The sequence below is a fragment of the Channa argus genome, chromosome 15 (assembly GCF_033026475.1).
Source record: "Channa argus isolate prfri chromosome 15, Channa argus male v1.0, whole genome shotgun sequence".
Taxonomy (NCBI): Eukaryota; Metazoa; Chordata; class Actinopteri; order Anabantiformes; family Channidae; genus Channa; species Channa argus.
In genome coordinates, this window is record NC_090211.1 from 9,474,317 (window position 1) to 9,598,308 (window position 123,992).

The 123,992-nt window shown below is 40.5% G+C and overlaps 3 protein-coding genes across 21 annotated transcripts; 1 reads left to right on the forward strand and 2 right to left on the reverse strand.

The window, feature by feature from the left end:
- Positions 1–948: 948 nt before the first annotated feature.
- Positions 949–92,163, reverse strand: srcin1a (SRC kinase signaling inhibitor 1a). 18 transcript variants are annotated; one of them, XM_067475976.1, is made up of 23 exons: positions 91,673–92,163; positions 59,893–59,970; positions 40,579–40,608; positions 39,369–39,730; positions 33,857–33,883; positions 24,673–24,868; positions 24,060–24,071; positions 23,322–23,617; positions 21,122–21,942; positions 20,520–20,621; positions 19,946–19,986; positions 17,929–17,949; positions 17,064–17,224; positions 14,179–14,354; positions 13,239–13,369; positions 12,758–12,905; positions 11,706–12,012; positions 11,311–11,572; positions 10,976–11,115; positions 10,586–10,738; positions 8,097–8,993; positions 6,361–6,498; positions 949–1,369 (listed from the first exon to the last, which is right to left on the reverse strand). In XM_067475976.1, the coding sequence occupies exons 1-23, from the start codon at positions 91,692–91,694 to the stop codon at positions 1,364–1,366; spliced, it is 4,527 nt and encodes a 1,508-aa protein (XP_067332077.1). In that variant the 5' UTR covers positions 91,695–92,163; the 3' UTR covers positions 949–1,363. The 18 variants fall into 18 exon arrangements, with proteins under 18 accessions (XP_067332077.1, XP_067332070.1, XP_067332069.1 ...); XM_067475969.1 differs by having other exon boundaries at positions 10,976–11,112; positions 19,946–20,073; XM_067475968.1 differs by having other exon boundaries at positions 19,946–20,073; positions 91,673–92,162.
- Positions 92,164–101,687: 9,524 nt separating this feature from the next.
- On the reverse strand, positions 101,688–108,504 carry arf2a (ADP-ribosylation factor 2a). Of its 2 annotated transcripts, XM_067477037.1 has the most exons (6): positions 108,371–108,477; positions 107,681–107,774; positions 105,113–105,265; positions 104,909–105,019; positions 104,655–104,779; positions 101,688–103,695 (listed from the first exon to the last, which is right to left on the reverse strand). In XM_067477037.1, the coding sequence occupies exons 3-6, from the start codon at positions 105,255–105,257 to the stop codon at positions 103,534–103,536; spliced, it is 543 nt and encodes a 180-aa protein (XP_067333138.1). In that variant the 5' UTR covers positions 105,258–105,265; positions 107,681–107,774; positions 108,371–108,477; the 3' UTR covers positions 101,688–103,533. The 2 variants fall into 2 exon arrangements, with proteins under 2 accessions (XP_067333138.1, XP_067333137.1); XM_067477036.1 differs by lacking the exon at positions 107,681–107,774 and having other exon boundaries at positions 108,371–108,504.
- A 1,074-nt stretch (positions 108,505–109,578) lies between these two features.
- Positions 109,579–115,729, forward strand: wnt9b (wingless-type MMTV integration site family, member 9B). The gene is made up of 4 exons (XM_067477035.1): positions 109,579–110,029; positions 110,540–110,793; positions 112,156–112,421; positions 113,773–115,729. Exons 1-4 carry the CDS (start codon positions 109,944–109,946, stop codon positions 114,232–114,234), a joined length of 1,068 nt encoding a protein of 355 aa, XP_067333136.1. The 5' UTR covers positions 109,579–109,943; the 3' UTR covers positions 114,235–115,729.
- The last annotated feature ends 8,263 nt before the right edge of the window (positions 115,730–123,992 follow it).

The following is a 123,992-nucleotide window of genomic DNA, read 5'->3' on the forward strand; positions in this document are numbered from 1 at the left end:
CGTGAAAAGCCACGAATGGCCTTTAAACACAGATCAGCTTAAATCTACAGTCATCACTGTGATCTACTTTTTTTGTCTGAGCAGGCTCATATTCTGCCAAGTGATGCAGGTAAGTGAAAGAATATTATCCTGAAGACACACAACTACTGGACTCACTTAGTGGTTATTGCGGCTCTATTTCCTATGATAAAAGTCACAGTCTAGAGATAATATCTACTCCCTTTGGGTGAGGGTATTAATGACACTGGTGTAAATTCAGTAAATCCATCCACACCACATCAGCTTTTAGCATGTAGCTGATGGGAGGGGAGGCCACTATGACTATGAGTGGGCTAACTGCAGAGACACTATGGAACCAGATCAGAGTAGAAGAATAGTCCGAAGAAAACACTGACTCCATTTACAGTACGCTACTTCTTGCCATGGAATAAAATATCATATTCTCCTCCTCATCGCTTCACAGAGAGTTGCTGGGATTGAGGCTCCTTATTCACCAGCTCGCTGCCACCATCCTTTCAGCTGTTGAGCTGGTCAAAGTTTTGAGTGCTGGACTTGAGAATGGCAGAGGAGGAGAGGGAAAGAGAACATGGATGGATGGGAGAAGAGGGAGACAGGGATGGAGTAGGGGTGGTGGGTGAAGAAGAAGAGGAAGAGGAGGCAGCTCTGGAAGTAGGAGAGGAGGACTGGCTGCTGGGCAGAGGCAGAGAGGAGGCTCGTTGCTCACGTAGAAGCCGGTGATAACGGAGGGTCGAGGAGAGGAGCAGGGCCTCAGCAGTCAGGCCGGAGGCGGTTAGACTTGCCAACAGGGCCTTCGCTTGGTTGGACGAGGCTGTCAAGGAGGGTACTGGCCTGTCCTGGGAGTACTTCCTCAACCCAGGGGCAAACACTCCCGCGGGAGAGGGCACTCGGCCTGAGAAAATGCCCGTTTTGATTCCAGAGAGGCACGGCTCCATGCTGCCACTGGTGCCGTTAGTTCTCAAAGCCTTCAGGTAGAGCAGAATACAGGAGACAGGAGGGAGAAGGAGGAATGTAAAGACAGGAGGTTTTCAGGGATCAGTGGGACATCTTGAAAAATTAAAGTCTTAAAATTAGTTGTGGCTGGGTACTGCCCCCTGCAGCACCTTCCCTTACCACTGCTTTCAAACATGCTTGTGCATGCATGCTCTCTTTCTCGTACACACAAACCCACACACACACATTCATAAATACACCCAAAGTGGGGTTCGGTGTAGCCTTTGGAGAAAACACTGGACATGTGAAAGTAACAGACAAAGTAAAAAGGGGGAGGAGAAGTGTGTGTAGCTCTCTAATCAGGTGAACATGAGGAGAAGGAAGCTGCAGAGGCTGGACACAGACGGGCTGCTCACTGCTGCAGGATCACGGGTAGGTGGGGCAGGCCAGGAGGTGCAGGGCAGCACAGGTTCACACAGGATGACGGGGTGGGTGAAGTTGCGCCGCAGGAACAGAAGACGTGTGATGGAGGGGTAAAGGGTCAAGGTGACGGAAAGGTGAGAACAGAACAAGAGACAAACAGAGGAAATGGTTATTCAGGTTGATATCAGCATGTGTGATGCAAGCCATGAGACAGTTTGCCATCTACACATGATGAACAAACCACTGATAAACACACCTTTTATCATACAGTGCAACAGTCAAAGTGTTCAACTGCAAACATCACTGTTGACTGTTGATTTATGACTAATGATTTATCCTCATTTAAAAGAATGACAGAGAAACAGTGCCACACATCCAGTCCCTCCATGAAATGCTGGAATGAGTCAGTAGGTGGCAGTGTTCCAACAGTATGAAAGTTGGGGGGTCACAGATTCACAACATTTATGTCTCTCTTGTGCAGGTGCAGCTAAGTTGAATACATTTGACCACAACTGTTTCTATATTTTATTTGCAAGAACCTGACCAAGCAAAACACACCAGAGTGCTGACAGAATGAGATACCAACAAGGCACCTAGTTTTTTATTTTAAACAATTTTACACTTGAGGGACACCGTTTTAGGTACTCTTTTCATAAGAAGCAACAGGGTAAAAGTTTTTGCTGTTATGAAAAAGTTATGAAAAAGTGTTTGTTCTGGGATTATGGGGATTAGTTCTGCAGGAAACGAGAGCAGGTGTGCTAGTCTAGACTTTGCTGCTGAGAGGCTTTCACCTGCCCTGTTGCAGTTCCAAAGCCTGTGCCGCCAACTGTCCCCAGAGAGCACAGCTATTCCTTCTGCCCGAGGAACTCCTCTCAAGTTATGGCGACACATTTATTCTTGCCTGTGAGTGCAGCAGGGCCGCTGCCCTTTATCTTGCACACTCAGAGGTTCCTGCCAAATGACAGGCTGCCTGGATAGGCCTTCACAACCTCAACCTCATGCCCAGGACCTTTAACTAGCCAGCTTTCCACCGGAAGTAATAAGAGGTCAAATGGGAAATGGAAATAGAGTTTTGCAGCGTGAAAGTGATTCACATTGTCAAGTCCTGCTTGATCTATGCCAATGCAAACGGGAAGAAATTGTGTCTTTGAACTGTCTGTTCTTACCCAGCACATTGATTTAAAGGCTCCTCATGCCTGGGATGTTATACCTCTGAGTGAAGCTCTAGTGAACCGACAACCCTACCACAGTGGCACAGAGAACCATCAGAAAGGCTCTGTTAATTTTAACAGCTACAATTAACACGTGAAGATAACATCAGAGCCACATCTGATGATCTGCAAAAGTCTGAATGTTAATGCTACTTTTGTGCTCCATTGATCCATTTGGACTAAATTAATTGCAGAGGACTCTCAAGGAATGTGGCTGTGGGTAGCAAGGCATGACATCTAAAATCTGATTGACCAACCTGATGGCAATCGGCTATCAGGGCATAATTTATAAGCTGCAATAAATGTTAATTAAATGGAGAGACATTTGGACAACGTTAAACACAAAGTCCAAGTCAGTCCAAAAAGTGGTGCCAGTCTATCTTGTATTATTGTATTAGGTAATAATTGATGGTACATATCAATGTCTTAAAAATGTTTAACCTCTCCAGCTGGCCATTATGACATGACACACGTGTGTGTGTGTGTGTGTGTGTGTGTGTGTGTGTGTGGGTGGGTGGGTGGGTGTGGGTGAGGATGAGAGCCGGAACACCACTGGGAGACTCCAAATTGCTATGGTTGTAACTTGGGTTTGTGTCCTAATAAATACACCCTAGAAATGTCAACTATCATTTGGCCAGAAGAGATAAAGGAGAACAATTCAAACACAAATGGAATAGAAGGAGGGTGAAAGTTTGGTCTTACATTTAGGGACTATTGTCCAGTTCAGTTTTAAAAGAAGAGGCACCTTACCTCACCTTACCATAAGCTGTAGGACAAGGTTACCAAAACAATAGTGGTCAGAATAGTAGTCAGCAGGCGTGAGTTTGATTATGGAACATGGGTGCGGAAAACTCGGCAAAAATATATCCTTTAAAAGTGGCGTCATTTTCATTTTACAAAAAAAAAGTTAGTAGCTATGATTACAATTTCCTGATGTCAGTGACTGCTAAAAAACCCCCAAGTGACGAGAACAAAGATTCAGCAAAAAGTTCTTAATTAGCTCTTAAAGGCTGTATGCAAATTACCCAGCCGCCTCAATAATTTGATGCGATGAGCTGCAGATAATCAGTGTGTTTTTCCGTCATAGTTCATCTTCAGCTGTTTCATTATTTAAAATTCATAATGACAGTTTAGCTTACAAATTTTGCTCCAACCAACTGTGGGCTAAACTGTCAGGATCTGTGTCGTATCGCAGATTTGAGCAAAGACAGTGATTCAAAATGAATCAGCTTGTTTTAAACACGCACCACAATGCATGATTCTCCTCATTGTGACTTCATTAATATTTGTAAAGTGGTTTTAAACACTGGTGTTTCCACCAAGCTTTTCCTGCAGCGCACAGGTTTCTGGAAGCTCAAATAAATAAAGTTTAATAAATTAATAAATGATCCTATGAATAGTTTGAAATACATAAATAGCCTGACAAGAGACTATGAAATATCATGTCATCAGTCATTTTCATAACAAAGAAAATTATAATTTTTCACCCACTGTATAAAAAGCTTTTTTAATCAATTTATTTTACCAAAGGTTATTTTCATGCCAGTTTATATCTCATTTTGCTGGTTTAAAAAAATTACAGTACTAAAGGTATTTTATTCAACCAACCAGGGATGCCACATTAGATAAAGTATCAACGTTGAAGATTGAGTCAGCTAAGGGCAGCTAAAGGTACTCAGCATTGAAGTAAATGGCGAGCACTTTTCTTTTTACTCATTACACATTTATGTGCAATTCATTGACAAACACATTTAAATATTATAAATGTGCCACAATTTACACAATAAAGTTTTTTTGTTATGGAAAGGAAAAAGTTCTGCCTATCGAGTTAAGCACCTGGTGCAGCTTTGTTAAGCTGCATGAATAAAAGAAGTAACGGTGTCTATGTGTATTTGGAGCAGCAGCTCTGTAAGTCAAGCCAAATATTTCTGGGGCAACAATAAATAACTATTATAATACAACTGATTCAGATTCATTTTGACATTGTTGTTTCTCTTGTTAGCAGGAGATAACTGGCTAAATCTTGCTAGTTTAAGATGCTGGTGGAAGGCATTAGTGACCACATTATCCATCCATTATCTAAAGCCCATCCCAGCTGTAACTGGACAGGCTGGAGACCACAGGACTGTTTTTCTTTTCATCCATTTCAGGGTCCATACTAGTTTGCATTGTCACCGGTTGGTAGTTGCATACTGCCTTAACAAATGTCCTCTATTGTTTTATTGGCAATACCCCTTCAAAGCTCTGTCTAATGGATGCTCTTCGACTTCATACTTAGCACGAAGTTTGTTTTTTTGGCAAAGTGTGAAGACTGCTGCAGCTGAATGCTTATCCATTTGGTCTTGGTCAGCTGGTTTTTTTGTTTAATTTTTGTAATGCAATTTCGATTAGGCTTAAACTGTTTGGCACCCTGACAATAAGCTTTGAGTGTCCACTGTCCCTCTGAGAATAGCGCTTTCAAGCATACAGCTTCTTTTTACAATGACTGTTTTGAACAGTTTGGGGACAAAGACTGCGTGCAGTGTGCGAGTGTCATACTGAAATAATGGGATTAATTTTGCTTTCATTAGACAAGTGTAGGAATCCACTCTGCTTTCAAATCACAGGAAAGGAGTCTGACAGGGGAATAGTGAAAAGTAGAGAGGGACAGCATGCGTAAATTGCAGGGTACAGAATGCGGAAGAAGGAAAGAGCATCATAAGGAAGATGAAACATGAAAAACTTAATGGTGGGGAAAGAAAACCGTCCTCTTCATATTGAATTATCAGTGATTGCCACTGACTCAATGGGGCATTATTACATAGCACTGCAGAGATTCTTTCTCTTGGTCTACGACAAGCAAAGCTTCCTTTCTGTCTTAAATCTGTCTCTCTGTCCCCAACACATTTACTTCTTTGTAATTTTCCCCACCGACTTTGTGTCTGAATAGTTTTTTCTTTTCCATTCGCTGTGAGGTTTTAGATGCACTTCAGTGCACCTGTTATTTTTCAGATTATACTGATGTTAAGCTTTTTTCTCTGTACAGGCATGCTGCAAATATCTCTTTTTTGGCTTTGGTGTGTTCTTCAAGTTCAATTTTCCTTGGTTATAGGGAACATCTAGCATACCTATGTATATCCTGTCCTGACACTGATTACAAAATGATTAAACAAAATGATTAAACTGATGAAACACTGAGTGATACATGCAAGCTGAGGAGAGGAGCATGTTCGGAACATGCAGAGGTTCCACAGTATAAAATGAAGTAAGGACTGAGGTGAAGCAAGTAAAAATCTGCTTATGCTTGATTTGGTGTATAAAGCAGAAACGGAGAATTCATTTCAAGTATTTTTTTTAGCTTTCAAGGGTTGGAGGCAGATATTATCTTTGCTTTGCCTTTTAATCTTAAAAGTATTAACTTTATTGTATGACCTCTATGCCCCATTTGTTCTAATTGCACACTGAGGACATAATAAAATGTCATGTCTTTTAATATTGATAATCTTCCTAATTCTTTTATAATAATACCAATAATAATAATAATAATAATAATAATAATAATAATAATAATAATAATAATAATAATAATAATAATAATAATAATTATCATAATAATCAAAATAATCATAATAATCATAATAATAATAATTAAAATGGCCATGGCCTGGCCTGCCACTACCCCCAAGATCATCCAGTGCTTGGAGTAGTGTACTGGGAAAATACAATTTGCAAATTATCGGTAAATAAACTGCCAGATCAAGTGTGTACTGGCCCCAACCGAGCTACAAGACAATACCTGCTGCTGGCCCTGGATCTTTAGGAAGTCCTCCCTTTTGCCACTTTTGCTGTTGTCTGCGGTGTTCTGCTGCAGGTGTTTCAGCTTGGAGGCAGCTGAGGAGTGGAGGAGCTTACCCACGGTGGAACTATTCCCTCCCTGAGAGAAGAGGAAAGACTATGAGTCAGACCCACACACCGTACATTTTATTTCCTCCCTTCAGTGCATTTACTTTACGCCTCTGACACATATCAGTACAGAGTCTGATTCCAGCAAGCAGGTTTTCTGAGATTAATGAGGTTTTTTAAGATCAGTGCTTGCTGATATAAAACTGAACTATCCACTTCACAGAGGTTCTCCATCTATCAGCAGAAAATGACAAAGATGAGAATATAGAAACACAGCCTCAAAACTGACGTTGCGTAGCCTCTCCTCACTGCACACAGCCGTGTGCTTAATGATCTTTCCCGCTGAGTTATTCTGTCGACTCTCTCTAATATGCAGAAAAACAAATACACTTTGAGACAAATTTTCATCCAGCTGTGCCTGTTCTGCACACAGAGACATTAGCTGAAAGGAAAATTAATAAATTATTAACTGCCATAGTGTCAAATAGCCAATCTTTCTCTGCTATTGGTAATTCATGGCAGAAAACCTCCCTGTCTTCTTTGCTTGCACCTTCTTCGTTTAATGTAAAGCTGAATTTTTTTAATACAGACACAAAATATACAGAAAATTCATTCTAACATCCTAATTAAAAAGCAAACTGTAACAGGGCTTGGAAGCATATTGCTTGTCAGAGTGAATTTTAGCGAGAACTTAAGCAAAGATTGGACAAGAGTAGGATTAAGGATCGTGTTGAACTGATGAATGTGGGTGAAGCTGGACTGATGAAATAATGTGTGAAGATTCTGCAATCCTCAGCCATACCCACAGGAATGCTCCCTGGCTCGACATCAGAGGGCAGAAACTCACCATGACAGTGTGACTGTCAAAAACTGCAGCTCTGCCCTTAGTGGGAGGCTACATTAGGAGCAACAGGGAATACTCTGCAATCTATCAAGACACTTCACAAGTGGCAGCTGACACAGCAACACAAAATGTCTTCTAGTTAATCTTTTGTTGTTTTACAGTCAACTGGAGGTGATTTCAAAGGAGGCTACTCACAATGTCAGATAATAAAGTTCAATGTGTGGTCATGAGATGTTAACAAGTGTATTTAAAGTGATTTTGGCTTTGGTGCGTAACATAAATGCAATTATGACTGTAATGTAATTTACTTACCAATATATATAACTGTGTGCTGACAAGACAGAACAAAGATGGGCAGGCATAATAATTTGGTAACACTGATGATTAAAGAATAGTGAAAAGACAAAGGAAAGGTTTAAATTAACCATTATAAAATATATTAACATTTTTATTGAATGTTTGAATCATGAAAAGGTGACTTTGGCTAGATTTATAGAAAACAGATGTCAGGCCTATCGATCAAGAAACTATTAACAAGTTCTCAGCCGGCAGAAGAGCAGATCCAGTACAAATCACACACACCAGACAAGGAGGTAAGAACTCTGTTGTCTGTCCCTTGTGGATATTTTCAATTTCAAGTGCAATTAGATGCTGATTTCATCAGGGAGCAGACACCAGAAACTTGAAAGTGAAATTTAAACCATCACCCAAAGAGAATTGAAGAAAAGAAGAGAGAGCATGCTGCTTCAGAGCAGGAATCTGCACAGCAGGTGTAAGGAATGAACCTGGATCGAAGCTGGGCCCAAAGATGATGGCTTGGGTGGGACTGGAGGCTTCTTGGACTCTGAAGTTGGAGAGTCGCTCATCTGGGCAGGAGTGCTTTTGATGGTTGCCTCAGTGTAGAGCTCCTCTGCAGTGGGATGGCCACTGATTTCTATTAAGGTGTTCTCCAACTCTCGAATTGTCTCATCCAAGCTATCCAGTCTCCTGTAGGTGCTGTGACGGACATCTTCTCTCGCTCTTGCTCGACTGATTACGCAGCTGGCTGATCCACTAGGCACAAGTGTACTGTTATTCGAATTCTGTGCCTCTGTGTGGTGCTGAAGTCTAATTATCCTGTCCCCTGACTCTATCCCTCTCCTCAGAGCCTCTAGCAAAGAGCCCTGCTGGCCCATGTGGGGACAGGATTTTGTTCTGGGTTTAGGCACTGGCTTGGATGATTCCAGGAGGGAATGCAGCAGCCTGTAGGCCTCTCTGACAGTTTCAGTTTTCTCAAAGTGTACGAGAAGAGGCCTGTCACTCAGTTGAGCCTGAGAGAGTTCTGTAGTCTCTCGAAAGATGGTCATAGTCTGTAAAGCATCTCCTGCAGTTCTACTGAGCAGTTGGGCTTCATTGGACGACATCACCCTCACCTCCAGCTCTGTCAACAGCAGGGCAAGCTCTTTTTTTAAATCCATTTCCTGTTTAAAACAAGGATGCTCTTGTTCTCGCTGAGGAGAGCTTTCAGACAAATTCTCTGAAATTTCAATCTTGTAGACCATGCGACGACCAATCCTATCGTGTGATGGGCTCTCCTCTACAGAGTCCTGTGCTAAATCTCTGACAGGATCCTCTGAGCCAGTGAGTGTTGCTGACAAACACTCTGTCAACACGATGTGGGGAACAGGAGACAAGCACTTTGCCTATAAATGAGGAAAGCACTTGAGCGTTTACATTTAACAACACTCAAAACACACTCTTCGCTTTAGCACAATTCAACAACTTCAAGTGAGACTTGTAACTTTCTATCAACATAAAGTATCTCTCACACACAAAACAGCACAACATCCACATTTAACCCATTGCAGAAAACATTTACGCTTTGTGGCTGTGAAGGGCTTTAACAAATAAAAGGAGTTAAATGTGTGAGTATGTTTGTGTTCAGTGTCACACAAGTAAGTTTATTAGAGGGATGGTTTCAAACGATGAACTGTAAAATGCGGATTTATGCAAAGCTCAACCTGCATGAATCAATATTCAAAGCAAATCAACTGAAGTCAGGTGTTTGATCTTAAAAGGTTGTTAATGGTGCCAAAATCACCAGAAATCACCCAACTTGGCAAATCTTGTAGCCATAGCAACTAAAGAGTGTCTTTTATTCAATACGTTTGGCCATACAGCACAAACGGTTATCAAATGTGGTATCAAATGGCTAATTCAGCTAACAACAACATAGGCAGCTGTACGTTTTAGTAAAATCTTAATATTGTTCCTGTTTAGTAACAAATGACAGGCTTGAGACCCAAATACTGTCTGAACAGAGTTAATATTATCTTCCATTCATTATATACTGTAACTCCAAATGAATGCTAATGTCCTTGTCTTCGTTGGCTGCAGCTGCTAGCTGACATGTCAGACACAACAATTATACAGTATAAGCTGGTGGTGCCTGTGCATGTGAAGGTCTTGTGTGAAAGTTAAGACTGCGCTTTTCACTGCTCTGCATGTTTTTGCTTGTGATTTCTTGAACACAACAAGCATGCACATCAACAAAAAACAGATTGTGAGTAATTGTGAGTAATTATATCTGCTGAGGGCAAGCTGGGTTGATTTCAGAAGATATGTGATGAGTGCATGAGCGGGGAGAGGTGGTAAAGAGACCAAGCAGTGGTCAGAGTGGTTAACTGAGGGCAGCAATCCACAGCACTCAGCGTCAGCCAGTGTTACCTCATTGCCTGCGGCCTCAGAGGGCCACAGGTCCAGTCTGCAGGGGGGTGAGATTTTCCTGCTGCGACGGCTAGTGGGGGGGGAAAGGGGAGGGGATAGAGCGAGTCTGAGTGGGGCTCTCTCAAACAGCTGAGGAGGGAAAAGGGAGGTTCAAGAGCTGTCATAAATAATGAAATTAAAACAGAAAAGCTACTGAATGATCAAATTCAGTTACTGGTGACTCTTGGTTTCATCAATTTACAGGCGGGTCATTTCAAACACACTCCAAGCAGCCATCAGAGTCCATCTGTCTGGCTGTGATCTGTGAGCCCTGGGTGATGATGTGTGTGACTGAGCAGTATGTGATCTTTGGGCTCTCCCAGTGCCAGGGGCAGTAGGACATATGGCACCTGCTGCTTGAACATGTGGCAATGATTGTGAGCATATCTGCACACATATTGTGTGTCTGTGTGCATGTAAAAAGCCAGCTGCAAAATATTGACATGAAATAAAAACTAAAAGAGTGCAATTTTCCCAGTCATTTAACACCAACCCACTGAAGATAACGCACAATCCCTGATGTGTTTACCTCTAATTCTGCAGCAATTTTTTCCTCTTCTCTTTCCTCCTTGTCCCCAGGGGCCAGTGTGGGGGGTGTAGATGCAGGACGAGGGTTTTCAGAAACAGCCCGCCTCAGTTTTACATGAGGCTTCTGGCCTTCAATCTCTTCAGACTCAGACTTCTACAATCACAAATGTAAAGGGCCATTAAGTGTAAATGAAGCCATTGCCTAGAGTTGATGTTGTAATCTAACAAGAATAATCCTCAAGTCTACAAAACATGCTGGCTCACCCTAAATTCTAGTTTAAGTTGTTTCGATTTGTCAATTAAATATGTTTACAGTGGAATCATTTTTTTTAATACCACAAGATATATGCAAAAACTGTATCTTTGTAACTTTTGGACATTTTTGTTTTACCTTTACACTTTTTCCAGGAATGAGGGGCTCTCCGCTGCGGGTGGTCAGACCGGGAGAAGATGGAAAGCTACGTCTAGGTGGTGGAGGAGGAGGTGATTTGGAAGGTTTCTCTGTGCGATACCGTGGTACTGTCAGCTCTTCTAGAAATAGAGGTAACAGATATATTTTGAAAAGGAACCATGCATATATTATTGCCTTTAGAACAAGCTGTGAAGAATTTTTAGGCACGATGAAACTGACAGTACTTTGCTCAATACTCCAATCCTCCTTTTTTTTGGGATATACAATAAAGCATTATAATACTGCAGTCTGAAGAAATGAATTATCTGTCCTACCAGAGCCACGCCTGGATCCTCCCTCTTTCCCAGAAAGCTTGTGTTGGGGTTTGTTGGTGCGATGCTCTGGGGTTCCCATCCCACCCTGAGGGTTCTGAGAAGAAGGTGTGTTGAAGGAGGGCTTGATCTGTTTGGCAGCAAAGTCAAGGTCTGGGATAGCCTTCATTAACTCAGCCTGAGTCTCTTCTAGCAGCCGGTTAATGTCCTGGGCACTGTACTGTGTGAGACTGGCTCGCTTCTCCTCCCAGTCCCGCTCTGCTGCCTGTTATAAACACACAACCACTGTGGGCTTGTCTCACTTGTGTAACTAAATCATATGATTTGTAATGTACACTACATGGGCTGTGAAACAGAAAGGAAAAAAGGTGGAGAAGAAAAACAGAAATAATTCCTACCAATCGAACCTCCACAGACAAAGCTTTGTCAGCAGCAGCACGTCGTTCCAGCTCCTCCAGGGCTTTGCCCTTGTGAGGAACAGGGGGATGATTGTCCTTGTGAGGGCCGGATGGGTTCCCGTGGCCACGGCTGATGCTGGAGTGGGGGCTCCAGTTGGACAAGCTGTTGCCTCCACCAAGGTCATTGATTGTGAGTGGTGGGCTGGTGGGGATGTCAAAGTCTGAAAACTTTCGCAAGTCTTCATTGTGCTTTGATGAAGGGCTAGAGAAATCATCCTGCTTCTTCCACACCCCTTCATTCGCTTGTCTGGAAAGGGATGGAAGATAATTCTATTAATCTGCTGTTAATAGTAATACAAATATATAAAAATATCTGTAAAACTCAGACAATGTGAATGGAGCAAACCTCTGGCATTAGTGAATATTGAATTCTGCTGTTATTGTAACATGTTGTTACCCACAAAGAGAGGAGGAGTGAAAACAAAATCCTTTTGTCGGTGAGGTTAGTGAGAACAGAAACCAAGGTGCTTTTTGGACACAAGGCTGATTAGGAGATGGATAACAGAATGCTGAAGGGCATGAGCTGGGACTACACCATGAAATTACAAAGCCTATTCATGTGACTGAGTAGTGCCTTCACCGGGACACCACCCAGTAATGCCAGCTGAATGCACTGATGATTTTAAATAATTTCTCTGGGAGTTTTAGAGTTTTGACTTAAATACATTTAATGTTCAATAGTGGAAACCTCGGATCCAAATCAAGAATAATTTCTAATCAATTTTCCTTGTTGTAAGGCCTGTCAGTCTGTAAACCACATTTAATAAAAATCCATTATGTCCTGATCATACAAAATAAAAACACAATGTCTTTAGCAGAGTTACAGAAGTTTTCCTCAAATAGATTAGTGGTCAAGCTTTCCTGTCAGCTGATGTTGGAAATATCAATATAGATTGGAAACTGCAACTGTTGCTATGTAGAAGTATACTGGACAAATCTAAGCTGCATTATCAGGATTTAAACATGCTTTTCCATAAGAGCAGTGTTCATACTTGCGCATGGTGGTAAGGGTATCAGTTATAGTCTTGCAGCGTTTTAACAGGGCATCCAGTCTGTGCGGCTCTTCTTTCAGGAATTTGACGGCCTCCACTTCCACCCTCAGAACCACACGCATCTTACTCTGCAGGCCTGGGAACTGATCTGCAGGAGAAAGGAGCTGAGTAACACAGGAAGCCAACCCCATTCACCACACACAAATCAATTCTACATGTCAAAGATGTTGAAAGCCTTTTTATGTAATTAGACAAAACATTTCTGGACTACTGTAAATGGTCAGGAGTTCATTAAGACAATGCACAAGCTGAGCAATCTGAGAGTGATTAAATGTTTGACAGACTGGCTGTGGGTGACTAAAAGATAATCAGTGCTTTGGTGAGTAATTAGTGTCTAGTATAAACTGTCTGCCAGTTTAATAGACTGTGTTTTCTGTTTTGTGCTCTTGCAAAGAAAGTAAAATGTGCCAGAATGACTCACTTTTCAGTTCTGTGAGTGTTTCTCCCAGCTTTCTCAGAACAGTGGTCTTCTCCTCCAGCTCCTGCACTGTCACCAGCTTGTGGTTGACAGACGACTCCTTCTGGATCTCCTCCACTGACTTCTCCAGGTCGCTGAAATGGAACAGACAGAAGGCTGAACACCAGGGATTGCTCTCCTTCACCTAAATTTTCCTGGATATTCATCTCACAATTATGCTCTGACTGCTCTTCTGTCGACTGACAGAAAAGAGTGAAACAGAGATCTATGTGGTTTGTTTAGCATGAAAGTTAAGTATATGCCACGTCTGGTCAAATAAATGTCCCTCAAGATATGCAATGAATCAAAGTTCTGTGTATAATTAACCAAAATAAATTGGCCATTAGCCAGACGGAATAACAGATATTGATTAGCTGAGATCATCTAACAGTTCAACCAATTACTCTGCAATCTAAATGCCACTCAGAGCAAGATTCAGGAACTCTACTTCTGCTGAGAGAGATCCAAAAATGATTAGTGCAGTGAATCTTTCCACATATGAGACTGAACTAAGTTATCTGATTATTAAATCTCAAGGTAGCCCTCTGTTCTAGTTTTGCAGTCACTTCAATTAGTTGCTGGACGATCGCATACCTTAGATCTTAATAAGCATCTCGCTCTATGCCGAGCTTAATTACAGTTATAATTTCATCCTATCATTGCGTCACCCTCTGAGCCGTCTAATTATACAACAGATTACATATGATTGTGAAACACATGATAAAAAGTAAACATTGTCAGCTTGCATATAAAATACCCTTACACTTAAAACATTCAGTAGCATTGTAGAAGAATTACAGATGAACATATTTTTAGATTCAAACATTTAGATTAAAAATTATTTAAAACCATGCAGTCCTCTATGATCACTGGCAGGCATCACTCCTTTATCTTAAGTACTGACTGAAGCTGCTGGATGATGAGTTCCTCCTCATTGAGGTACTTGAGTCTCTCCTCCTCCACCAGGAGACGCTGTCTCTGCAGAGGATCCTCCTGCTTCCTCAGGGCATCAGCCACACGCACGCTTAGCTCTGTTTCTGTTCGCTTCAGGAGGGTTTTTACTGAATCCTGGTTGTCCAGCTGCAAACATACACACACATTGCAACACATTACAGAAAACATAAGGTATCTTCTTCTGACTGCAGCAGGACATGCTATGCACTGGACATTTGAAAGGAAAGTATATCAGTGTTAGGCCTAGTGGCCTCAGGAGAACTGCTTGTTGAAGTCATACAACAGGACAGTGAAGAGAATTGTAGCCGCCTTAGGGTTTATAAAACAGACCCCAGTGATTTACTGCAGTTGCACATTTTGTTTTCCCACCTCCCTGATAGGGCAGATAGTGGCCTCCTGTTTTATTGTACAACAGTTTTTATCTGAGAAGAACTTTTTATTACATCCTCGACTGCTCGTATGCCATTGCTTATTGGTATTAGCACTGATAAGAAAAGCTTTGTTCCTGAAAGCCCCCCGAGATGCAGCATGTAGTTCATAAATACAAACAGTGTAAGCTTATGTATCTGTGTATTGTGTGTGTGTGTGTGTGTGTGTGTTAGCACATGCTTATAGTAACACCCAAAGCTGAAATGCCATGAAGAGGGCCCTCTCAGTATTATGAGTAGAATATTCTACAGGACTAGCCCATGTAATACAACTCCCTTAGATGAAAGCAGCTGGTAAACAAGCAAATTTAATAATTGATAAGACTTATGTTCCAGGAAGTGAAGCAAGACAACAATCTCAATGGCATTTAAAATTTACATGGTGTTTCCCATTATACTGCCAGCAGTGATGCAGCTGCAGCAGGTAAAACCAGTAAAACTGATAACATATTTTAAAATATATTTAATATATCACACACACAGAAAATCTTTTGATCTTGCGGTGTTTGCTCCCTCTCCCTCCAGTTGCCTGTCTCTCCTGCAGCCTGCTTCTGTATAATTCATGGACTACATGTAAAATTTATGCTGCTGGCCATCACCAGGGGCAACAATAAGGTCCAGGTGCAGGGGTCACACTTGGGCACACAGACAGGTAAACAGAAAAATGCTCCTCTCTGAGTACAGCAATGTTTTGGCAGTTTGACTCTTTGTCTCGCTGCTTAGCCCGTTGCCCCCGTGACTGCTGTCATGAGAGAAATTCAACCAGAGCATGCCGATCATCTGTCACTCTTATTATTTTGACTCTCTCTTTTCTCCCTGCAAGAAGCTTGAAAAATATCCTCTGCCTTCGAAAGCATTTAATTCATCACCTCCTCCTGAAAACTTCCTACAGTAACTTGGCACTGCTTTCATTGGAGATAAATAGAATAAATAGTGACCTCATCTGCACAGTTTCTTTAACACTTTCCTTGTGACATGTCTTCCTATTGTGCATCTGTTGTGACATTCTGAATCTGAATCTGTATAGAATCTCAATCATTATAGATTGCCACTTAATGTGAAGCAAGCATATCTTTCGGTTTCATTATTCATCCTGAAGTCGTACAATACCCTCAGTGCATCATGCAGTATGGCTGTGTGTGCAGGTGTTACATGCTATATGTGCATCAATTAAGTGAAGATCAAATAAACATCAAATCCACTGCTCCTGCATACATGTGTGTTGAAATTTTGCATACTATACATTCTACAGCTTCAAAATGATAACAATTGCATGTAGCTGTAAAAGTATCAACTAATAAAGACATTTCATACATTTTTAGGAAAATCAATGGACCTCTTCTATTAAAGCAAGTAACATATGAAGTAGTCCAACATTCTGTATGTCACACACTTAAAACAGACACAACAGCAAGGGGCGCAGCAAAGCAGCCTTCTGATCAGGTGCAGCGTTCAGACTAATCAGGATAATATTCACGATAATAGCTCTTGATTAACTGAAAATGACTTTCTCTGTATAATCAACTGAACATGCTGTAAACCCATTTCCTAGGAACTATTTATTTGGTAGAAAGTAGTCACTGTAATCACAACTGTTTGGAGGGTCTGTGGATTATGCAAAGTAATCAGAACACCATTTCTGGAAAGACATGCAGATTTTTTTTCCAATGCACCGAAGACCAAGAATAATATTCTATTTGCTTCCTTTTGATTGGGATGGAGACATCTACAGAAAGCCGATTAGTTCTGATTTTGCCTCATTTTACCAGCTGTTCCATGTTTAAGGCTTCTTCAAATATGCTTTTTATATTGCCAGCTGCTAACAGCAACTGTTTGGAAACAGAATGACTTTACATGTGCATCGACTAGGAAAACCTCAGTAATTTCCTTTTTTTCCCATTAACCTTTGCTGTACACTTAAATAGATCTATTCTGCTTCTGCTTCTCAGACTGTGACATTTGACTTGGAATTGATCTTTTTTGATTATATAAAACCTAGGGCTCAATAATTAAAAAACAAATTTCTTTGAAATGTATTCCCTTTACATTTCTCCAATGTAAACACTCAAGTCGCACACTGGGGTTTAATTTAAAACAAAACAGTTATAAGGCACACACATAATGAAGCAAGAGGTGTCCTAGTAAAGCCTGTGGCAGCCTGAGTGTGACTGGACGAGGCTGTCTGCTGGTATTCACTCCATTCCATTTAAATTAGAATTTGCAAATTTCAGTTGGAAAAGAAGAAATCTTTTAAACCCGACAATATTGGATGGAATTCAAACTGAGTGTACACAATTAAAACTACCGGTAAAACTAGATACCTCTAATTGTAAATGTTTGTTCTAACTGGGAGAAGAGACTAAGAAATATGAGAAAAATTGATTTGTATCATGGCTACACTATTTACCTGTATCTTGCGTAGCTGAGTGAGTTGTTTGCGTAGGTCAGTGGCGTTTTGCTGTAGGCCGTGCAGGTGGCGCTGCATCTGCAAGTGGCTGACGCTGTTCACCTGGGTTGTGTTAGAAGGCGGTGGCGGCATCAGAGCTAGCGGTGCAGACGGTGTGTGAGCTGCCAATCACAGAGCAGGACATGAGGGGTCACCGGGAGGTCATTGGGAAAAAATGGTTTACTGGGCTGTGCTCCAGTGAGATTTCCAGCGAGCCAGCACGTTACACAAGTACAAGCAGTAAGGCAGACACAGAAATAAGGCCCAAAGAAAAGTACATATACAGTACGAAAAACCTTGATAAACAAACACACACTGGAACAATACAGTGTGTGAATGTAAAAAAAAAGTGCCATATTCACAAAGTTCTCATAGCCCACTGGGAGAAATGTGAGCTCATGCTATTAGAAACTCATATGGAACTGCAATTAGTCTGTTCAGTAGTGACACACAAGGGGATAACCATGCTGTTATCTTAACACAGGGCTTTGTGAATATGGCCATTGACTCCCTAGTTATTCAGACACACACACACACACACACACACACACACTCAAATGCCTCTTACACATTTGTACACACTCGCAGAATGATCTGTGACAAACAATCCTCAGAAATTCCCAAAGAAATAAGCAGGCATAAATCGAGAAAGTAGAAACAGAGAAAGTACAAAGGGGGTCCACTCTCTGGGAAACAAACCAGCAGGAAAATGGGAGGAGAGACACTGCCAGCTATCCAGCAACACCATACATCCAAACAGAGGGCAGATGAGAGAGATGTCTGATAGGAGAAATAAAAGGGTGACAGAGTAGGAGATAGAAACTACCTTTGTGTTTCAGCCGTCCAGCTGGAATGTAGAAAGAGTGACCCCGTTATCGAGAAATTAATGAGAATGTTAGAGAGATACAAAGAGGGAAAGTCTTAAAAGTTCATATTTGCAGAATGATGATTCTCAGGAGCTAAAAAGAGCACAGAAAATGATGATGGTTTAGTCTTTTGTCAGTGTGTTAATTTGTAAAGATTCAAACACAACTGTCTTTTTGCACTGGCCCTGTGAGGGTTTATACCAAAAACAATTCAAATTAAAATGATGAACACATCAGAAAAAAAGAGGACAGAATCTGAAATGAGAGGAATGTGAGAAAAGGAAAAATTAATTTAATTCAGTGTATACATACTGTATACAGTACATATGTTGAAATGATTGGTTTGTGTTTTTTTCAAAGAGCCTGTTTAAACACAAAAAATGTAATCTCCAGGCTTCCAGTCCTCACACGAAAAAAACAAACCTTTCAACTACTCCAAAGCTGTCTGTCTTATTACCTCGTCACAAAGGTTCTGTTTACAGTCTTGTATGTTTTTTGCCTGTTTAACACCTTTCAGCAGCTCCAAAGCTGTTAGGAGGCTTTTTTGTTTTTGACAGTGTTTGATCAGTATTCCCCCCTGATTTTTAGATAGGCACTCTAAGTACTACTACATAATGTACACATTAAGATGAGTCAATGCGGATCTCAGTAGGACTCAATTGCTTAATACTCAATTGCATTTTTTTATAGATTTGATGTATATATTTTATATATCTAAAGTCTTAGAAACAGACTGTGTTCCAGCAGACATTACTGGCATAAAATTAGTATTGTTCATGACTGCCTACTTTAATTAGTTTGCTTTGCTCAGTCAGTTTGGGCTCATAAGAAAGCGGTCAATCAAACTCTGTTGCAGACCAAATATTTGGACCAGGATCAACTAAATTGGGTTAATCTTAGTAGAAGTAGAAATATCATGAAATCCATATGTTATCTGAAATCCATCAATCTTCTAATAAACAATATGCATGAGTTATCATCTTATAACCATGGTAAAATGAAATCATCCAGACGTTTAAATTAGGGCATGTTGTACTAGTATGCTAGTACTTGTACTGGCAATGTCCTTAAGCCTATACAAAAGCAGAATTTTGCATTACAATGGTAAGGACATGTCTCTACAATTGTTTTTAGGGGACAGACATATATCTGCTGCTGATATCTGAGCTAAGCCCACAAACTTTGTTGTGAAGCAGCCCAGAGATATATACAGCAACTAATAAAAACATTCTTAAAAAAATCAACCATGATCAATTCTTTTCAACACCTCTTTGAAAGTACCAGAGTCATAAAAAATGTGTGTTTAATCATTTAGAAAGTGTGTTTGACAGTTATTTAGCTAGGTGAGTGTGTACCACAAAAATTGTGCCACAGTTACAGTATGGGGGTCTGAATGCTAATTAGCCTTGTGTTGTATTTCTATAATAATTAGCCATGTGCAGCTGGTGTGAGACAGGTGCAGGTTCCCTGTTTAAATTAGTGAAGGGTGTTTTTTTTTTTTCATTTTTGCACTTGTACATACAGTCATTGTTAAAACTGCTGAACCTCAGAGCAGTTTTGGTTAATCTGGAACTGTAGTAGTTCTTTATTCCAATCTTTTCTACATTTCAGGTGGACCTCCCTAGAGTTTTAAAAGTGGCAAAGGCTTTAAGGGAAAATACATTAAAAGAAAATGTTATGTTATGTCACACTGAAAAATACAGATCCAATATATAAAGTAATATATTAACAGTAGCCATGTTGGTTAAAAATTATGTGGTGTAGAAGAGTTGGGGTTTCTTGTGTCCCTCCAAATGTTGACACCAAACATATAGTTTGTGTCCTTTACCTTCTGTAAATTCCAGCTCATTGTTAGTAGGGAAAAGAAGCAGTTAAAAAGTAAAACAAAATGATTAGCAGACGGCAGCCGTGTTAGTAACAAGTCGACTAGTGTCTAAACTTTTGGGACACGGGTCACAATTATGCTGCTGTACTCACTTCCTGTGGCGGAGCCATCGCTGTTGGTTTCGGTCTTCTCGCTGGAAGAGAAAGGTAATGGCCGTGAGAACTCCGTCCCTTGGTCTGGAGGGCAGCCCGCCATCATGCAGAGACGCAGCAGGCCGCATCTGAGGATCAACGGCCACAGGGCAAGGCAATTACAGTGCTAACGCTAAAAGCGCTACTACTGGACACTATGAGACAGATTACATTAACAAGTTGTTTTCTTGTTAATGAGCCTCTATTGTGTTCATGAGGGTGAATTGCCATGTTATAAAATAGTGTTTAGTGTAAAAGAAAAACTCAAACTCTCCAGAAAAACCTTTCTTACACATCTGTGCATAAATACATAAATCAATAGCACTGTACCCTGCAGCTAATGTTTAGTGCTCTGTACTTACCTACTGTACTGCTGTGCTTACATAAAGTAATGTACCACTTAACGGCTATGGATCTCATAATGGATCTGATAATAGTCTGCCGTTGTTCCTGTCAATAGTGCTGCCTATGTGTCTGAGCTGAAGCAGTGTCTCCGAGACTTAAAAGGTTAATGTGGTATAATGGAGAGTCTTACGTGCTGTCACTGTCCGGTGCTCTGGTCAGCACGCTCTGGACCAGGCCAGTCAGGCTGGCTATCTGCTTCTCCATGGCCTCCATACGCTCCAAACGATGATCCCTAGAAAAGTGAATGTTACAATGTGCATGTGTCATCAGACTGTAAACAGTTAGGAAGTCAGCTTTAAACTTACAGTATAACTATGCAACACAGGATGCTGTAGATTAAGCAGTAAAGGAGTAATTTTGTTTTAAATATCAGTAGTTTTTGTAATTACATGTTTGTAATCAAATAAGCCATAGTGATGGTTTCATTGCAAAAAATCCATTACATTTCCAATTGTTTACAAGATTTAATATTGGGCTAATCCTTCTAATTAAGATTTTGTATTTGTGTTTTGATTTGATTTGAGTAAGTTGATACAACAACAACAAATTTAATTAGGAAACTGGATATGCAAATAACCTTTTTTTTAAAACACAGCCGTACCCACTTAAACACGAAAACCTAAAAATAACATAGTCAAGGAAAATAATAAAGCAATTTGTCATGCAAAAGAACTGGAAAATAATTATATTAGGACCTTCTTGAAACAGTACAAGTGAAACACACAGACTGACCTGCTACTATCAGAGTCTTGTCCAGACAACGAAGACCCAAAACCCGCTGTTGCTCTGCCGGCCTCCCCAGGCCCAGCTGTCAGACAGAGAGGCTCTGAACTGGAGCTAGGCCTCGACTTGGGGCTCTCTACAAATACAGAAGAGGAGGCAGAGTCCTTGCGGAAGGTCTGCCTAACAGGTGAAGCTCTGGGTGAGCTGGAATACGAGTCCCTGTCCCTCAACTGCATGTCAGGGATTTTCTGTGGGGAAGATGGAGGCATGCGAAAACCCATGCCTAGTGTGGCTGAGGAGTATGTGTCAGAGTATAGCGAACCTCCAGGCTTGTAAAGGGAGTCCTCAAGGTCCCCCTGAAGAGCAGCAGCTGAATAAGTGCTGAGAGAGCGCACAGAGCCACGCCGGTACAGGCCACTGGAAACGGGGAAGCTAAAGGGATCTCCAATAGCAGCTAACGACTGAGTTGAGGCAATGCTGAGGCGACCTTCTTGCATCAAGCTGTAGGGATCCGCGTAAAGCCCCTCATTCTTCATTAATGCCATATTTTTTGCATTAACTTCTTCATCGGGCTTGACGTCACGACGCTCCAGGATGGCACTGGGTGATGGAGACAGGCCTGCATTGGCACTGTGGCCAGCTGAGGGATGGTGGGGGTGTCGGGGCTGTTCATGCTGTTGATGGGAACCAGTGAAAGATGGAGGGCGGCCCCCGCTGTAAGAGAGGCGTGACCGCGATGGAGAGCCAGAAGATGCTGAGACAGTAGAGGAGGGGAGCGTGTTGAGGCGTCGTGTTGGGGAGGAGTCCCGGGAAGAATACACCATCTCCCTCTAAAATGAATGAACAGGGATGAGAGTTACCATGGAGACCTATGGATGAGAGTGCTGTATTTCCCATGTGACAGTTTGACAAGGAGACAACTGAGATCTGACTGACACTGGCCAGGCTGTCACAGATTGCAAATGCCAATAGAAGATGATGGATTTCTCAAAAGACGAACTGAATTTTGTGACTAAAAATGTTTATACAGTATAAATATATATAAGGAAACATTTGAGGAGGTTATGAAAGATACTGGGTGGAATTGATTTCTTAAACCCATTTCCGTGCACCTTTTGTTTTCTTCTACCTGCCTACCTTTGTATAAGATAATAACAAGTCCAATGCTTCATTTTTTTCAACACATCTTTGCCTCTGTTTTTCTGTTGTATATTTATCACTGTTGTCCATAGCATCCTTGGTATGGTAACCTTGTCATGCAGCACAAGGAACAGCAATACACAGAAAATATTGGGAGTGCGACGGAATTTCTAAACGGAATTTCTACTGCTGAGCCTTTATGCGGAGTTCTACATTTATATACATATATTCACAAAGCTATATAAGCTGGTCTGGTTTGCTCAAACTTTATGGACACAACTTAAACGAGCAAAATTCATCCATAGAATGCACAGGAGCAAATAAATGACTAAATACACTGCGCTTAGAGTCTGGCACCTCTAAAGACGAGGCATTGCATCTCACATTTCCTGTAAAATATCATAGGTAATTTTTTGCCACATGGGTTTAAAATTGTTCAAATATGTTCTGGTATGAAAACTCTGTTCAAAGGTTTCTTAAAATCTACATGCTATCACAGTTTAAATGTTCTGGATGCAAGTGTGCGCAATACACAAACACATGCAAACACAAACTCGCAAACTTTTCATTGGTTATTTGCACAGTTAATTTCAGATGTATTTTCATTATTAAGTGAATAATGCAGATGGTAAGCAGGGCTTTGTATGAAATAATAATAAAAAAAAGGTTTCCCTCAGGCTTCCTTGATCTTCACTGAAGCAGAAATAGCTGTTAAAATATGCTTATTTCACACAGGAACATTGTTCTCCGGTGTCTGCACAGCAACAGATGGCCTACTTGAAGATAAGAAAATACATTTCCAGGAGGGATACCTGTTAAATGACTAACCCACATACACCCAGCAGCCTGTCAAAGTTACCACTGAGATTTAAAAAAAAACAACTACTACAACTACTTTGCAAAAGAAGTACACTGCTTCTCTTTATGTAAAAGAATTGTCTTACGGCAGATCTTACTGACAACTCAGTTGTAAAACATTTGACTTGCAGGAGATCTGACATCATTACATTTGTAAAATGACCCAGTTGCCCTCTTCACCTTCCCACTCCCCTAGCATTTTTATCCTCACCCTCAGGTCTCCATTGGCCAGGTGTGCATTGGCAGGGTAGGAAGCATAGATAGGCTCTTTGCGGTAGATCTTAATGATGCTGCGGTCCTGAATATCCCGAACATCCTCCAGCTCATAGAAAACGTTGCGTGCCTCATCCTTGATCAATATGGCCGTGTTGGGTGACTTCAGCATGCCTGCTGTCAACTTCTGAGGGAACATGTGAACGATGAGAGCATGCAGCGTGTCCAGGCTGCTCAGCTCGTGGGTGATGTGCACCCGGCGTGTCTCATCTCCGTACTGCAGGAACAGCACGCCTAGTAGAAAGTGATAGTTGAATGAGAAACTGATGACTTTTGAGAATGGAGTAAACCACATAATTTTGTCAAATTAGGTAAAATGTTTTGCCATTTTTCAAGCTTCAGTGTTATCAGTAATAATCCAAATATTCTTTGTGGTATATGAGATCTACACAGTGACTTTTATCATTAGATTGCAGCATGAAAAATCACTGTTAAGTGTAAACACTAGTTCTCTCTTTCTGAATATGAGAGTTGGACTGTGGAAGCTGAATAAGAGTTCACAACTACTGGTAAAAAATGGTGTTTAAAATAAACACTTTTACTCCCTGATCAATAAATAAATGCAAATATTGAACATTAAATTACACGAACATGGTCACACTTCATAGAAACAAAAACTGTCAGATGCTGCAACAATTCATTTTATAGATAATGACGAGTCTGACGCCTGACTAACCTGAAAATTCATCTTCATACACCGTGGGACAAACAAAAACAACAAACAAAGCAAAGAAAAAATCAGTGATTAAAAGTCAGGCAAAATAAGTGAGACAATGCAGATGTGTTCGGGAGAGAAACACAGTAGTTAGTATAGAAAATACGTGAGGAGAGATTTGCAGCTGTGCTGTTCCACTTCTGCTCAAATCCTTTTTCAAAATAGCCCTTTTGACTACTGCCACTTTTTTTTTATCTCACTGTACCTGTTTCACCACACCTTGGTCTCTATGAGTCTGGACCAGCCCCCCCCACTAATCCTCTGTACACTCCCAGGGCCCTGTTGTGATAAGCCTGTCCTTAATTCTGCAGCTGCACACAAACATATCCTTAGACCTCTGAGATTAAGACCAGCACGCAGAATTACAGTCAAACACTGCCAAAATAACTTTCTGTTAAAAATAGTATGCCTTACTGAGACCATATTAAATACAGTAAACTCTACTTTGAACTTATATACCTGGACAGTTGAACCAAGCTTGCTTGTGTGTGTTCTGGTTTAAAAGTACATTTTTAAAAATAACAGGTAGGTTAATGTTGTGACAGGGCCTGACAACACTGCTTCAAATTTTAACCTGGAGATCGTAGCTTATTCTGGCTGGCAGAGCGGGACAGGGGCAGGCTCTGGCGAAATCGGTTCATCCGGTTGAACCCTAGGGGTATGTCGGCTTCTGACATGGTCTCCAAGGATTCAGCGGAGGCAAAGGAGAGCTTGGCGGCCTGGTCGGCAAGCCCAGACTGGGTAGACTGGGAATGCCTTGGACTGCGGCTCTGCATCAGGAAAATACACAGATAGACATGACAAGATTTACTGAGAAGGGAAATTGAGCAAGGAGAATAAATTGGATATAAGACCAACCGGAAAAGAGACAGAGAACACACAATGCAGTGCCACACAATGAACCACTTAACAAGATTAACAAAACCTTGACAACGGTTTAGCTACTACCTATTCACTAAGAATTACTAGCGTCACAGTATGTGACATCAGTTGATGGGTGCAGCAGAAACACATAATAGAGTTGTACTCCTGTGGCACAGCAACCAGGGCATCAGCCTTTGTCAATCACCTACAGTGGTTAGGGAGCAAAATTAAGCAGAAAACTGGGCTCCAGATTAGCATAAATTATGTCATGTTTGCTCGATTTTGTACACGTCCCACATGTCCTCATCCAAACTCTTGTCCCCGTGCAGCTACGAACTTTAAATGAGCACTTGTGGGATGGGAGGAGAAGCTCATGCAAATCCTGGCCTGTCACTGTGGGTTTATCCTGCTGGCCTATGCCCAGGCGTCTCTCACTGAAAGACTGTTAGTGCAGCTGGGGCTGAGCTCACTGAACTGGCTCCCTGATCCCCCACCGTGGTAGCATCTCCTCCAGCTCAGAGGCTGCTGTAATGAGCTCCCAGAATGCTGTCTGCTGTTTGTTTGGATGGCAGAGGCAGACACATCCTTAGCCACAGTACAGTAGCTGTGCCTGTCTCCTCCTCCTTGCACCATGAGCACAACAGTTTTTCCTCTTTCTAAGGATTTGCTTCTCGCACTTCTTTGCTCAAGTGAAGCTGCAACATGGATCTACTGCGGCGCTAATTAATGTAGTATTTAATTAATGTGAGCATCTGACAGAAACTACACAGAGGACCATCTCTGCGCACACTGACTCTCAGCAGCGAGCTGTTTGAATTCATTCATAAACACACAACACTACGCTGAACACACTCATACATCCATTAATGATTTTGTTAATTTTTCCATGAGCCAGGAGGCCATGGCGCGTAGTAAACTAGGGGTGCAACTAGAGATTACATTTATTATTAGAGCTTCAATTATTTTTTAATTTATTGAGATACAAGCTAGTATGTTCAAAAACCTCATTTTGTCTGGCTAACAGTTCAAAGTGAAATGTCTTTAGCTTAAAACTATAAAAATCTGAAAAACTACCATAAAATGTTCAGGCTGCTCCAATAGTAAAGTTCCATCTGTCTAAATTAAAATATCTTAATGGCTTTTGGATGTTAGGTACAGCCATGAAATGTTTCATTATTATGTTTTTTTTTTGTGTGTTCAGGGCTGTCATGTGCTAATAAATGTCTTCGGATAGTTCACAATGCTGCAGCAATTACTTGATCAAAATCCAAAAACATGCAACTGCACTAATGTTAACTTTCTATTTATGTCAGATCGGGTCATGCCACAGACAGGATTTTACACATTTACACAATTTATGATCTATTGAAGCTTTAGAAATGTTAGTGGTTATTTATTGTTTTTTGAGACAAACCCAGACACAGGATTTCGTTTCCTCTGTGGGAGTTTAAAGCTGAACTTCGCTCCCTCGTAATTCAAACGATGTGCTGGCTACAGAGCATTTTTTCTAGCTTTCCTCTGCAATAACCTCAATGCCGCCTTTAGAAGCTAAACTTGAAACTGATCTTTATTAGGTAATGTCATTTCATCTGAACTGGCTTCTGTCAGTGGGTCACTCTCAATGAATCTATCAAACCCAGCACGTAAGGTTCGGTCCATGTTGTCCTGCCAATGAGATTACTGTAACTGTGAGCATCCAAGCTGTGCCTCTGCCTCTGAATAAAAATGTGTTAGGATTGTTAGAATGCTTTAGCATTTGGCTCAAAATACCACTTTAGTACCGCCTCAGAGCTACTATAGGCTCTTAATGTTTGAATAATGTGTTAGTTTATTCACTTTGTAACTCTTATATCAATGAGATAAATAATTGTTTCTGATTCAAAGTTTATCAATTAATAGTTGCAGCAGCAGAGTGAACAGTAAGTAAACTAAATGGCCAGTAATAAAACAAGTACTGCAATCAGTGGTAATTTGATCTTTAAATCAACAACATTGCAAGTTCTTACAAAGGCCCATCAGGACTTAGAAACAGAACAATCATTTTGATTATGCAAGCTTCTTCTGTCACTGCACATAATTCAGTTAAACTCGCTCAGAATGAAAATGGTCCTCAGTGATTTTGGTGGCAGACAAGGTTTGTGCATATAGGGTCATTTGTCTAAGCTGTGACCACACTGACCAACAACAAAGCAAACTACACCAGAGAGCAGCAGTGCTACTACTATGGAGCAGGATATTGTAGTAGTATTTTACCTGATCTGAATGCATTACTGAATCATCTTCATGAATTTGAAGCGCTTGTATTTTGTTTATGAATTAAGTAATTTCATATATAAAAGAATAGTTTGACACCTTGGAAAATGTACTTTCCAGCTACCGCAAGCAGCTATTTTCTGAAGGTTGTAACATCTTCTCAGTGCTAATACAAAAGGCACCCACCTTTTGAAAAATTTGAAAACATGTTACACACCAAGCTGGATAATAAATTTATTATCCAGCTCGGTTATTTATCCAACTAGGAACTGGATCAGTAGTGAAACCAGCTGTCTGAACACAACCTTATTACTCATTAAAAGTAAACACCCAGAAATTGATTTGGCATTGAAATACAATAACAGCTTTCAGTATGAAAAAGAATAACTGGAACGACCACCAAGTCTAAAACATGCCAAAGGAGATTCTGCTGAGAGAAAAACACTGAGCAACTGCAAAATCTGTCTACTGCTGCATGGGAGAATTTCGTTTCAAGACTAAATAACTTCCAGTAATTGGAGCCTTCTAAGAAAAAGGAAGAAGGGAATTGAGAACACGGAGCCGCATGACTGAGCTTCGTTCTCACAAGCGACTGCAGAATTACATTAAGCTGAAAATGGGAAAAATACTGTATGTAGGAAAAGCAAATGCTCTACTCTCTTACCCTCGTGACTGTGAACATGAAATGCTGACGTACATATGAGTAACCTCGCTGCAGCTGTCATTATCTACTGCATGCTCATAGCCAGCTTGTCTTGTTACAACATGCTCCAGACAGTGACTTCCATATTGTTGTTTTATGTGATATGAAAACTGAAAATCTCTCCGCAGTAATTTTGCATTGTAAATATTATATGTGAACTCACCGTCTGGTCATGCATCTGGCATTGCAGACGTGACATGACGGTGTCCACAGCTTCCTTTGAGAGAAACTGGTTCTACCTCCTTATTTTCCTCCACGATCCTCCCTCCCTCACACCCACTATCCACCTCAACCGGTTCTTTTAGAGTGATTCAGGCTTTTTCAACAGCACTCAATTACCGTTGAGGACTCAATGCTGTTATGAGGGCCCAGAGGAAAAAGGAACAAGTAGGGAACAGGATGATCTTACACAAGACATAAGTGAATGGAAAGGAAAGCAGGACACAGCAACCTGAACACAGACTTTAGGCTACAAACTGCATTAAACTCAAAGCAACCTCCCACCATGTCTTTTCTTGTAACATGTGGTTGTGCACACGGAGTCCCTCTGTTTTAGGGTCAAGACAATGGTAGCTTTGGTGTACCTATGCTTTTTATTGGGACAGGACATTTCCAAATTACTCTGTAAACCTATTAAAATTTCACTATTACAACAGAGATTTGTTTTAATACTGTTCTACATGCTTTTGTTAAACTATAACCTTGACTTGTAAAGGTTTACCTATGGGATAGACCATAATGTGTGCATCTTCCAGACTTTTGAGTCTCATAAAGTTCTATTACCACAATCCAGATGTGTTGTTAATTATAATAAAAAATATCTAAATGTACAAGACTATATAAAGTTTTTTTAGAGCATGTTAAAAACTTTTTGATGGTTCTGTTAAGACACTCAAAGTACATGGTGAAAATAAAGGACTGTGAAACATTTTAGGAGACGGGGTTGTTGATACAGTTTCACAAAGTAAAACTGTAGTTCACTGATATTTTAAGCCTCATTTTGTGCAGGAAGACTGAATAAAATAATGTGAGTTAACACACAATGTACAATGTAAATAAATACGTCGGTCTGCTCAGCTAAGTTTAAAACATTTTATATGTAAGATTATATGACATCTTCAAGCAGAGGAGCAAATGCAGCTGCTTTGCATTACATAAATACATTATTAAGTCTATAACTATTTGCTGTAGGTTTGGGTTCGGTAATTGGTTGTAAATATGACCGTTAAATCCTCAATTTCACTGGCTGGCTCATCTTTTGATGGCTGCTTTTCCTCGAGTGCAATAATTCTCTGGTTAAGTGATATGACATTCTGCTGGACTTGAGCAAGATTATGTACTTCAGAGACATAAATGTCAAACACAGCTTGATGTGTGTGAAATGACAATGAAGTCTTCAACACCAGGGTATTACTTTAGAGAAAGGCACACGCACACACGCGCACACACCTTCTCAGTGTGTCTTTTAATCTTTTTTCTTCCGGCTCTTTTTTGTTTCTCCCCAATAATGATTTTTTTTCTCTCTCTAAAAAGCTTTTCACCTCCAGTTGTCCATCTCCCTCACCTTACTTTTTATCCCTTGTCACTCATTTATCCTCTCCTAACACTCCTACTCTCACTTATGATACACTTCTTGGGCTGATTTATGTCAACATGTCTGCTTTTCCTTCAGTCTCTAGTGGCAGAGGCCACATCCAGCTTCTTCCCTCGTGTTGTTGCTGTCTGCCTTTGAGCATTCTGAGTCTGCATTTTCTCCATCTTCCCATTACCTGGCTGTTTTATCACACACAAAAAAGTTCAAAGCTCTCTCTTTGAGATAATAGACAAAGAAAACAGCTCCCTAAATTGATCCATCTCTCCGTCCCTTTTTTCTCTTGTTGCTGTTCCGTCACTATCATTATTTGTCTACATCTTTTCCAACTCTCAGTCCAATCTCCTGCCTTTACACAAAATCCCCCATCCCCTAACCCCCCCCCCCCATCCCTGAGTTCTTTTTCTTTATAAAACTGGGAGTTATTGATGCATGGAACAAACTGGTTTGCCAAATTGCTCTGAATTGGCCATCAATGCAATTGGTTTGCTCAGAAGAAGAAACAGCAGATGCTGTTGTCTCCAAGAGGTGAAGTGATTGCTGAGTTTGCTGGTAGTGAGTCTAATCACTTATAGGCCTTAGAGAAGCAGCAGCCTCAAAACACTGCAACAATCTACATGCTCCAGACAGACATACAAACAACTGAGCACTGTTTTATGTCCAACATAGTTATAGATGAAAAAAATGTAAAAGATCTAAAAGCTTTAGACCACATGGACCATTTTATTTTTTGTTTTTTTTTACAATTGTTTTTACTGCTGCTGCACCTTGTGGAGCCAATAAATAACTTCTAACTCTCACTGTTTGGTAATAGAGATACCTGATGCCTTTTCTGGTTGTTGCAAAGCAACATAAAATGAACATCCTGGAACCAGACAGTTAAGAAACCAAAAATGAGAGACTATTATTCAATTACCACTAAACAAAATGGCAAATATTTCAATAATTGAATGTTTCATTTAAATTTGAAACATTTGAAACCTTTATTGAATATGTTCTGTCTTTCTGTGTTTTGTCACTGTTAACTGGGCACATTTGAGTTTTAGACTGTTTAGACAGTAAATAAGAAATCTGAGAGCTTCAGCTTAGCTGTAAAAATGTTATCATGAATTATATATATTATTTTCACCATCAACTTCAAGCTCAGCCTTTTGATATTTTATATATTAAACATCAGAATTAGATGATTCCATGTTTCATTCTTCATACTAACATGCCTGAAAGTCCTGCAGAGTTTAAAATCATTTAGTTGTATAATAGATTTCTGTGGCAGGCCTTTTTTATATCCCTTGTTTCTGAAGGTACAAAAGGCTATATATTATGTAGCCTTCCCCCTGGGTCTGGGTATAAGGCTACTGATAAGTACAAAAAGCAGCTGCATTCTGTGGCGGCTTCAAATGTTCCACAGGCTGGGGCAGCTGAGCAAAAAGCTCAATCTCCCATAATCCATAACTTAGTTCTAGGGATATGTAGGAGGTGGGTGCTTGAGATTGTGGGAAAAAGTTTGATGAGTGATATGTTCCTTGAGGTAGGCCGGGGGCGTTGCCATGGATGCAATGATATGTAAGTAACACAATTTTATATTGAATTCTGGAGGAGACCGGGAGCCTGTGAAGGGACTTCAGAATAGGAGTAATATGCTCCTGTTTGTGCACTCTCATCAGGATCCTGGCAGCGCTGTTTTGTATGTGCTGGAGCTATTGAAGACTCTTGCCAGGGATCCCGATGAGCACTGTGTTGGAATGGTCAAGCCTGGAGGATACAAACGCATGGACGAGCTTCTCTGTATCAGATAGGGTGAGACTGACAAGGAGTTTGGTAATGTTTTTGATGTAGAAAAAAGATTTACACAGGTGTTTAATGTGTTCATTAAATGTTAGGGGAGGGTCCAGGCTCACACCAAGGTTGGTAACTGTAGATGAGAAGGGAATAACCTGTCCAGAAAAAGTGAAGGTGTTTATGAAAGATGGGTGAAACTGATGTTGGTTGCTAACCTGTATGGCTTCAGCTTTTGAACTGTTTAATTGAAGGAAGGTTTTGCTCCATGCCTTTATCTCCTCCAGGCATGTGGTCAGGATGGACAGCGGTGATTACAGTGATGAAGATGGCAGGGCAGCAGAGGGGGTTGAGTTGGCCTTGATGTAAAGGTGTGTGTCATCAGCATAGCGATGGAAAGAGATTTCATGCCAGCTGATGACACGACCGAGGAGGAGCATATATAGAATAGAAAGGATTGGTCTGAGAACGGACCCTTGAGCGACACCACAGCACCCGGGACTTAGCATTACCCAGGCTGAACCAGGTGAACCAGTCCAAGGCAGTACCAGACAGTCTGACGTCAAAGTGGAGTTGACTGAGTAGGATGCGGGGATCCACGGTGTCAAAGGCTGCGTTTAGGTCAAGGAGAATGAGTAGAGAGAGCTAGGCAGCATCCATCACCATCAAAAGTCATTTGGGACCCTGACCAGAGCTGTTTCTGTGCTGTGGGTGGACCGGAAGCCTAACTGAAATTTGTGTAGATGGTTCTGAAGCTGAATTTTGACAGCTTTTCCAGCACTTTATAAAGACGCGGTAGGTAGCAGATGGGTCTAAAGTTGGCAAGGATGTCTGGGTCCAGGTTGGGATTTTAAGAAGGGCCTTAATGACAGCGGTTTTGAGTGTGAATGGAAAAGGCCAGACTGAAGGGACTGGTTTATTATTTTTGTGATAAGGGATTTTAAGGCAGCAAGGTTTGATTTAATGAATGTTGTGGGAAAAGGATCCAGTGGAGGATTTTTTTTCTCTGATGATGGCCTCAACTTCACACTTTGACACCTCAGAGAAGCAGTGAAGAGAATGCGAGAACCCAGGCCATAGCCTGGCAAACAAGGCAACTGCTTAGTGTTTCCCGAGCTGTTGTTGATGATTTTAGAATAGGGTTGTGATCCTGCATCCTTGAGTGATTTTGCATAGGCTTTGGTGCTCCTGGTAAGCAAGCCTGTGCAAGCCTGCCCAGATGTTTTAAAACGCCGCTCAATGGCACAGCCAGCTGCCTTCATTCACCACAGCTCACATGTGTACCAAGGGGCTGAGCAGGAGAATGTCACTGTTCTAGTTTTGATGGGGGCGTGACAATCTATAAGGCTGCAGAGAGATCTGTTATAATAGTCCACTGATTTGCTGACTGATGAGACATTTACAGAGTGTGTATATTTTTAAAAATTACAGTTCCATGGAAATTACCTTGTGATTGGAGGCACCAAGGTCATATACCAGCAGGTTGCTGATGGGGGCAGAGTCAGAGATGACAAGATCTAGAGTTTGCCCAAGTGTGTGTGGGGAGATCAACATGCCGTGTGAGGTTTAGACAGGCCAGTAGTTGCAAGAATTCAGCTGCTAGGTGGCAAGAAGGGGTGTCGACATGGATGTTCAGGTCTCTAAGTATTACAGTATTGGCAGATGTGGAACAAAGTGTTGAGAGGAGATGATGCATTTCAGAAATGAAGAGTTTTAGTTTAGGTATGGGATAGATGAGTAGTATTGTCATTGGAAATGAGGGTTTACATTTGAAAGGAGAAGAGTTCAGGAGAGTTCAGGTAGAGCCAAATGAGACAGAGCTTCATTTCATTATCATGTATTACCACCACCATGGTGAGTGCTACGTGCCTTCTGCGGATAACTATAACTTAATTTATGACAGAGTAAACGTCTGGCTGATGCCAGGATTCAGTGAGCCACATAAAGTCAGTTCCTTTATCCAGGATGAGAGAGATACTTCGGGAAGGTCGGGAAGAGCAGCGCACAAACCTTCTACTCTATGGTCGGTAGGCTGACACTCTACCATACCAACTGAGCCACTGGCGCCCCAGAGACAATATATACCAGCAATTAAATATGCTAAACTCTTTGAATTCATCAGAAATGATACACTGTACACTCTCACACTGTATATCTTGATGCTGGACTCCAGTGTGCAACTCATATTTCCTTTCCACTACCTATGTAGGTAAAACACATTGAGCAGCCCAGCCATGACTCAAGTCTCTGTGCTAATATCAAAGCATTATTCCAGTAATGCCTCAACTGCACGTCTAAAATTTCTTCTTAATATCTCAGTCAGTCTCAATAATACTTTAGCAAGGTCACTTGGCTTCTAGCCATTAATGCTAGCTGAGTGAAGTATCATAAATCCCAAGAGAATCGTTTTCTGCAGATTAAATGGAGCTTGAGAAGTTTCAGCTGTCGCCACCCCAACACCTCTACCGCAGTTATCCGACACACACCACAATCACACACACACACACACGAACATACACAGGACACGAAGAATAAAAAACACACAGGGACACTAAGACACGTAGCACTGACCTTAAAGCTCCAGTAGTTTGGCTGTTGCTGTAGAATTTCATGAAGGACAAAGAAGGAAAGGTAGAGAGACAGAAAGGAAGAAGTTAGATTTTTACTTTAACAAAATGGTTCGAGTTCACTGACAAAAATACTGGAAAGAAAGGCATAGAACACACTGGAGGCAGAGTCCGAACCAGAAAGCATTATCAGCTGCATTTCCTTTTTTGTTTTTGTGCAACATGTTCCTTTCCTGACAGACTAGTTATTAAATGCACTAATATTGTTGCCGGGGCATCTCAACCACTATCATTAGGCTTCATTGTTGTTAATACAGTGGGTGGCCATGTTTTGCAGGAGTCGGGTAACAATGCACCTAAAACAAGACTGTGCTGTTGGCTGTAACTGGTGAAGATGAGTATATGAAAAGAGTGAAATCGAATAAAACAGCAGCCCACTCTGTTGTTGTGACGCTGGCTTCTCTCCCAGACTTTTCCACCACAGGCAAGCATCCTGTCCATGTCCACCTCAGACTCTCCTGTTTCGCCACCTCACCTGATCGTTTTAACCAACACATGCTCTATCTCTCACCTGCCTATTTGCCCTTCGTGATGCTTTTTCTGCATCTGGAAAGGTGCTCACATATTGGCCATGGCCTCAGGACGTGAGCTTTCCATTAAAACATAATTACCCCACAGTCAAAACCAGGCCAAGCCACTGATGGCCCAGAAATAACTCAAAATGACATGGAAAATTAAAAAAAGATCGGGCTGACTTCATGAATTTTAATTCTAATCCAAACTCTTATTCTACTTCTTATTCTTATCTGCAGGCAATTTTCAGTCTATTCAGACTCACTTCTACAGGACCCACATTACTCTCCTGGTGCAGGGATTAAAAAAAACAGTGACAGGCACATTTTGATTTATGATAACTGGTGGATGTTCATTATCAACCTTTCATTTAAATACAGTCTCAAAGAAAGCCTACATCATTTCTGTAAATAAGAGCTTAGGAGAGAGCGTTTTCATTGATTATTACCTTACTGTAATCTGATCTTTCAATCAGTGTCCCCTCATTTGGCCCTGATGTCATTACTCACACTAAGCCACGCTCAAGTGACATATTTTAATATTTTACAGGGTATACTGAAAAATGGAGCTGTATTGCAGTTCCATAAAGCACAAAAATGTAAATACTAAATACACTGCATACTCATTTACTTGTGCAGTTATTCTGCAGTTATGCAAATGAACCCAATCAACCACTGACTTTTAATTTCAGGTATACCTTAAAACCATAGTAAATATTAGTATTTTTCCATTGTATAATTGTATACAGTTTATACAGTACCTTTATACTTCAAACTATACAAATTATACAAGTCATACACATCGCTAACTTTTCGCTACTTGCCAGAAATGAGACATCCCCTTGTGCTGTCAGGTGTCAGGTAAACTTGCCAAAAACGTTTTACCAGACACATCTAAAATGCTTTTCCATATTTTAAATGTTTGTTTTTTTTTGTTGTGTTTTTCTTTTTGGATTTACCACCATCACCAATTTGTTTTTGCATTTTATTTCAGTTGCATCACAAAATCAAGGATTTTTATAGGAATTGACTCATGGAAAAAGCATAAAAGTTTAGACAATAAAAAAGTGTGCCAAAATACAAACATACTATATGCACATATCTTATCTCCCTTATAACCAATTAACACACTAAAGCTTTTAAATGGTAGTGTTAAGGAGCAACCCAAACAGCATAAACAAAGTATAGGTCGGTTTGTTTCCCAGCTTTAGTGGCCAAGTATGCTACAACATACAATGACGTAGCTAGCTTTAAAAGACAGCACATGTTCAACAATTAAACGAATAGAGGCAATATAAGTATGATATAAAAAATGCAAAGTGTAAAGGTGTAAAGTTCCTTGTGTACATAAAATGCAATGTGTGCGTGTACAGTCTAACTTGTACAGTATGTTCAACATGTTGCGATGGCGCAATTGTAAATAAGTGACCTGGTCCAGGGTCTGGCAGCGTGAGCAAACAGAGCTCTGTAGCACTATATGGAGTGAGTGATCTGTTTCAATATTTTTTGCTGGTATTCTGACTCTTGAGGTTTCAAAGTCCTAGACAGTGGATGGAGGTGCATTAACGATGCTAAGTGAACTAAGCCTTATAGTAACTGTTTTGGCACTTTGCTTTGTCACTTTTGCAGGCTGAACACACTTCATGCCAAAAATCTTCTACTAATTGGCATGTGATATGGATTTAGGACACATCACTAAACTCTGTAATGATACGGCTAATAAAGTGGAGTGGAGTGAAATGAGTTATTCTGTGCTGTGTTGTGCTGCATTTTGGACGCAAGTGTCCACCAACACCACACCACACAGGAAGTAAGGGCATTTAGTATGCGTACACGCATCCTGAAGAATACTCATTTTTGTCACTTTAAGTATGAATTTACTGCATACTTAAATCCAGTACAAGCAATGTATGGATATGAAACATTATAATCTGGTTACAATTACACTAGATAGTTACAACTGAAAAAAGTAAAAGCTATAGTTTATTCCTAAAGCTACAGCAGATGTTGCAAAGATTTTTATTGTGCATCATTTTGTCCACTAAATGAGGTTTGCCTGCTGAAGAGTGGACTTGCTCTTTATAGATATAAATGGTAGAAAATAATGCATATATTTGGCAGTACATATCCTCAACGGTGCTGAGACAAGTGGGACTCAAAATGATATGGAGAATAATCTCAGCCCACGCTCCTTTTCCCCACAGCATATAAATTTCTACCAACGTATGTCAAAGCATTTATCAATAACGCCAACTCCTTGATGTTATGCTGAGCCAAACTTCTGTATTCTAGCTAGTTGGTCTTTTGTCACTGTCCAGCGAAAACCATCCAATCTCTATTAACCTCTAACCATCTCTATTATGGGCTGATAAAATTAATAAACATCTTTTAAAACCCCTCAGATGATCTCATAAATGAGTCTTACAAAAAGCTAAAAACAAGGGTCTGAGAGATCTGTAGCTATTAAACAATTTAATAGGTACAGATTGTAGATTGTTCTCCTGAACAGTCTACAATTTTGTGAATATGCATAGAGCACATCAACTCTTTTCAAGTTCAACTTTGTACTGGCCTTGATGACTTAATCGTGTGTCACTCATCCAGCTTATGCTCAGGGGCAACACTTGCTATGTCATAAATAATTGCTGTTCATTGTTCATACCTTCATGGTTAGATTTTCCCAAAAAGCAAAGCAAAATGACTCTGAGGGCTGGCTTTAATGGTGCAGAACTGGGATTTGTGGTCTACTGTGTGAGTGTTTCTCTGTTGCTTTAATGAGGCTAACTCACAGTTCTCAGGTAAAGTAAACACAATTCTCTGCTGTCAGTTACAGCTACATTGAACTTGGACTTTGAGTTGTAAATACAGCAGGGAGCGCGTGACAGCAAATTAGAAATGGGCCAATTTCAATGCTCACCATTTCCTGTAACTATCATTGCAATCAATGCATTTCTTCCATAAATAAATAATATTGAAGTCAGTGGTTTATACTGTTGTCGTCATATTAATCCCTACAGCCTTAATCCTAGATGACAGACAAAACTGACAAAGCTCACCTACCTACAGTAGCACAAATGTGCACCTTTTTATTCTTAAGCATCCTGTTAAATTAACTATACTGTGAGCCCTGGGGAGATGTTCGAGATGTCACATTACACTTTGGGCTGAGGGGGCTAAATGCATTTCTAAGTGCTATGTCAAACCACCTGTGTATACATTCACAGGCGTGTATGAGCACTCACTGGAGTTAGCTACGGAGAAGGACGTAGCCTCAGAGAGTATAGCACTGCATTACCTGACCTGCATGTAAAGCAGGCTGCACTCATGCCACCCCTCCTCCACCCTATCTCTACTCATGTCGTCATCCTCTCTGCACCCCCGCCTCCTTTCTCAATCATTCTTACTCTTTCCCCAATCCTCTTCCGGTCTACGGTGGTGTCCTGACATCCATGCTTCCCCTATCTCTCTAAAACAAAAAACACCAACACTAGTCTGCACAGCAGATGAATGCTCACCCAAACAGATACACAAAAGGCTTCGTGTACAGTTTACAGTATTGTCCACTCAGCCTTTGTCTAGCCTGAGCTTCTGTCTGCTGAACATATGCAAACCGTCACCACAACAACCACAACAAACACAACAGGCGTGGAATCTAATCCCAGCTGGCACATCCTTATCCCACACACACGCACCTCTCTCTACAACAGTCTCCGGCTTCCAGGTTCAACCTTCCAGTCCAGGCTCACCTGCAGTGCACCTGTGGCTGTCCACCACTCCAATCATCCCAGGCTGTCTGTCAGGTGCAGCGAATCCTCACCGCATTTTTGCCAGTCTCTCTCCCTTCACCCTTACTCACTCAATCTCCCTCTCTCTCCCCCCTCTCTCTGTCTCGCTCTCCAATAGCACATGCGGCGGAAACTCTTTATTTAATTCATTACAACACCAGCCGATTAACTCCTTCGCAGATGGGTGGCTGGCTCCTGCTGGTATTGGATAATTGAGCAGTGGGTTACTTGACTGCCTCCTCTGCACCTCCCCAGCTCCTCCCACTAGTCCTCCCTCCCTTCTTACTGTCCATGCTGTGCACATCCATGAGATGACAAGGAAACCTTGGCTCTGTTGCTTTCTCCCCCGTAAGGCAACAATGCCCTGTTACTTTGGGACTGTCCAATCTCCTGGCAGTTTCCTTTTTTTTCTTTTTTCCCCCTAATATTCGTGCCCCTTTCATTATTCCCTAGTACAATTCCTCTTTCTCTACAGAAACTGACCTTTGCAATGAGATATCCCTACTTGCCATATATGGGACAGGTTGCCACAGCAACTAGGGACTCCACCTGTCTTTTAGCCGCGCTCCGTCATTCCCTTGCTCGTCCTCTCTCTCTCTTCCCCTTTTATTCTCTCCCATGTTCCCTGATGTGCTTTTCTGCCTTGCACATGCACACAGCAGTGGTGCTCACACAAACGGAGAACATGTTTGTTTCCAGTGTGTGAATGAGATGGAACTGAGTGAAGGAAATGTAGAGAAATTTTGATCAAAAAATATGAAGAGCATCACCTTTGAATGTTTTCAAAATTTAATTTTGTATGAGTATTTGATGTGTGTATGAACACCTTCACACTCCAACAAAGTGGAGTATTGTTTTGTTTTTACTCTGGATGTTATAATCCAGAATACACAATAATCTACTTGCTGTGGGACCTTATAGGACCTTGTTTCTACATCTGTTGAAATTTCTAATGTTCAGTTTAAATGACAAAGGAAACACACTGTACCATGTATGTATTATTTTATGTATTATATGTATCTGAAAATGAAGTGATATGAAAATTAAATAATAAACAGCTATTGTGACAGTGACATAAGCTTGTTCAACTACAGCAGATAGTGAAAGCAAACACAATTCTGTTTGAGGGTGTGAAATCCTTAAGGTGGAGTAAACATACTTGTTCTCTTGCAGACCGCTCTGATGTGCCCCTCATGCTGGCATGGGAGGGTGAGGGCGATGGTGGGTTGTGGTGTGGGCTGTGGTGCGGATGCTGCAATTGCTGTTGCTGCTGCTGCTGCTGCTGCTGGTACTTGCTCTTCAGGTGATCCATGAAGGCATCCCTCTTGCGCTCCATGTCGGCCTTGTGCAGATTGGTCAGGGCTTCCAGACTCTGGGCAGCGCTGACCGTGTGGCGGTGCTCCGACGTGTGCACCAAGCCCACGTTGGAGAAGCGCCGAGCGCTGTTCCCCAGAGTCCGGTACTCCCGTGGATACTCCAAGTCATCTGTCGAGATCATGTGAGTGCCACCACGCTCGGGATCTGAATGACAAGGACAGAAGAGAAGAAGGAAGGATAAAGGAAAGAAGAGAAGAAAGAAAGAAGAGATAGATTAGCCCCCACGCCAGCATGCAGAAAGATTGTAGCGTGGAGACATACATAAACACCAGGCAAACACACATAGGTGGAAACAAATAAAGCAGAAAGAAGGAGAGTGGAAAAATAAGGCACAGAGGGGACAGGAGAGAGAGAAAGGGAGAGAAATGGGATGGGATGTTAGACTATTTGCCACCAGGAAGGAGCAGTTCCCTACAGAATTATTGATTTGAAGTTCTGAAGGGAAGAAAAATGAGAAAAATAAAATGCTTCTGCAATAGATCAAAGGAAGAGGTTGAAGCTGAATTTGTTTTGCTGGATATTCCTTTGTGATATGTCTGCTTGTCATATTAAGTGGTTTTTATTGTTTTCTTAGGAAACAGAGAGCAGCAAAATACTGAAAATTGAGGTGATTGAAAGTCAGGTGAAAACATGAAAGAAGGCTTTTTTCATTTGTGTCTTTGTTCTCACTCTTTCCCACCAGCTGTCCTTTCCCCTCCAACCCTCTGCCACTTCCTTTACATATTTCCCCTGTCACTCATCTGGAGGTTACTGATTCTCCTGTCCGTTTTTAAGGAGACACATCAATCTGACTGCACTTGGCTTTTTATCAGCGCTCTGTCAGACTACACAGCCCAAGGTGGAAGGAAAGGAAGGGAAAGGAGACAGCCAAGAGGAGACACTATGGTTACAGACACACACACACACACACAGAAAAAAAAATATTTGACTGTAAAAATAAATGTACATAAAGCATGATTAAAGAGCAGGGAGCCATTCGCCCTGTGATTTACCTTGTTTAGGAAAACAGGCCCCGGCGTTGGCTAGAAGAGAAACATGCCAAGGTTTAATTTGTGTTTGTGCATGCGTGGGCAAGCAAAACACACCAGAACACCATGACCATCAGAAAAGAGCTATCGTGAAATAATAGCACTTTCTCTGAATTACAATTACACAATGCATTATGTATGCATTGTAATGTATTCATAAGAATTACCATATGGGAAAACGGTTTGCTATGAATGCTAATCATACAGCAACTTGAAGAATGGTAAATGACTATCATGCATTTTTAAACAGACACAGTTTCTTAAAATTACAATGCATTTACTTATGGACTCTCAATAAACTAAAAACGTAAAAGCAAGTAGAAAAACAATTAGATCAGGGCACTAGCTAAAATAAAAGCATAAAAAGTGCCGAGGCCTAATAGATCTGAATGAAGTGGACCATCTGTACATTAAGGACTCATCAGCAGCATTAGCTTGAGCTAAGCAAGTGAGCAGCAGAGGAAGGTTCCTCGGGGCAGGAGCAACAAATGGACTGATAATGAAGGCAGATGAAGAGAGGAGGAAGCTAGCCAGATGGAAGCTGCAAAGCTCTCCTGTGGACAAACCTTAACACAGAGGAAGTCTGTTTAAGCCAATAGGTCTATGATCATTCCACTGCAGCTGCAATTAAACTACACATTTATTGTAAACCCATTTCTCCTTCCATTCATTCTCGGAGCAGTATCACACTCACGGGCAATCAGCTGTTTCAACATCCTACCCTTACATCCACCACATTATGAAGTGCTGATAAACTGAGCAACGGTGAGGCAAAATACACTGACCTCCTGGCTAACAGCATTAGCATTGAGCTCTACATTGCTCACCGCGGCCGCCGGCCACGTTCATCTGGGCCCCCTTGCAGCTCTTGTTTACACTTCATTAGGCTGGAGCTTATTGTGCATCAGCTAACAAGGACCTGACTCAAGGGCCCCATTACAACGGCTGACAAAGCTGGGCCCATGTACTATGGTTTATGATTGCGATTAAGCGTACACAGCGACAGTGAAAAGCTGTGTAGACTGGGCAAACATGAAGCGGTGAAGAAAATAAGACACCGCATCAACAAAAATATATTTGTCACATTTAACTGAATTTAAAAAGCAAAAATTATATGGCTTTAAACACCCACTGAAGTAATTAGCATCTTTGTTCAAATGTGCATCTATCTGTGCCACTGGAGTGGATGATAGCCCAAACTTTCCACACTGCAGTTTGCACAGCCCCAATCTGAAACACAGCAGTGGTAAAAAGTTGTGTGGGCAGGAGAGTAAGTATAGAAAATGGGAACAGGTCTTTCATCTGTTCTTTTGTCATTCACAGCCAATATATTTCCACATAAGCTGGTACACAATAACCCTGACAGCCAAAACAATCTGTGCAAGCCCACGCAATGCCAGCATCATTTAAACCTACATAAAAGGGCCTTGATGGGGCGGGTTTGTGTTGAACACTCTATCATAAGAAAGCGCTGTCTGTCTGCAGCCGGCCAAATTGCAACTGCAAGGACTCAACTAAATGGTCAACTAAATAATACAGGGCTTGAATGACAACAGGACCCTGGAATCAGAACTGATAAGATCTGTGAGTCCTGGTCTGCACTGCCAAGATAGAGAAAGCACAGTCAAGAGTATTAACCTGTGTAAATAAAAAGAGCCTGCTGCCGTGGACATGGCGAGATAAGACAACACAAAGGGGGAAGGAGAAATTACCTGCCCTGAGAGAAAGATACTCCAAGAAAAACAACATACATTAGCAAACAACTTCTTGACTGATGAAGCGGCTGAAATCCATCAGTGGAGGTTGGTCTACAGATTGTAATGATCCATATGGACTGCTTGTTCCTTTTAATGTATCGTGTTGTATTTACTATCCTTCTAAATCTCACATTTCAATAAGCTATTTACAACTTTTCACTTTTCTGAGTCATTATTCTTCACTGCCTTCAGTAGATTATTTATAGGGAATTATTATTTATTCAGTCTATGACAGAAAGCATTTGCCAGCCCACCCACCACAACTACCAGTGTACATATATAATGTTCATAATCTGCATAACATAATATTCACTACAGCCAAATACCACATATGTCAAAAGGGAGAAGGTGTATTCATGCATGTTTCTACAGCCAGTTACAAGCTAAACTGAACTTGTAACCTAGTGGGAAATGGTGCTGCTCATCATATGCATGAACGTATGGTATGGAGAATCAGGGAAAAGTGGATTTGGGGTGCTTTGATGCATTTGGAAGCAGTGTTGCTTCATATTTTGGGCATGTTAAACAAGTGGGTCAGAGGGAGTAGAGGGTGTAAGAGAGGATTCAAGTCTCAAAGTGATAAGTAAGCTGCTGTCTGCATATATGAACTCTGGAGTATTGAAAGCAAAATTTAAATTCATAGGTACTTCATTTTAACCCTGGTGTTATTGTTAGATATGCAGCTAGAGTACAGACTTCCTGAGTTGCTCCTGTCTAGCCAGATTTAAAAGAGCATATACTGTAAATATTATGTGGGATGATCCTCTGTTGTGATGTAAAAAAGACATCATCTGGAAAACATTGTTGTAACTTCCAATAATGTCTGTTAGGGCTGCAACTACTGACTAGTTTCATTACTAATTAATGAGTTTTAATCTCTATTATTAGATTAGATGCTTAATTTGTAAAATGTGAGAAATAGGAACATTGACTAATATACTTTCCCAGAGTCTAAAGTGATATCCCCACATCTGTTTTAATCAACTAATAGTCAGAGAAACAAGAAGCTCAAACATTTTTGTGTCAAAATAATGTCCAACTATTTTCCATCAGCGGACAAATCATTCAATTGAATAACTAGAGGGTTGTCGGTTTGCTTCCCCTATAGTCTTTCTGCATGATGTTTGCATGTTCTGTTCTCCTTTCTTTTATACTACATTTTGAACTGTGTTCCAAAAGGAATTTAGTTGTTTAATGTTCCCTGATCCCTGGTCTGTCGTTATGCAGATGGTTGGAAAAGGAAATTCTCTTCCCTCTGATACACAGCCGAATTTACTGCAAGCATGGCAGGAGCTCCTGGTGGGATGCCGCCTGTGACAGCAGTGGGTGGATCGGCCAGCTGAATAATAACTAAACAAGTGTGATGGAAGGAAAGACATCAAGCAGAAGTAGGTGAAAACTGTAAACTGCAAATCTGGCAAGTCTATTAAAGACACAGGGAAGAGCAGGTAAGCCAGTCACCTGAGCCTACAGCTGTTGGAAACTGCATTTTCTATACGCTCAAATGGGAGCAGTTAAAACAAAAACCTACAAGGAGAGAATAGCATGGCAGGATTAAATAAAACCTTCTTTAAAACCACCAATCAGGCATTTAAAACCTAAATGTCACAAATCAAGAACCAACTAGGGGACTGCAGCCCCACATGTGCCTTAAAATGACTGCTGTGGACCATATTTCCTGCAGTCATATGTAGTTGGGAGGAGAAGGACTGTCACGCTGAAACAGCTTTGTGTGCTCACTGTTGACTCTGTGATGCTGCTGCCATAATGACTTTCCTGCTACTAACTAATTACTAATCCTTCAAAAGAAACAAGTGACTGGCAAATGACTCTTGGCTGTCTGCGAGCTGTCACAGAGACCTTGAAATGTATTATAGTAGATGTATAAAGGCTGACAAATGCATTTCATTGAACCAGTAACCAATGACTGTGACTTTGAACTTGAAAAAAGAAACTTTTGATTTAATCTTTCTTCTACTGGTTGCGCTTACTATACAGTTAAAATGGTGAGGCTCAAGGTAAAAAGACACCTAACCTAGCAGGCATGTGTCCTCCACTTTTTTTCTCTCCATTAAGGTCATCTCTTAAAGCTCCAAGGCGCTGCTGTGCCAGTGAAATTGATGACTGGGCAGTGAGAGCAAGCCATCAGAAGAGGGTCAGTCTGCATGTCTGTGATGTTGGACATAATAACAGGGCCAGTAAATCACAAGGCTCCAGGCTGCCTTACTTTATACTGACAAAGACAACTGCGACGCACCTGTTGCTCCACACTAAGATGATGGAAATGCCCTCTTGATTATTTAAACATGCACAATAAAAAGCGATTCGCCCATCTTTTCATCTATTGCTCTCCTCTGACTATCTATCATCTGGCTCTCTCCCACCCACAAACCCTCCCACCGCCAAACTTGGTTTCCCTGGGCAACGCTGGGGAATACTGTGGAGGCAGCCGAGTTAAAATTGCAGCACTAGCGTGTATCCACCAATCAACTGTTAATACACAAAAGGAACACACTTGAGACGATCAGAGCAGGCTACAGCTCCACAGCAACATCTCTGGGGCTGAAAACAACAAATATGTGCTAAACACAAGAGTTGATATAGATATATATATATATATATATATATATATATATATATATATATATATATATATATATATATATATATTGTGTGTGTGTGTATGTGTGGCAGAGTCAGACAGAAAAAGGGAGAATAGGCAGATGGTTGTAAGCATAATACACCTCTTTGTTTCGCCTGTCATACTGGTAAAAGCTTGCTGTCTTTTTGTAGGATAACAGCAGCCCAGCAGGTGAGTGAGCCTCTTAATTACAGCCTGTTGTTAAACCATGTCAGTCAGCACACTAGTGCCACTGGGCGTGAAGAAGAAGGCACTCCAACCACACCTCATTACATCAGTGCTGCTCAGTTTACCTCACTGGAGAGGATGGTGCTACTATTAATAAGATGCTAGATGGAGACAGGTGGAGGTAATAGAATTTAAGAGATGGTAGATAGAAAATAGGATGTTTGGATAGCGTGAAGGCTCCACACCTGTCTGCATCTAAATCTACTTCAAAGAGCTGCACCTCCTCTGACAGCATTTGCAGAGTCCTCTGATCTCCACAGGGTGCAGCACTGACTGGTAGTCACTGGTAGAAGATGCATCTGCCAAATCCCTAACCGTTGCTGAAAATGCAATGTGGCATAAATCCATCCATCCATTATCTTAATTGCTTATCCTGTTCAAGGTTGTGGGTGGCTGGAGTCTATACCAACTATCACTGGGCGAGAGGCAGCATACACCTTGGACAGGTCACCAGTCAGCCAACAGAGAGAAAGATACACAGACAGACAACCATTCACACTCAAACCTACGGGCAATCTAGAGTAACCAATTAACCTAACATGCATGTCTTTGGACTGTGGGAGGAAACCAGAGTACCTGGAGGAAACCCACAGGGTGAACATGCAAAGTCCACACAGAAAGGATGCAGCCAGCCGGGGTTTGAACTGGGGAGCTTCTAGCTGTGATGCAGCAGCACTTCTGTTTAAAAGCCTCACATCCTCATCCCCAGTCAATAAGAACGCAACCTAACAAATTCATGTAGGGGAAAAACTTGTTTTTGTGATTGTGTCTAAGTTTCATTACAACGGAAGACATTTTGTAGCTAGTGGCAGCTAGTTCAGCTTTATCTCATAATGTTTTCCAAAAAAATAAGGGACCTAAATTAAATTTAAAGATTAGGTCAGTGCTTGTAAAAGTTGATCAGGTTTATAGTGCTTAAGTGTTTAAAATCCTGTGTTGGTTCTCATCTGTTCTAGTAATGCAAACTTGATCCTAAGTAATTTTTTATGCTTTGTACTGTTGTGTACGCCCTCAGTGCAGCTCTGGCCAAGAGTGGGTTTGTGTTTTCTCACTGTGATGTCACATGGGAGCAGCTTCAACACCACTTGCTCTGTGGAAGTGGAGCTCAGTAATTTGACAGCAAAACAGCCCCCCAATCACTTTATTTCAACTGCCAAAGCCCATGTTTTTTGTTTCCCATCCCACCAGTTCTGTAATATTATTGTCAATAAGCTAAAATGGGGGTGTTAAACACTGTGATTGTGAATGAGAGACAGTGGACTCCAGGCCTTAGTCATCATAACATTACAACAAGACTGTTGCTGGCAATAGCTTGGGCCAGTGCCACAAATGCATAAATACACCATAAACGCACACAATTTTACATGCAAAGCACAAAAACTATCAGAAAGCTGTAGAATTCTGCAAACCACCACACACAAAGCCAAATATTTGCATTAAACTACTTGTAGATGAACATGATCCAATGACCGATTTTTGTTTTTAGCATTATTATTGTCAATCTGAACATTTGATCCCTGCTGAAAATGTGTCCTCCTGCTGTACCCTGACCACATGCAGACCAGAACACAATCTCAGTTACAGAATATCCTCTGGTGCTGGTCAGCATTAGGTCCAGTTCCAACTATCACCACCTTGTCTTTTTGTCTGTAGTGGTTTTGTAACCACACCAGACCGACTGAGTGCACGGTCAAATGATCAGCTAAAAGATCAGCGACTATTCTGACGACATCTGCTTCAACATGCAAGTGCCTGTTGCTTTGTCACATCTGCCCAAAATATATTCAAAGTATGGCACAAAGAAACAACAATCTGCAGCCACAAAGAAAGGCAGCAAACACACAATTATCTGTCAGAAATGGAGGGACTACTTCAGTATGAGAGAAATGCCTAGCATGCTTTCAAGCTAATTTCAATGGATTCAGCGGAGCGGCACAATGCAGTGCACTGCTGAGCCAGTGAGCCAAGCAATGAAAGCAGGAATAAAAAGTACAAAGACCGATTTTGGAGATGGGGAACAGACTCATCTGAGGTACAATCTAAACGGCTATTTTTGTTCTTGTAAAATGAACATCCTAAACTCTGACAACCAGCCAACAAGAAGCTATTTATTATAAGAGATATAACTACTGCAGATGATCAAATGAGTTTCTGTGGTTGCAAGAAGAAAGCAATAGGAGGGACAGAAGCAAACCAACGATGCAAGAGCCAGACTTTCCTGAAGGGTAAACATTATTATGCAAACAGGCCAAATGTGGCAGGTGGATTAAAATAATTGCCCATTTAGAAACTATTCTCACTCACATGTCGCAACATATCTCTTTCTGAACATACTTGAACCACTTGGTAGGCACTGTCACTTGAAAGAACGAGTGTGGACATCACTGCAAAGAAGACGAGGGGGGAGGGGCCACAGCTGATTAAAAACTAAAAGTGAGCAAACACTCAGGTGAAGCTCATTGGCTGCCAAGGACTCCATGCTAAATCTTTCAAATCAAATTGATCTAGGCCCTGCATTATTAACAGCAGAGCATCTGCACACATGCACACACACACACACACGCACACACACACACAAAGATGCATATTGACGCATAAAAAGATGTTAAGCACCCGCTAACAGAAATATGATTGACGGGGTGAAATTTGGTCAAGTAGCTTAAGCAGCAAAGAAAATCTGAGGACATAAACGGAAGCTTTAAGAAGTGTTCTCCATCTGAGCTGATACGCTGTGAGTTTTTGCATATTCATGAGATGAACAGGGTTATTATGATGGAGAGTGCAAAACCAGAGGAAGAAGGTGGTAAGGGAGTTTAAAATCTTTCCACAATTGTGCTTATGCTCTGCGTGCATACAGCAGTGCTGTGTCCCTGTGTGCCGTATGTTCATACTGTAGACAATGGTGTGAAAAGTAATAATGCGAACGTGTTTATATTAACAAATTTGAAAGGAGTCGCTTCCAGGTAAGAATCCACTGATAGGTGTCACCTGTCTCTGCAGCTCTGCAGACACGGTAATATGAAATATGAGCCTAATAGATGAATCAATATTTGACTGTTTAATGATCTTTTATAAAATGTTATACATTTAATATAATATCCCACCTTCTCTTATCAGTGTGAAAATGTCATGGTTTGCCTTTGACTAAAAGCAATGTAATAGCACCCAGCAGCTAAATAAAGTCCAGTAATTGGTTGGTCATAGTTGGCAAAGTAAAACAAAAGTAATAATAAACAGGAATATAAGATCTTTTTTGTTACTGTACATCACTGACTGCATGTTCATTAAGTTTGCTCTGGACAAGTCAGTGCCTTCTGTCTGATTTTCTCTTCGGACCAACCTCCTGAGACCATCAGGCTGATTATACAACATCCTTCTGCAGTCATGATGCCAACTATCAGTAGTAAACAATGGATGTCGAAAGAGGACGTTTTGACACCTCTTTATGTAGGAAAATGAAAACTAGGACATGATATCCTGCAGGAACTAAGTTTAAAGTTCTAAATCTCCTAAAATGCCTCTTTGGGCAAATCTAGCAGATACATGATGATGAGCGACGTAAAGAGAAAAAACATACATAACATGAAAAATCTAAACTTGCACACAGGACAGTGGTGTTAGGTGCTTTCTCTCAAGCAGGAGGATGGAAAAACTCATCTTATGAGATGCTTGGACAGGTTAGATAATGGAATAAATAAATTACAGCAAGAGTAACAAGAGAGTGCAATGGCCAACAATGGAGACTGAAATGTAGCTGTCCCATTGTCAAAGTAAAGAGGTAAGTGCAAACAACATCTGCCGTACAGATTGTTGTTTTTGCTTTTGTTTCTATAGTAACTATTCAAGATAATGCATTTAACAAGAGAAATCTTCTACTATCATTTCAGTGAAGAAAGCCAAAACCAGATCTGTGCTGCTAAGGTTGGGAGCATAAGATTTCCTAATTATTGTGTAACAATGTGTAATTTGTGCTAAATCTTGTCAACACTGCTGGTTCAATATGGGAATCTCAGTTAAGGTTACTTCATTTGCAGGGCAGAATTACTGAGCTGGCTCTGACATGTAGTTTGTTGCCTCCACTCCTGGCAGACCTGCTGCCAAGCCTCTTGTAGCATTAACATGCCACCTTTCTTGTTCCAGACAGAGCCAACAGTATAACCTAACAAGCATCCTCCCACAGGAACACATCTGTTGTCAGATTAGTTAGGCTCCCGCCATGGGTTATCAATCAAAGTGGTGAATTACATTACTGACTGAAATTCATTCATCACTTACATCAGCTGATTAAACCATTTGCCAGAATGTAGGCAGAGGCAATGGAGAGGCACCGAAAGATGAGGGAAATGTTGAAGGGATTCAGCCAGAAGTGACGGTGAGCAATCAAAGTGAGCATTGGTTGCATTCACTCAGCAGCATTAGGATTTAATGGGTTTACAATACTAAGTGTCAGTATGCTTAATTTGATATTAAATCTAAGCACTAACCTTAGAACAGACTTTTGAAACATCCCGCTAAACACTAATTGGCTTTGATGACTAAAAAATCATTCAGAGAGGCCTATTGATTCACATAGGTGGTGTACTGTAGGCTAGTTGCGTAATGTTAAGGCTGGACTGCAAAGGTAACAGGATGCCAGATGATTAGCAGTTAAAACTATGCTGCAGTAGCTGCAGGTGAGTTAGAGTGGCAATGGTAAAAAGAAAGGACAAATTGGAGATAGCAAAGGAATTTTTTTTTTTTGTTATTTTTGGCCCCTTGGAAAAGAAGCAGGATTTATGAAATTTCAGTCAAAAGGGCACTTTTTCTTCAAATTGTGAAAATAACATGAACACATTTCCTCTTTCTGATAATTACCCTGACAGTTTAATTCGAATGCCATTATCAGACCTTTAGTTAATTAAAAAGATCAACAGACAAAAAAATACCTACACAAAACTGAAAAAGAAATGAAAAGGGATCAATCAAACCAGCCAGTCATTAGCTGATGAGTATGACAGCAGCTGTCACTGCAGATCGGTCGCCTTGGCAACATGTCAGCAGTTTCACAAACCTAACTGCCCCAGCCACCCACAGCCGTCGACCCCCCTGTCTCCACACACATTTGTCCAACAAGCATCCAGCTAAAGGTTGCACAAGCATGATGGTGTGAGACACAGCCGGTGACAGATGTGGCACAAGCAGGGCAGCAGACATTACAATTAAGCTGTCGAGTCAACACGGCTCATATCTGTGTTATGATAGTCTCTGTTAAGTGCCGTCAGAAAAAAAACAACTGGAAAATCAGAGGACGCGAGGTAAGTGGTAGATTTACAACTGCCTCCCAAGAAATGGATTTTACTGTAAAAGGGGGTGTGAAGTTTGGAGAATCAAACTTCAACTCTACTCCTTCATTCTCACATCATGTTCTGAAATAATTTTCCTTTGTGTTAATGCTAAACCCTGATCTAAGAGCACAGTCAGATCAGAAAACACTCTAGCCTAAAGTTTTTCAAACACAAAGATGCATTTTCTATTTGAAGCAAAAGCGAAAACTGTGACACAGATTAGAGATGAAATGTCACATAAAGCTTTGCTGCTGTCATGCCTGTTGTGATCTCAGAACAAGTGTGGAGATCAGCAGCATACAGCAGTCCCTAGTGGGGTGTTAGAGTAATTGCTTGTTTCACCAGTCCCCAGGGGATATCACAAAGTGGGCTCTGCAAAAGACTGCAAAACAGCAGCTCCACCGTCTGCCTCACATCTCTAATCAACCTCTGCTGACTGCTTGTCTCTGTCACGAGAAGGGCAGGGATGCAACTACCTGAGAGTAAAAACCTTTTACAGCATGTGGCCCTCTGTACTGTCACACTGAAAGAGAAATTACACTATAGTCCTGTTATTACATTACAGTTGCTGTGAGAAACCTTGTGCATGAGGAGATTCCTTCCTGTTTGTTTTGCATTTTTTATTTCTTTCTTTATTTTTTATTTTTAGGTTTTGTGTTGTTGTTTTGTGTTTTGTAGGGTCACACACAATGGGAATAAACTTGGGGAGCTTACACTGGTTTTAGTCATTCATGTGAATATGAGACTTTGGTTAAAAATCTAATTGCCAACATATTGTCTGTTGAAGAAGCATTTCAACAAAAGACTAAGAAATGTGAGCTATTATGAAGGGAACCATTTTTGGGTTTTTTGTGAGGACAAGCTACAAAAACAGCAACAGGCTTTGCTCACGTTCAGTGTTTCAAGTGTTTTGATGCTGCAATGATGAAGAGATGCTTGTTTAGAGGGCATCTGGAGGACATTTCGCATCTTCTGTTGCTATTCTCTTTTATTTGGTTTCACTTACAGTATTGTGATGATGACGTGCTGCATGTTCACCACTATGCACTATTACTCCTTGTCCTTGTGTGTGTGAAAGGTCTTTTAAGTAGTGAACTACTGTGTACCATAGCCTTGACTTTACCTGACCCAAAGAAATATGTTTTATTTGTACCTCTAGCTAATCCATTATTTCCTCTTCCCTCATGTTGGTCCTGACACTGTTGACTATACATACATACCGTAATGTGTCTAAGTTTGGATGCAGTTTATCCATTTGCTGATCACACATCCACTGACATTCAAACAACCAATGCATCGGGGCTGTAAGCTCAGTCTTTATGTGCTTAAAGCAGTACCGTTTTTTTCTTTTCTCTCTCTGTCTCCCTCCCTCACATTTGTCCCCCACCTGTGCTGCACGTGTTTAGAGCAATTCAATATGAGGTGGAGTGCAGAAGGACGAAGGGGAGGGGCAGGCGTACAGATGGACGCGTGGGTTTCTGCAGTGATGTACTGTAGTGGAGCGGGAAAGAGCAGCCAGTTGGCACCAAAGAAGAGGAGGAGATGACAAGTTCGACATTAACAAGCTGTCAATGCCAAGACAACACAGCGCCCACTGCAACAACAAAAACAACAAAGACAACCCTCTGACAAGCCTGGTGTTATAAACAACAACCAAACAGGCGTACACACTGTTCCACCCAGAGAGGAGAGGCACAAACCGCAGGTCAGGCTTGGACCAGTTAAATGGAAATTAAAATGTCAAGATGGAAATTACACCTATATGTGTACCAAGTGTTTCTAATTTCAACTGGAGTTTTAGCAAGTGAAAGTAAAAAAAAAACAAAACAGCAGCAATGTTTTGTTGCCTCCAAGTTATCTCAGTTTATTCCCAAATGGCTTACCGCAGCATGACAAGGATTAGCAAATGTTGCTGCCACCACATCAAAACTTTAAAAACTGCAGCAGTCATAAATTTAACAAACTAAACAAATAAGAAAGTTCAAATGTATCCAGGGGCAAATTGGGGACTTTGTTTTTGCCTTAGTGAAGTTGTCAGGATTTCAGCTAATATGTTTGTTTTTCAGGCATCACAATAGAAGCATTCTAAAATCATAAAAGCTTCGATGAAAATGCACTTTTCATTTCAAAGCTAATAATATGTTACTTTAGTCTCTGAATGCCATGATCGAGGGTCTCTGAAACAAATAAATTCATTTAAATCTATTTTTAGTCACACGCTAGAATATATGACGAGATCAGTGCTGTGGCTGCAAGGCTATGATGGAGACATGCTAATAGTTCCAGGCCCTTGATACTGTTTTCATTCAGTCTTTAAACCTTATTTCGCCAGTCACACCCACGCTAAAGCTCAACTAGGCCTTCAGCAGGGACCTAGCTCTTGGGCATTGGAAACATTACACTCAATTTAATGTGCACTAATCAGCCACAAAGTTAAAACCACCTGCAGGTAAAGTTAATACCGTGAATTGTGTCTCTACAATGACACAAGCGATGGGATATATTGGGCAACAAGTGAACAATCATTTCTTGAAGTTGATGTGTTGGAAGCAGGAAAAATAGGCAAGTGTAAGGATCAAAGGTGGTCTATGGTAGGATGAGGGGTAGAACGGCGCCATCTACTAGCAGAATGAAACTTCTTTTTGTGCCCCAGAAGCCACAGAGCACTTGGCAGAGCAGGCCCTGGCTGATCCAGTAGCACTAGCACTGACTAACAACTACATTAGCTCAAAGAAAAAGAGGGATGAAGACCGACAGAGAGCGAGACTAAGGGACAAAGGAAGCTACAGAGAGAGGTGGATGAAACTTAGAGAGTCAAAGACGAATGGGAATATAGGCAGAAAGAGGTTGGTGAAGATGAGACAAATTCATAGTTTAATATAGTGAAAAGAGGAGGAAGAGCAGGGAGAAGTGGGTCAGGAGGTGGCAAAAAGGGGCAGAATGAGTGATGGAAGAGGAGGGAACAGAAAGGAGGAAGCTGAGGTGTGCAAGGTTTCCTCCAAATCCATTTGTCACCCAGAGACTCATTAGTGTTTGTGAGTGGGTGTCTGGTTATAAATAGCCTGTGGAGTGTATGTTTGACAGGAGGGAGTCTAGGATTTGACGGCAGGACATTAATCTCACCACAGAACTGCCGAAAAATGGAAGGAGAGAGAAACAGACGGCTCTCCCAAAAACAAGTGCATATCTCTTAATCAGGCAGCAACCGTAAAGATCTACTGTTCTAAGTAAAGAGCTTCTCAATGTTTACCAGCCTGATCAACAAGTCCTGCTTTTGAGTCCAAGCTTTTTTGCCAGAGACACTACATGTGGCTGTCTTTAAGTAATAAAAAGCATCTCCACTCCTTCTGTCTTACTGTCCCCGCTTCTTTCTGGTCGCCTTTTTACTCTCTCTCCAAGCTCTGAATGTAGATCTTTTCACGCTTCACTACACACTTTGAGATATTTTGGTTCTCACTTGAAAGCTTGTTCTGCAAATTCTTTGTCTCTTAGACTCACTCTGTTCTTATTTGCATCCTTTTCTTACAGCCCTTAAAAATGCAAAACTCTCACTGCCTTTAATTAGGAAAAAATACACTCAATTTCCACCTGATATCTTGTTATATCCCTTCTTTCTTTCAGCAGTTCTGACCTGCTGCTCCTCTCACCCTCTGGCCAGTTGGAGCTGATGAACACAAATGCTCCTTCTTCTCTGTACATGGTGCCTCTAGCTACAGCCTTTTCCTCGCAAAAACTATTTCAACATCCACAAATCCACTCAACATAGATCCTGCAGTTGATCCCCCTTACCTCAGCACGGTCCTCTTGTCCACCTACATCCGTAACGATCATGACATGAAGCTGTCCTTGAGCCAAGGGAATCAATTAAGGATGCTTAAGGTCATGGCTCACTTATGACCTCAAGCCACTGGCAAATGGGTAACCCAAAGCTGCTTAAAACAGACTGATCATTACTAATGACTGGTTCAATGATCGTTTCTGGTCACTTCACTCCTCAGTGCCACCTTGTCTAGTGATATCTAACTCCAAGTGGTAAGTTACGCAATCTACTGTGTGTATACAGTAGTAGACATAAAACGTCTTTCATACATTACAACACCAGTGACACAAATAATCTTACCTGCAAACATTATTACAACACAACTGACTTTTTAGGCTGCAGTTTGCTTCAGGTGTCTAAAAATCTGTAATATTTGAAGCAGCAAAAAATAGTTAATTTATAACAACAATATATAATGTGAAAACTTTGTGACAGCATAAAAGTGGTTGGTGGTAATGGTGCAGATTGTCACTTGCATCAGTCGCTCCCTGATGGCTTTATGGGGCTTTCTAATCAGTTTTTCTCATTGTTTAGCTGTGTGGTTCACAATATCACTGTTTGGGTTTGCTCACTGCTCTCATAGTGTTGTTTTCAGCTGCACTAGCAGATGTTTAAAGGGAAATCTGTAAAACTCTGCTGCTACCCGTTCATCACAAAACAGCATACCATGACTTACTGTAAAAAATGAATGGAAGTCAAATTCTCTTACTTCCTTAATAGTGCATTCGCCATTTTGTAGTTATGTCCAAATGTTAAGAGTGTAAACCTATTCACTATAGAGTGCACTCAAAGTATCCCACAGTGCAACACTAAAAGAATACATAGCACCCTACTTACCCTACTTTCCCACAATGCAATGCTCCCCCCTTTTAAAGATAAGAAAATTATTGACTCAAACAGCTGTTAGTGATGACGCAATGTGACCACGATAGTTAAGTTTCTGAAATGTCAATTGAACTAATTAGTGCATGTTATATAGGGAGTAGAGTGATTTCGGACACGGCCTCTTTTTAGGACAAATGAAAAACACTGAGAGATTTGTGGTGGACACCATTAAAGTTTTACATTTGTGTGGTAATTCTATTAAAACAGTGTCATCAACAATGTCAAACAGTTACGTTACTATTTAGCCCTAGTGCTTTAACCCCTAAGCTGGCATGCAGTGCCTGTAAGCATCATAATTTCGAGCAGAGAAAACACTTGCCACACTTGGCAGCAGTAACCATTTTTAAGGAAAACTGCTTTTGTTGATAGATGCTAAATATAGCCTGAACACTTGTGGTGCGAACAGATCCACAGAGAGCTAACGGCAGGGGCTGCCTGTTCGTCTCACATCAGTGTGGCTGCACAGGTAAAAGAAGCTTGAAAGGGAAACATCACTTTGAGGGGAAGATAGAAACCCCTCAGAAGCACTGCCACAGCCCTTCATCATCTCCTCTCTCTTCACAACCAATTTCACCCTCACATCTCGCTTCTCTTCTCTGTGGTTATGACAAACAGTTCAGATCCCGAGTTACGAAGTTCAACCTCCTGCCCGGAGGAAAGCGAGGCCGAGCAAAGCTGCATCTTTTAAAGTGAATCCTTACTTGTTACCACACAAACAATAACTTTGCTCAAGTACACATTTAGACTCAACGGCTACATCAGAAGCAGTTCAGCCCCTAAATGTTGGTGATTTACATAATCAGTCAAGAAACCCTTCCCATGACTTCTTCGTACTGCTCCTCAGCTCTCAGCTCTGGTGCTGGATGTTGGCGAAGCAATGGTGCAACCTCCTCTACTTTCACACTGTTTGACTAAGTTTGCAGCCGACAACCTCGCAGCTGTAGAAAGCACTTTTTAATTCTTTGACTCAAAGTCTGTTGTCAGATCACAGACAACACAAACACACTGAAGGTGATTGAGTCAGAACATAAGACTCATGCTTAGTACATATGGAGAGCTGCAAAGTTTTGTAACGGGGTGGAAGTCGTACTTATTTCTCATAGTTGTAGGTAAGCTGTATGAAAGAAAATATATTAGTAATTCTGCGCATTGACTGCTTTGTCTACTATGACCTAAATTGCTCACCTCCTCACTCACGTAAGGGATCAGTAGGCTGAGTTAATCTTTCGCCTGAAGTGCAGACTGAGGCGGCACTAAACAGATTTGGATACTTCTTACTAACATTTCATAGACTATATAGTAAATCACCTCATTAGGACAGTGGCAATGATAGTGTATTGTTAACTAATTGTTCCTACACTTTGTGATCCGTCACATAGCATACATGCACCTACAGTACTTCACCATAAGAAAGCCCAGCGCAAAAAGAAATGTCAGCTGCTTTTTCCTTTAAACTATGGTTATGAAGACTGGATAGTGTAGGTGTGTTTAGAACGGGTGGATGAGGAAAGTCTATTATTAAGCGTTTACATTGTTCTAATCTCTGAAGCTGCTGCTTTGCTAAAAGTGTAACACCAACAGTGTGTGTGTGTTAAATTGTCTAATTTTGGGAAGTCAGCTTTCTCCTGACACACACACACAAAGACACACACACACACATTAACCTTCAATTCGGTGATAAGCCTGAACTGAGGGCGTGATGAATAAATAATGATTTAAACTCTGGAGGTTCACTTGACCAATTAACGGGGGAAAACAAAGATTTCTTTTCAAGAAGCAACAAGAGAGCTAGAGGAGGCCAAGTAGTAAATCAAGGATCACTGCACAGGCATCATACACACAACACATACACATTAAGATGTCTGCATACACATGTGCTGCAATACACATATACAGTATGTGCACATCCTAATTTGCGATTCAGTCTGCTGTGAAGGAAAAGACAAAGGGGGGAGGAGAGGTGTTGGCCTCTATTGACTCAAAACCCTGGGGGCTAATGAGAACTCCAACATAGAAGCTTACACAAAAAAGACCCTTATACACACCCACACACACACACAAAAAGACACATCACTTTCATAGCACTGCGTTGGATTGTGAAGGCGGTGCATTTCACCATAGTCCCAATCATCTGATGTTATTGTGAAGGAAAAGCTGAGAGAAATCCCAGTCGCTCTTCAGTGTCCTTGTCGGCTTGTGAGATTCGTGGTCAGCCGACTACACCCACATACATGCTGTCACTGAGGTCATTAGAGTGGGGTAATTATGAAGAATAACCTATCTAGCTGGCCCAGATGTCCTGCAAACGTCATCTAGTTCATCAAAATTATACAAATATGATAAGGCAGCAGAGAAAAGATAGAAAAATAAAAATGAGACATAGTTGGAAAAGGGAGGGGCTGACTGAGTGATAAGGACTTTTATTTTGGCTTGCTGACATCTCCTTGGAAACAGACATGTTCAAAACACAGGGGACAGCGGGACTACTCACAGATAAGCTCAATTGTAAATGCAAATCAGCTTTAGCAGCAACAAAAACATTTTTGCTCTCACAAACATGCAAATATAAATCAGTGTGGCAGCAGAAGACGCAACAATAGAAATCAAATGAACTAAAACTGACTGGCTACAAATGACTTAAAAAGTCCCGCAGGGTGCATAGGAAGCTGTGACAGTTTGTGAAGGAGCCTGTCATGATTGAGGCAACGGCAGCAGCTGCAGCTCGAGTCCTGGAGGAGCCACCGAGCTCCAAAGCATTTGAACATACAGGAGGAAGGCAGAAGCAGACAGCAGAGCTACGTGACTCAGATGACAACAGCCACAATCATACAAGTACACAAACATTCTGTCACATACATTCAGAGAGTCCCTCAATGGTGTAATGTATCAAGATTAAATATCACAAGCATCCGAGCAAATGCATCAACCAAAAACACTGGCCTAAATTAAAGTGAGAGGGGAAGAGGAAGGGAACATGACAAAATTGAAAGGGACACACAAAACGAGGAGAGGGGACGACTCCAAGCGCCCACCTGAGTGTTTCCCAGCATCCTCCATCCGCGCTCCTTCTAGCCCTCAATCCCTCACACTCTTCTCTTCTAGGTCAATCCATCCCTCCACCCATATCCTCATTCATTCCCAGCTGAAGCCACCTCACTGGGACACTGGCTTTTGCAGAATATCGTGTACAAAAAAAAAAAAAATCAAAGAGTTAAGGCAGGGAGGGACAAAAGGATTGTGAAAGTAGTGGGAGAGAGGAGGAGTATGGAAAGAAGCACAGCCAGAGAGAGACACGCACAGAGAGAGCGAGTGACAGAGAGAGAGGTAAGGCTGCCAGTTTTGAACATTGTCTTTTCCCTCTCTGTCTGATTGTGTGTCCCTGGCTGTCCGTTGTGCTCGCTCCACACTCTCTCTCCCCTCATTTCCCTCATTATGTCCATCTGAGTGGTTTTGCCAAAGCTAGCAGGAAAAAACATGGCTCACTGTGGCCCCAAAACACCTTGCAGACCGGCCATCTCCTGCTGTCCACTGACAGTGGACCTGTGTACATTGGTGGTATGCAGGAGGCCATGGATTGAGCAGAAGTATGCAAGTGTGTGTGTGTGAGTGTGTGTGTGTGTGTGTGTGTCAGTATGTGTGTGAGACTGTCCTGTCAGCCAGCCAGAGCAGCAGATTACTGATGCTCCACTGGCACGTCCCACTTCATCCTTCTCCCCTGTCACCCCGGCAACACCTCCGCTCCCTGCCTGCTTCCCCGTCCTCCTCTTATCATCCTCCCCTCCTCCATCTGCCTCCACTTCCCTCTCCCCACCTCCTTCCTTCCTTCTCTTGACGAAACCTAAGAGTCTTTAAATATAATTTCATCCATCTCCAAAATCTATACCAGCAGAGCTAACTTCATGCAGCCCACAGGAATAGTAAAGACGCTTAATCTGTGCATCTGGATCTGCTCTAATAAAAAAAAAAGAAGCCGATCAAAGTGCTGTATAAACACACACAGACCCCAGGGTGCTTCCTTGCTCAGATAAAGATAGCCAATCACAGGTTGGGGAGACGATGAGTAGTGTGATAGTTAACACCAGTGGGCCTGGGCTCAGGTCCTTATAAAAAGCAAAGCTTAGAAACCGCACTGACCAGCCACCATAGTTAAAATATGAGATAGATGCATGTCAAATCTTAGTTCTCTGCCATTCTAAAATAGTAGTCTGGAGTTACTCATGGGAGGCTATCATAAAAACAAGGGAAAAGTCATGGGAGACCTTGAGGTGAAGACCCCACATTTCTGCCTTGAGAGAAAATCTACTTTGAGTGAGTAACTGTTTCTCTGCTTTTGAAGGTTAAGCCTTAAAATTAATGTCAACTGCCTGAACTGGCTGAGCTTTTTGTTCAAGGATGTTGGGCTTGGAAATGCAGGGAAATTAAAATCCTACAATGTTTAGATTAAATTACAGCTAAAAACACTCATTTATTGATCAGCTTTTTGACAGAACATGCCATAATCTGTTTTATAATGAATTTTGGTTTCAGGTAAGTGTGCAGATTTATGCTTTTCTGTTTAACATAGCTGCAAAATGAAAATCCTAGAATTGCAGACTGTTCAGACAAAACATGTAAAGACACTACCTTGAGGTTTAGTTGTCTCTCTAAAGTAAGCGTCTTTTTGGTATACAGTCTTCCCCAGATAGGTGTTTCCCTGCTGAGCTGCAGAGGAGGGAGAGTAACAGAAACAGTACATGTGTTGAAAGATACACTCTTCATTTGTGTGAATCATCACAAAACTTTAGATTAATAGATTTTTCCACAGAGGAAGAGTTGAGTGAGTTTGTTCCCCAATCACTTAGATAGAAGAGCTATATTTAAGAGCAAATACAATAGCAATAACTACTTAAATGTTTGTCAGGGCATCTAACTATTAAAAATAGTTAAGAATTAATTCACACTAAAGTGTTGTAAAAGCACAAATTGACACGCTGACATTGACTATGTGTGTAAAGTGTTTTTATGGTTATAAAAAAACATTAGCTACAGATTAACACAGAGTGTGTGTGACTATGAGACAAAGGCTCAACCACCAACAACTATACAGCGGGCTGAAGAGCAAAAGATGACACCGACAGATAACTTACCAGATGCAAAGCTACACCTGCTGAGCAGTGCAAGGTTAACAATGGCCACATAGGGTCTGACAAGTGCTGAACATGCAGCTCCCAACAGAGTTCACACATATATGCAAACACACACACACACTCAGAACTTTTTAACTATTTACTGCATTTCACTATACAAGTGTGCTGTGTTCGATGTGTGTAGGTGTTCACACTGTCTTTCTTTGTGTTTTCAGCTAACATGGTGAGCTAATGCCTCACAAGGACAAGTAAACAACAAGTAAACAAAACCTACCTTTGAAAAACAACCCTCTACCCACGAAGCAATTTAGCACCTACAAATATATACAGATGAGATATTAATAGATCACTGTGTCCTTTTTGACCTTTCAATTATTCTGATTTGTGTAGAGGGGTAGCGTGCTGTAATTGCATTAGCATCTCCGCAGGTTTACTTAATGTTCCAGTAGAGAGAGAATTGTGATTCAGCATGCGAATAGGATAATGCTTGTACACTAAACGATCCAGTGTGAGTGTGTGTGCATGCCTGTGTGGTTGCAGTAAATCATCAGAGATTTATTAGCTCAGTTACCACTAGTCAAACCCTCTGACGTGCAATTATGCTCTATCAGCAAATAAATGATTTGGCCATTACAGGCCATAATTGGTTATGGAACAAAGGGTACAATATATTGTCCATCTCTTTGCAGCTGTTTAACATCCGGTCCTGCACTTTGCTGCTTGTATAACTAGAGAAGTCAACTTGCCCCCTGGATGCCCCCATTCCACACATCCTCTTCTCCTTCCTTTGAGCATTCCCTGGAGACAGCCATTGCTCCCTCCATCCCTTTATCTGAAAGTGGGACATCTGGAAAACAGGCTCCTTCTCCGCCCCTCTCCATCACTTTCAATCATTTCCACGCTTATTCAGCTTTCTGCCCTTTCCACCTTTCTCCACCTCTTTTTCTCCCTTCTTCTACCTTCTGCTTAATGCTCGCTACATCTCAGCTTCACAGCATTGCTTATCACAGTCCTGGATCTTTCCATTTCTAACTCCTGCCAATTGTTTTCTTCCCCTTGTCTCTGTTGCTGTCGCTTTCTCTTAAACTCCTTCCTGCCTCTTAAGTGTTTTTGTGGTAGAAGAGGGTGTACCATTTGCAATAATCAGTATCGGAATGGAAAATGTAAAACCTGTGCATCCTCCAGTCTAAAGATCACAGGACATGGAAAAGCTTAAAAGCAGATACTATATGTGAACTCATTTACAAAGGTCTCCTCTATAGTGGCAGTAGAAGACAGAGAATAGGAAGGTAATGTAGGTGGATACAGTGAGCATGCTGAAATGTTGTTACTATTTATACAGGTCTCAAAAAAAAAGTCAAAAACCATTTATTGACTAAACCCTTTTTTCCTCACATTTTCTATTAATGAAAGAAAGAGTAGGACAGTGTGAAGTCCTATGTTGTTGTTTATGGATAAAATCATTTAATGGTCTGTATAAAATGAAAGTCCAGGATGTTCATGTAATGAATGTAATGAATAATGCAAAAAGCTTCTATCTTTAAATCTAAAATTGGCATAAAGCATCAACCCTGTTCACTGATTTGCTACGCAGTAACTATACACCCAGAGAATGCTACAGTAAGACTAATTATAAGGCAAAACCAACAGTGTGAACGTTTTACAAGTTAAGGGCTAAATGAGGAAATATAGGTGAGGAACTCTTGAGATTGGGGTGGTGATGAATTGCAGCTGTAATCCCTAATGTAATGTTTTGTCACGTTATGAACTGAAAAGTATCGTCATGCTCTCTATAAACAACCAAAGGCACATAAAGTATGCTGCAGCCTCATGACAGCTCATAGAGCAAAAGGCTTAAATTCTCCAGAGATCAGCTGAAACCACCTCAGTTTCAGTTTCCACTTTTCTGATCAGATTTGTTACATGCATCCCTAAAGCAAGTGGGAAATAAAATGAAGTTCAGACCAATTGGCAGATGCCACCAAGTGTCTAGGTGTACTGGTGTCTAACTATGGACTAAGTAGGAGGAGATCACCCACTTTTGCCACTATACAGCTAATTAACATTGCCTCGTTCTGGTTGAACAACCTCTGTGCTACTGTCTTGAACTGGGATGTCTGAAGATGAGCTGGAGAGCGAGGTTGGTGGAGGGAGAAACTAATGACAGCAGAGCAAAACACATATGACCTTTAAGACCACATCACATTTTGACACGGCACACAAACAGCTTGTCCAACGCAGAGATAGTTTGTGAAAGAGGGATGAAGCCAGTATCTCTGTGTGAGAGTGTTACTGAGGAAGGACAGTCCGTCTCATTATACCCCAGCTAGGCCACACAGGACAACTCTGGTGCACAAGACGGTGCTACAGTAGCCTTAGATAAGAGGAAGCCTGAAGAAAGCTTTGAACTGATAAGAACTAGTCTTAGAAAATGCAGACACTGACAAAACAGAAGTAGAGCTCAACAAAAGTGCAAGATGAAGAGTTGAGAATGCCAAGAGAGAGAGGATGGATGGTTTTGCTGAGCAAATGGCTCTGAGCTAATCATGACGCTAACAGTAATGGATAGGCAGGGCTGTCCAGATTGCCTCATTTTAGGACACTTGAGTATCGTTTAGGTAATCTTTCTGACGCACTCACAATAAATTTGAATCACGCAGATGGAGTGGTCTGTACAGAGCCAAATGACAAAAGCAAAGAGAATTTTCTGCTTGATTATGAAAGAAATCACCAACCAACAAAATGTTTCTTGCTGTTCTGTTAACTGCAAAATTTGTCAGAAGATGTGACCTTAGGTCCACACGATATAAGCAGTGCAGAAATACTGTAGCTCCATCTATCTCTAGATGAGATGACAGGGTGGGACGGTAGTACAGAAAATTGGAACAAACTCCAAATATTTCCTGACTTTTGCTCTGCTTTGATCCTCAGGTGGAGGCAGACCACAAGAATGAACATCAGTGACCCGGAATAACCTTCAAAACACTATTGTTTTTGCCTTGGATACAGCTCTATACACTGTCTCCTCTGTATCAGCGATTCTCTATGTTCTCAGTGACTTTGTCCCTTTACATATTTTCTGTTGAACTCTTCATCTGTGACAGCACCTAGAGTTTGTACCTAACCTCCTTCAATCATTAACTCTCAGAGGATCCCTCAGAGGTGTTGTTGACTGCAGGCCACAGTCCAGTAATCCAATGTTATTGGGGTGCTGTAACTCAGTTTTATGTGATCAGGAGCCCCACAGGCCCGACTGCAACACCTTGTGACAAACAACCCAAGTCAGACGTGGCATAAATGAGTCAGCCACTCTCAGACGCTGTGATGAAACCAACTTTTTAAACCTAGTCTATATCTGTCTTTTTTTTCCTCTAGGCTGGGCGTTGAATGTGTGTCAGTCAGCGTTCGTCACTGTGTGGGTGAGATTCTCCAACAGTGAAGAGTTGGCGCCGCAGTGTAACATTAACATTAGATGTGATCAATCCGCCAGGATTTCAAAACAGACAGCAGAGCCATGTTGGGATGTTAGCTCTTTTAAATGCTGCAATGTAAGACAATGAGTAAATCACAGCGCTGTCTCTTTATTCTGCTCTCACAGAAGGAAATTCCCATCAGCTTTAACTTTACTATGAGCTTCTGTGACAGCTCACAGCAAAGCAAATGGGAAAAAGGAATTCAAATGATGCCTGTCATTGTTCACTCTAATACTGAGCCAAGGGTGAGATGGCCTCGGTTTTTTGTTGATTACAATTTTCTAGTTTCACAAACCTTTCCCTGAGAACAAAGCAACCATCAGGCGTCAGGAGAATTGGAAACACACAATGTGCTAAGACCAATAATAAACAAATGAAGAACAGTATTTTATCTTGGATAGAATCAATCTGTAGGAAAAAGAGGGAGGGGGGCAGCGTTCGGTTCTCCCTGTCAGCTTTAGTGTGTCAATTCAAATTAAAATGTAGATCTGAATGAGACAGTAAAGAGCTGGCATGCTCCTCTGCAGCAGAGAGAATATTTACTAATTCTACACAGTTACATGAAACATTCTTACTGTGCTGTATTTGCTTTTGGCTCATTTATATCAGTTGTTATTAATTTTTTATTTTGAGCAGAGTTTTATTCTGACTTTATTTTTCCCTACGACCAGAACTGGTTTTAAGTTTTCTATTGGCCCATCAGCCATTTACAGTGAACACCTTCCTTTTGCAATGTAGAAAATATTTTGGTAATTCAATTTTAAAAGGGAGGAAAAACCTATAAATGAACTGCTGATTATTCCGCAGAATCCCTCTAAGTAAGAAAAAAACAAAGTGTTAAACTAAAGAGGGGTTTCACTGTAAATGGTATTTTTTTACAAGCAAACTTAAGTTTAAATGTTTAAATGTTAAGTATGTTTAAATAAACATATTCCTAGCTGTTATTCTTTGGCCCAAAATACACACAGCAATAAATGTGCAGTATAAAGACAAATTACCCTTAAATAACCAATTTCAAAAATACCATTGTTGCATAGGCTTCCAAATATAGAAAGAGCATTACATTAATCATGTTGCAGTACTACGTTATTCACCATACTTCACTATACTTGTACTATACTTCACCATTCTGTAAAGCCTCCCTGTGAAGGTCTATCCATCAGTCTTCCCACCCTGATGGCTGCCCACTTCTATGACGAGGACAAAGGCAGTTCTCATCCTTCTAAATGCTAGGACAGAGGGCGGTCTCCCAGATAGATTTGTCGGAAAGCCCTTTTCCGCGAAAAACTTATAGAGCTGATTTGTCCGTATTTGTCATAAATTCTGCACAAAACCCCAAAGATGCATTAAAGCGTTTCAAATGTGTAGATTTGGTTGCACGAAGGACTAGAAAAGACTCACATCCAAATTAACATCAATGAGGTTTCAGGGAAAAAAAAATGTAGAGCAGCGTTCTGTGACGTCCTAAGCAGCTTTTAATGACTGCTAGATAGTGCACATGGGCCCCTGGCACAGTGGACAAATTAGCATTCACCACTGGAGCAGCAGAAACTCAGTCAGGTCTGAAGGAGATCCAAAGGGAGTAGGCTGGTTCCTTCAACTGGAAGCAGGACAGGACTGTGTGACATATCGATCGGCTATTGGCTACACAGTACTGCACTGGGGGCTCCATCACCATAGTGGCTACGTGGCTGTCACTCCCTCTTTTCAGCTGTTAATTTGTGGTTCTCTGGATCTTAACATTCTGCCTTACACTCATGCAGCCATCAGATTCAGGAGAGGACCAATACATCAAACTGCTGCTATGGTGACATGAATTTTAACTACACATAAGAGAGGAAAATAGAAGATCACAAATCCACACTAATGTATTTGTGCATGAATGTATGTTTGTCTAGACATCTCCTCCATAGTGTATACCCAAAATCTGACCTTCACCTCTCCCTTTATAATGCCATACATGAACACATTCATCATTGCATTAGCCTACACCCTGATATTGATGTGCTGTATTATAGTATTAATATTTCCAGAGTGGCAAATTATGAGCGCCTCTTATTTAAGAAGCTTTACGGCTTCAGCAAGCAGCTTTTTAACTGTTCTATTCAACCTTATCAGTGCAAATCCAGACGTCCTTGGAAGGAAAACACAAGGTTTTGCTGACAATAAGACAACCAGATTAAAGTTTTATACTGTAAAACTTAAGTTTCTGTTCAGTCTTTCTCTGTGTAGATGTTAACTTGGATAATCTCTGTGCAGAGAAAGAGCCTGTATCACTAATGAATCCACTAATTGGCTATTTTAATTGGCTACAGTGAGAGACATCTGTATCAAACAGCAAGTTAAAATATCAGCAATAATGAGCTGCTGTATCTGACGATACCTTCCGTACTGTGGAATACCATAGGAGAGAGGATCGAGATTATCACAAGGTGCAAGGGGAGAGAGAGGACAAAATAATAAAGAGAAAAATCTAATGTTAGTGAATCAGATAAAAATACAAAGGCTCAAAATTGAACAACCACTTGTGTTTTTTTGTTCATGTGAAAACATCTGTCCTATTTTGTGTATGAAGGCAGAAATGTGTGTTTTGTGGGTGATATTGGAGGGTTTATGCTCTGCTCTCTCTGCTCAACAGGGCAGCTCCCAGCCTTCTGTGGGCCCTTGATGAAATTTAATTTGGACTCTTCATTGCTGGCTCTGTGTCAACCATTAGTACACACACACACACACAAGCACACACACTTAGACGTTAGTGTATTGTCAAAGCATGAGTTAGTTCCACTAAAACATATGTTAGCTAGCGAGGGGAAAAAATGTAATAAACATCAAAACTGTTATTGTAAAAAAATGTCTGATTTGGCCTCTGTAAAATGAGAGATGTTGTTACGGCATATTAACTTGATGTTTAACACCCAATTTATTATCCTAATCAACACAGCCTGATTAAATTAGCTGCAAAACATTCAGCTCTTTCATCATATGTATTATCGGTGGCTTAATGACAACTGTCACCACTGGCGTTATGTTGACTGTACAAGTCATACAAGCGTTTTTGTGCGACAAGCCTGAATCTTACTAACCTCAGATGCGCTGCAACCAGCAGCTAAGATACACATTTTTCTTTAAACAAAAAATAATTAAAATCAGATAACATTAAGGCACACAGGGGTCTGCACCACTTGATGACAACAGACTCAAACTTTTGCTTAAACTCAATGTATATGCATTTTATGCAATCTGTGTTCACACAGACCACAGCTACAGTAGTCAGTGTGTTGGGCCTGGCAGGTCAGGTCTGCTGTGGCAGAAAACCACAGAGTGTAGGCGCGAGTGTGTCTCTAGAGATGGTGGCTGCCTCCAAGTACAGCCATCTGGGAGAGAAATCTGCATAGAGTCACTGTAGAAGACATCAGCTTGCAATTAAGAACTGACAAAAAGTTTTTTAAGATTCCAGTACCACTGTTTTGCCAGAAACAAAATGGGCGAAATACAAACACAAGTAATTTCCACTGATAAAAAAGGTCTGCCTGCAGTCTTTACAGTGCCCTCTGATGGCTGCAGTGAAGATTCAAGAGACTAAGGGATGGGCTGAGTCCATTAGGGTGCTCATTTCTTTCACCCATTAATTGCTATATTATTTTTGAAGTGTGAGGTAATATTATCAGGCCTTGTGGGGTATTCACCTTGTACAGTAAACCTATTTCAAATGTTGTCCTGTCATTCCATGGCTGGGACCACTTACCAGACATCCCTCATCACGATTACAATAATAAAAGCTGGGTATATCAGTTTCAGGAACAAAAAGCCATCTGCATTCCCGAGGATATGCATGTCAGCATCTCCTGTATTTTCAGCATAGTTACAGAATTTTCACAACCTTAGGGACCAATACTGCAACAAACAACAACATCTACAGTTCAAGTCCAGCAAACCCTCTTTAATGCATCTGTCATTATTCTTGTCATCTCTCCACCGTCTAACCTTGACATAGGCTATCAACATTAGTATAGAAGGCCAGATCAGTCAATTCTTCTTCAACACCCTGACATAGTAGTTTTGAACTCTTAGAGTCGCCAGGAAACTGTTTACTTGACTTATTCCTTTTAAGTTTGCAAATGTATAACCACAGACACACACAATCCCATGCACTGTTTCACCAAAGCTTCCATCATCCATGTTTTTGTTTTGTTATTTGTTCTCAAAAAAGCGTTTAAGTGTCTTAGAGCTGTTGTGTCCCAGTGGATTTCTAGAGCTACTGTCTCAGCTACCATACAAATAAGTTCATGTACATATCATTGATCTTGATTTTGATCTCTTTATTAAATTTTTCAAACACACTGAATATTTCATACAAATACACACCCAATGCCTGTCAGGTTGCTATTCCTCAACAGCAAAGCAAACCATTGCACTCTCCCCTGTTAACAGGTGGATATAAAACACGTAATCCTGGTCTCTTTTAAGGGAGATGTGTGGATTTATTACTTTAAGCCTGACAGATCCAAGAGGAACTCACAGCCTTTACCTAAAACCTTGCTTTCAGCCTGCAATTGAAATAATCATTTGCACCCTGTAAGACTAACCACACATAGAGAGTGTGTGAAGGTGAAGAAAGGCCCAATTTTTCATTTGACATAATGTCATCTCTTAAACTTACCCCTGTGTACATCAACAACTTGGATTAGGTGTCATCAGATGTGTGTCTGTGTGTCTCCCGCATTACATGCCTACAGAACCAATGTAAGGGTGTCAAAAGCGTTTTTGTGTACCCTATTTCTCTGATGACATATGAGTGCAAATCGTTCATCGTCATGTGGCCACGTCAGGTTTAACAGACTCTAATCAAACGCTGCCATCAGTCCTGGTTAATCCTCATCTCTGGTGCAGAGATTTCTCACCTGTCTCTGTAAACCCTATTGGTCTCTGTGGGTCTCCTGATAGGCTAGTTCAACTGACTGAATGCCAAACTGAAGATCTGATTCCCACCTCACTGCACAAAAGCTATTGCAGTGGTTGCTGACACCAAAGAGATTCATGCGTGTGATTAGGACATCTTCAGAAATAAGGAAGCACACAACAACAGTGTGTGTCTATGTGTTTGTGTGTCTTCACCTGAAACAATAAAGTGGATATAATCAACTCTCAATTCTTCAGGTTACAGGAAAGGCTTGACATTTGCTGTGTTTGTTTCTTCCACCTGACTGAACATCATTGTCACTGGCAGAACAAATCAGGGAGCATGTCGAGACGGAATAATGACTGAGTGAGGGAAAAACAGAGAGGGGTAAAAGGTGAGACATTTTACTTGCTTGAAAAGAGACAGAGAAGAAATCTAAAAAAAAGATTATAAAAATTTAGATGAATTGAAGGAAACAGAAACGAGCTCTGAGAGCAATCCCTGTCACAACAGGACGTTAGGTGGGGCATGGGCCCTTGTTGTTTTAGCATCACTATCACAACAACCTGGTTAGTGAACTGCAGCATGACTACAAGTCAAGTCTATTAGGTTGAGGACTGGACAAATGTAAGCCTGAACCTACATCCCACCAAGAAGACCAGGTATAAACACAAAAACAACACATCAAACACTCATCTCCTCAATCACTCATCTGGTTCTGGGCTATGATGTTCTCCATGTGCATGTCTGCAGCTACTCTTCAACTTTCAGGGAAGATGGCAGAGTGCAAATGTGTCAAAGAGAGGCAGGACCAGACACCCATTGGAGGAACGTCCACTCCCACTGCCCTGCCAGAGGGAGAACAGGAGGAAAGCACTTTGTCCTCTTGCTTTCAGTCCACCGCTCCCCTCGCACCACTTTTCAGCTCTTGGTTCTTCGTTTTTTGTGTGTCTGAGTGGTGATAATGGCAGGCTGTCTGTCACGCAAGGTCTGACCCAGATTCAGTAAGGAGAAGGACACGAAGTAGGATGATGGGGATATCTCTGTCCTTCACCCATGAGACAGATCCTTCTCAGTTAGAACAGCTCATCATCCATATATGAGGAAACTAAGGGTAAAGTCTAGCCAATGTTTCCAGTGCCTGTGTCACTACAAAGGAAAAGGCTGACAGGAGTGCAATGCAAATCAGGAGCAATGATGAGGCCAGTCACCTTAATAGGGTGCTGACATGTTCATGGATTGCTTTGTGGATTAAAGGACACTGAGACCCATTTTACTTGCTGACTTGCTTGGTATATTGCAGGCAAAAAATAATAATAATACAGAACCTTGTAGTTCACAGTCAAATGTGACCAAAAACAAAAATTGCCAACATCTCTGCCAATCTGAGAATGTCTCTCTGTGGCCCTGCCCACACCTTGGTGCTTAGATACTGTTACCAAGGAAGAGAAGGAGCAAAAGGAGAGGCAGAGAGAGGAGAGAGTGGAGAGAGTGGAGGAGATGGAGGATGGGTGGAGACATAGATAGGAAATATCAGAGTTGGACTAGGATTAAAAATCGGCCCTGGACTTTTGTCCAGACAGGCCCACCATCATTTTTTGCACTTCCCTTCTGTAAAAGTACCTGCCACCAGGAGAAGAATATAAAAATGTACATTTACTCAAGTAGGCTACTGCCCTTAAGTGTCACCACTTCTAGCACATCTACTACTAACAGTAAAAGCATTTATTGGCAACTAATTTAAAAGTGTTTGAAAAACAATTTCTTTAACTAATTGTGATGTTTGAAACAAACATTAAAACAAATAAAGTGAAAGTGTCACTGTTGACTCAGAATTTCTGAATTTAACAAACTGAACAATCAAAAGAGGAAATAATAAGTAAATTAATCCTTATTAAAAGTATATATTACTTACAGTCTTGCAGGAGATTGTTGATATATCAGATATAATAATTTATGTAATTTTCAGAAACAATTGTTCTGAGAACACATTTTATCATTCTACAAGCACTCCCTTTCTTTCTTCCTCATCTCCGCTTGTATTGTTCAGATCTTTTAGACACCAGTACAAATGCACAAATCATACTAACATCATTTGGCACATTCTGCAACCTCCAGCTGCAAAATTTGTCAGTTTCTTCATTTTGTTCTGCATCTTTGTTTTTGCTTTTGATTGGTTCCCTCTCCTGACTGCTGTGTTGTTTGTGTACGTGTCAGCTTGAGGGGGGATAATCTATGATGTGATCGGCTAAAATGATAGACAAACCATTTGATCAATCAGCTGGCTCCACCTCTCCATGTTTCATGAGCTGGGCACTATATTGGTACCATAAGTGGAAGTGCCCAAATAAAGAGATGTTAAAGTCTGCAGTTACTTCATCTCTATTTCAGGCTAAGCTCTTTTTGTTAGAGACAGATCAACTTTAATAAATCTAATGACACTCAGGAGTACACAGAAACTTGGACCTGAAGACAATTTAATGATAACCTCTCACTCTGAACAAAGTGCTCAATGCCTAAGTGTAAACATATCCTGCAAAAAATAAATTAATAAAATATTCAAAGTAAAGATAATTTTTTTAAACATCTAATTGAAAGAGCCTCTTTCTTCCTAATATACCACTACTATCCCTTCCTGCATACTGTCCCAAAAAAAAATACATCAAGTGAATGAAAAGTGAAGAAATCTGCAAAGCCAATGGTCTTTGCCCAGTGGAGCCCATTAATGCCAGTAAGCTTCATAGCAGTTTATCCAATATTTGGGAAGATGTTTCACTCTGGACATAGAGTAGACGTGGCTACTAAACAGGTATAAGAGTTAACTCACTGTGAAAAGAAAATGCGAGAGAGTGAAGCAGGAAATGGAAACAAAAGGAGGGGTGACCAAGATGTAGGGTGATAGGAACGCAGAAAGATGCAGACACATATTGAAAATGAAAAAGTTGACATGAAGGACAAATGAAGTATTTGGGGAGCGCCCGGATGGTCAAATGATTAATGCACGTCACGTAATTGTTGCATCCTGGGTTTGAATCTGAGTCAGGACCTTTGCTGCATGTCTTACCCCCTCTCTCTCTCTCTCTCTCTCTGTTTGTTTCCTGTCTGCTCTCTACTGTTGCGTCTAATAAAGGCATAAATGCACCCAAAATATATAGTCAGTTAAATTTAGAGTAGCAACATTGAAAATACATGCAGGTGAACAAACAAGCATAAAAACATGTTTAACACTGTATTATAGACAAGTATTGGGGTGTGGAACCACACTACAGCAGAACTAAATTCAGTCTAAGCAGATCTAAAAACTTTTTTACAGGATCAAAGTAAAGAAAGGTCTAATATCCGTAAACCCACAGAGATGCCGGGTGTCTTTCTGATCGTCATCGCAGTAGCTTCCATTGTTTGGCCTATCATCTGTAGATTAGCACACAACATTGAAATAAGAGCTATTATCAACCAAGTGCTTTTGTTCAATCTTTTAAAAGAGGATGGCATTGATTTTCAATATATCATTTAAATGAGCAGTTCTATATGTTTCTGAAGGCCATGAGCCACAGTGCTACCATCCACTGCTGGTAAGGGTCTATCTTTTCCTGTCTCTCACAGTTTGAATGCTCTCTGCCATTGAGGTGCTCGCTCTCTCTCTGTGTCCTTCATATGTCCTTGCGTGACAGTGTAACTGCAGCATGCTTCACACTTTCTGTTGGAGCCATCTCCATGATCCCAGAGTGTGGGAGAAGACTTCTGCCTGGCCCCCCATCTATCTGTCACTTATCTCAATCATGCAGACTTCTGCTCTCCCTCCCACTGTCTCCCAGTCTCTCTCTCTCTGCTGTCACACACAGCAAATTATCCCTCATTTTGCTCTGCCTTGCTTCACATTTCCCCCACTGAATAAAAGGACATTTGTCAATGTGCTATGCGGATGATGACTGGCAGGGAATTAAGGCCTTGGTTTTCTTATTACTTCCAAAATCTGAAAATGAATCTTGGTTGCTTAGTTAACCGTCTGTGGCTACATTTGGAGTGTTGACATTTCTTTGTCATGGGAATTAAGGTTTTTACATTGCTATAAAAGTGCTGTCCTTGTTGTGGCAGTGTTATTCAGGTTAATATGCAAAAAAATGTTTCTATTCTCATCTTATCCTCTCACACCAGCCATTTCAGTTACAATGAAAGTAATAATTCCCTTTAAATTATCTCTCATTGTTGATATAAGCTCCTAAAAGTGTAGGTCAAAATACCACTTCTAAAATCATCGAGGAGCATAATCACGATTGATAATTGTCATAACAACCATCTAACAAAATAATCAGGATTGTCACATACACACACTTTCTGTATCGCAGCACATAGCTGAGGATAATTTCTCCTGATTAAGAGTGATGTAGTGGCAGGACTAATTAACGGCATTTGACTGTCTTCCTGCAGAGGTGGAAGTCATTACTGTCGTGTTTCCCTGTGTATTCAGAATATAGTGGTTAAAATATAGAATATAAACAGATGTTTGCTATGATGCACTGTAGGTGAGCTTGAATTATATTGTAGAAATGTGACAGTACTGCAAAGGAGGAATCTGGTGCGCACATGAAGTCAAAACTATTCAGGTTCTATAGTTTTCATATATATCTTACGATTGTGGAAGGAGAATAGTTTTATCAACAGATATCTGACTCTTTACTGTAGACAGCAGTTTTCCTTTTACTTCGAACTCTTTTGAACATTTTGCATGGGATGGGACGGGCTAATTAGTATCCCTGCCAGTACAGTCCTGGCCTTTGAAAGGGAGAAAAGCAGAGAGTGACTTTAAAAGAGAAGAGAGGAAAGCAGGAAGTTGTACATCTCTTTTTCATTCCTTCTACAAGGATTAATCACACCTCATTTTTACAGCATCTCCTCCAGTCGTCCCCTATATTCAAGCCTCAAATTATTCGTGTGAACAGCAAATAAGCTGTATGGCACACACAGAAAACAGCCAGAGCATGAAGGACCTCACATTTACACACACTCACACTAACAAAGTAAAGACAAAGCAAAGAAGGATAAGAGCATAGGAACAAAAAGAATCCAAAAGCAAAAACTGTTTTACACTGCTGAGTGAAATGTTCTCACAGGCTCCACTTGGCAAACAAAGTAGGCCTAAATGATTTATGAGCGGCAACAATGCCAGTTGTTTGTTTTATATAAATGCTACACAAAGCAAAAACTAGCAAACCTGATGATGACAAACAAAGGAAGATGAAGGTTTTTGGAGCCCAGACAGCACCGAAATTTCCTAATCTCTATATTGCCATTTTAGAGGCAGCACAAAGTTCAAACCTTCAAGCTGAGATTTCTGTAACAGTGGAATATATATTTGCAAAGGTTGTGTATAGTGTTTGACATCAAATCTTAAGTGGAACCGAACTCTGTGACTGGACTCGCTTACCTCCTGCATCCGAGTCCCTGCGTCCCAGCACCAACACCTGGCTGACTGCCTGCCCATCAGCTATGAACACCCGGTAGTCTTCACCAACAATCCCCTCCCCCTCCACTGCCAGCAAACAGCCTCTATCCATCTGCTCAACCTGCACAGCTCGACCCAACTCAGCACAGCAATAGTTCTATAGCCAAGTAAGTGATGCATAGTAGTACAGTGCTGTTTTCTACTGTATTGAACTGTACAACACTATTCCCCTCCCACAGTAACATTATGCCTCAGTGATTATGTTTATAACATTGAAGTCATAGTATAGCAGAGGCCCTAACAGGGTGGCTGACAGATTACACAGTGAACACACACAAAAGCACAGCTCCACTAAGAGCCTCTGTTCTTGCCTCTCTTCTCTCCTCCTCACACACACTTGTGAGCAGAATGTGGTTCTATACATTCTTTCAACATCTGCGCTCATCATCAGCAGCATGCTTATTCACAGCAAGCATCTGAGACGAGTGCTTGGGGCTGCAGAAGCACTTCCCTTCCCTCTGCATTTTCTCTCCTCCTTGATCTCCCTCTTTCCATCTTTCTCTTTCTCTGTCTCAAAGGTTTTATGTGAAAGGCATGGGATGAAAGGCTGCCCTCAATGGGAGCGTGATTGCAGAGGCAGCACTAGCGGTCTAAGGTACCAGAATTGCTCTCTCAGAGTCGCTCCGCCCTACAGAGATGCTCACTACCATTGTCCACAGTTTGTGCATCTGTGACATAATATATAGAAATATACCCGGTTTACTCTCTGTCTGGCACAAATTAACATTCCAGCAACCGACAGCCAATATTTGTTCACAGGAAATTGCACAAATATGCACATAGCATAATATAGAAATGGTATAATGTGCAATGACTGACAGGCCCACCACACAGGTGCTTTCTTTGATGCACATACACACAGACAAGCATGCGCACACATTTACTGACGCACCCAAATACACACTTTTTTGCCATGAGAAACTGCTTTTTTAATCTTCTCATCTAATAGCAAAAGGCCTGGGGACTGGTGCAAAGAGCAACCGGCAGGACACAAATGCTTATGTAAAGTTCAGTCCTTGGGGAGAAAACAAGACAAATACGGCAATAGGAGGTAGACTGGCAAATCTGTTAAGAGGATGAGAGACTTATTTTCTGAAAACAGCTAGAACCTGACACAGTAAACCTCTACTGGATATCTTGTCTGCCTCTCTGTGGTGAGTGGAACTGTTTTTGAGAAATTGAGGATCACTTTAGCTTTTAAGGGCAAAAGTCAACAGAACAGCAGAGTTTTAAATCAATGTGGAGGGCGTCGTGATCTGTGTCTCTGTGCTGGCCTGCAGCCATCAGAAGTTCAAACACTGCATTTGGATTTGGTACTCTGGCAGAACTGATCGTGATAGGCTTAGCACAGATAGCATGCAAATCAAATCATGAACAGAGACATACAGTTGCTGTTACACCTGAGGCTGTCTTTGGATGTCGGAACTGTGGGAAGTCACAGCCACGGGGCTTCCATCAAGAGAGTTAGCAATGCTAAGACATACTTTTCACATGCTTTTCTCCAACATTAGCAGTAGATTTCTGCTGAGGTTTCAAAGACAATAACGCTAAAATGTTAAAAGATTATGAGTATTGTTCAGTCACATAGAATAAACACAGAAGTACAGAAAGTGGTCACTATCTCTTGGTTATAATAATAGTGCACCCTAGTCTGTTCTATAATAAGCGAGGCAGCAGATCAATAATGCAGAGTGATGTTGCTGTAATAAAACCACAAACCCACTTTCTTCCAGTATCAGGATGAATATAAAAACATAAAAGATGCCAGACTGAAAATGATTAAGATCAATTGGATGCGACTGAAGGGAAGTGACCATCATGCTGGATTTACAGCAAGCGTGTCTCTGCCATGAGACATGAGTTGCAGTGTGCAGTGACTTCGATTTCCAAAAGCTAGTGACAGGCAATAAGTGAGACCGAAACAAGTGCTGAAGCCTCCCCGGCTCTGCTGATGTCACACAACACACACAGATGCACAAAATGGCTACAGCAAAAGCTGGCTGTCAAATCCACACAAAGACAGACAGTTACCTCTATTAATCTCAACTTTACTGCACAAACACACACAAACATTTGACACAACCCATAAACCTGTTTATAAAATTGATAGGAAACAGGATTTTTAACCCAATTCTCCAAATGCTCCTCTCATTTTCAATTCATCACAAAACTGCCTATTTTTAGCTTCAGTCCAATTAAGTTGTTATGTGTCAGAGAGGGAAGCTTACTACACTGACTGTGATAATGACAGCAAGAGACAGACGTGACTCTTGGTGAATGAGTCACAGGTGCAAAACCAGGCATCTCTATCCCAAGTTGGGGATTTGGAACAAAAGAGCAAGGAATGTATTACCATAAGGGGGAATTGAGATGGGGATAAAATGTGGCTTTCCCACATAATACGCATAATACAATACAATACAATAGCTTAATCGACTAATCGATTAATCACCAACTTGTAACAGAGGTTATGAAAGTGACAGCAGCTCCTCAGTCTGCAGGATTTCAACACTGATAGGAATCCATTATGCTGTTGCAGGCATGATATTACTTCAAGAAAAGATAAGAAGGTACATAACAGTATGTTATGAAAACAGTTAATTTACCAGTCTAAAATATCCAGTGACAAAGTCTATTGACTCTTCCAGAGGGATTCCAACATCAGAAAGAGTGAGATCTCCCCTAGTGTTGGTGAGAATATCCAGGGTTGGATTCACCAGTGTAAAATGTGCGGGGTCAAAGCAGATGAACACTTCAAGTGTGAGATATTCACTCTGAAAAGTACTCCGGAAAGCTTCGCCCACCTCAGCCTCTGGAAAGCTCCCCCCACCCCTGCCTCATTAAAAAGCTTCAGAATTTTATCTAAGTGCAATTCTAGGGAGTTATAAGGAATAATAGCGTCATTATTGCAAGTTGTAAAGCTAAAGTGGTGAAAACAAGTTAGTTTTGTCTTAATAATGCAAATACTCTGTTATATTCGGTTAATACATTAAAAGGGGATTTCCAAAGTCGGGACATCCTTACTACAAAGTGACCTAAATGCTGTGGCATCATTTTTTAAATCATCTATCATAGCCTATCACGTGTTTTATCACAAACACCTGCTGGTAAATGCTCCTCTCCATGCTTACTAACAGTTCACACTTTATGGCACTGAAACTGTGGTGATTACTTATTCTGGCTTTTTGCAGTAAACAGCACATTATACTGTGGACACTCTTGCCTCTAATTTAAATTTAAATATCGACAGCCATTTTAAACTCTATTAGCACACTGTTGAATTTGTGTATTTTTATACTGTTTAATATGCATGGATTGTCAAGGTACTCTAATCAATCTCTGGGATATTTTCTTCACCATTTAATGACCCTGCTGAGATTTTAGTGCATCCTGCTGTTCTAGATGAAAAGTCATACTGGCCCGTGGGGCCCAGACTGTGACACCATAGAGGCTAGCATTCAGAGGGCCTCCTGTCAGGTGGGCGGTACACAAACACGGGGCATTTTTGTGGTATATGGACAGACTGAACTAGAGTGAGGATGTGTAAAAGGAAGAAAGGGCCACAATAAAGCCTTGTGTGTCCATAAACTTCTGCATCATACACCTATCAACAGAGCAGTGGGAAGAGAGAATCAATACTGACTCATGCTATGTCCAAGCAGCATCAGGTATATTTGACCGTGAAGAACAAACAAAAAAGATGAGAGAGAGAAAGCAAAGAAAGAGGAGAGGAAGAGAGAGATGAGGCACATTGTGAAGGCCAACGCTGCTCCCTGTGGTTATTAGACAGCTTCCTTGCCTCCCTCTGCTGCACAATGTTCTTTCTCCCCCGTGACCTTCCTCTGTTAGATCTTGTACTCTCTTCCCAATGTGCAGAATTGATTAATCTATATCATTCGGGTGTTCATATTGCTTTCAATCATGTGCACGATCACAAATTAACATTAAAAAAAAAAGTTATAAGGGCAAATTAACCTGGAACAAATATAAAAATAGGAATATGGTGCATTAGTTTTGCATGACACTTCTGTTACTTTGGGTTTATGGAATCAAGATGTGCGAGTGACCAGCATCCCTCAGAACTGTGTGACACCTAAAGGGCACAGCTTGGCTTCTCCAAGAAATCTGCAGCATGTCTCATTAGTATTCAGCTATGAATCATTCAAATAGAGCCGGCTGTCATTATCACAAACAGCAGAAGAGGGTGACACATACATTGGCACACACATATATTCACACTTGGGGGCATAGACAAGCAAGTACAGCAGAAAATGCTCAGAACTAAAATATTCCCAAATATAGAGGAAAAGTATTCACTAGTGAAGAAGTGATTTCAATTTGCATTTGATTTCATTTTTCGTGCATAATATGTCGAACTGATTGGTGATTGATTGGTTTTGTTGCTATTATGTTTTTTATGTCATTAGAAATTAAATATCTTTTGGTTTTGTACTGTGGTTTAGACAAAACAAGCACTTTGAAAACATCATGGTGGCCTGTGGAGAATTGTTATGGGTATTTTTCCACTTTTTACCGTCATTTTATGTTTTATCTTGATTAAATTTTTTTCTAAGGATTATTTTCATTATTGATTCTGCTGCTGATGATAAATAATCAATTAACCACTGTGAAAACGTCTTTAACAATGTCCAACAGCTTTAGGTGACAATATCCATTAATCATTGCAGCCCTAGTTTTAAAACATCTTCCTTTGTCTGACCATTTGTCCAAAACCAAAAATGTATGAATTTTATTGCCAGAGCAAACAAATTTATATTTAGGTGTCTAAACCCACAGCATTTCTTTCTTTGACAAATATCCTGATTATTAGTCTATGAAAACAGCAAGACATTGGACTGCAATAGAGAAACATAAAACACACACAAAGCACTGCACAAGGCGAGACCTCTCTTCTACAAAACCCGATTTGCATGCTGTGCAACAACTGTTTGTTGTTAACATGCTTATAAACTAAACCAGAACTGACTACTAATGCAGGAGAGATCAGCCTGAAATAAAGATGCTCATCTCTATCTCTTTACTTCTCTCTGTGTGTTTGTCAGAGGGAGTCACAGTGCTTATGCTCAGTGGACATGCACAACTACAAAGGCACAACCACTTTTTGTCCTCGACATTTCACTGCAATACTTGACATTGATTATCTATATGTTTACATTATAACAAGCACTGTGCTGGGACAAACAAGACAGTCAATGATAAAACCGTGAGCTGTAATGTATTTGTTAATTTGTGCTTGACTTAGATAAGAATCAGCATTTATTAAGCACATCACATTTAATGTCTACTGAGGACTCTATTCCCTCTAGCAAGTGTTTAACACCACTGTATACACTGTAAATACACACGCCTTATATTCATTGATGTCAGCAAAAGGAAGAAAAATGTGGCTGCCAGCAACACTTCAAACTTTATCCAAGGATAATTTTCTTCACTCCAAATGCGACTGTACTTGACACATCACAGAGGGTGAGAGTGAAGAAAAGTAAGCATTTGTGCAATTTTAAAGACAACACTAAAAGACACAAAGCAATAAGAAAAAGTCCACAGTGGCCCAACCAACCCTTTTCTAGAATTTTCCATTAGGTGAGAAAAAAAGAATATCATTTAATAAAACCAATAAATGCTGACTCTCCCCAGAGCTCATGATGCATACTAATTCTGCACAGATTAAATATTTGAAGCTTTATATAAAGGTGACTGTCATTGGAAACTTGTGACGACTAAATATTGACTGATTTATGTGGGTAAAAGGAGCTGATTTTCAGACATCACCTGAATAACCTTAACAGGCAGAAAAACAATCTCAAAGGAATAAATGGATAACAAATATCTTTTATGATCATCTTCATAAACCCTATCTCTGACACCAACCAACCAGAAACATCCCCCATTTTTCAAAAGTGACATTCCTGCATGGACAGATTACTGAATAGGCCAACTGGGCACAGGCCCAGAGACCTGGAAAGTGCTGGTGACAGAGTTTGAGAAAATCCAAAGAGACGCAAAATAACTACAAAAAACTGTGGGATGATGAAAGACTAAAAGAGGCATATCCAGTGCAGTAACTTGCTACAATATAAAAACATACACAAAATTTCCACCTACAGACACAGGACACCTTAAAAAAACCAACAAAAAACTTGAGAAATGTCCATAAAATCTGTGGTTCTTTTTCTTATGAAGAACGGGCTGGGCACGTCTGTGTCCAGGGGCTCATCGTGGCATTATTCGACCATGAATTCTGGCAATATTCAGCTTAAATGTACAAATATAATGGTGGTCTGAATGACAGGCAGCAACCCATCTGTGTATGCTCCTCCATTTCCAGGGCATCTGTTTGGCAGTAGAAGGAAGTGGGTTGTGCTGATAAGCACTGTTGCCAAATGTTGGAGCTTCCTATTGCAGCTCTGCAGCTGTTGGTGCAGCATTCCTGCTGCTGTATTGAAGGTGGAGCTGATATTTTACCATGATGACCTTTGGCATCCTGGTGTGCCCAGAGGCAACGTGAGAAATGAGAGAAACCTGCAACACTGAAAACATAATCAGTTCCCCATGCCAAGCAAAAGCATATCTGCCAAACCAGAAGAAGCAGGTTGCAGGAGCCACACTGTCGCAACCACCTCTCTGCAGAGAATCAAATAATTGAGCTGAGGTAAAATCTTGTACTAAATCTACTGACACAAAAACAAATTAAAGGCAGGTGATTTCACGTGCATTATAAAAATAAACATGTACATAAGCATCAATATTATCAGGACTCCTGATTAGTTTTTTAATGTGAAGGAACAGGTAACTGGAGTCATTAGGGGTATGAACACATTCACAAGAGAGATGGTACAAATCTTTTTTAGGGGACAAACTCAAGTTTACACACAAGACAAAGGTGTGGATGAATGTAGATGCTGCGAAAGTGAAAAAGATTGTATACGTCAGTTGATGTGTAGGTGCAATAAAATGTATTTGCCATTAGTGGAAACAGAGTGTGCACAGGTGTCTGTACAGTGATGCCAACAAACTGGATGACACAGTAATCATTTTAAATGCATATAGTATCTAGTATTTGTACAGTATTTAACCCCAGACCTTTATTTTTAAAAATCCTGTTAACCTTCATTCCTGAACTGCTTCTTGCTGCACCTCCACTGCCTTAATAACCAGCTCTGTGAGCCTCTTGTTTCCTAGTAACTGTTGGAGAAACGTAGGACTTGGTGCACGTAACAGCGCTTTTAATCATCAGGTGTCTGTCAGCTATGTGGTGCACGTTCGGATTTTCCAAGTATCTACATGTGTATGTATGTTTTCACAGCATTTATTTGGCCATACTAGCAGCATTGTTCTAAAATCCTTCCTGCAGAGGCTGAGGCTGGGTGTGTCAACCAACACTGTAGTGGGCACTGTGGACCCATTTACAGCAGCACAAAAAGGGGTTCACTACAAAGCAGAAAACTCAAATATGAATGTGAACATTGTACACCACGTGTGCTGAGCTCTATTTGTTTTCATGATGTTTTTTTGGTTTTATAAATCCATTGGCTATGATAATGTGGTTGGATGTGGGTTTCCCCACAACTAATGAGCCACCAACAATGAGCAGTGCTAATGCAATGGGGTTTGTTAAGTACCAAATATGTCAAACATGGTTTTGTGCCACTTTCCACAACAATGTGCAACAAGCCTTAGTCTTGCTCATGCATTTAAGTCTACAGTGACATTGGAAAATATGCATTAATTATTAAAATATATTAATGAAATACCAACTAACCAATTACTGGTTTAACCTATTCACAAAAATCAACATTTAACTATTCGAATAGATTGACATTTATTACATTTTATGGACGTAACACAAACTATATAAAAAGCAATAAGAAACAACCTTCAAACATCCTTGTTATAACCTACAGCCTCCGAGTGTATTATTGAACAAGGTTGAACATTAAGGCAACACCTTGCTGCTGGAATTATGACCAATCAGTGACTCACTGCCACAAGTAACAATTACACAAGATCAAATAAACACTTGCAGTCATTTTCAGCTCAGCCATTTTCCTCCTTCCTTCCCTTTCTCACCTACTGCTCACTACACATCAGAGAACACGTCCTCAGCTGATAATCTAAGAAAATCGCGGCACACAATCGCTCTGGCTCATCTTGTGTTTCTGTAGCACACTGGCTGTGTTTCAGAAATGCCAATGTCATGCACTACGCAAAAGCCCTTGGTTGCCTATTAATGCCTCTGACTGAGGCGATGGATGCCACCCAGCTAATCGATTTGGAGACACAAAACACAGGCAGCATTTGATGTAACGGGAGGATGCAGGTCTGTTTCAGGGAAAGAGGGATCTGACCTTTTCATATTCACTGTTGTAATAGTTTATGGCAGTGGGTTTGGGGTTATCCATGTTTGCAAATGTAGTCATCCCTGATAGAGAAAATCCATCTTATAACTTCAGCTGGACTACTGGGTAATGCAAGTCTGTATATGCTTCTCAGTTGGTTACAAATCATTACATGTATGTTAGTGGGAGATAATGTGGGAATTGGGTTCCTTGTGAGAAGGGTAGCTCCTAGTGGGGAAAATGAGGAAGGAGATGAAAAGTGATTCACAAGGTTGCAGCAGAGCACAGCCTTTCTCGCCGCTGAGACTTGCAATCACATGCAAGTGCAGCACGCAACAGACAAACAATGATGTGGACACCCTAATTGGAATTAGTGTTTTAAGAGACTAGAACACATCTGACAGTAAATGTTATAGAGGTTATCATGTTGAGTGAGGCAGAGCCCCAAGGCAGCACAAACATATTTGATACATCAATTCGCAAAGTGATGCTGAATCTCTCGTTACAGTTTGATAAATCAACCTTTACTCTGAAAGCAGAATGAAGGGCAAAGACGGAGATGGTGAAGGAGTCTATTGAGACCGGGACCAGAATGAGATGAGGGATATTTGGATCCAGTCAGGAACAGAAGGAGGCTAATCTACCCAAAATCATCAGAGCCTGCACTGCCTGCTTTGTATTCCTGCCTGAACATTTTGGGAACAAAAAATCAGTAGTGATGGGGGGATAACGTAGGAGGAAATAGTTTGAGTGAGAAGAAGGAGTTTTACCGCTTCCTCAAGTACCTCGCTAACATCCCTGTCTTCATTTTCTCTAACTCTGTCTTTATTTCTTTTTTTTCTGGGGGAGTTTTTAAGGAATGACTGTTTTTCCTCTTTTAGGTTTCTCACTTGCTTCACAGTTCAGCACCCTCTGTGACCCAGCACAGATGCCAGAAATGAGTCTTTAGCCCAGAGGTATCTAAAATGCAAGATTAATAAGGTTTTCTCTAATATTAAATGCACTCCAACCCACACACAGGAGTTCATAAGCAATTCTGTGCGACTTGCCCTAAACCGTTTTAAGCAGTCACCTATCTTTAAATGTTTAACAATAACCACAAAGAACGTGTCTATGAAACAAAACACAACCTTGCAGAAAGGAGAACAGTGCAACCTGATCTGCATCTCCTATGTTTAGAATACCGCTGTCCCATACAGGGAGGAAGCAGATATATTTGAATATGACACTGTGTGCCCCATTTCTTTCTACTGACTAGTGAAAACAAAGAGTACACATGCTGCTATTTCAGGTACAACAAAAACACCAGGTGAAGCATATGTAGCTGATAGAGCTCTTTGAATCTATTTGGTTTGGGAGGTGTGGATATGGTCATAGTACGTATTGACAAAGCAGGCTCCTCAGTTGACTATTGCTGTGTAAGAATAAGTTTTGTTTTTGTTCATTATGTGTGGGTAACATGGATCTATTGGCGGCATTAAATGTCCTTCAGCCTGCAACAGTCATGAGTATGAAGTAAACAATTTGGCCAACTTGACAGTCTTTTTTGTTGGCTATTCAAGCGGTGCATCTTATCTGGAGCATTTCATGTATGTACAGGGATATCAGAGATAATTTGTGTGACCAGTTGTGTGGCCTGATTAATGGTCCATACCATTTGCTCTAGGAAATTGACTAGCAGCACCTCATGAAGAAGATGGTATCACAGATTGATGAAGGGGGGCAGATCTATCCCATTCTGAGTAAACTGGCTGCCATTAGCAACACAATAAAACTCCCCAGTCTCAGCAGTGAGTGGAGCTTCTTCACCATGAAACAGTAATTTTAATCAGATTTATTATTAGCTAATTGACTTTCTCACCCTCCTGGCTTCTACCCCACTTATTGTCTAATGTTTGATGTATTTCTGACCTGAGCTGAGGAAAGGGCTGCAGGTGGACCATTTGGCCACCTGTATATTGTCTAGGTATCAACACTAAACCAGTGCATTACTTTAGAAAAGGGCCTCGAACCTTTTTTTTTTATTTCAAAACTCCAAGTACTTCTAGGTAGGATGTAGTTGCCAACTATTTTCCTTGTCAATTAGTTGGGTCTATTTACGTAGTTGTGCACAATGGTTCTGAGTCATTAGTCAGCAAAGGATGGTGAGTCTGATACAGGGGAGAAAAGTGGCTGACCTAAATCCTCTGAAGTTTGGAAACACTTTATATTACAGACTGAAAATTGCCAAAATTGCCAAATATGCCAAGTCTGATATCTTGTGGCACAGAAGCACAACAATGCATTAGCACCTGAATAGAAGACACATTGGAGTTCTCGATTTAAGAGCACTCTAACATAATGGCTGAGTGAAAATCTCTAAAATTGTGTCGGAGAGCTACAGTTCAGAATTATGGAAAAATGCACCAATTTGTTTTCTTTTAAGAAAATATATCCATGCTCACATCCCTGCAATACTTGCTAAACTAAACTAACCAGCTGCTGGCAGTAATTTCACATTTTCAATACAGAGTGGGAGTGGCATCTTTTTCTAGACAAGAAAACACATTCTCAAAATATCTATGTCAAAATGTCACTTGCAATGCCTTACTATTGCCTTAACATGAACAATGCAAAATAACTGAAATCATTACTAAAACATGATATATAGATAGGTTAAAAGTCGAAGGAGTGGCAAGTGTAAAACCTCCATCATGCACAGCGGGACTGAATCAGGACGTTGCCTCAGTGAATAAATCATTAAGATCCAAACATCATGAACATAAAGACAGCAGGATTTGTGTGCATGTTGTCAATCATGCGCATGCCGATTGCCACAGGCTCAGAGGGTATGCAGAGAGAGTAGAAATGAAAATTTGTCATTTCATCACAAGCCTCACACACTGGTTATGAGCTGTATGTAACTGGTGCTTCTTCACATCAAATACTGGCAGATCTGAAGAGTTCCAAGATCCCAAAGGGGCAAAAAAGTTACCACTAATCACCACAAACAGTCGAGTTCCAAAGCCAAACAACTGTCTTTTGCCTAGCAAATCTAAACATTTACCTCACTATACATCAGCAACTTATCAGCACTGGACCATCTGTCATTAAATCAGAAAACAGATACTACCATCAAGCAAGGATTAACACAATGTATGAAAAAACAAATGAGGAATGGAAATTTTTGAATGTTACATCCCTGATGTGCCTCAATGTGTTAGTCTAATTTTTTGACAAAAATATCGCCATTATATTACAGCACAATTTACACACAGACATTTTTCTCCTCCTGCTGCACAACAAAGTAGCTCTGGACCAGTTTCTAAAACAGTCCGGAGAAAGCTACTTTTGATTTAGAGTCCATTTTGTTATGTCTCACTACATAACACCTTAATACACAACAAGTTGTTTTTATGACTCACATGCGGGAGCTTTCAAGGAGCACATTAGGGCAGCAAGACTTTTCCAGCATATCACTGAGGACCAACTAGAGCTTAGTGAGCAGGGAAAATCTAGAGGATAATGAAGTAAATATTGGCCTCTTGGACCCACGGAACAATCGCTTCAGGATCATGTTGTATAAGGTGCTAGGGAGTAATTTTATCGCCACTTTCTGATTTTATGTACAATCATCTGCAGCCACGTCGACAGTTTAGGCAAAGGCTGTGCCATCTAAAGGCAAATGGTTTTTGCAAACACGTGTGCATAGACAACAGCTGTGTCAGTGGCATCATATACTTCCATGTGTATTTTGTGTGTCTGTAATATTTATAATGTTACTCAATGGGTGGGCAGACTTGGGTCCTATCATCCTAGACTAAAAATACCAACATAAATAAACCATGACAACCTTAAAAAACATTATTGATAAGATCATAGAAGAGAAAACAGCAATGGCATAAATGGCAGGTAGTAGATGCATATAAATTTTACTCCAAAGCTTTATGCTTTTTTGTAGGGATTCAAAGCTGTTCCTGAGATCATCCTATAGCTACCCCAACAGTCATATGTTGCATCTCAAATATTGCTAGCATTAATTTCTGATGACATGCACAGCTGACGATCCAAATCAATGCAGGGTACACAGGGTAACATTGCATGAACGCATAGTTGAAAACAAATATATCAGCCTAACTGGAGGAAAAGACTTTCCTGTGTAGTTGGAAAAGATTCAGCAACATTTCAGGTGTGAATCAAACAACGGTGACTTGCAATGCGTCAGAAGCTTGGCACCAACAAGGGACAAAAATGTGAAACAAAACACCAGATTATGAAAAAATCAATGCAGATGTTAGACCTGCAACAGTACCAAGTCCTTTAATCCATGTAGGTGTTTTTCGGTGCTTCTCCTTACAAAAGAAGAAGAGAGGCAGTGGTAGTTAGCATAGCCAAAGACCTGATGACAGTCTAAACTGTTGACAATATGTGATTCAGGCAAAAAAATAAACATAAGTAAAATAAACAGCTTACTTAATTGGTTTCAATTATTGTAGTATTTGATCATCGTCAGCCTTATTATTTTATAATCTGTGAGAATTGTGGCCAAAAATGTATGGTTGAATACATTTGTATTTTTATCATTTATATGACAAAGGAAAGTCATTTAATTGCTTTTATAAACTGTAAAATACCTTGCTATATATTCATCTACCCGTAATTACCATAACTTGAAAGTCGTCCACTGTTGCATGTTGATTCTGGCAACAAGTTTTCGAAGGTTGTTTCAATCTACACGCCGAATGACAAAGGACAAATCCAACTTTTTCTCTTCTGTACAGATTTGGATGCTGACTCCTCAGTACCTGCTGGTACTATATAGTGATCTCAAACTGGCTTTGTCTCTATCACAAATTTAAAAATCTGTATGCCTCACTGTTTGGAACTCACAGGAATCATCTTTATGCAAACAAGCGCATATGCTCTAAGCTAACTCTGTGGTCTGCAGACTGTTGCAGCTGAATGAATGTAACTGATAGCAGAAAGCTGATAGCAACTTATTATAATTGAAAATATTGATAACAACACTGTGCATCGTTTGCTGTGGCCAACACCCAGTTTTCTTGATAATGTAAATATCGACACTGGGACCACACAGTGCTTTGAGAACAGAAGGTCATAGACTTCCCAGCAACAATAACTGCTCAATATCTCTTTTTTTTCCTGTTTTATCCGTAAAGGTCAAAATATAGTGAAACTACAGAGGGATTGTTTAATTTTAACAGAGACTGGTTTCGCAATAATTTACATACATCTCTTTCATAATCTAAAATTTACACTTAAGGCTTATATTGTGCAGTTCGTCATTATGCATATATAGCAAGCTCAACCACGTAAATAGCTGTGAGACGGAAACAAGGATGTTTGATAAAGGTATGTAATGTTTTTACAATTGAATCATTAACAACACAGAGAACGTACAACTGTTGTCACAACTTCCACAAACCCCTGGAGTAAAATAAGTTTGCCTTGTAAACTCAGTTCATATGGATGAACCTGAGAAATCTGTTTTACGGGACCAGTTTTTCACAGAACAGTTAAATAGTATTGAAGCATTCCTACAAGAACAATCTTACTAAAGTACATATTTACACAAATGCATGTGGTTGCACATATATGAGCTCAGGATCTGCTGCATTTTCTACTTGCTGTGATGCTGCATGAATTAAGCCTAACATAAGGAACAGCTTGTTGGGTTGAACAACGAAGCCTCGTTCTCAGCCCATTTCATGCACGGGAGGTTGTGCCCCAGATTGTGTGGAGTCTGTATTTCATGTTAATATTTTGTTTAGCTGATTTACTTTAATATCAGTACAACTCTGGCAATGCTATTCCCAGCAGGGTCAATTACTTCAGAAATGCCCTCAAAACATGCAGCTCCTCCACCATAAACCATTGCATCATCAGCGGCCAATCACAAGGCGGCATTCGTGGGGCTTTGTTTGGCACAAACCTGGGGAATAAGCAGGTGCACAAGTACAAAACAATGAATCCACAAATATACTGCGATCCACCTGTCTGCATGCTGCTGTCAATAACAGACACTGAGGAACTGTGAATTTGCCATTAAACATGCATGAAAACTGTAAGGATGCAATGTGAGGATGTGTCCTTGCATGTTATATAACTATTTGACAGGCACAGGATGACATGACCCAGCACAGTCCACCTGTCTATTGCTTTCAATACTGTCCTCTGAAATGAAAAGATGGTAAACAGACCAGTGGAGCACAGCTGGTTTGACAACAAGACCTATTATATTATCAGAACAGCATTTGTCTGCTTTTTTTTCTCTTAATGTCATCTTCCTTAAGCTACCTACATCAATTTGGCACTAAGTACTAGGTTGGAAATATGAATTGAATCAGTGTCAAACTGAAATATGAATGCGCATTTAAACACTTAAAGTAATAGCGTAATGGTGCCTAAATGTCTGCATCATGAAAACCCTTTACATTTGGTCTGATCAGCTTCTAATACAAAACAATGCAGCAGCATACAGTGGCCAAGAGGTCATTGCATTACCTCACACTCTCAGTCCTGCTGGTTCAGAACTGACTTTATATCATGCTGATCTCCACCATGTTATGTACAGCCCTGCCAGTATTCTTCGTTCATGCAGTGTAACATCACTTCAACATGCAGTACAGCAGCATCTCCGTCACTCTAGGCCCCTCCCAGACACTATCCTGGCTCTGCCTCACTAGAGAGGATCAGCCGAAAGACGTGTGTTGACATAAACCTCAGCTGAACATACTAGGTGTAACATGGAGGTAGAAAGCTACCAGGATCTGCAGTCTCTGCACAATGGCAACATTACGATAAGCACAAACTCTCCAGCAGGCTAATACTTGGCTTAATGCTTAACTCTGCTTAATCTATTCTTTACGGTTCAGCCCAGCAGTGTGATCTGGTATGTAAAATGCTCTAACAGGATTATAAAGATGATTCAACGGTATTTCCAATGATAGGAAGTAGTTAAACTCCAAACAACCAATAGTGAACAATAGTGAACAATGTTCATCCAGCTGACTCTAATCTGACAAATGTTTAAATTATTATTTTTTATTTTTACCTTGAATTACAACCAGCAGCAATGCTCATCCTAAATACTTCATGTCCAGACACCTGGAAATCTTTTGTTCCTGTGAATAAATATCTATTCAGGTGCAGTAGAAAAGAATCTCTTTGCTCTACCAATCTATGCTCAATTTTTAATAAAATAGACCTCTGTATTGAGTTTAATCCATGTCAGCCCCTCTAAAAAAAACTATCCCTTACAGGCAGAACTCCAAGAACAAGCTTCAGAGTAATAAAGCAAAAGAAAACCAGTGTACACACAGACATCTGGTCAATGTTAAGGTCTCTTGAAGCTGCAGCTTTAGTCTGACTTGACCTGAGCCTCAAACCGATTTCTTCCGTGGTTAGAGACTGATAAGCGCATCTGACAAGAGAAATTAAATATCAACTTGGAAAAATGAAAACTTCCAAAGGTCACCTAGTTAAAAAATAAATAAATAAAACTAAGTACAGCAGCCAAAAACTGGCATAATAAATCACTTCACTAAATATACTAGAAGCTCACAAGCAAACAATTTATTTAAACAGCTGTTTACTATTCCACTGTTGCCCTTGCAATCATCCAGTGTAATGACCTTACTCAGGCACTCGCTGTTGCTTTAGCTTACCTTTCCACTTATGAAGCAACCCTTTTTTTGGCTTTGGTTCTTTCAAATTTCCTTTCATTCTTTCTCCGTCTTTCATATCCCGTGTCTCCTGTCACACTTCTTTTCTTCCTACTACCTACTAGACTGTCCCTGGGTGAATGACAAGCAAGAGATGAAGAGGAGGGGATGAAGAGTGGGGGGGAGAAACAGGTGAGAGAGAATGAGGAGTTAGAGAAGGAAATGAAGGTGGATGAATTCCAGAGGCTGAGCAGTGCTGCCTTCTTTCTAAAAAAATAAACATTTACCCTTTCCCCCCTTTTCCATTCTATTTTTTGTATTGCTGATAGTGCTGCATGTCAGAAACCCCCTGAATTCTCATGTGATTCAACATGTCAAGAATATTTCTACTTTTTCATTATCAGGTGTCTATTTCCAACAGACACAAGTTTCCCACATGGACACAAATGCTCACACACACACACAGCATATATTGCATTGTAGAAAACAGCATGAATCTAGACACACATGACTGATTCTTACCAGGAATCAAAGACATTCAGTTCATATTTCAGCGCAGCATTTTTTTTAAGCTGCAACACTATAGCAACTGGTATTTTACCAAAGCAATTGTGAAACAAAGAGAAACAGGTTAAAAAGAAAGATAAAAGGGATTAAAAGAAGGAAAAAAATAAGGAAATAGGCCCAAGGGGGAATCGAGAAACCATCACATGAAGGAACTGACCCGCCCAATCATCCATCTACACTCCCATCCCCTTTTCACTCAAGACAAATTCCCCTAATCATTTCATACACTAAATTTTTTTGGGGTATTTACTATTATTTCTCTCTCTGACACACTAACACACACACACACACACCCCTTGGAGCAGTTCACTTCCATAAGGTGGTTCCATGTGGCTGATGCCTTCACTCCAACACACACAATCACAATTTCACACGTTGCACTTAAATACACACATAACAACATCTCTCACTAGTCACCTCCCTCACTATTACACACATACACAGTCTCCCCCACAGGCACCACCTGCTACACTGATGGTACTTGTGCTCTATCCCGGCCCCCTCCCATTACTTGCTGTCCCCACACATGGTGCCTCCACCCAATGTTTCCAGCACTTCCAGCACCATTTCCCCATATTCAACATCCCTGGAGGTCACCTGACTCCCCATTAACAGATGCTACTGTACAGCATCACTCTCCTCAAGCCATGCCGCTCTCTACAGCCCTCAGCCCAACCCCCCCCCCCCCCCCCCCCACCGCCTGCTCTCCCAGAGTGTCACAGGAGGACAGCCAGCTGGTTGGATAGCACAACACGCAGAATCAAAAAAATACCTGCTACACAAGTATGTATGGAGATAGGTTTGACATGCCTTGGGATGGTGCATTGCCCATGCTGCGACACGGACCGCTGCAGCTGAAAGTGATCGCGTTTCCTGTTCCCCCTCCTCTTTTTTCCTCTCTCCTCCTGCCTCCTCCTGTCCCTCGCTTTCTGTTCTTCACAAAGCGCTGGGTCTCTCTTTCCTTCTGCCTGTCCCCGCGCTCCTATTCGCTCCTCTCCTGCTACCGTCCTGCTTCCCTTTGTCTCGCTCTCACTCTGGCTTTTTTCTTCCCTCCGCTGGAACCTCCTTCGCGAGATGGCTGTGGTCCAGCAGCGGCGCTCCTGACAGCACTGCGCGTGTGTGACTGCAAGCACGTGCGTGTGTAAGTGTGTGTATGTGTGTGAGAGCGCGAGAAAGGGGAGCTAAGAAGTCAGCGGTATGAGCCGTGGGAGATGCAGTTGTGCATGCCGGTGCAGGGATGCTCAGCACACAGCAGAGAATGAAGCACAATTTTTGCCCATGATAAATTCACACTCCCTCACCCACTCTCTCTCACTTGCTCACTCCATGCCTTATTTCCTCCACATTACACATTATACTCTCTCTCTCCATCTCTTAAAGACACAGGCTGCACGCTGCATTGCTACATGCCCGGGGCACATCTCATGATATGTTAATAAAGGGGAGTCCAGGGACATGGTCCTGTGTGGGGCTCAGAAGCTGAGCTGGTAGGGAGGCAGGTGGAGAGATGCTTGAAGCATCTACTGTACCGGGAAAGGGGGGTGCGAGGGTTGATGTGAGAAAGAGAGAGAGTGAGTGGAAGGCAGAGACAAAAGTGAACTCTTGAAATATCCCCTTGTGACAACAGCAGCTAATGATGAAGCTGTGTTGGGCCCAAGGCGACTTTGTAACACATCGGCATGGCAACCAGAGGGCAGTGGCAGGTGAGAATGATGAGAGGGATGCCGAGAGGAAAACAGCAGCATGATTGTGCCCTGTGGCACTGCCCTGCTGGATGTTTGTTTGCAAGCATAAATTATTATTCTTTTGAATCCTAGCAACTATCACCTCCAGTCACCACAGTCCAGAAGAACGACAGACTTCAGTGTTAGATCTGCTATTCAAGTTAAAAAAACTATCTATACTGAAATAAATAATTTTTAATAGTGTATTTGACAATCAAAGGACAATATATGAGCTACAAGTGGCAGAGAAAACCGACAGATGGAGTAAAATTCAAGGACAAACAGTTCAGCTAGTGGAAACTGTCAGGTGATGTGGAGGAGAGAGGGTACTGCCATCAGTCTGAGTGAGGCTATTCTTCCCTAGTGTAGCTAATGGGTGCTGATGATTTAAAAAAGTTATGTCGGGGGTGGGAGGGGGAGTAGAAACACCAGGAGACTGCGAGATAAAAGGATGGAGGGCCTCTTCATGATGAGAGTGATTAATAATGTATAGCCAGCCTGCTCATGACTTGAACCACACACTGGCCTGTCCACCATGTCCAGCTGTTTCACAGGCTTGCAGAGGATACATCAGCCTTTCAGCTGGCGCCTGTCAACCTGAGCTAAAAACAAATCAACAACACTCTGCAACAGGACAGATGATGTTAAAGTTTAGAACGCTTACATGATAATTTTAACGGTCATCAAATTCATCTTAATTACAATATCACTATATTTGAAAAGAAAAACGGGTATAACTGCAAACATAGGGGCTATTATTTCATCATGAATTCATATTGAATTCCTCACACCAAGTATCCACACTTTATTTATGCCAATTTTAATTCTGATTATTTTTACATACGCTTTCTGTGGTGTTATGTCATGTTTATTACCTTTGCACAGCTGATAAACAAACATAAAACTACTGCAGTAGCTCTAATAGATTATCAGCTCAAGGACACTGTAGTTGTCCTTGAGCTGAGATAAGTCAGTGCGTTGGCTGCATTTGTGAAACAGCTTACATGTATGGTATCACTGACTGATATATTCTTTAGGAAAACAATTCTGCAGCTAAAGAAGAGCTGATGGTATGTTTTGCCTCAGGTTCTTGTGTATTTTCTTGTGGATGAAGGTGGTTGTTGCTGAGCTGCATCTTGCTGAGTAAGTAGCACTGTGGAGCTGATGAGCACCCTGCCAGTGATTTCTAATAAAATGGCATCTGCTGTTTTATTGCTGGCTTCGGAAGTGACCATAATAAAAATGGGGCTCAATTTAAAAGTGACTGGGCTTTTAAAAAAGTATTTATATATAATTGTACTAATTTTTTCAAGTCACACATGAAATACATTTTTGGTTGTCCCTAAGGAGTTAAAGGGCATCTGGTTGGTCCGTGTTGTCCTCCTTCAGTCTCTACTCCTCAGCTATGTGAGCTCATCAAGCCTGAAACCCTTCAGCACATTCTGTAGCACAATAGATCTGCCCTGGCTTCACTGGAAACTGGCTGGCTGAGTTTATTAGAGGCGAGCTGGGTGTGAATGTCAGTGACTTGACTTGAATGCAGGAAGACAGCACAGCCAGGCCAAAAATAGGGGAGAGGTGCTCCTACTGTATGTGAGGTAACTGTCATGACAAATCAATCATCCTTCGACCTTCTCATCACAACATGCATAAGCATTCATGCACATATTGTACCTACATGCACGAATACACACAGCTGAATACAGTATCTGACCTTCAGAACACCACACAATAACGCTTTTCTTTCGAAGTAAGGCAGTGCAGAATCTTGCAAGTACAAGAAGAACAAGAAAGATGTGAAGTATATGCCTAAATGTCCACGGTGAAGGATATTAATCCTCTTTATGTCTGCTTAGCCTGCAGGGCACAGTGAAGCAAGACTGCTCCAATTATATGCCAAACATTTATCATCTAAACATTTTAAACTTTGCAGAAATCCAACAGTATCACTGTCACTAGTGCACTTATGACCCCAGATCTATTGGAAAGAATAGAGAAAAATGTTTGTCGGAGCCAACGACCCACAGTACAATCATAAATGTCTGACACCAGCTATTTTGTGGAATCTACTATGTGCAGTGGGGAGTGTAAGAGGAGTGGGCTACAGCTGCCCGCTGAGATAGATGTAGCGTCAGCAAACCACCTGAGACACAGCACATGGTGTAAGACACAGCAGCTGCTAATGGAGCAGAGAATTAAATGTAAAGCATACAATATGAAAATTTCATATCTGAAAACAGACCACCTCTACAGATAAACTTAAAGCTTGCAAGGAGTGAGTTAAGAGCATAAAAAGGAGATAAGATAGAAAAACGTTAAACTATTGAAAGCACAGACTCGGCTGTGTGTAAGACAACAAACATGTTTATATCCCTAAAGCCAATAAATATTATTATCTTCTACTAGAGACCAAAGCTTGGAGTGAGCTTCTGAGAAAAGGCAAACGAGCTACAGGGAAGACGGCTGCAGTTAAGTCTGTAGACACTGGTGATATGTACAAACCTGAGGTACTTTATTAATCAGATGACTTTTTAACTATCTTTTAACATTCTTTTTAACATTCCTAGTGCATTAGGTAGTTGATTTAAATACTTACTTATGTGACCTTGAAGTGCTCTTTCAGACTAAATGTGAATTATTGTCTCCAAGAAACTGCCCAGAAAAACATAGCACTTAAATACACAAATGCGTTTAAAAAGTGTGATTCTTCTGGATTTTAACTAATATACATGCATATTACTAGTGTGAGCATATGGTTTCTCTTTCTTTCTCGCACTGTGTGTGTGTGTGTGTGTGTGTGTGTGTGTGTGTGTGTGTGTGTGTGTGTGTGTGTGTGTGTGTGTGTGTGCGTGTGTTTGTTGTTAAAAGATTCTGAGTTCTTCATCTTAATGTCTCCATTGATGGTGGAACGAGCCACCAAACTCTGCAGGCTCTGCAGCCTTACACCCTCTACTCAAAGAGTTTGCACTGACATCTCATGAAACATGAAACATTTCTTCTCATCGTGCTTTGCTTTAATTTCGCCTCTTTGACTTAGATATTTGCTTGCTGTGTACCTCACTTGTAAGTTGCTTTGGATAAAAGTGTCTGCCAAATGACTAAATGTAACTGTAAATGGTAAATAGACAGTATTTTAAAATAAACTATGCAAAATGTCCCATTGGATCATTAATGTGTAATCATCTCTTTAATGTTCCATCTGGTAAAGAACTAATTTTTTTTATACTGCTCCATGACTTAATGTATAATATTACATTGTTATTTATTAGCTGATTTTACTTATGAACTGTGAAATAAATGCAGTGTACTGCATGCAGTGTAAAAAGGTAGCAACAAATATAATTACTAAGAGAATTATTAAGAAAAGTACCTAAAAATTGTACTTTGTGGTTCAGTGTGCTTAAGGACACGTGTGGGCAGAAAGAAAATAAAATGTGCGTGTATTTACATGTGACAACTCAGTCCAAACTAAAATGCAGTGACTACATTTATTGTCATAGCTTTATTCACATTGAATAATCTAGCTGCTTTTTTTAATGCAGAACAGATATCTTTCTTCAAAACATCAGGTTCAGCAGTATAATGAAATCAAAGAGTTCTTGGCCTCAATGTTACTCCACTGCCAATCAACAACTCAGCCCTGTGTTTCCATGGTGATGTGAAAGGCTAGAGATGACTTGTCTTTATACAAAGGTGTAGTCAGTATTGAACCTTGTTTCCTTTGGCATGTGTGGGTGAATGGTCAGGATCTGAAATACCAGCCCAGCCACAGGCACACTGCTGAGCACCTTCTGTGACTTCTGTACGCCAAGAAATGCAAGTGACCATCAATGTTGCTGCTGCATAGGCTATGCAGAAATATATATAAGGCTTGATTTTATATCTAAACATAAAATTCAAAAAGTTCACGTAAAAGCTCATGTAAGCAAAGGTCAAGCCTATTTTATTGCTTATTGCTAAATATTTCCACCCTGCAAAGCTAGAATTTATATGAGACGTGACACTGTGATTCTTGGTCTTGGCTCACAATGATTTATCAGATATCACATGTTTTTTACATAAAAAAAGACATCTGAAAGAGAAAAATATCCACAAACATGACACAAAAACTCACATGGTAAACTCTAATTTTTTTTAACTCTACTTATTGTTAATTTTAATATGCTAATCTTATTTCTAAAACCTTAAATATTATTCTGCCCAAAACTAAAAGCTATACAGCTGTCAAAAATGCAGAGTGAAGAACAATGTTTCCTTTGAAATGTAGAGTAGAAGCATAAAGTAAAAAAAGCGTAAGACTGTAGGCATATTTCAAGACAGTATTTTTCAAGACAAATGCATTTAGTTACTCTCCACCACAGGAGGTCACAGAGCACAATAAAATGCCAGTTTGAAAAGGAAGAGTCGATGTAATGGCTGGATGAATAAAGGGTTAATGTGCTGTGAAACAAAAGAGTGTGATGTTGCACGTCAAAGTGAGTTTAGTGGATCTACCGAGAGCACCTGCCAAAGGTCGAGAGTAGCCCAGCATGTGTGGGGAGGTTGTGATTCTACATGTCTTATTAGAATTACTTACAGGTCCTTTCAGCTTAATTTATTAGAGTGTATGGGAGACTGGGGTAAAATTATGGCAGGAAAGATGAGATGTACTTGAGGTTGGATAGCAAATGTGTTGAACCAGTGAAGGTGATTTAGAACCACAGCGCTGTAAGAAGATGATAATCATCTCAGTTCGACCAGTGACAAAGCAGGATCTTTCAAAATAAGAAACATTACCACATGAGGTCATCAAGCATCTTGTAATTTCCATATAAAGGGCAACCAACAGCCTTTGCAAGGTAACAGATTGTGTGTCTACGAGGATGTGACCATAGGCTATCATCTTTTCAAATAAAGAGCTTTAGTAAAAGCCTCACTACATCTACAGTATGTCCCTCTGCTCCCAAGCATGCATTGTCCAAGCTAAATGAAAAGGCATATCGCAGTCCATGTCCTGTCTCTCTCTCTCTCTCTCTCTCTCTCTCTCTCTCCCTTCACCACATCTACTCAGCTACTCGCTCTCTATAAATACATAAGGTGCTGTTTCCAAGGTAACAACTCTATGGAGAATTGGACCCCTGAAATCTAGATTGAGTGGAAAAGGAGGGTGAACGAGGGTCTGCGGGCTTTGATTGTCAGGAAAATGCCTTATCTTGGCTTCCGATGTCTGTCCTACACGATAGTCCCTTCATTAACAGCATCCCAACAACCAGCACATAGTGTCTAAAAATGACCCCTTTAGTCTAAGGATAGTTTAGTGTGTGATCATCTGTGTATCATCTATGTAATGTAAACTGTAGATTTATGTTTACATTATATGCGACTTCATACAGACAGATACAGACAGAATTTAGCTGGGACACATAACAGGTGCAGAGGTGCTCCGTTGTACAATGGAGCACTTAAAGAAGTTTCAGTGTTGGAGCGCAAATGATAAGAGCTTCATTCCCAAAGACTGCTCAACAGTGACTGAAGTGATACCTGCATTTCAATCTATGGGAAAGACATCAGCTAATAGGATCAGAAATTAATGCGATGTGTGAGGAAAAATCAAAGAGTCTTCCACAAGTGACTCAATGTCAAGGGTTTGTTCCAACTGTGTTAGCCAGAAACTGCAGTTCAAAAAATGTTAGGAAGATCTGTAAAATCTAAATAAAAACAGAATGCAATGATTTGCAGATCTCATTAATCAATAGAACATAAACAACATATCAGATGTGGAAAATATTACTTCATTTAGTTTTGAACAGTTTTCTATTTTGCATCAGACCCTCTTAAATGAGCATTGGCCCAGAGAACACGGCTGTATTTCTAGATTGTATTTCTAGATTGTGTTCACATGTCGCTTCTTCTTTGCATGATACAGCTTTAACTGACATATGTGTGTTGCAAAGTGAACTGTGTTCACAGTCAGTGTTCCTGAGCCCATGCAGTGATGTCCGGTAGAGAATCATGCCTGTTTTAATGCAGTGCCGCCTGTGGGGCCAAACATCCAGTTTTGATCCTCTGCCTTGTTCCTTGCGCACAGAGATTCCTCCTGATTCTCTGAATCCCTTGAGGATCTTATATATTGTAGATGGCAGGATCTTCAAAGCCTTTGCACTATTACATTAGGGACCTTTTTCTGAAATTGTTCCACAGTTTGTAGATGCAGTTTGGCACAGATTGGTGAACCTCTGCCCATCTTTACATTCCAGAAGCTCTGCCTCTCTGAAATGCTCCTTTTATACTGTCAAGTTATTGACCTGTTGCCGATTAATCTAATTAGTTGTCAGATGCTCCTCCATTTGTTTTTTTATTTGCAGCAATTACTTTTCCAGCCATGTGTTTCTTCTGTTCTACCTTTTTGAGATGTGTTGCTGCCATCAAATTCAAAAGGTAATATTTTCCATGAAATGTCTCAGTTTCAACAACTGAAATGTTGTTATGTTCTATTGTGAATAAAATATGGGTTGATGAGATTTGCAAATCATTGCTTTCTGTTTTTATTTACATTTTACACATCGTCATTTTACACATTGTCAGAATCAGAAAACTGTTTATTGCCAGGCACAGTTAAGAACACTTACAAACTTGGTGTCAGGTGCAAACACATAATCTAAGATATAAAGTTAAAATACAAAGGTGTGACACAGAAATATGAAGTATGCACTCGAAGATAAAATAAAATACAATACAAATAAAATAAGAAGTTATGTAGAGAAAAGTGAGGGTGCAGTGAGAGGTAGTACAACCTGCAGAGTGAGAGTTACTGTCTGTGAGTTGGGGGGGGGGCAGGAAAAACTGTTCTTGTGGCATGAGGTCCTGGTCTTGATGGACTGGAGACTCTTGAGGGGCTGAAAGAGTTTGTGTCCGGAATGAGAGGGGTCGGCTGCAATCCTAGCTGCTTGTCTCTGTGTCCTGGAGACGTACAGTTCCTGAAGAGATGGGAGGCTGCAGCCAACACCTTCTCAGCAGAGTGGATGATGCCAGACTGTGACAGATGATGTGAGAATGGATTCGATGATGGCAGTGTAGAAGTTAACCAACATCTTCACAGGGAGGGGAAATCTCTTCAGCTGCCTCCAAAGTTAAAGCCTCTGCTGAGACGTCTTGGTGAGGGAGCTGTTGTTCTGCTCCCACTGGAGCTCTTGGGTGAAGATCGATTCGTCTCCATCAGAGATGAGGCCAATGAGGGTGGTGTCATCTGCAGTTACTGCACATGGAGTCAGGCACGTTCCCCTGGGAGAGCTTGTCTCAGAGCGGAGTTTGAACAATTGTATTGAAGGCAGAGCTGAAGTCCACAAACAGTAACCTGGCATAGCATGCTGTGGTCTCCAGATGCTGGAGGATGAAGTAGAGGGCCATGTTTACAGCGTTGTCTACAAATCTGTTGGCTCTGTAGGCGAACTGCAAGGGGTCCAGAAGGGGGTCTGTAATCTTGTTCATCTTGAACAAGATTACAGACTTGTCCCGTCTTGTCTCATACAAGACGGTACAAGATGGGACAAGACTTCATGATCACAGAAGTCAGGGCAATGTGCATTCAGCAGATGCTCTTGATTTGGGGCTGCAGAATCCATCACTGTAAAGATAAAGGTGCATTTGAGAGTTCAGTGGTGCAACAACCATAGGCAGTGGTCTACACAGGTATGGGGGCATGTTGGGTCACGCTGCTTGCATGGTTTGCATCCACTTAGGTAAGGTTCACTGCAAATCGATACAAAGTTGTTGAGTGAAGGCTTTTATTCTATGATGAAACATTTCTATCCTGCTGGGAGTGGTCTCTTCCAGAAAGACAATGCCTCCCCAAAAAGCGGGTCCCTAAAAATTATAGTACAGTAAAACAACAATATGATAACGGTGAATATTTTTGCTTGAATGTTTACTTTTATTTAAATTGTGGTATTGCTTTTAAAAACCTTTTTCAGGTATGTTCAGATTTAGGGTACATTAACAAATCTGCTGAATGCTCTTGATTGCTTTATTCTGAGGGTTTTACTTGAATTTTGAATATTGTGAGTCAATGTGGTGTAGGTATGAAGTCCTTTGCAGTATATTTAGTAATAATGGGTGTTCAGTGCCCTCTAGTGTTCCCAGTGAGCAACTGCAAAACTGAGCCAATTCTAATTTAACGAACCCCTTTTAGTATTTAGTATGATTTTAAATACAAACAGTCCTTTAGTAGTATTACCTACAATTAGTAGCAGTAACATTAGTACCGCGTTTCAAATAGCAGTTTTCTTATGTGAAGAGCAATTTAAAGCTGTGACAGTAAAAGAAGAATCAACGGGGTGTCAAAATATTCACAGCCTGATTTTATTCATCAGACTCTTAAAATCCTATGCTCACACCTATAGTCAGGTGTGTTGGCAGTGTCACATCTTTGTGTCATTAACAAAAAGCTGGTTGGAACCAAAACATCCTTTTTTCTCTTTTTCAAGCCACACTTTATATTCAGTGTAAAAGCAATTGCTTTGGAGCTTTAATACTGTCACTAAAATCTAAATTTCTCTCAGGCTCTCAAGTTTTTATTACTGGTACACTATCAAGAAACTAGAGGAGGATAATTGCCATAAGAACTAGATTCTGCTAGATTTGTTTTATGCTGTCAATGATAAAAACCTTTGCACATTAACTGCAAAGATCTAACGGGATGTACAAAATTAGAAACTGTACTTAACAAAATTTGGAAATTTGTTTTTGATCAACAAAAGCCACATGGTCTATAAAACAAAAAGTCTAAGAGGGATGATCTGTTGACTGCTAACACAAAGGAAGGTGAGAAAGGCCTGATTCTGTACATTTTACTGCTCAGGAAAATCTGAACAGTGTCTCACGTTCCTGCCACATCTTTTTATAATAATGAAAACATTCAACAATATAAGTTTCTATCAGGAAAAAAACTGATCCACACTTGGTAATTAACAAGTTTCAATTTTATTAATTTATTTATTCAATTAAAAATGTTCATTTTAATGAGATTTTAAGATTTTAATGTTACTTTTTCTGGAATTATTTGATTATATACACAACACCTTGAAATGTATTTTAAAAGATGTTCTAATGAAGAGGCCAGTAAATCGGATGTAGAATAGATTTCTTTATTACAGTGTATTTTTCAGATGTTACAAGATGAGTTTTAAAAAAGTAGAAGAAATACATATGCACAAACCTTTGTACAGAAACAATCTTGAAAATTAAAGCTTCACATCTGAACAAGAGTAAGTGGATGATGTCAAGTTGAAATACATTTTCTTACATAACATTATATACATTTGTATTTCTTGTTGTATACCAAATTGTGAAACGTATTCTATGAACTTAACGGATGTTTAGGAGGGACAATAAAATAAGGACAAGGAAAGCCCAAAGATTAGTCATTCGGTTACTCAAACTTTCTAAGAAAATATCTAAATATCCAGTTATTAAAAAACAAAAAAGGGAAAATTAATTTCCCTTTAGAGGTCTGTGTGATATGATGACCTTAAAAGTCGCCCTCACTTCAGGGGTGTTTTCTTATCAATCAGAGGGATATTTGGGATCAGTGGATGTGTGCGGAACTGGTGTGACATTCTTATTTGCACAGTTTAACTATCTGCTGGTGTGGAGAAATGGGGTGACTTATTGTCTATGGGTCATTGCAAAATCTGATAAACTGGTGTTTTCATGTAGGCCAGCGTTGTGCAAGCTGATGAGGCTGTGAGGGGCATGATGTAAATAACAGCAGGGGAAGCCCCCTGGGTTCACACAGGGAAAACAGCATAAAGCCTGAAGCATGGAGGAGTCATTTACAGTGCTGATTCATGCAGCAGGCTGGAGCAAACAGAATCCAACAGTACTGTTTATGACAAATTGATCAAAAGCATGTGTGTCCTCAGAGGAGGAGGAGATATCATGTTCTGCAGGCGAATCCAAAACTCAACCAAACACAAGCCCTTCTGAATCCAACCAATTGGTCCCGAAAGCTTTTTATTCAAAAGGCTGCACACCTGGCACTAAAGCTCATGCTAAAGTAAACCGGGTCATGACTGCATCAATTGTAACATTAAAAAAATAATAATAATGATAACACACAAACTAAATAACATACAAAACAGACCTTAACCCCAAAAATTCAAACAAAAGAAAATAAGGCTACCAGGATATAAAAAGCCACAGTGGGAGCAACTCTAAAAAAGGCCTTGTTGTTCCAGTCAACTGATGTAGCTGGCACTCACATAGCACTCTCCCAGTCACACAACCATATGCATATAAAATGCATCCAAAGCATGTACTGACCTGTCCACAGTGCATCTTGTAATTGTCAGTGTATAAAGGTTCATAAGCCTTAGAGCTATAACTTTGAGAAAAGGGTTGAAATTGGATTTAAAGACTGAAAACAAATTATCCCACAAATGTGGAAACATCTGGAGGATGCAACATTCAGACCATTAACATGACATGGAAGAGCCAAACAAAAATTGTCAAAAAATATGCTTAACAGATGCAAGCATCCAGTGTTTGCTGCAACTGCTGAAAGTCAAATCCAGCAGACTTTTCACTGTAATCTTAACTGTGAGGTCAGGTATTGTATTTTATCAAACATTACACAGGTTACCATGCTGTGTCATTCTTTGCTTCATGGCCTTTCGATGTGCTCACACTCGAGGGAGGAGGTGTTTGAGAATTAACTGTATTGAGGCACAACAGGGATGCTCCCACTTGGCTCTCTCTCACACACACAAACACATACACATTCATTCAGCCATACATTTATTTGCAAGTACCCATGCAAACACACCCATACAGTACACTGATGCAGAGGAGGACTGGCCAAAGGAACAACTCTTCAGAGAAAAGACAGGAAAGGAGAGGACTTAGTGAGGACTAGTGCAGTGTTCCATCACACTGCCAACTAAGAGGACGGACAGAAGAGGAGGGGATGGATCATTTTGCATTTTTCAGCTGGCTTGAAAGCCAATCTAAACCCTCATAGAGACCATCTCCACTAGTGGCACATGTGGCCTGAATATACCAGTTACGGTGACGCAGGGAGTGCAGGGTCAGCTTGTCTGTGATCTCAGCTGCATTCATGGCGTTGGGCAGGTCCTGACAAGAACAAAAACGAACACAACAGTAAATAAACAGAGGAAAAAAGCAACTAACAATCAAAGTCAACAGACGAAGAGCTAGATAAATCAACTTCTAAATGCTATATAGACCTAATGATTAATCATAGGAAAAGAACTGCAGGTTAATTTCTAATTTTAATAATAATTGTAGCCCTAGTACTAGCCTGTTACCTTACACAGAAAAGAAAATCAAATTCATTTGCACACCGTGGGCTATGCAAAGTAGAAAAGAAGCTGAAACCAACCCGCATTACTATGACAGGCTGGGTGATGAATGTGTGAAATGCAGTTACATGAGATGATGTAGGAGTGATGGGAAGTCCCCAAGCATGCTCTGGGACAATAGAATTGTGGACATAAGTCTTATATGTCTCTGCCCGTTATTTTATTTTACACTGAGCTCTTATGTATGTCCATGTTCAAAACAACACTCATTCTTATACGATATATACCAGTAAAACGAAGATGGGCCAATCCCATGATTAATAAATTCCCTAGCATGCAGTATTTGGGCTCTTTTCTGTACTTTGACCTGGAGAGCAAGTGTTGCCATCTTCACCGCCCTGGGGAGCGTTTAAAAAAACAAACAAAAAAAAAAAAAACAGATATTTTTTTCTGCACTGGGGCGGAACTCCACTGTGTCCAATACAGAAAGCAGAGAATTGTAAATGTGCAATCATGTAGAGAAAGAAATGACACACCATTGTGTAATTAACATAATGCTAGTTAGTTTGTTTAACAAAAGAACACGGTACAGACCTGTTCTGTAGGAAAGGTAACCTTAAATGAATTCTGTCCCGATGCTATATAGAAAATGAAATTAAATAAAACTAACTTGACCTTCAAGGGGGGGCAGGGCACCCCCCTTAAAAAAATGGTAGGGTGAAAGGCGGTGATGGGTTCTCCAGCTAATAATGGACAGTTACAGAAACTCACTTGTTTGTTGGCAAACACAAGCAGTACAGCGTCCCTTAGCTCATCCTCAGCCAGCATTCTCATCAACTCCTCCTTTGCCTCACCGATTCGCTCCCTGTCGTTACTGTCCACTACAAATATGAGGCCTGTGAATGGAAAAGACATGAGGTTTGAAGGAAGCAGACAATAGTCTTTACATGTAATGGAAGATTCAACCAACACTGGAGTTGTACAACAGACTTTGTGATAGGTGGAAACATATGGAAGCCTCTTACCTTGTGTGTTTTGGAAGTAATGCCTCCACAGTGGCCGGATCTTGTCCTGACCACCAACATCCCACACTGTAAAACTGATGTTCTTGAATTCTACAGTTTCAACATTAAAACCTGGGGATGAAGAAAAACAGATACAAGAAATAAAAACAGTGCGAGACATCAGCCACTGTTGTTTAGCTTGTGAGGGTCCAGGTAGGGACTCACCGATAGTAGGGATTGTGGTAACAATTTCTCCCAGCTTGAGCTTGTACAGTATGGTGGTCTTTCCAGCAGCATCCAGCCCTACCATCAAGATCCTCATTTCTTTTTTGCCAAACAATCCTTTAAATAGGCTAGCAAAATTCCCCATCTTGGCACCTGCAGGAGGACAAAGAGTATAGTTGTCAGGTCCAAAAAAGTAGAACCAAACTGCAAGAAATCAGACATTAGAAGTTAACTCATTATTGGTAGACTTGTGACCCAATGTCTGTTAAGAGACTCCTTGGTATGAAACGTAAACCATGAAATGTCTGCCCTTTTTGCACACAGCTGTTGTCAATGCTCCTCCCAAGGAAAACAATGTTGAAACACCACAGACACCCATTGCAAGCAGAACTGTTAATGCACTTGACAATCTTTTGTCACACAGATGACTCTTATGAAAATAGTGCACTGGGAATTAATTGAGCATCCATTTATTAAACTACTTAAACTTCCATCTTAGATGGCTCAGGGTATGAAGCACTACTGCGTACAACTTAAATTTGACTTAACTTGTGCAGCTCTGGGGTCACAAGCAATTACCACACCGGGCTGTCACATTTCAATTCAATTTCTCCAGAGCCTCTACCAACCAACAGCTGTAAATCATACTTCTGTGGTCTTTTCGTGCACCTGCCAAACTTCTGGTAGTCCAGATGTTTTAGTTTTTTTAAACAATCTCTGTTGACAATTAGCCTGGAAGGCATCATGCCTGAGTTTTTACTCACTCAGTTTTCACTCTCTTATATGATCAGGTAAAGACTGCAACAGAGATAAGCACTGGTAAATAAAAGAGAGCACATTTTTTTTCAGCTTAAAAACAGCAAGGAGGAGTGATAAAATAAACAGGTTCTCCAGCCAGTTTGAGTTTTTCAAACAAGTCAAAGGTTCAAACCACAAACATATTTAGACAATTATAGCTTAAAAAATGGATAAATAATCTATTAATATAGCATAGAGATGTACCTTTATTGAATAAAGCTCAGGAAAAAGGCTAAAGGAAGTCATACCTTTTTGTGGCGGAAACAGGTTTATTTTTTTTCTTTATTATCATGACAATTGTCTTGTAATCCCAAAGAAATGTTCTGCAATGACTTCAAGGATGACTTCCACGACCAGAATGTCATGGTCCACAAATTGCTCACCACTGACTTAAACAACTAGTAATGGTGGCAGATTAATTTCCCATCAAACCCCTACTCAACCAATCAGCCCTGTCCAACAGTAGCTGAGGGCAGCCATATTCTAATTTTTTGTAGGAAGTCAACTGCTTTAGGTCTGACTGTGTTTCTACCATCAGTGTGAACTTTATGATGCTGCATATCACAACATCATCACAGTTACAGTGTGTTCCTGTGGTAAAATAATGTAAACTAACCGGACATGAGTTAGCTGTCTTGACCAAAAACAGCAGCTGTAAACAGCTACAGCAACATCACACTTCAAATGTTCACCCACAGACAGTTTAACAGATAAATAGGTACAGCATGAACTAATCTTGTCTTGAGACTCACAAGAAATTTAATAATTTTAGAGATACAACAATTATTGCCATCAAACACAAAAGAAGGGTAACTCTTACTTATTGAACAGCCATTAGCATGTCTTACTTCTAACTAAGGATAGTTAGCCTCTTATTACTATACTATACTGAGTTAACATAACCAACCCTGTGCAATCACCTGTTGTAACTCCACCCAAAAAAAAATCAGGTTAGGCTGTGTACTAAGTCCATAAATAACTAGTCTTCCTGTTTTCCTGTTACGCTAATGTACTACATGCACTATGGGACAATACAAGGATTGTTTTAATAAGGAGGTTGGTGTATGTAGGGAGACACTTCCATGATCAACACAGTTCTGTGATTGTCTCAGCTTTAGTTCTACTTAAAACAGCTGTAGCAGAGAAAAAGACAATGGTAGATCATGATATTCAATTAAGTGTTTAAAAATAAGCAAATAAAATATTTTGAGGCTGCGCTAAAAGCAGTTTGGACACAATATATTTTTTTCAACAAATTTAGCTTTGAAACTAACAAAACACGAAATACCGAGGGTTGGCTTGGTTCCTTTTTTGAAAACACAAATTAATAAGGTCTGACGTATATAATACTTGGGGCCACAGAACAAAACATTCCACTATATCTCATTGTAATCTCTTTTCTTTAATGTACATTGCTGTACTGTTTTAGAGGTGCAATTATTGCATCCCAATCGTATGCCAACATCAACCACTGGTATTAGGAGTTGAAATACATGTCTGTCCAGACTCGTATTCTGATCAGTTTACCCCTCCATGATTTTTCAATGGCTCAAGGCTCAAATAAAAAACAATTTCTGGGGTGTTTAGTGTAGCATTTGCACTGATCAATATAAAAGCTGACAGATAATGAAATATTCTTTTCTTGAATCCCTAGAACCAAAATAATTTCTTTCATGTTTACCAAACTTTATTTTTAATCATTGTACAATTCTGTTACATTATAACCAACATGAATGTAAACTCATCTAGAATTAGCTTATCTTCAGGCACCTCAGACGGATAAGGAAGTGCAGTTAAGGATCCTTTGAGCGAACAGAAAGTCGATGCTCCTGTTTCCTTGAGGAGACATCGGAGAGTTGTTTAGCTGTAATAGATATACAGTATTATATTCTGTATTAATTTCTGAATAATAACCGTGGCTGAAACTTTGATTAGCTTATGTGCAAGTTATAACTGCTTAAAATGTATAGTTAGCCTGTAGTTGGAAAACTGTGTAGCATTAACTGACAGCTTTTCAAAGTTTGCGTATAAGATAGCCATTAAGAGGAAAATGACTTGCTAACGCTATCTGTTAGCTATGCACTGCTAAGTGACAGCTCATTAGTGTTAGCTTGCTAGCCTATGTTTTTATCATCGCCGACGGTAATTTTTCATTTGTTATACAAATCAGAGGTCATTTCGAATACACAAGTAAAACTGTAAGTATAAACGGTTTAAGAGGCGTTTGTATTTAGAGATTTATCGTCAATGTTACAAACTTCCTATGCCGTGCTAAAGTTAAACTGCTAAGGAAACACTTAACGAACTTCTGATTATCCGGCTTTAACCTCCCACTACTTAGCGTTACAGGAAACTGTAACACTAAAGCGATCAATATGTTCTTCATCTACACCTTGGTTTAAATCTAAAAAAATATATAACTAACACACGTATATATATTTTTAAAAACACAATTTGTACCTTTGCAAATGCTTCTCGAGCCTTCCTCACTGCTCCTTTCCAACAACAAAATGGCGATTTCCGGCGTCGCCGTCGTCTTCTTCGTCGTCTTCTTCGTCATCCTTTTCCTTCCTCTTCTTCTTCTCGTTCGTTTGTGGCGGTCTTCGAGATGCCATTAGCGCCTGCAAAAGAAATGGAGTGTGTGTGACTTTTAAATTGAGATGATTTGGGGTCCAAACCACCTCTTTGTAAAAAAGAAAAAGAAAAAGAAAACATACCCCCAACAGCACATATACCTGACATTACTTCAGCTTATTTAACTTAATACCCACATTTGCATATTATTCAATATTATTTTGCATATTGACACCAGTTCCACAGAATGAAATATATATGCTTTAATTTATTTATGTATTAACAAGAAACAAATGGCCTTGGCACTGACATTACTGAGCACAACAGAAAAATCTCAAAAAGTTATTGGTCAAAAAGTCCTATGTCATATGCCATAAAATATAAAACAATAATGCTTGCCTGATTCTTTATCAAGGCTAAAAACAAATGCCCAGTTAATTGTCAGATCAGTGTAGTGTAGTGTAGGAGGAATGTAGAAATTGAGGGACAAATATATGTATCAATAAAATAAAAATAAAAAGTTTGACCTGAGCAAAACAGCTGCTTTTCTGCTTTATTTGACTCATATGTTCTATTCTTCATTTTCATCTCCTCAGATTTGATCCGAGCTTTGTGCAAAGTTAACCAAATGATATCTTACTCCCGGATTGAATTTATGTAGTTAATCCACTAGATGGGGCTCCTTCTTTGTTTTTTCCTGAAAGCCATACACATTTGAAATAACAATGAGTGTATGGTTAACGTTAATAATGTTATTAAGTTTTATTGTGTATTTATTATGAACCATGTTTGTTTCACCCTTTTGAACTCCTTTACCTCTCTTAATCTCTAGCTGTTGTGCTTCAATTTCTTTGCAGAAAAAAATGGATTTATGCTGTCTAGGGGCAGTAATCATAAAACAATGAGGTTCATGTCCAAACTATAGAGTATATCCTATTGGACACTAAGTAGTGTTTAAAGACCAACGGAACAGCAATTTATGCGAAGAGCAGATCTATGTGAAACAATGAATGAAAACTTGTGTTTTCTGTTGAGATCACAATAAGACATCTTGGCATCATTTACGCGCAGTGTGTTTAAATGCCTCGGCCAATAAAAAAAAGTCGATTAGAGAATTTGATTCATGTAGATGACTATCGCAAAGATGAGCAAGCAGGTGCACTGGAGAGTTGTATCACTGCAGCTTCATCTAGTCATTTTGCAGCTCTATCCACCTGGGTGGTGTTAACAGTGGGAGGGAACATACAGTGACAATACATCGAGAATCCAATAAGGGTACAGCAAGATGATGCATCCCCCAATGGGCACTGCCTCCCAGCGGACTACTGGGCCAAGCCAACGGATTGAAAGTCTTTGTGCAGTGGCATGTAGGGGACCTTAAAGATGTGCGCCGACCAGACGGCACAGACTTTCTCTGTTACAGAATCAGCGAGATGAAGAGCAGCGCCAACCCGGCACCATGCGCTCCAGGCTCCCACGGACCGCCTGCCTATTGCGACTTATTGCACTCTGCATCCTCCTCTCGCATGCTGCAGCTTATTTTGGGTCAGATAATTTCCCTTTTAGTTGTGCCCCTAATATTTGTTGGTTACCTTTGCTGTTTTAATCTTTTTAAAGAGGTCATGTAAATGGCATTTCTATTTTTTATCCAAACTACCTACGCGTAATAAGTTGAACTGAACTAACAGTCTTGTAACAGTGTAGTTCCAGAACAAGTTTTCTAAGTTTTTTTTTTTAAATTTATGGTCTACTATTTAAATTCCTGCTGTTTCCAATATGGACATAAATCATTAAAAAGAACGTAATAGACTTCCCCAAGTAAATATGTTACATTTTTATTGAATTTACAATTAGAGAAATTAACATTTTACGGGACAAGACTGTAGACGGAAGAGTGCAAAGACCCCACACATTTGTCACAGTGTCTCCGTCCCTTTACCAAATAACGACAGTAATATTTATGTCCAGTGTCACTGTTGTTGTATGGCTTTATTTCAAATGGAGGAAAATACATTTATTGGCTTACAACTGTTTTTTGTTTTTTCAATCTACAAGACTGGCAGGTCGGGAACCTTTGGTTTTTTTGCCAGGTCCGTTTTCCAGTGAACCTCCCAATGGAAAGGCCCACTTGAAGCAGTGCGAGCAAATGACTCTGACCAGGCGGCAGAAGAGGCTGTGTCGCAGGGAGCCTGGTTTGGCCGAGACGTTGCGGGAGTCGGTGCGCCTCAGCCTCCTGGAGTGTCGGTATCAGTTTAGGAATGAGCGCTGGAACTGCAGTCTGGATGGAAGGGGAAGCCTCCTAAAGAGAGGTAAGTCAGTCATTTAGTCAGTGATTTATAGCAATTAAATTCAATGATGTAAAATCTTTTCTGGATTTTACTTACCAAAAATGGAGGCCGGTGAGAAAACTGCTGTTTTTTTCCCAACTCACTTGGTTTACATGTTTGTAATAAAAGAAAAAGGAATTCAAAGTGTCTCTGAAATCCACACCACAATTTTCCGAAGTGTCACATCTGCCTGTTTGTGGCCCTGAAGCTGATGGCAACAAGAATTTATCTTCAAACCAAGTGACCATCTGCAGCGAGAGAGAAGAAATAATAAATAGGATAAGCATATTTTTTTATAGTTGAGCTTAATGAAAGGTTTCGAGCTAAGAATGGAGACTGTACTAATCAAATGTGATTCTTGTCTAGCTTTATCAAACTTTATATTGAACATTTTTTCTTAATATTTCAGATTAATTTGATCATTACAAAAAAATATTAAATGCATATTAATAATAGATTGTCAACTGACAAAAAAATATAGAAACAAAATGTTCAGTTCTTGTTTTCATGGCTGTTGCTTCTTTATACACTATAAAGTTAGACCCAAAAATATGTGAACTATATCTATTTATATTACTAATTTTACAGCATAGAAATTAGCTTCAAGCATAAAATTAATTTGCTCTGTATCTGAACACAAGTTTGAGTATAAGTTTTTTAAGTGAAGAGTTGCTTACTTGATAGTTTTGCATAGCCTGATACAAGCATTGATTAGCTACACTTGGAAAAATTGATATGCCCATACTAAATCACCCGATTGCATATCTTACAAGACCCTGCGGGTCTGCTTTACCCAGAAAATGCATTAGGAGCTTCCATACTTTACGCATATGGATATCAGTGTGTGGGAGAACATGAACAGGTCAGCATAGAGCTAATGAGGGAGTAGAAAGCCAAGAAATTTGGTGTGGCGAAGAGTGCTCAAGCCCTGTGGTTATTTTTGTCTCGGGAAAGCGCCCATTCCCAGAGGAAAAGGGTGGCGTGATTACCCACTTTCATCTAGGAAAATCCTTCCTAGTCAAAATAATAATTAATTGGATCAAAATATACCCTGCTGATGGCTCTTGGTGAAGCAAATAACAGACAGAAACTATGAGGAAAGGACAGGACAAAATTTATGATACAAGCAAACGTACATGGCAACGCTGAAGCTATTTTAACCAGAACAACAAAGTGAGCACTCTGTAAACATTTTGGATAAAAAGATTAAAATAAAAATCTCAAAATTTAGGCCATTGTAAACTATAAATTAGTCTCTTAAAACTGTGCCATTTGCTAAGTGAATTGTGTATTTTCTGTACAAAGTTCTTCCACCTCTTCTGATGTCTTTTGTATTTACCGCAGCATTCAAGGAGACCGCCTTCCTACTGGCAGTGTCCTCCGCAGCACTGACCCATGCACTCGCCAAAGCGTGCAGCTCAGGCCGAATGGAGAGGTGCACGTGTGACGACTCCCCCGGCATCCAACATCGGGAAGCGTGGCAGTGGGGGGTATGCGGTGACAACTTGAAATATAGCACCAAGTTTCTCAAGAAGTTCCTCGGCCAAAAGAGGGTCAGCAAGGACCTGAGGGCTCAGGTCGACAGCCACAACATCAATGTTGGCATTAAGGTGAGCGTGAACAAACAAACACAAAGAAACAGAGGCAACTGTTCCTTAGTCAATGGTCTTCTAGTCTCTTCGTGATGAAGTTGCCTCCCAAGCCCAAGGCGTAAAAAACATCACCCATGTCTGAGCCACACGCTCAATTAGTGGGGCTGAAATTGTACATGACAGTTATACCTCTGACACACTCCTGCACTATCAGAGCGTGCAGAATTGTAATCCTTACCTGCATATTTTTCTCAGTGCCAGCCAGACAAACGCCCCCTTATTTGCTGCAGTTGTTGGCCTTGGTGGATAAAACAGTGGCAGAGGGTGAGGCAGTGTACCAAGGAGACGAGATGGCTGTGGGATTGTTGGAGCCAGGTGTTCTCAGGCATGATAAAGCTTGCTGTGCGGGCCTACAGCAAATTAAAGGTCTCATGTCAGAGAGAACGATTATAATCGTGGCCTCTTTTTAATATACGAGCAAGCATTTTTTTCCCCTTACTGAATCAAGCTGCTCTTCATAAATCCAGCTAATGTTCATAACAATGTCGGTGGAGCTCCGGAATAGCAGGCCTCAGGCTCCTGCTCCTGTACAGTAGTTTACACTTAGAACTAGAAAAACTCAACAGGAAGCAACTATCTTATCTCATCCTTAGTGATTTAAATGTTTTTGTCATCAATGAGGCCTGAGAAGGAACCAGCACCCACATTAACAAAAACATGACATTTTCTCACTAATGGTGCTCTGAACCCCCTGAGGTGTTCATTCCAGTACTTTTTAACCAAAGGCATCCTCTGGCTCCCTCTGAATGACCTATCTCTGGCCCCTACCAAGACAGCAGGGCTGAGTGATCACACTCTCATCACTGACCATCAAGCTCACTGAACTATTAACCTGCATCTGCACCATCGCTAACTTCTGCCACAGCTTTTGGCGCTTCTTGTACAGAAATTCTTATCACTGCTTTCCATGAGCAGGCATGTACTAAAAACAGGGTGGAGAGATTCCACCGTCTGTGTTGTTTGTCACCTCTGCCTGAGGCTTTAAAAAGAAAGACAGGAGAGAAGCAGACAGAGCCAGTTTCAACACATTGAAGCTAAAAAATTGCAAGAGCTGTCCATGTGAGAAATGTGAGGTAAATGAAATATGGTATGCTGAACAACCCCCCTCAATCAATTATGTCAAAATTTCTGACTGAAGGTATACTAGGTGCAGACCACCATCCCTATACCTTTACTCACCCTGCAGGAAACTGTCTCGCTCTGTCCAGATAGACCCCCTAGATAAGGGCCAGGTAATGGATCATACTGAAGGAACTGACCCCCCCCCCCCCGTTTTTCCCTCCCATGTTTTTTTCTCTTCCAATCTCAGGCAGTGAAGAGCGGCCTGAAAACAACCTGCAAGTGTCATGGTGTCTCCGGCTCTTGTGCCGTCCGGACTTGCTGGAAGCAGTTGTCGCCTTTCCACGACACTGGGCGGCTGCTGAAGTATCGATACGACACTGCAGTGCGAGTATTGAGTGTCACCAACGCGGCCACTGGGGAGACAGAGCTTGCAGGGCCCCGTCGTCAAAGCCAGAGCCTCCGAACTACTGATCTGGTCTACCTGGAAGAATCTCCTAGCTTCTGCAGGCCCTCACGCTACTCGCCGGGTACAGGAGGCCGGTCCTGCGCCAAAGACACCAGCTGTCAGAGTCTGTGCTGTGGGAGAGGTTACAACACAGCCATGCGTCTCACCAGCCTGTCCTGCCACTGCCAGGTACGCTGGTGCTGCCACGTGGAGTGTCAGACATGTGTGAGAGAGGAGGAGGTGTATACCTGCAAAAACGCATAAACTTATTATGAGACAGAAGATGTCTAGAGAATGTGTGAAGGCCGGCAAAAGAGAAAAGAGTCAATGAAAAAATGTGAGAGACTTTAATCTCCTAATGGCTGAAGGACCTCGCATCAGAGCCTGTCCTTGCAGATCTGAGTTACATATTGTTTAAGAGGAACATAAACGTGCAACATGAAAGAGCTTGTTATTGGCTATTCATCATTGATTTGATATGCAGCAGGTAACAGTAGGTGCAGACATTTTAAAATTTCTCTGTGTTCCTCTCATTGGATGCTCTGAAATCCCAGTCTTTTGGGACAGAGGGGAACAATATCTTAGGACCAGCTCTGGACAGAATGCCAACAGCAATACAATGTCAAACCCCTTCTGCAGAGGAGCAGTCATTGTCCATCTTCATTTGACTATTTATTGTATCAGTCATTGTGTCTGTTGTACTGCTGCTTTATTTTTCAAATGTCTTGTAATCGAGTGTTGCCACTAAGGAAAAGAGCCTGAAGAGGAATCTACCTGCCTGTCTTTCTGTCTGCTGTATTTTATTTTCTGCTGTGGAGAACTTCTAAGGGTTCGTTTCTCAGTAAAAAGCACTTACACTGCTCTTGTTGCATATCATACAATATATACAAGTAATTGTTAGAAATTGTTTAGTTCTAATATGTTTGAATAGAATCACTGGAAGCTTGATGGGTGGTCAGTGCCACTGATATACATTGTGACTCTTCATGTGCATTAACTGAGTTTCTTTTTGTTAAGAACAAAGCTGGGTTTCAGTTGCTCTTATGGAAATGTCTATGGAAATCACTACATGTAGCCTAATTGTGCACAGCAGATAAAAAGGAAATACTCGGGGTAAGGGCAAACAAAACCCCAGACAATGTCTTTGAAAACAATACAAGAGACTGAAAAATGCTTAATTTATTCATACCATTCCCCACCATTTTCTCTGTTTAACGGTACAGAGGTACACTTTTTGCTATACTTTCAAGTTTAAAATTGCCTGACTCAACCATTTGTTTTTCAAAGTCTCATTCAGCCACATCTTTGTTCTAGATGCCTTTGAAGTGAGCCAATCATGCTCTTTATTTTCCCAAATTGCTAATCAAAGAAAATCACCATGTTCACTCCCTAATAATTATGTCCAACTCTGTGTGTTCATGTGTGCAGGTCAAAAGTGCACATTAGCCCCAAAAGCTTTATTTGTTATTGGCCAGGTTGTATTATATGTTTATGTATACTGTATATGAGGTGTATGACAATGCGGAATCATAATTTTCTACCTCACATTTTTGGCAAAAAATAGTCAGATTTATGAGCTATGCAGAGTTATTCCCTTTGTGGATACACACTCTTTCCTTTGCATCAGTTTTTAGACTTTTGTACAGTTCTTTTAAATATATAAACATTTTAAAAGATAAACTTTTACTATCAACTTGTTGCATTACATTCTTATTTAAATCAAATAAGGTTAATAAATGGACATAAATTTGTAAAAGCCATGTGTTTGTTTGTTGCTTGTTCAGTTGCTGCAGGCGGTCACCTTCAACTGTGCTGTCATACACAAAAACACACACTCCACACTCAACAGAGAAGCAAATGCCGTACATCTGCCTGAAACTCTGCACCCTGCATCAAGCAAAACCACTTCCTGCTGGCTTTACCCTGCCCTCCTTTTCATCTGAAAGGTTTGTGGTCTCGCTGCATCACCCTCAACAGCCCAGTAAAAAGCAAGGAGGGGTGGATGAGTGGAGTGGGGGGATGGAGGGCTTGTTTACAGGTGTTGTGCCTCTGGCCAGCAACAATAACCATGATGACAATTATAATGATGACGATGACAAAGATGATGATTCGTAGGAATGCTGTGTTACAGAGCATTTGACCTTCGAAACACCATTAGAAAGTTACAATCAGCCACATCAGTATGATGATGAGAGCACTTTACGTCCTATTATCCATGAATCATAACTTTCCACTCAGTGAAGCTACAGTATACAGAGGGTTATTGTATGAGGTATTTATAGTGTGTACTCTAGCTTTTGATGTTGCTCTCTAATTACTATGATTAAACATTATTATTCCTTATTAGAACATCAACATGAGACTCTCAAGTATTGCAGACAATTATCAGACAATTTCAAAATTATTCAGTTTTTCTCACAAGTTTAATTAACTGAAAAATCTCTATTACAAACATACAATCTATTGTATTTCTGGAGTAAATTATCTGTCAGTGTAGTGGATATACTGCATGTCCTGGGGCAAGCTTTAGATATTTTTATATGTAACTTAAAGAGAGGCAAAAACTGTTTGGTGTTCCTGACAGCACAAAGAAGTGAGCCAAATATCACTAGGTAAATGTGCCAAGGGCTAAATAAGAAAATGTAAAATGTTTTCCTTATGTAAAACAGAGAATCATTGTTGCTTTTCTTCTTTCTTTCTTTGTTCCTCTAATTTAAAATCGAGAAAGTTTGTGTAAACAAAATACATTGAAAGCAACTTTTTGACATTCCTGCAACTCCATTTATGATACACTAGTGGATTGAAGACAAAATGTACAACCTTTAAGAGAAAAAATAGAAAGTTCGTTTTTAATAAATAAATAACTGATTTATTAAAAAAATAAAGTGCAAAGCTGTCAAATTCAACACATTCTGGGGTTTTTGCTGCTGCTGCATTACTTGCTCTGACATGATCACTAGCTTATATTTTCTAAATATTAGTTACTATTAGCAAACTATAGCTGGCAGCCGACAGGTAACATTATCTGACATTTGTTTTACAATCCCCAGGAACAGAGATGACGGGACTAAGTATTTATCACAAAGCTAAAAACCTGCCTCTTTTTCTTGGCTGATGAAAAGTTGACCTTTCATAGATACATGGTTTTCAATCAACAACACCTGTGTATGTATCCCTTGACTCAATATTATTTTCCCCTCTCAGACAATAAATTTAAAAAAAATCACAAATATGTTGGTCATTTCTCTGAGGTCTGAGGTCAACCAAGTTGATGCACTGACACAACGGGTTGAGACTGGGGTAGAGAAATTGAACGACAGAAGGCAAAAGATGAGGATGGAGGGATGAAAAGGGATAGTTTGTGGCACCAGGAGGCCTATCCCCTGCTGCTGTTGCTGTTGTTTTATAATGAACTCCTAAAGCCTTCATTTCCCTTGCTACCCAGAGTGGTAAAGGAGCGGCGATGGGGGGGTGCTGAGTCCACAGCCAGATTCGCACGCACAAGCCCTGAGGGTGGCTGCTTTGAGCAGGGTGGTGGGGGGGAGTTGGACAGAGCAGGGGTGCAATATGCAAGATCCTGTGTCTGTGTTTAAAAATGTGCTGAGAGGAGACAGGTGAGGGCAGAAAGGTTTTTGCATATGTGTGTGTGTGCATACTTGTCGTGTGCACACCTGTGGTCACTTCAGTGGGAGTGATATGTTAGTGTGTGTTTATGGTGAGGTATTTGTCTGCGGGTGCGAGCTACAGTCGGGCTGCTGTCATCCTGAGAAACTGAATGGCATAGATAATGTGGGGTGACGCTGGTGGTCTCTTAAGTCTGGACTGGTCTGGTTCAGGTAAAGGTTACTATGCTGCTGGGCTGTGGCAGAGCTCTGTGCTCTGATAGATGAAGATGAATTGGCACACTAGGGCTGGAGCTTTTTCTAAAAATATGTATTAGATTTGCGTTGCTTAGCAAAAAGATATTATCCATAGCAACTTACATAACTTTCAGGTTTATACATCACTCATTTGTGTATGCACAGTCGATGTTAACTGAAGCATAGAAGGCTTGGTAGATAGTTTGCTCAAGGACACAAAGCACAGCCCTGTCCTGTAATCGGAACCTTTGAGCCCCAGGTCAAACCTAGAAACTCTACGAGACTTCCGCCTCTGAAGAGAAGGTGCTTAGATAGCATCAGTGCTGGGCCTAATCCCCACACCCTGACTTGGCAGGAAGAAAATTAAATGATGAAGAGGATGGAGATGGATTTGGTGCAGAAAAAGATGGAAAAGAGAAAGAGACAGACTGAGTTGTGAATACAGCATGGGGTAAGAATTTGGAATGTGAAATGACTAATGCAATTGCTCAACCCACAACAAGAACATGCACTGCCTAGAGCTATGACAAGGCTGAGTGCATACCTTTATGGGGGGGCCTAACCTAGAGGCTTTGGTGGACTGGGATGGTGGCTGAGTTCTGCGCAGTGGGTGATGAGACACATGGGTGTAGAAGTGGTGTATGTGTGATGGTCGATTGAGCAGGTAGCACGATTAAAATGATGAATTTTCACCTGAGGGTGGAAAAAATGAGAGAGCATGACTTTATTTCAGGATCAAATTTATTTCGGTATTTTAGTGTTGGAAGAATCAACTGAGTAGTTCACAAAAAAAAAAGGAAAATCAAAAAAATTCAGCATAATTCAAGATTCATCCTTTATGCACTTGTTGTCCCATAACATAAAAAACTGTATTTACCAAACGTATACTGGTAAAGGTACGTGCTTTATTTGTCATTATACACAACAACATTGTGTCAGGTGGTAGGTTAGTCCTGAGCGGCTGCGACTGGGTGCACCACTACTATGGGCCAACAGGACCTGGTCCCTAACACATTTTTAGTGGTGGGGGAAACAAAAGCACTTGGGGAAAACCTACACAAACACCACACAGAAAGGCCCTGTCCAGTCTGGGGATTGAACCCAGGACCTTCTTGCTGTGAGGCAAACATGCTAACCAATCACCCACCAAGCTAACCAAATCTTTTAATATATATTTTTTAAAGTACGACTATTAGTTGTGCCGATGTACAGCCTACACGCACCAACAACACATTAACCAACAGTGAAACGGAGACCATTATATTGCTAAATATGTTATTTTAACATTATTACATACTGTTAGCATTTAACACAGAGCTATAGACTTAGTCTTGTTTGGTATTTTCTGATTGTTTTCTTAGTATTTGCATATAAAAAAGATTTATAAAATGATTGAAAAATTCAATGAAACTACCCATTACTGATTTATCAGTTGTATGTATTTTCTTATGCAGAAAACCCACCCTTAGATGTGAAGATAATATTTTAATTTATGTCTAATAATTAAATTATTTAAACTAGTAAAGCTTGACTGCAAGAATTTCCTACTATTTTCTGACATCATAATCAAAAAATAAAAAATATATAACACTGCACAAGACATTTTTTATTTTACTTTTAATATATTTTGCATTTTTAAGCATATTTGTTGTGTATGTTTATTAAACTTAGATTCCTTCAATTGGGTATATGCTCTCGTACAATTGGGCTTTATTTTTTGCCACTGTGATGTTACTGTGATGTGACATTAACCTAATACAGGAGAAAGGGCTGCATACTGCAGCAGTAGTCCTTGATTTCACACTGCGAAGATGCTAATGTTTACTGGGATACCTCCTTGACCAGTCCACTGCAAGTCCCACTGGGAAGCTCAGAGGGAGAGGCTGTTCCCATGCGGCTCCACAGAAACACCTGCAGTGTTAACAGCAGGGTTTACATTGCAAACGCTCTGATAGGATATGATAAGACCGTGTGCAACTTCATAACTGACCCTCCCTGCTCAATGTATGGTACTCCTCTGCTTTTGTCTCACAAAAAAAAGAAAACACACAACTACACACACTCTGACCTCCAATTGAGTTGAAACAAAACTTTCCCAGATCAACAATGTCCAAGAGGGAAAAACACAGATAAAGCACAGAGCTATGTGTTCTCTTAACTAGCAACAAATGTGAAAAATAAGTCTGGAATGTTGTGTGTGATTGTTTGTAACATCTACAGCATAATTATGCCATCTGTTGGCTTCGTTTCCAGGCATGCTCACACTTATTAAATCATCACTGTCATTGAGGAATTTAGATACACAATAATATTTCATCAAAATCCATCATCTTTTGAGCTCTGTGAACCACATACTCTGGCTAACTGACACATAGGACTTAATCATAAGAGTGTGGTTGAGAAAGGTACATGACTGTGGGTTTAAAGCTGTCAGACAGGGGAAGCCCGGTGTAGTCCTCCGTGCCATGTTGCTTTTTGTGTGGCTATCCTGTCTAAGACATCATCCAACCACAAGGGTGGACAGCATCTCTCATCCTGAGTTCTGGGTGTCATCGGTGTTATGGCCATAGGGCTGTGTGTCTGTGTGAGTGTCTGACAGCTCACTGAGGTCATAAGAAGTAAAGCTGTAAGGACGTGAGTTTAACAATGAGGTTAATCACCTACTCTGATTGGGGTACACACTTTCTCCACAGCAGAGAGAAGCAAGGAAAATCAAATGAACCTTTCAGGGCACAAAGTCAATGAAGGGCATTAAGCTGTGGCTTATATATATTATTATGATCTGTATATTATTAATAGTTACATAAATGGCAGTGCACATTTTTGAATGATCTAAAATCAAACTGTAGCACAGTCAACAGCCATGGACAGAAAATAAGCCTGTGGATATGTGAAGGCTCCCCACCACCCCAAACCCCCGCAAGCCCCCGTCCCCTTTTTAAAACAAAAGCGATAACAAATCCAAACTACTGGCACTGTCCCGCCTACAGCCATCCCCCAGTCCCACCGCTGGACCCCTTTCCCTCTAGAACCCAATGGGACACTGGGAGCTTATGAGTTTCTCCCATCATTTCTGACAGGCCCTCATTTGCTTTCATTCAGAATCTCATCACGGCTTCAAAGACGAGTGGATCATCTACCTTGAGGGGAGTGAAAAGATCAGTGTGCTTTCAAAAAAATTACGCGTATCCAAGAAATGTTGACCCAAGGCAAGTTTGCTCCTCGTAATTGGCTTCTTCACTCAGCCTGTCTTGGGCAATCACTGCAGGGTTATGAAGTTATATTGCCTGGAAAACATCATTAAGTATGTTGTGAAGAAGAGATTCAGTAACATATCATTTTCCCTTGATGAACAAAACACAGAGTACACCAAGTACTTTCTTCCTCTATTGAACAATAAGTCTGCTGCCATGTTGTCTAACAAGGACAAGGAGACTAATCTAACACTGAACTTTGTCTGGTTCCACTACAAACCATCAAATGAGCAAAGCCTGGCAATGTTGTGATGCATGTGGCACATACAGATTAAGAAACAATACATATATTGAAAGATTGGACACACCACATGTATTTATAAACAAAGCAAAATATGTGTCATATTTTATTAATTTTTCTTTTGCTTTGATAATATTGTAGCAGACTCTAGGCATTTATTTCAACCAGCTGCAGATGGTGATCGCCTGGAATCTTCTTCACACATATGCTGAGCATGTGTCGGATGATTTTTTTTTCATAACCCTCCATCTTGGAGGGCACGTCATCTGATTGCAGCACGTTTCACTAGGTCTCCTTTCTGGTGGATAATAGGTTTATAATTTATTTTAAACTGTTTTCATCCTAGCATGAGACTTGATATTAATCCATTCAGTTTCGCCCAGATTCTGCTCTGCCCAGTGCTTCAGGAAATTACCAGTATGAAATTGCAATAAAAAAAACTAACATTTTCCAAATTCCTAATCTCAAAAACTTGGATCTGCACAAAAAACGAATATCTGACTTCACAAAAGAGATTATATAATATGTATATATATATATATATATATATATATATATATATATATATATATATATATATATATATATATATATACACACACATACACACACATAAATACATATATATATACATACATATACATACATACATATATATATACATATACATATACACACACACACACACACACACACACACACACACACACATATATATATATATATATATATATATATATATATATATATATATATATATATATATATATATATATATATATATATATATATATATATATATATATATATATATATATATATATATGATCAGACGTAGCACCACTGCTGGAGGTGGAACCTAAACTACTCACTCTAAATGTTTATTAAAGTTCAACAGTGACATTTGTATATCAAACTAGGTTTAACCACCTGGAATCTCTCTTTCAGTTGGAGTGGCGTGATCATGTTCCACACCTGGAGTCTGGATTCCAGCTTGTATCCATGGTGCTCAGGTGTAGAGGAAAACCAGTAAGCTCATCTCATCCTTTCCTCAGGGCTGAAAGATAAAGGACAGACAGACAGAGAAAACCCCACGACCTTGAGAGAGAATGGGCCTCATGTACTGCTCAGAAGGCTTGAGTGGGGCCTTATTTCTGCCTTTCCCTACTTCTTCGCTGTTCTAAGCAACAGGCTACAACTGTGCACATCCACCCAGTAGCCTGGGGATGTGTTATGACAACCAAAAACGGTGAACAGAGAGAGCAAGAAGTGGCATGAACGGATCGCAAGGTTTTTGACATGTGGGGGTGGGTGAAAAGGACCTCTGTTGAGAAGTATCTAGCCTGAAGATACAACCATCAACTCAAGTACCATCAGGCAGCCACAAAAGACTGTCTGGGCTGACTTCTGAATGCTCTGCAGAATGAACTTATGCAGTTATCGCTGACGTATTGGTGCTTGTAACAGCTCACTGCCCTAATTAGGTTAAAGGATGTTAACTTTGCTTTGCTTGCTCACCGACCCATTGATTCTACCCTCCCAAATCTGTAGACAGCGCAGTGATGGAGGGTTGGTGCAACATGATTGAGATGCGGTTTTTGCTAAGGTGCCAGGCAACGCCTCAGGTTGATTTTCCTCCCACTAAATCACCAAGGAAGTGTTGCGCAATTTTCACAGTTCATTCTGGGAAATCCAATCATGCCCCTTTCACACAGACACAGTCTGTGATGGGCAACTTTGCAAACAGTCTGTCTCCTTTCTTCTTTCTACAATCTTCTCTACAGCAATCTGTGACTTGTAATCTTACCTCACTAACAAAAGTTTGATATCATTAGTTTTGTGTCTCTGACCGCAGGCAGAAAGGAAGCCTCTGGGTGGACAGACAGGAATATTCTGACACCTATCTGTGAAAAAAAGATTGAATAATTAGAGCAAGTCAGGGTGAGCTGACAAAGTCTATCCCCAGGACATGTTTCTCAGAGTCTTTCCTGTCACATGTCTACATGTCAACAGATTAGGCTATATGCTCTCAGAGTTTGTTTATGAAGGGGTAAGGATATCTGCTATCACAACTGCTATAAGGTTCAAGAAAATAGCAAATATAATACAAATGGTTCCCTACAGCCTATATTGAACTTTAGCCAGGTCAGGATCACCTGAAAAATATGTTAACATGTTCACTGTAGCCATGGCCAGATTAAACTATGAAGGGGTTGGGATGAAATATTGTTGTTGGGCTTCTTTTGACTTCCACTATAGAGAAGTTTCTTTATCTCCCAGCCACCCAGAAACTAGCCACTACTTAAGCGCTGACTAGCTGATTAACTAATTAGATTAGTGACAGATACCAATTCTGATTATTGATTAATTAATTTAATATCTTCCTAAGCAAAAATACCAAGAAGAAAATACTGGTTTTAGTTAACCTAATGCTAGTTGTAGTAAATGGGAAAATTATAGTAAACTCAACTTGTTGACTTTGACATGTGTGAAGATATGTTTAAAAAGCATTGAAAGGGGCATTTATACATTGACTGAGACCTATTGTGTTTTAAAGCAATTTGATAAAAAACAACTCCACAAAAAGCTCCAGAACTACAAGAATGTAGGTCCTTTAGATTAAAACTTGTTTTAAAAACATAACTAGTTGGTGAAGTTTGTGTTAAG

What these genes read in the sequence shown, in the direction of transcription:
- wnt9b (XM_067477035.1), top strand. Translation starts at nt 109,944, where the DNA reads ATGCGCTCCAGGCTCCCACGGACCGCCTGCCTATTGCGACTTATTGCA. An exon ending in CATGCTGCAGCTTATTTTGG is followed by an intron (nt 110,030 to 110,539) that starts GTCAGATAATTT and finishes TCAATCTACAAG; the next exon opens with ACTGGCAGGTCGGGAACCTT. An exon ending in ACATCAATGTTGGCATTAAG is followed by an intron (nt 112,422 to 113,772) that starts GTGAGCGTGAAC and finishes TTCCAATCTCAG; the next exon opens with GCAGTGAAGAGCGGCCTGAA.
- arf2a (XM_067477036.1), bottom strand. Translation starts at nt 108,470, where the DNA reads ATGACGAAGAAGACGACGAAGAAGACGACGGCGACGCCGGAAATCGCC. An exon ending in TACCACAATCCCTACTATCG is followed by an intron (nt 105,020 to 105,112) that starts GTGAGTCCCTAC and finishes CTTCATCCCCAG; the next exon opens with GTTTTAATGTTGAAACTGTA. An exon ending in TTGTGTTTGCCAACAAACAA is followed by an intron (nt 103,696 to 104,654) that starts GTGAGTTTCTGT and finishes TGTTCTTGTCAG; the next exon opens with GACCTGCCCAACGCCATGAA.
- srcin1a (XM_067475968.1), bottom strand. Translation starts at nt 91,694, where the DNA reads ATGGGCAATGCACCATCCCAAG. An exon ending in AGCGGTCTGCAAGAGAACAA is followed by an intron (nt 33,884 to 39,368) that starts GTATGTTTACTC and finishes GAAATTCTACAG; the next exon opens with CAACAGCCAAACTACTGGAG. An exon ending in ACCCTTACCACCATGCGCAA is followed by an intron (nt 12,013 to 12,757) that starts GTATGAACACTG and finishes ATCCCTTTCCAG; the next exon opens with ACAAGCGAATGAAGGGGTGT.